General features: G+C 34.3%; 1 protein-coding gene and 1 pseudogene across 1 annotated transcript; one reads left to right on the top strand and one right to left on the bottom strand.

The window, feature by feature from the left end:
- Positions 1-25,825: 25,825 nt before the first annotated feature.
- TMEM67 (transmembrane protein 67) lies at positions 25,826-135,041 on the bottom strand. Its single transcript, XM_051970849.1, has 28 exons — positions 134,803-135,041; positions 129,539-129,624; positions 126,670-126,763; positions 123,952-124,051; positions 122,943-123,012; positions 122,766-122,840; positions 116,993-117,055; positions 85,312-85,466; positions 85,098-85,206; positions 84,400-84,486; positions 83,569-83,634; positions 81,682-81,838; positions 71,296-71,419; positions 68,330-68,435; positions 66,727-66,783; positions 66,532-66,630; positions 63,857-63,955; positions 63,550-63,636; positions 52,750-52,849; positions 52,528-52,667; positions 42,694-42,834; positions 41,015-41,095; positions 40,393-40,509; positions 35,228-35,344; positions 35,033-35,137; positions 32,353-32,455; positions 30,078-30,220; positions 25,826-27,093 (listed from the first exon to the last, which is right to left on the bottom strand). The coding sequence occupies exons 1-28, from the start codon at positions 135,005-135,007 to the stop codon at positions 27,013-27,015; spliced, it is 2,967 nt and encodes a 988-aa protein (XP_051826809.1). The 5' UTR covers positions 135,008-135,041; the 3' UTR covers positions 25,826-27,012.
- LOC127545960 (dnaJ homolog subfamily A member 1-like) lies at positions 57,093-58,368 on the top strand (annotated as a pseudogene).
- Positions 135,042-144,179: the final 9,138 nt, after the last annotated feature.

Raw genomic sequence — 144,179 nt, 5'->3', positions numbered from 1 at the left:
AAATTCAGTTGAAATTTAGCTCAGGCAATTGATTCCTCCAAGGTCACTTAATTATGATCTCCAAGGTCATTTAATTATGAATGAAAAATGTTCCTGGATATGAAGGTTAGCAAAAGAGCACTTTGGCAGTGAATCCTGGCCAAAGATTAGGGCCATATTGAGAGGGATCAGTATCCACTCAAGCAAGGTGGGTTGCTCTTGTCAATTCAGGGGTTGCACTTAGTTCCAGACTGTGCTCACCAAGGTCAAGCCTTCAAATCATTAGTGTTTTTCTGGAGTCCCTAAAGGGAGGCTCCTAACCTCAACCACAACTCCTAAGCCCTTGTTTTGTAAGATAATAATTATTATTATCCCCTTTAAAGAAAAGACACTCTACTGCAATGCAACAAACTTTTCAGTCAATATATTTGTCTTCTGAGAATCATTAAATCAAATTTAAAGCATTTGGTTTCTTATTACAATAGGTTATTATCCGTGAAAAAAGTATTCAATCTTCATGATATTTTACTTTTACAAATCATTTTCCAAATGAGCAAAACATAATGAAAATAGAACAGACAATAACTCTTAATGGAAAAAAAAGTGTATAATTTGGTTTTCTGGGTTTCGGGATACATATTACAATTGCAATACATGCTTCAGATTTTTTTTTCTTTTTTTTGGGGGGACAGTATGGGTAGCAAGGGGATGACTTGCCCAATATCATATAGCTAGTAAGTATCTGAAGTTGGATTTGAACTTAAGAACTTTTAACTTCAGATTTGATACTCTAATGCTTCAGATTTCTTAAAAATAATATGAATGACCCATTCACAGAGTTTATTGGAAAGAATCTCAGTGGATTTGTAGTCTTACCTCTAGTTAAGAAAAAAAGAGATCTTACAGCAATCTCCAACAAGCAGTCATCAGACTGGGCCTGGAGAGCTTAAATCTGGCCTCAGACTTTTGTGATAGTGGACAAGTTACTTCTGTTTATTTCATTTCCTTCAATTAATAATATCTAAGATCATTGTTAAGGATTAAATATTTGTAAAGTGCATGGAATAGTGTGAAAACTAAAGTTAGCTTTCTGATGTGAGCTATAAGACACACTTTGGGTCTGAGGTCTTATTAACTCATCCTTGGGGCAGCTATTTAGTGCAGTGGATAGAGTGCTAAGTCTGGAGTCAAGAGAACTTAAATTCAAATATGGCTTCAGATATCAGCTCTGTGACTATTAGTCAGTCACCCAACACTGTTTGCCTCAGTTTCCTCATCTGTAAAATGAGCTAGAGAAGGAAATGGCAAACTATTGCAGTATCTTTGCAAAGAAAACTCTAACATGAGGTCACAAAGAGTAGGATATGACTGAACAACAATTTATTTTTACTTCATTGAGGCTGAATGATTAAATATTCTTGATGATGTGATTGGCTTAAGACTATCATTCTGAACCTATTGGAAATGGGAATCAATCAGAGAGTTTAAGATAATTGAAGCTGGAAAAAGATCAGAAACTCAAGAACACATTTGGATCTTTAGGGTCGGGGAGTAAAAAGTTAAGCTTATAATTTCAGTCTCCCATTCCAAGGGAATCTTCCCTTAGACCCAGTGATGGCAGCTATGAAGAAGGAAATGATGAGTTCTGTTGGTGACTGTTTCTGCCCCCCTGGAGGAATGACTAGAGTTCCCCAAGCAAGGATTAAGTAGGGGTCCTACACTTGGATGATTAGAACTGGCCTTAATAACTGAACAAAAATTGCCCTAAACTACTATTTAAAGCTTTTTGGACAGTAGCCGTTCAATGAAAATAGTTTTTTTTTTTTTAATAAAAATAATAATAATACGATGCTAACATGTAATAGGTTCTTTGCTATTTTTAATGAATTAAAATTATCTATATTCACTAATGCTCTTTGAGATTCTCAATAACTTTTAAGACTGTATAGGATTTTTTGGACCCTAATTTGAAAATTTCTGGCACAGAGGGAAGATCTCAAATTCAAGGGGCTTCTTTTCTTGTCAAAGTAAGAACAAAACAAAAAACTTCATAAACCACTCCAAGTATCTAGGTAATCTGTCAATTGCTGAGCAAGGAGAGTGATCTAGTCAGCTGAATTTAGTATTAGCAAATCTCCACAAGCTTCCCTTTCTTCTCAGACAATAGCAATAACAGCAATAAAACACCGACTTAGTAGTTTGAATTATATTAGCTTTATATAGTAAACCATTGTCTTAAAAATGCAAATAATAGCAAGAAGTTTAAACAGCAAAAAAAACCTTAGTAATTAATCTTTCAGTTCATTGCCAGAACAATAAAACAAAAGGAAGAAATGGAGAATGGAGTAGATTGGCCATTGTTCTGGTAGTTTCTTTGAGAGGCCAGAATTCAGTCCCTCTCAGCTGGAGTCTTTTAATAAACTAAGATGTAAGCCAGGGAACGAAAAAGTTCCACCCAGTACAAGGCTTAGAATCAGTCTCCTGGAAAGAGTTGTCCATCTGCCACTGACTGTCACCACCACTACTGCTTCCTTGGCTGCCCTCTCTCCGGCTCCCTGTCCCCTTCCAGATAGATTTTTACAATCCAGTTATGCTGAAAGACTGCCTTCCAGTCCGGATCCCTACATAAGAATTCTCTTTTCTTGAGCTTGGAAGAAATACAACTCTCAGCCCTGAGTGACCAGTTTGGAAGCAAGCAATCCAAGCCTTGAAGGATTATTGTTCTATCACAAAAAGGGCATTGAATTTTGGGGCAAGCCTGCTTGAAACAAAAGTCAGAGTGTTCAAAGGGGCTTTCTAATTATTGCTATCTCCTCTTCTAGTTAGATTTGAGGACTTGTCTGTCTGAAGTATGAAGTCCTAAAGAGGGAAAGAGAAGGGAAGGAGTTGGGGCTTTTGCACTTATCTGAAAAGATTCTCCATCTTGATTCAAGTACACAGTGTAGTGTGGGGACAAGACCACTAATTCAGAGTCAAAGAATGCTGGTTTTTGAACATGGCTCTGCTTCTTAATACTTTCCCCTGCTAGGATTGTAAAGTCTGCAAAGTAAGGAGGTTGGACTACATCAGAGGGGTCAAACAACCCATGATGCTTCTGAGTACAGCCCAACCAAATTAAAAGGTGATTGGGGAATATTGACAAAATAGAAATAGAATAAAACACACATATTATTAAAATACATGGGTTTCCATTGACCTGGGTGACCTTTAAGTTCCTTTCTGGCACTCTCAGTCTGGCCAAGAAAAGGCTATTAGAAAAGGGGTGGGAGTTTCCCAAGTACAAATGAATGACTTTTCTAATCAGTAAGACACAAGAAGACAGTCAAAAACTGTCAAGAGAGTTGCATAATGACATTAAAATATTTCTAGTCTCTTTTAAAAATGTCATTTCTATATTTAGAATTTACAGTTAGTAATGAGCCATTTTTACATCATATAATGTCATGCATGCAAAGAATTCTAGCCAGGATTCTACTCCCAATTCTGTGATTAACAACACACACACACACACACACACACACACACACACATTTATATACATGTATGTATAATACATAATATAATAATTATAATATTATAATTATGTGCATAATATACTCACACATATAATATAGAAACATATTGATTTTATGTGTCATATAGATGTATTTTATATATAGTAGTATAAGCATACATTTATATTAAATATATGTAGTTTATATTAAATATATTTTTATCCTGTATATAACTTTATATGGATTTTTGAGAAAAATGATTTTTTCTCATATTCATAACCCATTTTACATACAATTTATTCAGAGTTTTTGGTTACCTAGACTTCAAATTGATTATTTGCCAGTCTAATTCATAAATTATTACCCAGAAACTCTGTCTCTTGGACTTTTCATTCATCCATTTGTACATATTTATATATTTTCATGTTGTATATAAATTACATGTATTATATAAATTTATCCTATATGTGCTTTGTTTGTACATATTAGCGCTATTAGATTATGAACTCCTTGAAGGCAGGGATTGTCTTTTACTTTTCTAGCACTTAATACCTGTTGTATATAGTAAATACTTAATCAATACTTTTTGATTGATCAATTTATTTTTGGCAAGTTATTTAACATGCTTAAGCTTGTTTTCTTACCTAAAAACTTATAATGATATCTCTGAACTTTTTGCTCCTCTAACATTCTGTAGAGGACTTTCATATTTGTGAAGCACTTGCCTAAGAACAATTTTGTGAGATAGTATGAATATTATTGTCCCCATTTTACAAATTAGGGAAGTGAAGTTCAATTTAAGGGATTTGCTCAGGGTCACTCAGCCAGTGAATGTTGGATTAAAGAATTTGAATTCAGGTCTTTTGATTCCAAAATAAGTGCTGTTTCTATTCACCATATCACTGCCTCTCTTGAACTTTTCTGAATATTGTAGAAACTAAGCTAATGTCATTTTAAATACATATCTGCAATTCTTTTTTAATGATTCTATCATAAGTGTCAATACTTCCATCAATCTATAATCTCATCAACGTGGGTATTCCCTCTCTCAAGAATCTGTCCATGTGTTTTTCGTTTCCTATGCAATTGTCTGTATTCATCCATAAATCCTCTATAGAATATCTGTCCAAAGTAATGTGTTTGTTTTTTTTTTGAACGAGCATGATACTATAGTCCATCTGTTGTTCTTCTATGGATCAGGGGGTACAAAGCTAGAGGAGCCTTTAGAGGCTGATTAGTTCACTTTTTCAGGTCACACATTAATAAATGAATGAATGAACAAATGAATGATGTATTTATTAAGCACTTACTATGTGCAAAGCACTGGAGATTCAAAAAAAAAAAAAAAAGACAGTTCTTGCTCTCAAGGAGTTCCTGTTCTTAAGACAAAAAATACACAAATGGAAATTTCAACTGTAAGTCAGATGGAAAGGTCTCATGATCCTCAGGGTATAGCTACAAAGCAGATGATGTCTTTTATTTAATGTCATTTCCACTGATAAAATCATATCAGTTTCTGATGTTGAACTCTTTAAACAGCATCAAAGATTTTGTAACAAGAATGTTCTTTTCTGGGTGTTCAATAGATACATGGTTGTGTCCATATTCTTGATGCTATTCCTCTAACAGAATGTAAGCTTTTTTAGTTTTGTCTTTGTATCCCTAGGACTTATGCTTGTTGAATGCACTGAAAGAATAAATGTCTTTGATTCTATTTCTTGTTATTGTTAGTAATATGCTATAGACTTTTTATATGAAGCACTTTTCTTACATAGCTTTTTATGTCCTTTGCAAATGTGATACAATTCCCAGAATGATGTCCAATAATTCATAGTAAAGTATTTTTTTTTAAGAAAGATGGATTTTGACAGCAGGAATTATTTGAAAGCAATTTTATTTCACTATGTTCCATTTCCCAACTAAGCTTAGTGTCCAAAGTGCAGGAATAGGTTGCTTATCCAACTAATAATCAAATTGTCATAATCTGGATAATAGGCATTCTTCACCCACTTAATTTTTCCTATGTAAATGGATAGTCTTAACTCTTTGAATTTCAATGAAAAAGTTCTGTAGTATCTTATTGGTAAAATCAGGACAATGTCAGTTCCAAATAGGAACATCTAGAGAATTTTACTGCCTATAATGAATCCCTCTTAAATCTGGACTTTTTATGGGAAACTTTTTTATGGTAATAATGAATATCTTTAGTCAACATGTTTCTATTTTATGACTCAGTTGATATTTATAATTAGAGGATCATCTAAGTTAGCTCTATAAATTAGTTTAATGGTACCTTCCTTATTTTCTAACTGATGAGATTTTTAGGCTCTTCTCTTCTTGTAGCAATTAACACAAACTTTTCCAAAAGACAGTGGTAGAGTCAATGTCTTTCCTTTTTTTCCATTTTCCCCCTTTTTTTCGAGTCACAGATTTGTAGAATGAAAGAACAGAAAGGGATGGCATTGGCTTTCTAGTATGATAAAAGGAGATCCCATTACCTCCCCCTCCACTTCCCACACAGATCCCAACAAATGATTGTCCAATCTCTGCTTGAAGACTTAAAGGGAGGGGGGACGCACCACCATTCAAAGCAGTCCATTCCACTAATGGACATCTAATTTGGGAGAAATATTTCCTGTTGTCAAACCTAAATCTGTTTCTTAGGACCTTCTACCAGTTGGTACTGGTTCTGCCTTATAGAGATAAAGAGAATAAATCAAATCTCTCTATCATGTGATGATCCCTCAAATACTTAAAACTAACATGTACCCCAAAACTTTTTTCTCTTCTCATGCCCAGTTCTTTTCTTTTTTTATATACGTGTGTGTGTGTGTGTATGTGTGTGTATCTTTAGTGTGATGATCAACTATGATGGAATCAAATCTTCTCAGCAATACAGTGATCCAAGATAATTGTAATAGATTTGGGATGGAAAAATGCCATTCACACCTAGAGAAAGAACTGTGGAAACTGCTGATGGAAACATCCTATTTTCACTTTTATTTCACAAACAAAAGTGTTTTTTCCCTTTTGTTCTGATTTTTCTTTTACAATATGATTTAATATGGAGATATGTTTATTATGATTGTACATGTACAACCTATATCAGATTGCTAGCTATCTTGAAGAAGGATGAGAAATTTGTAATTCAAAATTTTACAAAGATGAATGTTAAAAACTATCTTTACGTGTAATTGGAAAAAAATACCATTTTATAGATGAAAACTATATCTTTACTTTGTTAAATATTTCCCAATTACCTTTTAAAAAGTTTTTGACTTTTTACCTTTGAAAATTCACCTTTGAAAATAATGAGTTCCAAATGCTCTCCAGCCTTCCTGCCCTTTCAAGAAGGCAAACAATAAGATCTCAATTATACATGTGCAGTGATCTTGTCTAGTTCTTTCAATCATCTTCATATGTCATGAAGTTCAAGGACTTTTACCATCCATGTTGTCCTTAATTGGACATTTTTCAGCTTATCAAAGTTCTTCTGGCTCTCAGAGCCAAACAAAATACTCTAGATTGGGGCTGAAAAATGTCAAAATACTGTGGAAATTATTCCAATATTTTCAGAAGTTATCTGCCTTTTAATGCAGCCCAAGATTACATTAGCTTTTTTGGCTGCCATTATCACACTGCTGACTCATTCTGATACTAAACCCCATATTTTTAACTCATTTAGGTCAGCATTCATTGAAATAAGTTGGGTTAGAGCTGTTGGATTTACAAACAAGGCTTGCTGTCCTTAAAACCAATGATAAAAAAAAATGATAATTTTGATCTTAGCCCCAACAAGCAGTTGATTTGGAAACAACTCAAACACTGGGAACCATTTTCTTCCTATCAAGAAATAATCAGTTTCATTTTCCATCATGCCATTTTGTGCTTGCCACATTTATCACTCTTCATCTTTTTTCCTTAGGAAAATATTCACAATATTGCAGATATGAGAATAATCTATAAGTATTTTCTTTATCATTTTTCTGTATCCATTTTCACATTGCAGTTATTGAGTATAGAGGTAGATGTTGACTTTTGGAAGATCCTGTCATGTTGACACCCATGCTGAAATTACTTTATACCTGTAATTTCCTTTTTCTAAGATCAGATGACATGGGATCCTATGAAATTATTTTTCTTGTTGGCACTTGATAGAGTTTAAACTAATTCCTTTATTTGTTTGTCCAAAGCCAACATATAAGCCATTTCCCCCGCTTCCTCCATTTTGCTAAAACATCTTTATGTCTTCTGATTTTACTGTATACCAAGAATATTGCTACAGGGGAAAAAATTTAATTTTTCTTGAGTTGTACAAAAAATGCATTTCTTGTTGGACCAAAAAGAAACCAAACAAAAACAAACTCATTTAGAGAATCAAAAAAATAAATGTTTGTAGACAGTCTGAAAACGATCTGGTCTTTAGAACCTCCTGCTCTTTTCCTCACTACTCTGCACTATTAGAGGTAAAGTAAGAAAAGGCTTTGTACACATTAGTGCAATGTTAGTGCACTAATAGATTGGTTCAACCATTCTGGAAAGCAACTTGGACCTGTGACCAATAGTTACTGAAGTCATCAAGAAAATGTTTCCAGTTATACAAAAATATTTATAGGCCCTCTTTTTTAAGGTGCAAAGAATTGGAAACTAAGGGGAAGGAGGTGTCCATCAATAGGGGAATGGATAACAAATTATAAATGAATAGAATGGATTACAATTTTGCTGTGAGAAATGACAAAAAAGGAAAGTCAAGGGAAATGGGAAGACGTGTACAAACTGATGCAGAGTGAAGTAAACAGAAGCCGGAGCACAATTTGTACAAGAGTAACATGGTAAAGATGAACAACTTAGAAAGATTTAAGAAATTTAGTTAACACATGAAACAATTTATTTAGTCCAGAGGACTCCTCTATCTGACTCCTCAGAGACAGAAAATGGACTCAGGGTGCAGAATGAGAGACAGAGGTTGTGGAGACAGCCAATGCAAAAATTTGACTTTTTATGCCATCGTAGACACCTACTGGACACATGGCCATTGGCAAGACACAACCTCTGTCTGCTTCAGTTTCCTCATCCACAAAATGAGAATAGTAATAAGCCTGATCTTTCAGGATCTATTGTAAGGATAAAATGTGATATTTATAAAGTGCTTTGAAAACTTTAAAGTGATATTTAAATGCTTTTATTATTATCATCATTATTATTTTTACTATTAGTTTTTCTTTCTCTTCAATCAGGGAGAATGGGATCTTTGTAAAATGATTTGAAAACCTTAAATTGATATATACTTTTATCATTATATTTATTACTATGAATTATTACAAGGGTTTTGGTTTTCTTTTTCTTTTTTTACAAGGGGAAAAGTGAGAGTAAGAGAAAAATAGCTTTTGTTAATTGAAAAAATTAAAATTAAATTTTAAAAAGGGCACCATGCTCAATCATTTTGTATTTTTATCTTTTACTTAGGCCAGCAAAGAGAAAGAGCTCATCATCTTGTGACAAACATGCTGCTGCTGAGTCTCATTTTATTTAGATGGGATATTATTAATTAGCCAATTACTTATTGCCAGGATCATGTTTGAAGGAGAAGAAGCCAGAAGTTAAGAGGAAACATAAAAAACATTTTTATAAGGAAATTAGAATATTCAAATGGGAAAGAAAATTCAGTTAAGCATTGAGTTGATTATATGGACCACTAGTTTTAAAACTGGAAGAAAACCTTGGAATTATCTAATCCAGTAGTTCACAAAGTGTTTAGCATCCCTGAGACCCATTTAAAGCCTACTACTGTGTGAAGGAATGATGAGACTTTTTCTATTTGGTCTTCAAGAGAAGGGAGGGAGATAGTAGAGGGAAAAAAAATGAGCATTTATATAGTACCTACTGTGTGCCAGGTACCGTGCTAGTCATTTTGTTTATCTCATTTGATTCCTACAATAATCCTGAATGGTGGTGATTATTATCTCCATTTTACAGTAGAGGAAACTGAGGCAGACAAAGATTAAGTGATTTACCCAGGATCACATAGTTAGCTAGTAAATATTTGAGGTTGGATTTGAACTCAAGGATTCCTGACTAGCGTTCTATCCACTGCCTCAACAGCAGAAATAGGACTATGAGAGTGGAAGATGGCAAATTTTTCAGAACCATCCAAAAGTGAAGTGGACTGTCTCAGTCCATAGTAAGTTGTCTCCCAAATTCTGTTCAAGTAGAGCTTGGATGACCACTTTCCAGTACATTACAAAGGGAGATTCTGGTGCAGGGGTTGACCTAGTTGGATGCTGAAGGTCTCTTCCAACGGTCAAAATTGTGGATTCTCTGATACTTAGTTGGGATTTTACATGCATATAAAGGAACAAGGATCTTGAGGAGCTGATTGTTCAAGAGACTGTTTTTTTCCTCAGTCTTTCATTAAAGCTGCTTGTTTTTTATAGCATGAACTCTATGCTCAGCTGATGAGATAAAACAGATAGGGATCACTTAGTTTTGACCCTGGCAGGACTAGTTACCACAAAACTTTACTGCTGAAAATTTCAGGAGAACAGAATCCCACCTCCATCTTCCCTCTAAGAGGCTATGGGGCATCATGGAGCCAGGAAGATGAAGGTTCAAATTCCATTTCAATGACAATTTGATTGTGTAAGATTGGACAATCCATCCTCCCTGAACCACAGTTTACCAGTCTGTAAAATGGGAGGGATAAATATAGGATCTACAATACAAGGTTGTTCCAAGGACAAAACGAATACAATGCTTCAAAAATCCTAAAGTTCATATAACTGAAAGTTATTGATTTTGTGTTATGGCCAATAGAAATTCCCAATACAGGGTATTTGTTTCTGCTGTTTCTGTTTGCTGTTGTGAAGATGTCCTTCCTTGACCATATTCTTAGAATCTGTAGCATGTAGAAAAGCAATGTATAGTGCTTACTCTACTACTATTTCTTTCCTTATGGAATGGTCTCCACTATTTTAAAGTTTCTTATTCAGACTTTTATTATTCACAATGATTGGCACAAATGCCCCCAAAATATGTAACTGTGTTTACTTTTAGATTAGTTTTGCTAATTGCTTACAAGAGACCTGCTATGGGAGGCAATGAGATATAGGGGAAAGAGTATTGACTCAGGGGCCAGAAGATCTGGATTTGAATCCCACCTATGAACTTAACTCTGTGACCCTGGAAAAGTTGTTTCTCTTCCTGTGACTCAGTTTTCTCCTGGGTAAAATGAGGAAACTGAGTTTGATAGCTTCTGAGTTCCCTTTCAGCGCTAAGGCTGTGAGTCAAAATGAAAGATAAGAGGTGAAAGAAAAGCCCTCCTTATGAAAATCTCACAGGGAAAAAAATAACTGAAAAAACAAAAGAAATGAGTAAGCAAACAAAACTATGTTATAAAGGATTTAACAACATTTAACAAAGGGAATGCTAAACTTGACCCTTCAAAGAGAAAGCATCAATTCTAAAAATTTTCTAATCCATTTAAACCAAGTGTTTGGGACAGAGATTTGCTCTTGGTTTGGGGAATTGGGGTTCAAAAAACAAGTTCAAAAGATCTAGCTATTTAATCTCTTTCAAAAGAGCATAGTTTTGGGGGGCAGATGGACTTCATCTGTATGGAAAATAAGGCACAGATCGCTACATATAGTTACTAATTGTAGAAATGTTTTTTAAAATATTGCACCAGTAAAATTGCAGGTTTAATTCCTATTACTAGCTTTAAGTCCTTAATGTGAGTTTCTTTTGTTGCTTTTTTCTCCTGAAAATAAAGTACAGGAAAAAAAAATCATGATTTATTAAGTTTCTAACTTCGAGGTTTTTATATATAGGAAAGAAATAAAGAGAATGTGTTTAGGAAACACATTCATTAGGAAATGATTAGGAGAGGAATTCCTGTCCTCCAGTTCTTTTAACTTGTCTTTTAATTTTTTGTAAGCTAAAATTCAATTAAATCCAATAAACATTTATTAAGTACCCATGGTGTTCCAGGCACTATGTTAAGTATTGGGTATATAAAAAGAGGCTAAAGGCAGTCCTGCCCTCAAGCATGTTACAATTTAATGAGGAAGAAGGCATGCAAACAAACATACAAAACAAGCTAAATTCAGGATAAATAGGAAATAATTAACAGAGGGAAAGCTAAAGGACGGAGGGAAGGCTTCCTATGGAGGGTGAATTATACTAGGACTTAAAGAAAGCCAGCGAGGTCAACAGAGTGGAGGAGGGAGTGTTTTGGAATCTGGGGACAGTCAGAGAAAATGCCCATAGGTATAAGATAGAAAATCTTATTCATGGAACAATCAGGATGCTAGTGTCACTGAAATGAAGAGTATTTTTTGAGGAATGAAGTATAAGAAGATGGAAAAGTGGGAGGTAACTGTGCTGTGAAGGGCTTTGAATGTCAAACAGAGTATCTTCTATTTGATCCTGGAGGCAATAGGGAGTCACTGGTGTTTATTGAGTAGGGGGTAGAGGGGTGATGTGATCAAACCTGCATTTTAGAAAAAGCACTTTAGTGGCTGAATTGGAAATGGACTGGAATGAGGAGAGGCAGATCCACCAACAGGCTATTTCAGCAATATAGGCTCCATTGAAAATGAACTATTTCTTTAGAGCTAGGAGGGATCTCAGGGGACAGCTAGATTAACTCATTTTATAGATAAGGCACCTGAAATCTAGAGGGACAAAATAATTTATCCAAAGCTTTCAATAGCAAGGAGGAAAGCTGAGATTTGAACCTTGACTCCAAATTCAAGACTCAGAGGACATCATTCTTCCTGCTTATGCTGACAATTAGTCATATGTTTGTATAGTCCATAGAACCAACAGCACAAACATGGAATTGGACACACATCGTAATTAATTAAAATGTTATGAATGAAAGGCCCCATGTAAACACAGATTGCAGTAATCACAGCTGGCTAGATGACTCATTTTTATTATTTGGGTTTTGAAATGCCCAGATCGGCTAATAGCTGTTTTTACCTGCTACATTAGTTCTAACACGCTGATCTCACAGTAAGAACTGCTGTAATTGAAAACCACCAGTGAGAAAACAGAAAGTGAATAATAGTTGGCTCTCAGCAAGCAGCAGACCTTCTGAAAGCTACATTAGGTCACTAAATTTCTACTTTGTGTTTGGGTCCCAGTCTATCTATCTTCTACATAATAATCCTTTGAAACTGTGTAATAATGCGAAGGTGAGAAGGACCAGAAAATGAAAGGTACAAGAAAGAAAGTCCAGTAGGAGAAGACCACCTGCAGCTAATAAAAGAGAACTTGCCTTTGGAGGCTTCCATGGGAAAGGCTAAATCAGAGAATTGTACACAAAAGGGCATTAGGTTCTTGACTATTACTGGGTCTGTACCAGTTTCCATCTGACTCAATAAGCACTAACTAAGAGTCCACTTAATGTCAGACACTATGCTAGGCTCTGAAGATGAAAAAAGAAAGAAAGGGACGAAGCAAGGAAAGAAAGAAGAGAAAGGCAAGGCAAGACAAGGCAAGGAAAAGAAAGGAAAGGAAAAAAGAAGGAAGAAAAAAGAAAAGAAAGGAAAGGGAAGGAAAGGGAGGGAAGGAGGAAGGAAGGCAAGAAAAAAAGGAAGAACAAAAGAAGGGAAGGAAGGAAGAAAGAGTAATTGGAAATGGAATGGTTGCATAAGTTCTGGTATCTGAATGTAATGAAATACTATTGTTCTATAAAAAATGATGAGCTGGCTGGTTTCAGAAAAGCCTGGAGAGACTTAGATTAACTGATGTTGAGTAAAGTGAGCAGAAACAGGAAAACATTATACACAGTAAAACTGTGTGATGATCAATGATGACAGACTTAGCTCTTCTCAGCAATACAGTGATCCAAAACAATTCTAAAGAACTCATGATGGAAAATGCCATCTGCATCCAGACAAAGAACTATGGGGACTGAATGTAGATTGAAGCATAATGTTTTCACTTTTTTTTCTCTTTCTCATAGTTTTTTTCCTTTTGTTTTGATTTTTCTTTCACAACATGACTAATATGGAAATATGTTTAACACGACTGTCCTAGTATAACCTATATCAGATTGTTTGTTGTCTTAGAAAGGGGGGAGGGAAGAGAGGGAAGAAGAAAAAAATTGGAACTCAAAATTGTACAAAAAAGAAAATTAAACAAATAAAGAAAGAAAAAAGGAAGAAAGGGAGGGAAAGAAGGAAGGAAGGAAAGAAGAAAGGAAAAGAGGGAAGGAGGAAGGCAGGGTGAGAGAAAGGGAGAAAAAAAGAAAAAGAAAAGGAAGCTTAAGGAGCTCTCACCCTACCAAAGGGGCTTTATCAAAATCCTTAAGGTTTTCTGTGCTCTGTGTTAGCCAGCAAAAAATGAAGGATATCATGAATATAATAATGTTTTCTACCTCACAGGGTTATTGTGAGGATCAAATAAGATAATGTATGTAAAACACTTTGCAAATCTTAAAACCCTATATAAATATAAGCCATCTCTATACTATATATACTGTACTCTTGCCATCATTCTTAACGCCATTCCAAGGCAAACTGGGACTCTGTTGCTAGCTCTCCTTGCTCTGAAGTGAGTTTTTGCCTTAGCTTGATCTGAACCAAGTCTCCATGATACTTCCTAGACATCTCCACATCTTATTACTATGAATACAGCCTCTTTCTTTTCTAGGTGTCCTAAAAGTTATCTTTCTCCACTAGAATATTAGCTACTTGAAAGCAGGGACTGTCTTCCTTCTTTGTATTTGTACCCAAAGCACTTAGCAAGTACTAGCATATAGTATAATAAATATCATCTACCTAATCTATTATGCTATTATTTATTACTTACTATTTATTATGACTATAAATAGTTATTATTATTTTAGACTCTGTAAGTCTTTATCCCAACTCAGTATTGGAAAATCAGGTTCTCTGAAGGCTGACTAGCTATAGTCTCACTCTTGGGATCCTAAGAGTACTCTTCATGAGTAGGGGGATTCTTTTAGTTCTAACAGTTTGAACTCCCATTCTAGCTTATTCCTCCATTCCCTATATTATCACCAGTATAAATATCCCAGTATCATTAAACCACCTAACATCAATTAGCTTTTACAAAGGAATATTTACTAAAAGAATATAACAAGAATGAAAGTACAAACACATACCCTCAAGGACTGGGATATACTTTTCCCTTTACTTCCTTGGTCCCTAGGGAGAGTACACATAGTAAGTACTTAATAAATGTTTATTGAATTAAGAGTGGGTTCAGACTTAAAGTAGCTTCTCCAAAGTATTCACCCCACTAAATTTACTCCTAAATACAACACAGCTGATGAATTGAGTTGTTTTCTTTCTTGAAAGACAGGACATCTCTGCTATATGCAGAAGTCTTTCTTCAGAGCTTCATGAGTATACCAGGATTGCCTGCTGGTAAATTTGGATTAGACTACAGTTCCAGGACTTCTCGGGGCTCACTCTTTTTTGATCTTTCAAAAATCATAAGATCTTAGCCTTCTCTAATAATCCTTCACCTAAGAACAGGAAAAGAATTGACTCAACAGAAATAAAATCAGCCACACTGTGTGTATTGATATGTATATAAGGCTGGAAGAGGAGATTGGGTGGCTTCCATAATTTCTCTCTCCTCACCTGGAAGTACTACAGTCCTTGTCTTCATCATCAAGTAGTAAAAAGAGAGACTGAAGGGTCCCCAGCCAGTCTTTTGTAAAACTCACAATTCCCATATGCATACTCAGTTCCTGATCAGAGGCAAAGAACATGAAAGACTTCATCACCAAGAAGTTAAGTCAACAGGAAACAATCATTGTCTAGGTAGAGTCCAATGCCTACTCTCAAATGGAGAGTAGAGTTCTTCATTATGCATGACCAAAAACAGGTTTTCCAACTATCCTCAGCAGGCTTGGCAGTAAACAGTCAGAGCTTTGTATACATGCTCCCTGCACTGGGCTTTTATTGACCAGTCATTTTGAACCTCTCTGCATCACAGAGACAAGCAGCAAAAATCAGAGATCAAGTCCAAATCCAGAGGGTGATCATTCCTATAACACACACACACACACTCACAGAATACAATGAAATTGTGGGTACACCTGACACTGAATTCCATTGTATTCTCGATATCTATATCTATATCTATATCTATTATATCTATATCTATCTATCTATCTATCTATCTATCTATATACAGAGAGAGAGAGAGAGAGAGAGAGAGAATACAATGGAATTGTGGGTACACCTGACACTGTGGAAAAACGATTATGCTTCAAAACACTTCTACCCTTAGGTATCCCCAAAATCAAGTTCCAATCCCATGTTTAAAAACAATTTCAGATTGTTGGTTAAATACTGTTGTCAGAGAAACGGAGGTTTAGATTGGAAAGTTTTGAAAAAGAAGGCACTGGGCAAAGTGGATCCTCACTAGGGAGTTGCTAAGAGCTATTTTTGTTTAATTTGTACATTGAATGTGTGCTCATTCAAGTCGGATCTGTGAACTGAGGACAAGACTGAGTTTTCTGCCACAAGAGAGAAAAGAAGTTAAAAATGTATAAACTGTCTAGCAGGATTCTGTTCTGTGACTAGGGAAGCCCAGTTGCCAGGCACCAAGGCTTCCACCATCTCCATAATGAAATAAGAAAGCTTGTTGATTTCTATTTCTGCCATGTGTCTGAGGGACTTAGGACAGAATAGGAAAGGAAACCACTAAGGAAAAGGCATCCAAAAGGACCTCATCACCACTGCCACCCACTTGTGGAAGGAAAGTAACTTGGGCTCTCCAAGGCCATGCCAGACCAGCAAAGTCTCAAAAAACTCAATGAGACATAGGTTGGCCACCAAGTGGAAGATGTTCACATTCCACTTAGTGCTCAATTCAGAGAATCCCAGAGAACCACAGACTTTTACTATCCAAAGGGACCTTAGGAGGCACATCTGGTCCAATCTGTCTCTAAAAGGAATCCCCATTATAATTTCTCCTCAAATAGTCATACAGTCTCTACTCAAAAATTTATGATGAGAAGAGATCTACCCCCGTTTTGTGCTTTCCACCTACTGTTCCTAACTCTGCTCTCTGAGGACAAATGTAATCTTGCATATAACAATTCAAGTTTCTAAAGTCAGCTATGGTATTCTCCCAAGTCTCACCTCCAGCCTAAAAAACAAGACATGGCACCCCTTAGAATTTCCATTTTCACAGAAGTTTAAGGTCTGTCTCTAATTCTGTTGAGCGGAATAAACACAAGACAATCTAGGAGAAAGGAAATCTTGTTTTCTCAAACAAAATTTCCCCTTGTATTTAAAAGTAAAAGTAAGTAGATAGAGTGCTTGGCTTGGAATCAGGAAGATGTCTTTCTGAATTCAAATCTGGCTTCAACAGTCACTAGCTATGTGATCTTGGACAAGTCACTTAACTCTATTTGCCTCCATTTCCTCATTGGTAAAATAAGCTGGAGAAGGAAATGGAAAATCACTCTAGTATCTTTGCCAAGTAAACCCCAAAATGGAAAGAATTGGACATGATTAAAATGACAACAAAAGTAAGATCCCTTTTACCTTTAGTGGGAGAGGCAATAGGAACATGAATAAGGATATACTGACAAACCATGAAATAACTTTGACAGCTAATATATACATTTCCTTAAAGAAGAACTAAGCATCCTTGTTCCTTCAACTGACTGCTATGGGGAACTACCAGTGAGGAAAGTTTCTTTACTAATGAAGATTGGTACTATTTCTACAACTTAGAAAGACTACTGAGAGATTGACTTTCTGAGTCATTGTCAGTATGTCTTAGACACAGGATTTGAACCCATCATCCCAATTCCTAGAACAGATCTCTATCCATTATGCTATTCTTTCTCCCCACATTTTCAACCATATTAATGGTTTCAGTACCCCAGGATATAATTCAGCTGGAGCTGATGCTATCTATTGACAGTGCTCTCTTATCATCTCTTCACTATCCTGTGCTTCACCTTCCTCTTAACTATTTTTCTTTCTTAAGATTCATTCTATCCAATCTGAGGAATGTGTTCTTACATAGAGAAAACTGAAAATAAGAATTGAATTTTACCTTCTCTTTCTAGTCCACCATTCTTATCCTCTATGCCCTGAACACTAGGTCTATCCTTAGATTCCTAGGCTTGAAATATGTCAATTTTGACTCCTTTCTCTTCCCCAATGTCAAATTCATCTCTTAAATATCATCTCTCTCAAATCTGTCTCCTTGTTTATATTCCTATTGCTATCAGCCTAGATCAGACTTCTACTAATAGAGGTAATAGAATCCTATCCTATTTCTCTGCTTTAAAATCTCCTCTAAACTATCTAAAGAACTAATCTTCTTTATACTCATCTCTAATTATTCCACTTTTTGATATGAACAAAGCAACAATCCGAAGCTGCAGAATGAGGCAAGGGGGGAGAGAGTTCAATTCAAAATAGAGTCAGAAAATGCTGTGGAAAGTGTCACCAAGTGCTGGCAGATGAAAGTTTGTGTCTTTGTTGCCAACTGAGAACACTCACATTATCCCTTCAATTTCATTCAATTTTGTTTCCATGATCCTATGCATGAGGACTTTGGTAAAGACCATGATATAAAACATGAAGGGATGTTCCATAGAACATCAGGAGAGACATAGGATAAAATTGGGATAATTCAATTTCACTAGAATTTAAGAATGAGAAAAAATAATTGGATTGAGATAAGACTGCAAGGGTAGATTGAGAACAGGTTTGTGGGCAGCACTGAATGCCAGGTTAAATTTTATCCTGAAGGTAAAACTGGGGCACTAAATCTTTTTGAGCCAGAAAGTGATGTTTGTTAGGAATGATTTTGAGAGTTGTAAGAAAGGATGTGATGGGGGAAAATATAATAGAAGACAATTATCAAGCTGTTATTATAGTCAAGAAAGAAGGTAATGAGGGTTTAAATTAGGAATGTGGCAATGTGGGGGGCAAGAGGAAGTAGATGCAAGGAATATCACAAAGATATAAATGTTCAATAAATGTTCATTGAATTGAATTAAGAATTTATTTTGGTCACTGAACACTTTATGCTTGCTACAGCAAGGGCAGTGGTAAAAGCAATGATATAAAGGCAGGTAAAATAGCAACATTGAAATTAATCAGGGGTAAAAGCATCTTTCTGGGCACTTTCTCCAGGTCCTATCCAGTCCAAGGAACAGAGGATATTGGCTAAATAATAGGAGTCAATATGGACAGGTTTTCAAAATGTGCACTTTATTGCCATCTACTGTCAACATTGGGATACACAAGGAATTCGTGTCCATAAATTCCTAAAAATAACTAGCTGACTTTAAATTAAAAGGCTAATTTCTTTAGACTTTTTAAACTGTCCTGAGTGTGTCCTAACCCTCTGATAGACATATCAAGAAAATAGGTACTTGAGGATCTCAAAATGCATAGGCATTTAGGTTAAACTTATATTTTGGGGCAGCCAATTTGCCTGAAGTTAGGAAAACCTGAAATCAAGTCCCTCAGACACTTAGTAGCTGTGTAACCCTGGGCAACTCTCTTAACCTTGTCTACTTGTTTCCTCAATTGTAAAATGAGCTGGAAAAAGAAATGGCAAACCACTCCATAGCTTTACCAAAAAAACCTCACATGGGGTCACAAAGAATCAAACATGACTGAAAAATGACTGAACAACATACTATATTATTCCTTCTCTAGGTTCTAGATAGAGATATAATTGTGAGAAGATGGGAACTGCTTCATATAGAATGCTGACCATACTTAACAAAAGGATAGTCATAGAAAATTATGGATTATATATAGTAAACTTCTCTACTACTGCTGTGAATAGGATGAGACTAAGGCTTGAACCCTACCCATGCCATGTAAAACCCCCTACATCTGCCCTCACTGTGTCTATCCAAACTTACCTCCTTCTATTCCTCAATGGGAATTTTTTGCTTCAATCAGGCTGCTTGTCTCCTGTCTCTTCAACACTTCATAACATATATGGCTGTGCTCTATATTTTGCTGCTTCTGGGATTATGTCTGTATGCAAGCATGACGGTCCAGAGCTCTCTGACCAGCAGTTCTCTCTCTGTATGCCCTACACAAAAATGACTGTTCTTGATCTTTGCATCATTCCCCATCTCTCCCTCCCTCATCTTTCCCTCAAAGAATCCTTACCTTCCTTCAAGGTTCAGCTCAAGGACTACCTGCTGCAGCTGTTAGTATTTTGTCCCTGTCCTCTAGTGTTAGTATTTTCTTTTTCTAGGTTGTTCAGTGGTTAGAGCACAGGGTTTAGAGTCAGGAAGAACTAAGTTCAAATTTAAACTCAGACACTAGCTGTATAACTGTGGGCAAGTTGTTTAACCTGTGTGCCTTGATTTCCTCATTTATAAGATGGGGGTAATAATAGCACCTATCTTGCAGGATTGTTGTGAGGATCAAATGAAATAATTATAAAGAGCCTGGTACATAATAGATTCGATATAATATTTACATCTATCTATATAATATCTATATAGCTATGACAATGATGTTTTATGACATCCTTGTTAGCAAAATGTTAAGATCCTTGTAGGCAGGGACCATTATTATGGGGAGGTAACCCCAACAACTATCATAATATCTCGCAAATGTTTTTGTCTTGTTGTGGAGGCTGTTATTGTTTGTGATTTCATCAGTGTAGGAGAACTCCTAGTAAGAAAATTCCCTTTGCTGATGCAGCTCAGCAACTCATTTTAACTCAATCTCTGAGAATTGCCTGGGGGGGTGGTTCATGATCACACATGCCTGTGGAGGCAGGATTTGAATTCACATTTCTGACTCAAGTGATTGATCCCTCTCCATTATACTTTATTAATTAATAAATATTTACACAGGGCTTGCCCTTTGCTTTATGGCTACATTTATAGCTTTTAGAAGATGCTACTCTATATTCTGGCCTTTGCTCAAGGGGGGAAAAAAAGTTACCCTGAGATTGCTCCTAGGCAAATGTGCTATCTTTACTCCCTCCTCTTGTAGTCTATATTAATGCCAGATGGTCTTGTGATGTGTTTCTGTATCAGGAAATCGAGAATCCAGTGTGGCTCATTGAAAGCTTTCATTCTACTTGAGAACCACAAAAGTGTCTACTATGGAAAAAGCAACAAAAAGAAGCACCATTCTCTCTTCTTATAGATTGGCAGTGATGGGCAGCATTTATCCCAGGTACACACACCTGAACATGGGATGACCTCACACTTATACTGCATAAGCTCACAATGTTAAGGGGATGAATTGTTAAGTGGCTCAAACCTGAACTGGCTATCTTGGAATAGAACATATCTTTTGGCCTGATTCAATTCTCCAACCTGGAGGGGTTATTGTTTGTTTTTTTATCTTGTTTCAAAAAATCTGTAGCTCACAAGGACAGCTGGCCTTGTTTTTAACTTGCTTAAGGAAGATGCTATTCTGAGTATGCTGGCACCAAGCTAGTGACATCAGTAGTCTATTATTCAGTAACATAGTAGTTTTTGTATCACAGTTTCTAAAACTAGATAGAGATTTTGAATTGTAAGTTACAAAATTAGTTTAAAGAGTAAAACTTATATTAAATTGTTATAAGCATTTTCTTACCTCCCAAAACATAAAGATCTATTACATGAGGAATAGTAATAAATCATATTTGCAAGTTAATTGGTTATTGTTGATTTTCCTTATAAGCAATAAAAATGCTGTCTCAAAGGGCATGTTTTCACATTTAATGTTAATGTAGGCACTGGCTTGTGAGAGTTAGGCATTTGTTAAAAGTTTCATATATAGGTTCAGATCTATGTGGTTTAAATAATGAGACAATGCCTCAATTCAGCATCTTGCAAAGGAACTATATGTGACTTTCAAATAAATTTCACAATAAATGATGGGAATATTTCTCATGTATTTCTGAAAAATAAGTGCTGAATGAGGCAATACAATAAAAATTGCAGACACTAAGCATCAAAGCTATATAGAAAGAATAACAGATCTGGTAGAGGAAATAATATGCTTTGTAAGAAAACAAAGGAAAATAACTTTACTTTAGAAATACATTTAGGGAATCTCAGGCAAATGAAAATACTACATAAAATCCTAGATTTTAAAAAATCATTTTCCTTTCCTATATCTATTTATACTCAAGTCTTTTGGTCATTAAATTCAATTATGGAAAATAAATGTTATTTGTCTATCATATAAAAACTATTGCACCAAGACTGTATATATAAAGGCAAAAAAGAAATGGTGCCTTCTCTCAAACAACTTTATTCTATTGGAAAACAGAAAATGTACACAGATAAATGAATACAAAGTATAGGAAAATAAATTTTCAAGAGGAAGAACTATGCTTTGAAGGAAACTAGAAGTTCTTAGTGTCAAAGGTAAAGAGTAAATGCAGACTAGACATAAAGAAGAGCAAGTACAAATGAACAGGGATGACAGGTGGAGTGTCATGAATAAAGGTAGGTGAAGAAAGCAGAACCAAAAAAACAATAAAGACAGTGAACACTGCAATGTAAGCTGTTAACAGTCAACAGAAATTGAACTGTGATTACAATATAATGCATATAATGAGAAGGAATACTTCTCAACAGAGAGGTCAAAATCATGGTAACATACATAGCTGGAAGGAGTTGGATTTCCTTGAAAGTATATGGGGAGATAATTTGGTAAAAGAGATATCTTGGAAAGAAGTGAAAAGATAAAGGGAAAAAAATGGATGATATTACTTCAAAAAGGGTATTCAAGAGAACATGATTAACTCATGACCTTGATGCACATTTTTATATCTTCATACAACTTTTGTGAAAATTATGTATGTATATGTATATCTACACATATTTTTGTGTGTGTATTTAAAATCCAGAAAAAGAAAGAGACATACAGAGAGATAGAGAGACAAGAGATAGAGACAGAGACAAACAGAGAAAGAAAGAAAGGAAAGAGAGAATCCTTGTTGAAAACATAAGGAGAATCTGGCTTAAAAGTTGCTAATAATCTGGTGCTTTAATTTTGGCTTTTTATGATGCATATAGAATACACTTAATAGTTAACTATTCCAAATTTAAAAAAGAAAGAAAAAGAAAAAAAAAGCATGACATAGTTAATTCCTTTGCTATAATACCCATTTAGATTGCCATAGCCTTAAACAACATCCATTACGTAGGCTTTCACAGTTTTCCATGTAGATCATATCTTTATAGTCATATAATTGTCAAAAGGTCAATGAACATAAAATACCTTTGTATATTTTTTGTTGACTGAAAAAAATTGATAAATATTTTGACAAAATGTCATCTTAAAAATTTTTCTTCAACAAGTCTCATGTATATGCTAAGATCATATAAGATTCCTTAATGTAGATAAATCTATTCAATGACCAGATTATTAGCATCAATCCAGGCATACACACTCAACAAAACTATTTGGCACTGGCATGAAAGAAATCTTACACAAAGTCCAAATGGAAGAGGTTCCTTGGTGAAAATGAGATTCTCCAGATGTTCATGTTTATATTGTGCTGACTATATTAAATCCCAGAATATTATGTTGCTTCCCAACTCTTTAATCCAATTAAATTTTCCTTCTTGCTATTATTTTTGTCTAGTAATTTATTTTTAATATACTTTGCTTTATGAATCATGTTGGGAGAGAAAAATCAGAGCAAAAGGGAAAAAACATGAGATAAAAAAACAGAAAAAATAATTGAACATAGCATGTGTCCTTCTTGTGATTCTTTACATGACACACCAATGCCATCTCCATGCCATTGTACAGGTTGTCCCCCATAAACAGAATTCAATTCTTTCTCACCTCCACCTCCTAGAATTCTTAAATCCTTCAAAGCTCAGCTCAAGGCCATCCCTTCTATACAAAGTCTCCTCTTCCTCTCCAAAAAATCATTTTGTAGTTTTAAATAGATATTTATATACATATTGCCTCCCTCAATAGAATGTAAATTCCTTTATGGCTAGTAAACTGTTTCATTTTTGGCTTTGTATTCATGATGTCTACTTAAGTTTTCAGTACATAAGTGCTAAAGAAATTCTTAATACAAATGCTCTACTGATTATAATAGCATATCTTATGTCTAAGACACCCAAAAGACAAAGAAGGGTATAAGTGAACATTATATTTTCAACAATTTACTGCATCCAAGAAGTGGTAAAGAAATAAATTAGATGTAAAATCAGAAAAGGTGAAATTTGTTTGATAATTAAAGTAAGTTTGCATGGCAATTTTGGTGCTACCATTATGTCCGTGAAATAGAAAAAGACCTAGAAGAACAACTCTAGCCCATGAATCTCCATAGAGAATTTCTAGGACAGGATAGATGAGAATTATACAACATGAGAAGACATGTTGGGGATGGAGGAACTATTTGCAACAATGGAAGAAACATTTGTGAGATCACAGAGCATTCCAAATATTTAAGCCATTTTGAGCAGCACATGATATGATCTGACCTGTGAATTAGCAAAATTGTTTTAATAGTTATGTAAAAGATTTTTTTTCTCAATAGAACTTAGGAAGAGGATGGAAATAGGGAGGTCAATCAAAAAGCTTTGACTTAAGTAGTTTTGAAATATATGATTTAGTAAAACCATAGGCAGAGATGCTTGGAAGGAATTCACTATTAAGGGAATGGATTACCTTAGTAGTATATCATTTCACTGCACAAAACTGGTTTTGTTCTTGTCTGTGCATCCCCCAACAGCCAGCACAATGCCTACTGTATTGTAGAAGATCAATAAATCCTTGTTAACCTTCATAGCAGTGATGGGACATTATTCAGACAGAATTTTCCATACATTGTTAGATGCTGTGAATATATCACATATTTATACTTAATGATAGTTTTTATCACAAAGAATGGTTCATTGTGAGGGTTGGATTTGGAAAGGGGAAAGTTTGTGATTGATATTAAGACAAAAGACATAAAACATTTTATAAAAAATATCTGCTGAAATTTGGAATTATGCCCAAAGGGCCCTCATCCTAAAGAAATCATAAAGAAGGGAAAAGGCTCCACATGTACCAATGTTTGTGGCAGCTCCTTCTGTAGTGGCAAGGAGCTGGAAACCTGTGTGGATGCCCATCAGTTGGAGAATAGCTGAACAAGTTATGGTATATATGGTATGGAATATTATTGTTTTGTAAGAAATGACTAGCAGAATGATTTCTGAGAGGCCTGGAGAGACTTACATGAAATGATGCTAAGTGAAATGAGCAGAACCAGGACATCATTATACATGGCAACAACCAGACTATACAATGATCAATTCTGATGGATGTGGTTCTTTTCAATAATGAGGTTATTCAGGACAGTTCTACTGATATTGTGATGGAGAGAGCCATCTACATCCAGAGAGAAGACTGTGGGAACTGAGTGTGGATCATAACATAGTATTTTCATCCTTTTTGTTGTTGTTTGCTTGCTTTTTGCTTTCTTTCTCATTTTTTTCCTTTTTGATCTGATTTTTCTTGTGCAGCATGATAAATGTGGAAATTATATATAGAAAAATTGCACATATTTAACATATATTGGATTATTTACTGTCTAGGGGAGAGGATGGGGGGAAGGAAGGGAGAAAAATTTGGAGCACAAAATTTTACAAGGATGAATGTTGAAAATTATCTTTGCACATATTTTGAAAATAAAAGCCTATTATTAAAAAAAAAAAAAGTTTGCTGACCTGAACTGATAAGAGAATTACAGCACAAAAGTTGATTAATAAAAAAGTAGGGATATGATATAAGGAGAGAAAAGGTAAAGAAATATAATGCTTTTAGAGGCAGGTTAGTTTTCCCCCAGGTATGGATTTGATTAGACTGATTTTAAGGTACTTTCCAATTATGAGTTTACACAGAGTTCTTATCTCATTCCAACCATACCGTCATAAGCCCAACTCCTACTCTTTCTCTTTTCACCATGCAGTCTTGTTCTTAGATTATAATCATCTTCATCTCCTTCCACTGGAACTTTGAACTCTATCCCAAAATCTGAGATATGAAGTTTTGTCTTATTCTGCCAGGCCTAAGTCTCCATCAACTGTCTTCCCATCATTTGGCCACAGAAAATACTTCCCCCTCCCCCATACCTTTTTTGTGTATTGTCTTCTTCCATCAGAATATAAGCTCTTTGAAGGCAGGGTAATCTGCTTTGTTTGGGGACAGGTGTTTAGCATAATATCTGGAACAAAGTAATCACTTAATATATACTTTATCTATCTGCCTGAGTACATTATCAATATTTTATGCCTTCTGTCACCAGACCGATCTTCCCACTAATTTTTTTCTTATTTTAAGATTTGGGGGATGTCTGATAAATACTGGCGCTCCTATTCTAAAACAACATATGCACAAGAATCATAAATACCAAGTGTTTTATTTTACATTTCTAATTAATAAAAACATCTAATAAAAATATTATTTACATGACAGTATTTACAACAACAATAAAAGACATTTAATCAAGAAATGTATTAAAAATATTATCTATTGGTCACTATTGCTCTAAAATGTGATATACTGTCCAAACACAAATTATATATCAGGAAGAGAATCTTAAAAGCTAATTAAGATTATTACAGAAAATCACTTCATAATAATCACATAGCTTCAAACTTGTATTAATTGTACTTTGTATCCTAATATTCCTCTCTCCATTTTCTTTGTAAACTATGGTAAATAGATAAATATAATGTAAAAGGGGTTGATTTCAATGTGATATTTTATACAAATAACATGATAATGTAGGTACTGGAGCTATTACAAACTTTAAAACATAATTTTGAAACACTGCCTAAAATAATGCAAAATGGTTAATAAAACCATATAGAATGAGAATGTTTGAACATTAATCATTAGGTTAAGTATAAAACATGAGGCCATACTAACAATATTCTTCGTGGAAAGAATAGGTAAACATATGTACTTCACAGAATATATAGGTACTGTTTCATAAAATATTCATTAGTTAAAACAGATAATTCACTGAATATCATGCTAGTGAAGGGAAGAAATTGTGATATTATCAATTGTGTCAGTAATTATAAAATTAAAAATCTCAACTAATATTTGAATGCTTATTTCAACATAACATATCTAAAACAAATGCTTAAATCTGATGTTGCCAATCAGATAATCAAATAAATTTTGAATGACTTTCAATTCGTAGAGGAACTACAAAAATAAATTATGTGTCCATGTGCCCAGGTAGTGGTGGGATAAGTAAGTCATATTCTATGATTGTTAAACAGCTGCCACACCACAAAAAGAAAATGAGGATTTATAATTTTGCCTCAGTGATAGATGGTATCTGACATTTCCTTTGACTTTTAAGCACCATACATAATGAAGACCCAATACTTCTAAACATGTCATTTTATATATTCATAAGCATAGTATAAAATATTTTTTATAAAAAATAAATCAGCAGATAAAATAAGAAATTTAAAAAATATCAATAACATTTTAAACATATGATAAACTAACCCCAAACTCACAACTATTTTGTGCCATGATTGTACAGTGTCTTGATTCTTCTTCTGAGTCAATTAAATAAGAAATCTTTGGTCCACCAGAGTTTTAGATGCCAAATTCTTCCGCCCTATTATATTACGGAAAAACCTAAAAATCTAAAATGAACATTAAAAATAATTCAGAACAAAAAGAAATGTGCAAATAGTTTAATGTGCATAACATTTTAAATAGTTTCATTATTTATTCTGAAAAATGACCTAAGTTGTTAATGAGCTATATGATTTACAAAAATAACATTTCTGTATCTGGAAGACAGTTTTATACACACATATACATACATACATACATATACCTCCCCTACATCCCCCCAAGTCCGTCAAGGGAGGAAATTATAATGGCATAAATTGAGTCAGCAATTACAGAATTTTAAATACCAAATAATATTTAAGATAGTTATTTCAACATAGCATATATAAAACACAAGTGTTTTAAAAAAATAATGTTATTTAAATTTAGTGTGGCAATAACTTACTTATAGGTATACAGACATAGACACAAACACAGACACAGAAGTCCACATTTCCTCTTAAGGTTTCCAAGTTTTGTCTCACCTTCCTCCCTGTCTGTCTAAGGCCCCAGGCAGTACCTGAGTGGAATACTAAACAATATTTTCAGGGAAGTCGAAGTGATCACTTCCCTTAATTTAGTAGCACTTCTATGTCTCTGTGGGTTGCTAACACTCCCCAGTATAGGATTCAGACCTGCCCATGAAGGTTCCCTTTTTCTACAAGGGTTATTGGTTGGGGAGAGGAGAGAGAATCCAAATCCCTTTTTGGGAAACAGTCCTCCTCTTCTATTTGGTCTAATCATAGATACTCACCCCATGATAAAAGAAACAGTATTGAAAGATTTCTAATTGGAAGTAGCCTTCAAGATTAACTAATGAAGTTATTTAATTAGGATCACATAGGCAGAATAAGTCAATCCTAGCTAGTAGTAAATCAAATATTCCACATAACAAATTTCTGTACCATAAAGCTATAAAAAGTCTATCTTTTCTCCATGTCTCCTAATAATGATAATAATAGCTAGCATTCAAAAGGCATTTTAAGGTTTGCAAAACGCTTCATAGATATTGATTCAGTTGATCCTTACAAAAAATCTAAAAATCCCTATTTTATGGAGAAAAAAATGGATAATGAGGAGACATTAGTAACTTATCTAGAATCAACATAGCTAGTAAATGTCTGAAGCAGAAACTCAGGTTTTCCTGACTACAAGTCTATACTCTGTCTACCAAGCCACTCAGCTACTGTCTCACCCTCAATTTTCTTTTTCAACAATCCCAACCCTTTTGGGGTCTCCTGTCTTTCTCCTCATCTCTGTCTCTTGATTTTCTTCCTCCTTTTTGCCTCTCCTCTGTCTCTAATACTGATTTGGATCTATCCACTCATCATGGGGGTGCTCCAAGGCTATATTCCACACCTTTGTTGCTTCTTCCTTTATACTATTTCATTAGCTCACATCAATTAATTAATTTCGTGATCATCTTTACAGATGAATCTCAGTTCTATTTATTCAATCCAATCCCTGTCCTGATCTCCAGTCTCACATCTCCAGTTGTTTTTTGGACATCTCAAACTGGATATTCTGAAGATCCTTAAAACATTCTCAAATCTAAAACTGAACTCATTACAGTTCCTCCCAACTGCACTTTCCATTGCTGCAGAGGACCTCACACTCCCAGTTCCTTAGCTCACAATCAGGACTCATTCTCACCCTTCCCCACCATATCCAAGCTGTTGCTAAGGTCCTCACCTTTTGAAGGAATATAAAGAGTCACAATAGAGATTTTCTATCTGGCCTTGGAGATGACACAGGGAGATGTTGGAGGTGACATTTGTAAATGGGGCAGGAGGAAGGGAGGCAGATTCGCCTCTGTAAAACACACTTGCATTACCTTTCTCTCAGGAAAGTCCTTTACAATTATCATGTGTAAGTTACTTTTAATATTATCTCTGTTCACAATACTGATCTGTTACTGTATCTTCTGGACTTTACACTGCTTAAACCTAAAACCAAGGTGAGACCAATAGCCATTCAAACAGGACAAGAGAAGCTTCTCCATAATAAAGACTGGATTCTTTTTTTCCCCCTGAGCCTCCATGATGCCACCAGGCTCCTGGGCACACTGCAAAGCATAAAGACAATGGTTTCTGCGACTCTCATGTGACAGAATGACCATCGTCCATTCCTTGGACACAGTTACCAGGCTGCTGCAGAGCCTCCTCACCTAGGACCTGGACTACTACACAGCTGGAGGATGGGTCTTCTCACTGCAGTTTATCCTCCAACTCAGCTGTCAAAGTGATTCTCCTAAAGCAGAGGTTGGATTCTTTCCACCTTACACCTCACACCTCACACCCCAGCACTTACTCTAGGACTCACTGACAAAGGTCTTCCAGCTGTTCTTCACACAAGACACTCTTGTCTCCTAATCTCCACATTTTCTTCAGCTGTCCCACATCCCTGGAATTCCCTCTTCCTTACCTCTACCTCCAGGTTTCCCTGGCCTCCTTTAAGTTCAAGCAAAAAGCCCCTCTTCTACAAGAAATCTTTCTTTATCCCCTTAATACTAGTGTTTTCCCTCTAAGATTGGCTCCAGATTATCCTGTATATGTCTTGCTGGGGTAGCTGTTTGTATATTATTTCCCTTATTAGACTGTGAGCTCTTTAAAGAGACTTTTTACTTTTTTTTCTATCCCCATCACTTAACACAATGCCTGGCACACAGAAGGTACTTAATAAATGCTTCTTGATTTGGTTTTCCTATCTCTTTTCTCTTTTCTTTCTTCTCTTTTGCTCTGTTTTCACTTATTTTCCTTTCTGTTTTTTTCCCAGCCATAATCTCCCTTTCTTATGACCATATCATTAGGCCTCAATATTTTAAATTTTATTAGCCACGAAATGTGGGAGTATGGTAATAGCAGAAAAGCTAACTGTGTCTGTGTGTGTGTGTGTGTGTGTGTGTGTATGTGTTGTACCAGATATGCTTCTATTTTCTGATGAAAGGAAATATTTTTACTAGTCGCTATGTACTCATATCATAAATGATGTCACGATTTTTTAAGTGACTTACCTCCTGTTGTAAGTAAGTAAGAACGGCTGCTAGAACAAAATCCTGAGAAGCCAGATCCACAACAGAGAAAAATAGCAAATCAAAGATAAGAAGAGTGGCTTCATTTCCATAATAGAGAACACTGCTGAAAGAATAATTTTCATCTATAAGGAGGAAAAAAAAACTTTAAGCAAGGTTTTTAAAAACAGAATTTTTTAATCAAATGGAATTAAAGATAAAATTTGGATGGTTCAGAACAGCATGTGAAAACTCACTAAAAAAGTTGAAAATGATGGCTAAAGAAGTTATTAATTAGGGGTAGCTAGATGGCACAGTGGAGAGAGTATCAGCCTTGGAGTCAAGAGGATTTGAATTCAAATCTGACCTCAGACACTTAATATTTACCAGTTGTGTGTCCCTGAACAAGTCTTTTTTTTGCCTTGAAAAAAAAAAAAAAAAAAAAGAGTAAAACTCTATCTACAAATGCAGAATGACATCTCTGCAACTTAAGAAGTTACTAGTTGACTAGTTTTCAGAGTTAGAGAAGAGGTCTGGATTCACATTTTGTAAAAATAAACAATAATATCTAATATTTATTACTAAATAAACATACATTTCATCAGCTGTTTGCATTTCTAGCATGTGGTGGTACTGTGATAAGCTCAGGTGATGAGAAAACCCTTTCTGTTTGTTGTAACTAAAAGCTAAATTAACACTGGGAAATCCTATTTACATGGTGTATAAAGCAACCACACAGTCTGATCTTGAACTAGAAATAGTTACTTAAGAGTACCAAGAGAGTTTCTTTCAGTGCACCTATTGCTCTCTTAATCAAATCATCTGAATAAGAAAGAAATTCTTAAAAATTACTAATCATCAGGTCTGTAACCTTCAACAGAGATACAGGTTAACAAAATGCTTTTGGGAGGAGAGAGGTGACCTAGAGAATTCTGGACCATGTATGAGAAGATCAGACAAAGGAACCTAAATCACTGAAAGCCTCTGCTTACATCCTTGGGAAAGGAACATCTTTTTTTTTTTTTTTTTTTTTTTTAAGTTACTGCAGTAGGGAAAAAAATGTATGATATGAATAAAAATATTCTGGCAGTAACACTTCAGTATTCACTCTACAAAAGAATGTCAGTAAGGACTCTGGAATTTCAGAGAATTTTACAAACAAAAGGATCTTAGAACAGGTTGGGATTTTAGGTCCTCCAGTTCAATCTCAGAAAAAATTTTATTCCTTTTGCCACATTATGGTTCTTCAGGTATTGGAAAACAGTCATGTAGTCCCACTAAGTTTCTTGGAGTCAGAGGATGGGACAAGTAACAGCAGAATTTCCATGTCAGTACTCTGTTTAAGGGGGCAGCTAGATGGTATAATGGACAGAGCACCAGGCCTGGAGTCACAAAGATCTGAGTTTAAATCCAGACTCAGACATATACTCTCTGGGCAAATCACTTAATCTTTATTTACCTCAGTTTCTCATCTGCAAAATGGTGATACACTAGAGTGGCAAACCACTCTAGTATCTTGACCAAGAAAACCCCATGCAGAATCAGACATGACTGAACAGCAATGATACTGTATAAATCAATCTAGTTCTTTCCTCCTACAGGTTGCAAAAACTTTTAGGATCAAAAAAGCATAGATTCAAAGATTGTGAGATTTCCTTTTTATAGTGAGACACAAGGTTTTTCATTGCTCTCATAGATGCCTCACTTTTTAAAATACTGAGTATAAGATTAGAAAGGAATATAATTGATAGACAAGCTTTCACTGAATAAGTATATCAGTAGAATTTCTAGTTTTTTTTTTTTTTTGGAGGGAACCTAATAAGATAAATGTTTGTCTGAAATCAAACTGTTTCAAAAATGAAATAGAAAAATTCACAATTGAAGCAGATATAAAAGTAACTATCAGAAATTATTTTATCAATCACATACAAAGAATTTCTAACTGAATTTGTACATAACACTAAAGCTTGAAATGCTATCACTGGTATTTACAAAAACCCACATTATCATCAAAATATATTTTGATTCCCTCTAGTTCTAATGTAAAGAAGCTTTGAAAATTGTTTTCAGTACTTTCTTATAAAATAAATCTTTTATCTAGATGCTTCCTTTGACTTGACAAAATGATAGTGGCCAGTGAAAAATTAGTATTTCATAACACTGACAAAGTTAATTACAATTCTTTTCATCTTCACATAAAGTTATGCAATAAAAATATTAATTCATAATGTCAAACTTTGAAAAAAAACCAGATATGTCAAAATAATTTAAATAATACCATTGTAGAAGATGCTTTTTTCCACTGGTTCCATGAATTCCATACCAAGAATTCGTTCAAGAAGCAATTTATCTTTTACAAAGTAATCCATTTCTTTATGAACCTAACAAAGACAAAATAGTTTCACAAACAGAATGTAAAATACATTTCAATAAATGGAAGATAAAGTATGAATAACATATAATAGTTTGTTTTTCTTTAAATCAGGTAACTGAAATCTGAACACTGTTAAATTTTTATTTTTTTATTAAAGCTTTATATTTATAAAACATATGCATGGGCAATTTTTCCAACATTGATCCTTGCAAAACCTTTTGTTCCAAATTTTCTCCTCCTTCCCTCCAACCCCTCCCCTAGCTTGCAGGTAGTCCAATACATGTTAAATATGTTAAAATACACGTTAAACCCAATATATGTATACATATGTATACAGTTATCTTGCTGCACAAAAAAAAATCAGATCAAGAAGGAAAAAGAAAAACCGAGAAAGAAAATAAAATGCAAGCAAATAACAACAGAGAGCGTGAGAATGCTATGTTGTGTTCCATGCTCTGTTCCCACAGTTCTCTCTCTCTGGGTATAGATGGCTCTCTTCATCACTGAGCAAGTGGAGCTGGTTTGAATCATCTCATTGTTGAAGAGGGCCATGTCCATCAGAATTGATCCTCATATAGTATTGTTGTTAAAGTGTAAAATGATCTCCTGGTTCTACTCATTTCACTTAACATTAGTTCATGTAAGTCTCACCAAGCCTCTCTGTATTCATCCTGCTGGTCATTTTTTATAGAACAATAATATTCCATAACATTCATATATCATAACTTATTCAGCCATTCTCCAATTTGATGAGCATGCACTCAATTTCCAGTTTCTTGCCACTACAGAGAAGGCTGCCACAAACATTTCTGTACATATAAGTCCCTTTTCCCTTCTTTAAGATCTTTTTTGGGATATACACTCAGTATTAACACTGCTGGATCAAAGGGTATTTATAGTTTGATAACTTTTTGAGCACAGTTCTAAAACTGCTCTCCAGAATGGTTGGATCCATTCACAGATCCACCAACAATATATCAGTGTCCCAGTTTTCCCACATCCCCTCCAACATTGATCATTATCGTTTCCTGTCCTGTTTAGCCAATCTGACAGGTTTGTAGTGGTATCTCAGAGTTGTCTTAATGTGCCTTTCTCTGATCAATATGAACACTGTTAAATTAGTATTCATCATTATAAGATTTCTTTTTTTCATCATGAGATTCACGTGAGGAATCCTTTATATGGAAACCTATGAAATACTTAAAATGAGTTTTTATTTATCAAAAAAAAAATTATAGCATCCACTTGGATGTATTTATTGCATAAGGCAAGATATATCTATAATGTCTAACACACTTAAGTTTTTGTATCTGATAACATTTAATTATAGGTATAGTGGATCTAAATGTTTTGCTTAAGGATAACTAATCCCCATTATAACTGTTTAATTTTTTTGTGTCCCAGAACAATATTCAAGTGTATATATAGGTGAAATAAATCTAAATGGTTTATCTAATAATCATTGTTCTCCATCATAATTGATTATATTTTTACATGTACAAATTCTTCATTGTTAGTCTGTAGAAATCTGGAAAGGACTTTTGTTTACATATTACTAGCACCTTTATTTACAATCCATTACAATTTACTGTATTGCTGTAATGAATTACTTCAACTACTTCACAGATAAGAAAACTAAAATTATTTGAGGTGAAGGGATTTGTCCAAACTAGAAAGTGACTGAGTCATATTAATCCACTATTAGCTTTATCTTATTACACATTAATTTTATCTTATCCACAATTTTTCTTATTCTTTAGAAGTTAAATCGTCACTGAAAAGTATTATGTAATTATACAAGAAATGTCTAAAATGTTCACAATCTTTGAGTCAAAAATTTTAAACATATTCTTCCCAAAAGATTTTAAAAGGGCTCATATTTTCCAAAATATCCATAACAGCTCTTTTTTATCATAGGAAATAACAATAAACAGTGTAGGTGTCCATAAACTGGGAAATGGCTACACAAACTGAGGTACATAATTCCACAGTGAGAAACAAATACCTGGAAATTTTTTTTAAAAGATGTGTATGAACTGCCCTAATGAGCAGACAGGAATAACAGATATAGCTACAAGAATGTAAATGAAAGGAACAATAAAGTTAAACTGAACACTTTGAAACTGTGAAAGCCTGGCCCTGAAAAACTGAGAAAGTATTCCCCCCCCCTCTCCAAACTTCATGGAAAACACTGGAGAATTTGGGAGAATAATGCTGCATATATTGTCTCATAATGTGGTTGTCTTAGTTGATCTTGTTGACATTTTTTTCCTATTTTTCAACTTTTGGTAAAGAGAATATTCTCGGAGGGGGATGGGTGATCAATATGTTTTGAAACAAATCAAATATTTTTTAAAAATAAGGCACTAATATCACAAAACAAAATCATGCAGGCCTTAATAGCAAAATAAATAAAAATCCAAACAAACAACAACAACAACAAAAACCCAAACCCCAAACAGAACAAAACCAAAAAATCCAAAGACTTAACAAAGTTCATCTACTTAGTTAAATGAATAGAAATTTTTTAAATTTAATTATTGAAAGGGTGTTTTTATTTTAATATGAATACTAAAATACGTACATGATCAATGAATGAGCCAAGGAATTTATTCATGGCATGGTAAGCTTTAATACTCTGTTCAAAAGTAGTTTCTGATGAACTCAATAATCGAGCAGGGCCATTTTTCTAAAGTAGAAAAAAAAGGAATAAATTGAATGAAATACATATTTTTGGTGTTTAAATTATGTGAAATAATGTGTATATCTCATTACTTACTCTTGTTAGTGTTTCATGAATTCTGTCATAATGCTGTCTCATTTTGTTAGAAATGGAAATCTGAAAGGTCTGACAATCTGTGCTGGGTAGCAAACCTCTTTGGCTACACAAATTTTCCTATGTAATTAAAAAAATTATGTTAAGAAGTGAAAGTTTAAAACAAAGTATTTATTTATCTCAAAACCCAAAATTTTTCTTAGCTTCACAAAAAGAATTTCACTTTACAAAAATGGTAACAGATTTTGAATTTAAACAAAACTAAATTTTCCTAATTTTTAGTTACTGAGGAAGGTTTTTTTCCTAGTTTATATATGTCTTCAGTTTCTTTTGGTTCAAGTTCACTTACTAACGAAATAATCTGCCACATTTAAAAAAGCTATTCTGTAGTTTACAATTCATTAATTTTATTGTTCTTTGTAGAAAAGTCGTAATATTTTAGTTGAGTGACAAATTCATTCAATTTTAATAAAGATTTGTATATATATATATGTATATATACATATATATATATATACACAATTTGAAAATATTTCCTTTAGAATGGTTTAAATAAATATTAGATATGTTATAAACTAATTTAAATAAGCAGTTACTGAAATATTGTGACTGAGTAGTTTAGGCAAAAGATTAGAAATCTATTGACTTTTTCCCTCCACAGGTTTGAATAAAGAAGAGGGAAAAGGATATAACAATTTATTAAGTGCTTTCTAGGTGCCAATCACTGTTAAGCACTTTACAAATATTTCATATCAACCTTGTAATAACCCTGAGAGGTAGGTTCTTTTATTAGCCTCAAATTACAGCTGAAGAAACTGAGATAGAAAACATTAAGTAATTTGCCCAAGATCACACAATTGATAAGTATCTGTTGTCACATTTGAATCCTATCTCCAGGCCCAGTACTCTATTCACTATGCCATCTGCCTTTAACTGTGAACCACAAAGCCATTTTGCCTTCTTACCCTTGACTGTCTAAATCTCCATTCTCTGAGGACCAGTTCAAATCATACTTTCTCCATAAAGTCTGATGAACTATTCCAAGGCCTCAGAAATCTCTTTCTCTTACTTTCAATAGCACTCACCATAATTTCTATGCCACACAATTCAGTCCTTAACAATAGTCTTATATTTTTCATTGTTCTTTAACAGATGTTAATTCGGGTTTTACATCTACAATGTTAGTTTCTTTTTTTTTAATATTTTATTTTATTTTATAATAACTTTATATTGACAGAATCCATGCCAGGGTAATTTTTTTTTTTACAACATTATCCCTTGCACTTGCTTCTGTTCCGATTTTTCCCCTCCCTCCCTCCACCCCCTCCCCTAGATGGCAAGCAGTCCTATATATGTTAAATATGTTGCAGTATTATCCTAGATACAATATATGTGTGCAGAACCGAGCAGTTCTCTTGTTGCACAGGGAGAATTGGATTCAGAAGGTAAAAAACAACTCGGAAAGAAAAACAAAAATGCAAATAGTTTACATTCGTTTCCTAGTGTTCTTTCTTTGGGTGTAGCTGCTTCTGTCCATCATTTATCAATACAATGTTAGTTTCTTGAAGGCAGAGAAAATGTTCTGTGTTCTTCTATATTCCCCATAGTGATAAACATATAAATAAAAGTCTCCATAAAAACTTTCTGGTTGATTGGCATGGTGAATACCTTTGTAACTATTCTTTATTCTAATTTGTATTAACATTTTAAATTATATCCAAAAAGGCAGAAAAATCTGTATTACCTTGGCAGGAATGTGAAAAGCCCAAAATTTACTTTCAGATTTTTTGGCAAATGCCATAGATAGATAGTGGCCGGGTCACAGAATTGAGGAAGAGGAACATTTAGGTTGCATTACTTATTGGAAACTACACCATGATTCCAATAATCCCAAATACTTCTTATAATAATATCCTCATGGTGATGATACATGATGTGAATCATTGATGACAAGGATCAAAGTCATATACTTCAAATGCCTCACTTTCCAGATAATGAAAATGAGGCCCAAGAAGGTGAAATATTTTGCCAAAGGTTATAAATCTGTGGTCAGCAAGAGAGGTAGGAGTTTACTTAGGTTGTCTAATTTTCAATCCAGCACTCTTTCTACCATACCACACCATATCATCATCATCTTGGAAAAATTAAAATGACAAAGAGCACAGACATTACTGCCAAGTTAACCAAAATGGTTTTTCTAATAATTTAAAATCTCCATCAGTATAACATTTATAGCTTATGTATAAGAAATAACATACAATGAACTATTGAGAACACATATGACGAAGAAAAAGTGGGAAAGAATAAGAGAAAACAGAAACACAATCCATGTTACAATGGATTTCCCACAAGATACTAAAGGAACAAGAGAAAGGCCTCAAATACTTCACAAGCTTCTTTACAGAGAGCTCACGGGAAAGCATGAGTAAGAATTATCTAGAATGATAAGGTGTTGAGACAGTTATCTTCTTCTAAGTTAATACCCTCCCTGATAAAAGTGAAGGATTCTAGCTTAAAAGAATTAAAAGTCTCATGTGAGCTCAAATTATTTATTAGAGCTAGCAATAGCCCAAAGCAAGACTACTGAAAATACTGGAAATACTAAAAATGAAAGGATAGCTCCTAATGGTATATTCTTTTCCAAATTTGACCATCTTTCTTCACTTCAATTAATCTTCAAGTATTTACAAAATTTTACAACAATAAAAATAGTGATAACTAAAATCTATATAGTGTTTTAACATTTGAAAATGATAGCTAAGTAGCCCAATGAATCGACTGTCAGGCCAGGAAAAACCAAGTTCAAATCTGGTCTTATACTTACTAGCTGTGTAATCCTGGGCCTAGTCTGTAAAATGGGGACAATAATAAAACCTATCTATCAGGAATGTCACGAGAATAAAATTAATTTGGCAGAGCCAAGATAGTAGAGAGAAGCCAGGACATTGCTTGAATTCTCCCCAGCTTCTTCCCTTAGAATCAATGCTGGATCAAGCCTCTGAACAGATTTTTGGAGTAACAGTAACCACAAACATTCAGAGTGAAATAAGATATCCTGAAAGGATTTCAGGAAAGGTCTGTTGCACTTGAGCAGGGAGAAATGCAGCCCAGTGCAGGCAAAGTAGGAGAATCTAAGAGGATGCTGTTCATCAAAGTACAGCAGTGTTGATCACTGTGTCCTGGTTCAGAGGGCCAGTGGCTTAGTAGGTGGGGCTGAGAGACCGCCAATCTAACCACAGAAGGCAAATTGTGAGCCCCCAAACTTGGCATATCAGGCAGGACTAGACTAGGCCAACCCAGCAATGAAAAAGCCTTCAATACTGAGAGAGAGAGACACTTGTGCTCCTGCAAAAAAAGGTTTGAGACAATGTCTCCTGTGCCCTAGGGGGAGAGCTCAACTTTTAAATATATAATATTTAATATTATTTTAATTATTATTTAATTTAAAAAATTTAATTAAAAAATTTAATTTAAAAAAATGAGCAAAAAAGCTAAAAAAAAAAAAAAAAAAAAAAAAAGCCCTGATCATGATAGAAAGCTTCTATGGTGACAGAGATCAGAACACAAAGCCAGAAAAGGACAGTAAAGGCAAAATGCCTACATGTGAAGTTCTCAAGTTTAAAATGTTCTCTTGAAAGAGTACAAAAAGGATTTTAAAATTCAGGTAATAAAGATAGGAGAGAAATGGGGAAAAGAAATGAGAGCTATGCAGAAGAATTATAAAAGTTTTGGGGGGAAACCAATAGCTTGGAAAAGCAAGCATAGAAATAGACTGAAGAAAACAACTCCTTAAAAAAATTGAATTGGAGAAATGGGAAAAAAAAATCCACTGGACAAAACAACTCCTTTAAAAATACAACTGGCCAAATGCAAAAGGAGGTAAAAAGTTAACTAAATAATTCATTTTAAATTAGAAATGGGCCAGAAGGAAGTGAATGACTCAATGAGACATCAAAAATCAGATAAAACCAAAAAAAAAAAAAAGGAAAGAAAGAAAGAAAGAAAGAAAGAAAGAAAGAAAGAAAGAAGAAAGAAAGAAAGAAAAAAGAAAAGAAAAGAAAAGAAAAGAAAAGAAAAGAAAAGAAAAGAAAAGAAAAGAAAAGAAAAGAAAAGAAAAGAAAAAAGAAGAAAATGTGAAATACCTCATTGAAAAAACAAGTGATTTGGAAAATAGATCCAGGAGAGATAATCTAAGAATTTATTGGACTAACTGAAAGCCACAATGAAAAAAGAGCCTGGACAACATCTTTCAAGAAATCATTAAGGAAAACAGCTCTGATATCCTAGAACCAGAGAGTAAAATAGTCATTGAAAGAATCTATTGATAATCTCAAAGAGACCCCAAAATGAAAATTCCAAGAAATATTGTAGCTAAATTCCAGATCAAAGGCAAAAATATTGCAAACAGCTAAAGAATAAAATGAACTAATATTTGTAAAGCACTTTGCAAACCTCTAGAAAGGCTGTTGTTTACCTATACTGTTCTCCTTTGATAAAATTTATCTAATTATTTTCACAGGCACAGAAAAGGCACACTTTCAATCAAGAAGTTCCTAATCTCATTAGGGAGACAAAATTAATCCACATGGAACAATTATTTAAAAAGTACTGTGATACTCATTACTACTTAATTTTAACAGGATTTTCAGAGAAGATAGAAACCAATGTGGGTTGAAGTAGCTGAAAAAGTTTAGATTGAACAGGATATAATTTTGATAAAAAAGAAAAAAGAAAATTGTTTCACAAAAAATATTTTCAATTATATGAAAATATACAAAGATTCTGGACAATATCTTTCAAGAAATAATCAAGGAAAACAACTATTGATACCTTAGAACCAAAGAGTAAAATAGCTGTTGAAACTATCTACCAGTCACCTCAAAGAAACTAAAGGATAGCCTCAAATTTGAATGCAGATAGAGATTAGTTAAATATGAGTCTTTAAAATCTGATATTTCATCACTTTGAAAATCTGTGCAACATTACTGTTAATGATTAACCTTTCCTCATAGTTTCTTTAAATCTCCTAAAGCTTTCTCCTCCTCTCTTCACCTCCCCTCCCAAATTCTCTAATGAAATAATACTGTATTAGTCTACAATTCCAATGACAATTTCCTTACAAATAGTAAGAAAGAAGGGCATAAGTGACCCATGTTCTTTGGACTTACCGCCTCCCTCTTAAGATTCATGTTCATTTCTTCCATGTCAGTATCTGCATGTCCATGAACAGATCGACCATGGATATAATATCCAAAACATTTGTGTGATAAGAGAAATACTGAGATCTATAAAGAGAGAAGGAAAAACAACAATTAGTAACTCAACCCTTAATCAACATAAAGTAAGTTAGATTTTAAATTTTTCCACTCTCCTTACTTTCAGAGTATCTAGAAAACTAAAAATTTAACAATGGAGTTCTAAAAATTCACAAAAGCTTCTGAAAAGGAATTATATGTATTTGCTAGAAAAATAGAAAATAAAATTGATGAGTAAAAATGTCTAGGTTCATTGCAGATCCAAAAAGGGAAAAAGAGTTAATTTAATGAATAGGAATTTGAGAGCACACCTAGAAAAGAAAACTAACTAGGCAGATGAAAAGTAACTTGTATTTGACTGAAATCACGTGTAAAATTATATTTGTAGGTTTATTATTGTGAATAGAATGGACAACTAATCAATAAATGCAATGTAATTCTGTTGATACAAATTCATTTTTCTAAATGTCTTAAATTATTAATAAATTTTAAAAAGAAAAAAGATAATTTTCAAATAAAGTTAAGATGTACTTACATTGCTCATGGAGCATAAATCAACAAATTGTCGTATCTTATCTTCTATAAATCTCTCATAAAAGACAGCAAAGTATATAATCTGAAACATTAAACCAAATTGATGTTTGTTAGCCTCTAAGATTTTAATTTTCTCTTAATAGTTCAGTGCAGTTTCCTGAAAAGTGCAAGAAGCTCCAAACTAGAAGTAAACACTTTAATGACACCAATGGGACAATTACAAACTTAGTAGTTACTTCAAGTTGCTTTTTCAAAGGAACATGAGCTTGGAACAATGTATAAAAATCCCAGAGGAAGCCAGAGAAATGTTAAGCAAATGTCATTCTCCTCCAATCTATCCCCACATACCCTATTGCCAAAAGAAAAAAACCGTTGGTTTTTTTTTTTTTTTTTTAAGTCCTAAGTAGGATGATGACAAACTGGTGCTTTCATGGCTCAATCAATGAATGGTTCTTGCAACTCTGCTCAGCTTCTACACGCTATTCCAAGAGATGATAAAAGAAAATGATTTTCAAATTATTCTTTTCTTAAGGAGAAGGAGAAAGAGCAAGAGCAAGAGGAAAAAAAGAAACATCTTCATTCCGACTCCTGCATCAGTACTTTGAAGGTATGAGACAAGAGAAATGTGGGAATGAACAGGAATGTGCAAACCTCAGCTTACGTTTTCATAAGAGAGAGAAAGTGTGCAGTGAAGAGATTTTAAAAAAGGGAAAGTTTCTTTACAGGAACATGATTCAGAGGATTTTTGTTTTAGCAGCTATTAACTCTAATTTGTTGATTCAAGTGGAGGGAATTGGAACCTGTCTGCCAAAAAGGGGTAGGACCCCCTACTTTTCAGGGTCATGAAATAAATTTAATGTGAACCCCTCAATTCCTCTAATTATTACAGGTTTAAGTAATCTTATATTTCTGAGACTCTGGTGGCAAAGACTGAATAAGGGGATAATTATGTCCCTAGAAACTGGGCTGAGACCCTTGTGCCTCAGGGGTTAATGCATATCTAGAACTAGGGGACCAGACACTTAGCTCAAGATCCAAGACCCTTGGAACAAAGTCCTCTTACAATCAGCCTTAAAGACACTGAAACTTGGGATCTCTAAAAACCTCAAGTCCCATTTCAGAACAGGTTTCGTGCTGCTATAAGCAGCAAGAGGCTTGACCTGAAATGGAGGCTTCTTTGAGCTAACAATGCTCTTCTTCTGGCTCCTGGAGGCAAAGACCTCTCAAAGTTTTGAGTCTTGATGGCAGAGGAAGAATAAGGTTGTGACTAGGTCCCTTAAGGCTGAGTTCCTTCTTCATCACTATGCCAGAGTTTCATTCCAAAAATCTATGAAAATAAACTATGAAAATAAGCACATCCAGGAAATACCTAGCATCCCAGGTAAAACTTGCTCTCAGAGCCCATGGGTGCAAAAAATTGTAGGTGATAAAAGCACTTAGAAGCATATAAATTATAAGTAGTTGTCCTAGCAGTAATACAAGAATAAAACTAGGGGAAAAAATTGTTCCTGTGGTTGTGGGCATTAGTAGATTCTTTTCATTTTCAATAAATGGACACAAAGCAAAATTACATTTTTCCCACTCTAAATATCAAGATGGGACCATTTTGTGAGCGTATAGCTTTTATATATAAATAAAATAATGGAGACAATGCTGTTCAAGAGCACTATTTGTATATACCTGTATCATGCCAATGACTATCCAGAGGGTAGTAGATATAGCATATCGTAAAATGCGGCTATAAGATGCTATGTAGCTATTTGTGCTTCTTGAAAGACTAGAAGATGAATCCATTAATGCCAAGTTCTTGAATCCAACAACCTGAAGATAAAAAAGATAACATTTTAGGGCAAAAAAACCCATGTCTTCCATAATAAAAATGGAAAATCCACATATGCAAAATAATCAATTCAAATTAATATAGATGTCAGAAAGACTAATCTTGATTAATCACTTTATTCAGCATTTCAGTTTGTGACTATGCAGAAATTATTAGCTGGTCTCTAAAAATCCTAAGAAGGAGATACTAGAATGTTAGGGAGGCAGCCTGAAGTAGCTAGAAGAGCCAAGTTTGAACCTTGGCTGCCACCAGAAGTTATTGGGTTATTCCCAAGCCCAATTGAGGCACTTCTTTAACTGTAAAATCAGGATGGCAACACTTGCCCCAAGTACTTTACAGGATTATAGCAGCACTTTGTAAACTCATTAGAAAGCTACTACTATTGTTGTTGCTGCTGCTGTTACTTGTGCTAGCACCATCCTTGTGTATTAAGATGAAAATATAACCAGTACAAACACAAAGAACCAGACACACAGTAAGTATGTTCAGCAAGACAATTTTCATTCTTTCAGAATATCATGGCATGGCTAACAGCCAGCATGTGTCACTGGTGGGATGTAAACCCAGGTCTCACTGACTCTGAGGTCAGTTCTCTCCATTACACCATGGAAAACAATGGGGAACCAGACCTAAAAATCATACTGCTACTTGAGATACATAAATGCTAACACTAATTATAATACCAATAGCTAACCCAGGGTGCTTCCTATGCACAGGCATTGTGCTAAGCCCTTTATACTTATTATTTCATTTGATCCTTAGCATAACTTGGGAGGTAGGCATTACCATGCCCATTTTAGAGATGAAGAAAGGTCGATGACTTGCCCAGGCTCACATAGGCACTAAGTGTCTGAGGGTGGATTTGAACTCAGGTCTTCCTGATTCCAGGCCTACAGCTCTATCCATTACACCACCAGCTACCATTAATGGGCCTCTATTTCAAAGAGATAACAACAAAAGGAAAACACCCAACTGCACACAAAGATTTAAAGTAGCACTTTTTTTTTACTTTCCAGTAAAAAACTGGAAAACAAAGGGAGTATCCACCAAGTGAGGAATACTTGAACAAATTATAATATAAAAATGCAATGGAGTATTACTGTGCAGTAAGAAATTATGGTTCTACCTAGGAAGACTTATATGAACTTATGCTGAGTCAAGTGAGCAGGACTAGGAGAACACTTTATACAATAACCAAAATAACATAAAGGAAAACAACTTTGAAAAACTTCAGAATTCTGATCAAAGCTGTGACTTCAAAAGAACAAGAAACAGCTGCTTCCCACCTTCAAGAATGGAGGTGATAGACAAGAACAGAGATATTAACCAAGTGCTACCCAAAGCAGATTCAAATGCAACTTGAGTATCTGACCAAATATGACCAAAAACAAAGATACATTAAGACAGACAATTTGTGATTATCTAACTCAATACACTTCTGTAAAAATCTTTCTATTTGAGTTTTGTGTCACAGGGGTGAAGATACAGAATAAGATTTGTTTTCAGACATGGCTAATATACTGACTGATTTATTTATCTTGACTATATTTATTTGTTAGAAAAAGAAAGCCATTTGTGGGGAGGAATGAATTGATGAGTAGTAAGAGACTAAAAAAAAAAAAGAAAGGAATATTAATGAAATATTAATAAAAATACAGAGAAGAGAGGAAAAGAAAATTCCAAGTACAAATTGGAATAACTATTCAGAAGACACATTGGGCAGTTTTGTTATAAACATCTAACAAAAACTCAAAATTTCATAAATAAATCCTCTTTGCTATTCTTTATACACTGAAAAGTTTGTTTGCTGATGTTTCCTAATTTATTTTGTTGCCATTGTAAATTCATTTATTTTAAAAGGAAAGCTTGAAGAACACTGGTTGGTTTTCTGGAGGTCTCTGGACCAGCCTTCTTTCAGTAGAATAATCACCATAAGAATAGTCAGGTGTTTAAAGTCCAAATTCTTTATTGTCTCCTTGCCTGGGTCCAGCTAGCTTGGTCTCAGTGGAAGAAATGCAGAAGGCCAGGCCAGTCTGGTGTGAGATGGGGCGAATTTCTCTCCTTAGCTCCAAGAGCTTGACATCCCGCCTCCAGGGCTCTGTCTTTTCCAAGTCTGACCCTGGCTGAGTTTGTTCCAGCTTATATGCTCTATAATAATTAGCTCATTTACAGTATACTGAGTATAAACCAATCATTATATCACTAGAGAACCATACTGAACTTAGAGAACTTCATCATGCTAAACTAGATAACCATTGTCTTATCAGTTCTACTGAGCACCTTGTAAAAATCCTTGTTTCAAGTACAGAGTTCTGGCCCATAACAGATCTATGCAGTAACTAATCAAGATTTCAGCAACCTAGCAATGAAATATATTTCCCATTTCTCCACTTAGAAGTAATGGACTCGGGGCATAGTGGATAGAGTACTGGGTCTGGAGTCAGGAAGACCTGAGTTCAAATTCAACTTTAGATACTTACTAGTTGTGTAAAGTTATTTAACACTAGAGGGTAGGTGTTACTTTCCCCATTTGAGAGATAGAGAAAGGTTGGTGACTTGTCCAGGCTTACACAGACACTAGATGTCTGAGGGTGGATTTGAACTCAGGTCTTCCTGACTCCAGGCTGAGAGCTCTACTCATTACACCACCAGCTGCCATTAATAGGCCTCTACTTCAAGTAGTATGCAAGTCACAACTCTGCCTCAGTTTTCTCATCTGTAAAATGAACTGGAGAAGAAAATGACAAACTACTCCAGTACCTTTTGCCAAGAAAATTCCAAATGAAGTCATGAAGAGATGGCAGAACTTTAGAATAAACACAAAATAATAACATGTTTTCAGATATAACCAATATGTAGATTTTTTTGTTTGAAAACATACACACACACACACACACACACACACACACACACACACACAAATACACATATACTCCTACTGTTGGGCATAAAGGAGAGATTAGAATTACATAGTGATAGAAATATAAAATAGGAAGAAAAGACTGAAATTGAAATATTGTTAAAATATGTAAAACAGAATGGAAAGATGTTCAAAGGATTTACTAACAAGCTGAGCAGACTTGATACTATTATATTAAATTTAATATATGCTTTCAAAAAAGAAAGTGTATACAATAGTTCCAAATTTTATATACAATCTTTGCTAGTCTTTGCTGTATATTGAAATATTCATGCTTGTAAAGTTCCGTTTAAAAATTTTTAAATAAAGACCATATCTTGTATAAAATCTAAAAATGTTAAGTATTTCTTATTTACAGCAAGGTTCTTTGAAATATTCCTACTAAGAGATGACAATGTATTAATTGCATCAAATCTCAAGACACTACAAATCCACGATAAAATTCAAAATAATAAATAATGCATACAAAAATATCAAATTTTAAAAAGCACTTTCTTCATAGTAAACTTGTGAGGTAGATTGTAGAAATATTCTTCTCCCTAAGTATCTTGTCCAAGGTCATACAACTCCTACATGTCAGAGCAGAAAATCAAATCTAAACCTGTTGACTGTATGTCCAATGCTCTCTTCCCACTATGCTGCAATACAGAGTAATCTAACCATTCACACTTGAAAAATAAAATGCATTTTTGAAAAATGCTAATTATGATACTCAGTTGGATATGTAGCCCAATGAATTAAATTTATCTTTCTCTTGTCTATCTGTACCTCTTTCTGATATACACATGTGAGATAGGTATTAAATATAAACAAAGAACATCTATGCAGATGATTTCCAGATGTATATATTCAGAAGTAGATTCTCTTCCAAGTTCTAGTCCTATATCCAAAGATTGTAAGATCATAGATATAAAATAAGAAATCTCTCAGAGGTTATTTGGCCCTACTTTGTCATTTCACAGATGAAGAACCTGAAGCCCAGGATAAATAACTTACCCAAGATCTCATAGATACGAAGTACTGGAACTGGAATTATGTGTGTGTGTGTGTGTGTGTGTGTGTGTGTGTGTGTGTGTGTGTGTGTTCTAAGATTTTTAGAGATGAGGAATGTTTCATTTTTGTCTTTGTTTAGTTTTCTATGCATGTGCAAATACTTCCTCTTATTTCCATCTCAGAGTCTGTCTCTTTCTTTAGCATACAGTTTATACACTATCTTTAAAAAAAAAAAAAAAAAACTTTTCCTCAAACCCCCCAAATTATATTGCTTTCCCCCCAAACTTCTTGGTATTTAATCAATCTACTCTTCTATTTAATAAAACAGAAAAGACATTGTAAGAGAGAAAAAGATAAGCAGAATTTGATGAGAAATGGCAAGCCCAGAGACTTATGGGAGAAAAGTTGGGGTTCAATAGAGTCATGTTTAATCATGACCTTAATAACAATGGAACATAGACATTCCTACAAAATAGGATGGAAATAGATGACGCTTTTTATTGCTGCCTTATTCACTCCCAGAAAAGAAAGATTAAATTCCTAAAAATAGAGCTTTGGCCTCTGACACAGAGGCCAAATTTATTCACTTGTTATCTTTATGTTATGTATTTGCTATTTCCTCCATTAGAATGTGAGATCTTCAGAAAGTAGGGATTGTTTCATCTATTTGTATCCCTATTGCCTAGCACAGTTCTTAGCACATAGTAGCTATTTAATAAATACTTGTCAACTGAGTGGGCCAAGAAGAATCGAACTTGAAAAGAAAAGTTGGTTAAATTACCGTGTTTCCCCGATAATAAGACCTATCCAGAAAATAAGCCCTCCCCGTACTGTGTAAGATTCCTCTAAAATAAGCCCTCCCCCGAAAATAAGCCCTATTGAGATTGCTACTGTAGTGAAGGTGATCCCCTGCGCTACACGCTACATTATGGTACCCTAAAGGACCATTTGCACATGGAAGTCAATGACTACATTGAAAATAGAATGGAAAGAAATCAGCGTGGAAACTTTGTGAAGTCCTGTCTGCAAGAAGTCGTGACTTGGGTGAAGAAGTCATGGGATAAAATTACTGACAGCTGTGTCGCCAAGGCACTACGAGCAGGTTACCTGGACAAGACATGTTCATTTAAAGAGAGCTATATTGCTGGACATGACAGATTGGGTCCACTTCTTCTGAAGGAAATAGAGGCGCAAGACATCCAGGACGGAATTCAGGGTATGGACACTTATGACGATGTTGTTGAAGAAGATGACATGATCATTATTGAATAAAGGTACTTTTTTTTGGTTCACATTTACCTGTTTATTAAAATTGCTGTCAATGTTCATTAAAATAAGCCCTCCCCTAAAAATAAGCCCTCTGGTGGTTTTTTCTGTCCAAAAAAATAATAAGACAGTGTCTTATTATTGGGGAAACACGGTAGGAAAACAGTGCTGAGGGCTTGACGATATCAAAACAAAAGTTCATCTCTTATACAATACTACCCAGTCAGTGATGCTGTATGTATATAATATGACAACATGACCTCAGAAGAATCAAAATTACAACTCCAAAAGGTCATGGAAAAACATATAGTAAGTATTAGTAAACTGCAGCTGAAAATCAAAACTTACTTTGATAAAAGAAGTGGGGCAGTTGGTAATATGGGACTAGAACTTACAAAAGAGATTAGGGTCATATACATAAATCTGGGAATCATCCATAGAGAAGTGCTAATGAACCTATGGGAATTGATGAACTTAATGAGAAAAAGCTTAGAAGGTGCTCTAGTGATGGAGAATTAAGAACAAGCCGTCTGCCAAGAAGGAGGAAAAACAAGAGAGAGGTGTTGCAAAATTCCAAGGAGGAGAGAGGAGGGTAGTCAATACTGTCAAGTACTGAAGCAGTTAAGAAAACTATATCATTGGATTTGGCAGTTAATAGAGGATTAATAACCTTAACTGCAAAGAATGAAGAAATGAATAGGGGGAAAGGAAATGAAAAAACAGCTTTTTCTAAGAATGTTATAGTGAAAGGGAGGATTATAGGATATTATTATTTATTATTATTATTACTGGATCAGGAGATGGAGGTTAAAGCTTGTTTGTCTTTTTCTTTTCTTTTTTTTTTTTAAAGAATAGGAAATACTTGGGCTTATCTATAGAGAGCAGCAAAGTAGTCAGTATATAGGTAAACTGAAGATGAAAAGTTAGGTGATGACAGATGGGACAAGCTATGAGAGGGGGATATAATCAGAGTACAAGTAGAGTAATTTGCTTTATTGGGGCCAACCTTTTCATCAGAAACTGAATAAAGGAAAGAATAGAGGCTGGTGTTGAGGGATTGTAAGGCATGGATTAAAGAAAAGGAGGAAGATCTAGAGAGATGGTCTCTATAATGTCAGTAAGTAGGAGACAAGAATCTCTGTCAACAGGGAAAGAAAGAGTTTTGGGGAAAGAAGGAAAGCTTAGGAATAGCAATTACAGAGAGTAAGAGACAACTGTGGAACAATAAAAGAAGGCAGCAACAAAATGGAACCAAACAATATGAATTTACAGAGGATCCTGGTAGCATGCTTGTAAATCTTTCTATAGTGGCATTTAATTCAAGGTTGGTATTTTGCAAAGCTTAAACAGGCATTCAAGAGTAGAGAATAATATATTGTTGAAGTGATCAACTACAGCGAGTTGAGATTTCTGAGAAAGGAAAGACAAAAGAGAAGAAATAAATTAGGATAGAAAGAAGGGGAGGGAAAATTAGAATATGATGATCAAGAATAAGTTTAGGAAGGGACAGCTAGGTGGCGCAGTGGATAGAACACTAGCTCTGAAATCAGGAGGACCTGAGTTCAAATCTGACCTCAGACATTTAACACTTCCTGGCTGTGTATGACCCTGGACAAGTCACTTGTCCTCAACAAAAATTGCCTCAGTAAAAATAATAATAATAATATTTAGGCAAAATAATAAGGCAAAGAGAGAGATGGGATAGAAGAGAAGAATGTGGGCAAACAATGGAGAGAAAGAGGAAGCAGGAGATGAAATTTTTGTTTTGTTTTGCTTTGCTTTATTTTCAGGCTATACCAAGAGTTTAATGCGAGAAAAGAGATGTGTTGTGCTTGACATGGAATTAAAATGTAATTTGTGGCTATATAGGCACAATATAATTTTAGCCCCAGCTGTTTACCTAGATGACCCCATTCTCTCATTTCATCAAAATCCCTATAGTTAGGACCTTCTTGTGCTGTCATTGCTTTCATTAGCTGTCATAAAAACGATGGAGTTGAGCCTAGCAGTTGGAGTGCTTTATGAGCAGTCCATTTCTTCATTAAAATCCATAAAATTTATGGGACCAAGATACTCCTTCTCCACCCAGGAAATCTTCCTTGTCCACACATATAGGTTTGGTGAGGTAGTATCAGTAGAAACTTTTACTGTGGGAATGAAGATGGTAAGCTGGCTCCCAGAATCTTTCCCCTACTAAACTTCTTTCCACTCTGTCAAATCCTAGAGCTGCTCCTTGATTCTATAAATGTTAATGATTACTTTCATTCTTTCATCCATCAGTCCTGATGGGATGGATGGGGTTTCTGTGGTGCAGAATATGTGCTATAGAACAGACTGATGAAATACAGTGTAAATATGCATGGACAAGAGGAGCTGTGGTTGACCCGACAACTAGCCTTGCTACTTGAACAATGAGGAAAGGTTCCATCTGCCAGTTTCTTTATCAGTCTCTCAGTTGGTAGGTTCCAGGTTATCAACCAGATTTTTGTCTCCCATTTCAAAGAATTGTTGTAGGCTTTTTTGGTATGTATCATGTATCATATAAGTTGACTTGTGATGCCTCCAAGTCCCCATTTACTATTGGTGTTGCAGTAAAAGGTGAGGCAGATGGGGACTGTACAATATAAAACAAAATGAAGGAAAAAAATTTTTTGAATAAAAGATAGTGTTCAAGGTGCAAAGGATGGATCAAGTTGTTGTAGCATCTCTCTATGGCAGACAGGAAGGATAAATGGTCACCCCTGTAATAGAAAATATACCTGTTCCAAAGTTACATGCCTAGTGTCCTGATGGTTCCTCTGGCTGACCAGAGGATTGAGGTTTGACTGTAGAGAAAGGAACTTTTACCTGGAGACCTGTGAATAGAGTAGGCCAAAAATATAAAAGTTTGAGTACCTTTGGCCAACATGGGACAAGATTGGAGACCAAGAAGCAGATGCTTTGGGCAAAAAGGTCATCAGATACATCCCCTTTGCAACTTCAGGGTGGGTCCTCCTTAAGTGTTGCAAAGTTGTAAGAGTAAGAGTCTTCCTGCCTGTTGTCAGACCAACTTGAAGAAATTGGTAATAAAATTTTTCTGAGCAATTCTTGCAAAGAGGACAAGGAAGAGTGGTGGTGGTAAATGCTTTGGCTTCCATGTCAGAAGATATCTTTATGGTGGTGACCTGAGACATATACTATGGAGTGACTGGATTGGCTGTTCACTTTATCTGTTGCCATTTGAGCTTGGAGGTCTGTTTAGAATCCAAGTGAAAGCACCAGGTCTCAAATGTTGTCTTCATGGCCAGCATTATTTTTCCCCAAATCTTCTCACCCAAAGATGGATAGCTTTGGTGTCACAGATAGCTTATATAAAAAAAAATTATGCAAAGTACCTTAGGGAAGAGTGAAAGTTTGGAAAAGAATAACCCCTCTGGCATACTGGAGATACTTATTTCCAGAACAAAAGGCTTTTATGGGTTAGATTTTACTATCTGGCCTCTGAGTTCATTTACTAAACTCTTCAACTCAATATATGTATGTATATACATACATATACACATATATATCAAAGAGAGAGAGAGAGAGAGAGAGAAGAGAGAGAGAGAGAGAGAGAGAGAGAGAGAGAGAGATGAAGAAATTAATATAGAAAATTTTTTGGACATCAGTATATGCCTGGGATAAGGATTTGGACCAGATGATAAAGATGAATGGAGTAAACTTAAAAGGAAGAGAGGCTGCTGAGGGCTGATAGCAGAGATCAAAGAGTATCCCTGATGGCCATGTTTTAAAGCAGAAATAGGGAATGTCCGACTTGTAGGCTTTATAAGGCCCATGAAATCATTTGCCAAAGCAACTACATGCCATGATGAACTGAAAGCTAGGTACAATAGCCTCCCACTGTTTGAGTTCTATTAAGTTGATAATTTTGTATGGCCCATGAATGATGTTATAAATTTCCAAATAACCCTTGGCAGAAAAAAGATTCCCCACCCCTTTTTAGAGAGAAAGTACATTCAGTATTGGAGAAGATGTTCAACATGGTAGGATCTTTTATAGAAGGTTAGATTTCTGTGAGTGTAAGATGGAAGGAGGGAGAGTAGAAAATGAAGGAAGTCTCTTAATAAGAGCAAAAATTCCACAGTGGAATAGGAAGGCAGAATAGTAAAGGAACTCAAAAGAGATATGCCTGAAAAGGATAATGATCTTGGAATAAGAAATGATAGCAGAGGAATGGGAGTGTTGTCTATGCTACCAACTACCACAGAGATTAAGAGAAGAAGTGGTCACTTTTAGACATAGGATAGAAAACCATGTGACTGGAGCTCTTATCTTCACAGGTTTTATGCTAGCAAGAACCAAGCCCAAAACTCAAGACTGCTTTAGGCCACAGTGGCAGGACAATCCTAAGCATTCTTAGTTTTAAATTTAATATGTTAATATTTATGTACAACTCAAATTAAGGTAACATTGGGTATAACACAGAGCATGGCTTTTTATCAGTTACTGTATGTACCTCCAAAAAGAAGAGAACAGTAAGCACTTGCAAGAGGGGATTAATTTTTCTCACAGCTTGAATTTCATTCCACTCATTTGCTACAAAATATGTCCTCCATATGCTCACAGGAACAGCAGCACTTCGTAGGCCTCCTTCACCTGGTTATGAAAGATGAAACAAAAGGTAAAGTCAACCTTTTTGCACTGTGAATGAATAAGCACAAATGATTATTTAAATTACCTTCAACAGCTTTAAGAACTTTGCCTTTAGGTCTCTCCCAGTCAATGAAAAAGATATCTACAGTAACCTGGCATACAAGCTTGTGCAAAAACTGCAGAGTCTGTGAATGAAATCAAACATATATACAGACAAGTTATGGACATTAAAATTAATATCTGTGATTTCCCTGATTTAGGAAACTCCCCCTACTAATGCAAATGGATCTGCAATTGCTTTGTAACATATTAGTAGAGAGTTGTCAGGGGGCTGAGTGCATTTTTCTAGGCCAATGTAAAATTTTTAGGTGAGAAATGTCAAACCTGCAACAATACCTAGTGTCAGCTTTAAAAAAATTGGGAAATATCTAACAAAATGAATAAAAATACAATAGAACATAGATAATGCTATTATGTGGTTTTCTAAATCAATATGTGACTGAAGGGACTGTTTTGACACTGTTGATCTAGGCAGTATCAAAGGTAAAAGTAGAACTCAGGTCCTTTCTACCTAACTCCAAAGCCAGCTCCTAAACTACTATACATGTTGCATGCATAGAAAAAAAAAAAAACAACTGAATTCCATTCTGCTGATAAAATAAAAATACTATAATTACAAGTAACAATCACAAATGATTTTTTAATAAGATTTCTTCTGGGAACTTAATAAAGCTGAGAATTAATGGATGTTTATATATAGTCATAAAATGACTGTTTTTTCTACTCTTCTTCCTTAAAAAGTGACAGATAAAGGGCACTTATCCATCATTTAAATAAAGAAGTTAAAGCTGGGGCATCTAGGTAGCACAGTGGATAGAGCACCAGCCCTGTAGTCAAGAAGACCTGAATTCAAATTTGACCCCAAACAAAAAAAAAAAAAGAAGAAAAAGAAGAAGTTAAAGCCACTGGCACAATTCTATATTTGACAAGGGATACAGTCTAAAATAGGGAGGGATAAGAATGAATTGGAAACTCAACAGCAGCTAATCATTCCATTCTCAAAGAAGATGAAAGGTAAAGTGCTTTTTACAAAGTTTTCAATAAGTATTTAACTGAACTAAATTATATTTGTTGCTGTTAAAAACACCAGTTTAGATGAATTCTCTGAATCTTAGAATATCCATTATAACAACAGTAATAAAAAACAATGATAACAATAATAATGATAAATAATAGTTAGCATGTATCTAGTGCTTCAAGGTTTTCAAAATATTTTCCAAATATAAAAGCAGTTGTGGCTCATCAAATTAAATAGAAATAGGTGGCTGAAATGATTAATCAGAAGTTGCTTTACACATAGTTTCTAAGGATGCCTGATTCAATAAACTCTTGTCTTGAATAGCTCCCATATTGTTCCAAGTGTGAGTTCAAATATAAATAAGGCTTTAGCTTTGTAAGACTTTCTCTAAGATAGAAACTACCTCCAGAATGAACTTTCTACTGGGCATGCCTTGCCTATATTCCCAAGGTCACTGGTTGGCCTCTGGTAGTTTTGAATGGAGTTCCATATTGACAAGTCTTATGTCTTGACACTGGAGGTACTGCCAATAAATGCCCACCCTTCACTAGATTCCCACCCCAAAGCTTGACTTCAACATTAAAGTGAAGTCAAGTTCTTCACTGTCCTGATTCAACATCTAGGTAGAGACAAGTAGGACAGGACATCAACCACTATAGACCATCTTGCTTAGTTACTAACAGTTTTCTCCTTTATCCCCTCACATGAATGTAGGGCTGAGGGGTCTGGGAGGAAAGAATAATAATTATTATTTTAGCTGATTTTACACTATTAATAACAATAGCTCAATAGATTTTTCAAATCATTTTTTGCGCATTATCTCATTTGAGTAATGGACTACAAGTAAAAGAACACAAGTTGTCTGAATGTGATACCAGGTAAATACATCTTTATTATCTTTTTGGGTACAGTTAAATTCAATTCTGTAAGTATTTATTAAGCATCTACTAAATCCAAAGCACTAGTGGAGACACAAAGAAAAATAAGAAATAGTACTAGCCCTAAAGGAGATAAGTCATTTTTAGGAATAACTTTAAAAAGAGATAGCTGGGTGGCTCAGTGGATAGAACACTGGGCCTGGAGTCAGAAAGATCTGAATTCAAATACCACCGCAGACATTTATTAACTGTAAAATGCTGGGGAAGTCATTTCACCTCTGTTTGCCTTCATCTGCTGAAGAAGAGGCAAACCGTCCACTGTCTTTGCCAAGAAAATTCCATATGAAGTCACAAAAGATCAGAAAGGCTAAACAATTGAACCACAAAAATATAACTGTAATGTAAAGTTGAATGTAATTGAGTACTATGGGAAAAATTTTTATTAAAAAATTCTAGGGATGTACAAAAGATAGAAAGCTTACTGCCCATTGAAATTAGGAGAAAGAAGTGCAGAATTCATTTGGGTTAGGCCTTCCTTGATAGAAGAGTATAATTTTTACAGACATAGATAATGAAGCAAGATGATAGAATAGAGATTTGGGATTTTTGAAGGAGATAAGACATGAGGTAAAGACAAGGAGGTAAGAAAGCACAGAACATTTTCAAGAAACATAAGTAGCTTGGTTTGGCCAGTGCAAAGGATAGATAAAAGGAGAAATGGGAGATACGACTATAAAGGTAGATTGGGGAGAGACTGGAGGATGCCATACTTGGGAGTTTGGACTTTAATTAGTAATCTGAATCAAGAAGTTTATGTGAAGGAATCATAGGATCAGAGTCATATGATAACAAAAATATTATATTAGGAATAACTAAATGATAAAAAGAGACCAAAAATAAAGCAATAAAGATGAAAGGTTTTAAAAACTGGACAATTAGAGAAGTGATGACACTTCTTAACAGAAATAAGGAATTTAAAAGCAGAATACAGGATTGATTGCAAGGAAAGATGATGGATTTGGCTTTGGATAGGGTGAGTTGGAGTTACAATAGGATACCCAAGAAGAACTATGGAAATTTGATTCCAAAGGTGAAAAAAGACATAAGGATTAGAGATGGAGATTTGGATTTGATAATCACCCACAGAGAAAGGATAACTAAAGCTAAGGAAAAGAATATTCAGAGAAGATGACAGACAATTTGAAATGTCTATATTTAAAAATGGGAAATGTCTTTAGAAAGACGACCAAATGTCCTGGGTGATAATAATTTTTCTTGTATTCTCTGGATATATTAGGAAATTAATTCCTGAAAACATCTATTTCCCTTTCTGAAAACAATATGAATACCATTCACAGCAAGAAGGTTAATATAGTTATGTTCAATTCCTAAAGTCTGGAGACTCAGTTACTGATCAGAGAATGTACATTAAAAGTACCAAAAGTTAAAATCAGTTTGAAACTCTTAAGAAATTGTGATTCTTATAATTAACAGAAATTATGATTCTTTTTTCTCACCACTCTATCATCATTACTATCCAAACAGAGAATTCATAGGCCCAAGAACTTTTATATTTTAATCTGTTTCATAGGTTGCATTGGCCAAAATATTTTTCAACGTCTGGTCAACTTTTCTAGTTATAAAGCTGGTCCTCAGAGAGTAAACAAAATCTATGACTTAAGTCAATCTGTGACACTTTTCCAGCCAATTAGAAACCTCCAGATTTCACATTGGATGGACATAACTTTTCATAATTTAAGGTCCCCTCCACACCAGAATGGGGCATGAGAATAGGACTTTTTTTTTCAGTTTATTTCACAACTGTAGTTTTATTAAAAATTAAAACACAAAACACTAATTGAGGTAATATCCTGAAAGTTATTTATGTGTAATTGAAATCTATCAAGGAATCCAATTTGACTCAATAAGCTCTCCTTCTGTGCACAAATTGTTAACTTTAGTGAATTAATACAACTCCATGGAGAGACGCTTCACAACATAGTGGATGGGGTGCAGAGCAGGCCTTACCATAAAAACAACTTATCCTTGATATAAAATGTCTGTGTGCCTTTGGGAAAGTCACTTAACCTGTGAATGCCCCCGATAGTGAAGATCCTAAGTTAAAGAGCATCTACAAGAGTTTCCTCAGCTTGGAAATCCCTCAGGTATGGACTGAAAAAAAGTACAAGTACTGTAGTAAGTTCACACATAAAAAACCAAAACCAAAAACAAAACTCCCTACCTTCAAGAAACTTACACTCTGACATAGAGCTACAATATATTTATGGATAAATAAATACAAAGAGTAGAATAAATGTAAAGTATAGAAGGGGCAGACCACTAACAATGGAGAAGGGAGGACAATGAGAGATCAAAAAAGGTTTCATAAAGCTGTACCTTAAAACTGAATATTTATTAAAGGAAGCTAAACATTATAAAAATAGAGGTCAAGAGGAGTACATTCTAGGCACGATGGTAGCCTTTGTAAAGGTACAATTTAGGAACTGAGAAACAACAAATAGGGTAATTTGGCCCAAAAAGAGAGTTTTAGAGAGAGAATGATATGAAGTAAGTCTGAAGAGATAGAGCAGAACAAAAATTTTAAAGGCTTTAATTAAGTTCAAACAAATTTCTCAAGCTTATGAACTATTTTCTGATACAAAAAAGAGAGACTTAAAGGACAAAAGTAGAGAATAAGCCCTTAAAGAGAGTGATCCCCGTGGTTGCTTTGATTCCCCAATGGATATGTTTTTTGGATGAGGCAGAAGAATAAAAAGGGAACAAAGAGGTTAAAAATGCTATTTATCAGTCATTATTGACCTCAGAAGATTTATATAATGGTGGAAAAACTGGCTTTACAAAAGAATGTAATTTGTGATAGATTCAAAGGATAAAGTGTTAAGAAAGGAACTGTGGAATGCCATCCAATTTGCAGAGATACTACAATGAAAATAAGAACTTATAAGACCTAGAATGGTTCAACAAATTGAATCACTTTGCATGGAAAGCCAAGGGCATAAAAAAAGATTCTGGAAATTCATATTCACAAGAGAATGAAACATGGTCACAAGATAAATTTTATGGTGATGGTGATTAGGAGTCAGGAGATATCATTGTTTTAGATCAGAAGGATAATACTATATTTAAATGTCAGAGTGAGGATTTTTCCAAGTATATAGATATCCAGTTGCCTGAAGCATTGTGTAGCTTTCAGAAACTATTATCAACTCTTATAGTAGAACTACAGTCATTATTTCTCATCCTGGTCAGACTGAAGAAGATATCAAGTGTGTATTGAATGAAGACATGCTGATTTATTGTGAACCTTATGAGAAAGAAACTCCAATAACTGAATTTAAGATAAACTTCACAGAGAATGACTTTCTTTCATCAGATAAAGCTATCTTTGTTGGAAAAGTTACTGCCTTAAAGGAAAAAAAAAAAAAAAAAGAAATGGATTAGGTAGAATTGATAGACTTCGATACATCTGCAAAGAAGTTTATGAGGATGATGAACACCATCCCATAGATAGGGCTCTTTGTCAAATGAATTGCTAAATGGAGGCCAGTAAATATTCTTCATTGTAATGCTGGATTTTATGTGCAATAGTGAATGAAGAACTATAATTGTCTTAACACACTCATTACTTGCCATTTTAATATTCAAATGTTCAACTATAGTTGTGTTTTTAAAAATTAATGTTCCATTGGTAGAATTATGAACTGATTAAACCATTCTAGAGAACAATTTGGAACTGTAGGTCCAAAAGGCTATAAAATCATGTATACCCTTTGCTCCAGCAATACCATTATTTACACAAAATATTTATAGCAGCTCTTTTTGTGGTGGCAAATAATTGGAAATTGAAGGGATGGTCATAGATAGAAAAATGGATAAACAAGTTGTGGAGTATAATTATAATGGAATACTAATTGTGCTATAAGAAATGACAAGCAGGACCATTTAAAAAAAAAAAAACCTGGAAAGACTTATATGAACTGGTACAAAGTGAAATGAGCAAAATGAGGAGAAAATTGTACACCATAATAACAACATTATATGATAATCAACTGTGAATGATTTATCTATTTTCAACAATACAGTGATCCAAGATAATTTTGAAGTACTTATGATAAAAAATGCTATCCATCTCCAAAGAAAGATGGGAATCTGAATGTAGATTGAAACATACTATTTTTTTTTTAGTTTCTTTTTCTTAGGATTTTTTTTTTGCCAGTGTTTTCTTTCATAACATGACTAATATGGAAACATTTTGGATGAATGCATATGTATAATCTATATCAAATTGCTTACTTTCTCAATGAGGGAAGCAAGGACACAAAGAGAAAAAATTTGGATTTCAAAAATTTAATAAATGAGTGTTAAAAATTTTACATTAAGTTAAAAATATTAAAATTTCAAAAAAAAAAAACAAAAAAGTTAATGAATAAAATCAGTGATATAAAATGCTGATACTCAGTATACAATATAGCTTAATATCATATTTTTCCTTATGATAAAGAAGCCTACAAGCATTTTTTTGATTTGTACTTTTTTGTTTATATATTTTATATATGTATATACACATAGTGGCTTAAACTGAGGTTTGATTTTTGATTGACTAAATGTACACAAGTATTTATAAAGGTTAATCTCTTAGCTCTGAAATGTAGATTTAGGAGCCATCTGCATAAAGATGATAAATAAATTCATGGGAATTGATGAAATAACTAAAACATGAGAAAAGTCTATAGACACAAGCAGAGCTGTGGGATGCTCTTATTCTTTAACGTGAAGGGGAGGAATGTGAGAATTAGATGATGATCCTAAAAAGAAGCCTAAGAAAGAATGGTCAGCTAGGCAGGAGGAAAAAGAGAAAGGACCAGTGTCACAAATGCCATGGGAGGTCAGAGAATCCAAGAGGAAGAATGATCAAGTTTTAAATGAAATAAATAAATCAAGAGAGAGGACTTTACTTGTTCACAAGACTAAGAGGTAAGACATGCCTCCCACTTTTTGATGGAGATGTAGTAGATTACTATTATCAGCCATAGTCAATATGGAGGTCTGTTTGATATGACTATACTTCATTGCAAAGAAGGATTTTATGGAAGAGGGTAAAGTGGGAATAATTGAAGAAATGACAGAGATATTTAAAAAGATAGAGGAAAAAATTTATTATTTTAAGAAAGAAAAGGATGAGTGAGAAATGAATAATATTGTATTATTTCTTGTTTTGAAAAAGGAAGGAAACCAAAGAAGGCAGGTGGGAAGCTGGCAACTAAAGTACTCAAAAGGGATGTCAGGAAGAATGTATCACTCAGGATCAAGAAAATGAATTTTGGACATTTTATATGTTAGCCTAGTCTGACTTCCATAACTTTAAGTATAAAAATAAGTGGTGTTGATATCATGCTTATCTAAGAATGCATACTATGTAATATTTCATATTACTCATACATGTTTTTGTATGTATTTTTAACTTAGATTTTACTTTGGAGAAATTTTGTCCCAAGAGGATTCATGAATAAATGCATCAGGCAAGATATAAACCACATGATATAACTGTATCCATTTGAACTACCTTTGTGGCTTCTTTTAAAAAGTATTTAAAACATTTTTGTAAAAAAGATATTTCTACTTATGACAAATGAAGGAAATTTTTTTTTTAAAGTTTTTTGGTTTAAAGATAGTTACTGATTTAATGAAGATGGGCAATGTGGGATAGTGGATAGTATACCAGCCTGTAAAGTCAGGAAGACTCAGTCAGACAATTCTCTAAAACTGTTAAGTTGAAGAGAAGATAATAGTTTGAATTAGTATTTCCTCATACATGAACTTTCCATATCAATGAAATCATGAGTCCAATGTCCAAGTCTATAATTTTTCTTTACTACCACATTCCACTAAGTCCCTTTTCTTAAAATTAGACACCATGTTCTTGGAAAGCTTATCTTCAAAAAAGACCATGTGACAAGGGGGCTAGAAAGACAACTTCAGAGTAGGAAAGGTCTCAATTCCAATTCCAGACAAGACAAACTAGCTGAGGAAACTTAGGCAAGATATTTCACTTTTCATTGTCCTAGAAAACTCACTAAGATGAGTGATGGAATTGTTGTTGGAAATCTATCTGTGAGGCAAGGGGATCTGGAATCTGGCAAAAAAAAAAAAAAAAGAAATGGATTAGGTAGAATTGATAGACTTCGATACATCTGCAAAGAAGTTTATGAGGATGATGAACACCATCCCATAGATAGGGCTCTTTGTCAAATGAATTGCTAAATGGAGGCCAGTAAATATTCTTCATTGTAATGCTGGATTTTATGTGCAATAGTGAATGAAGAACTATAATTGTCTTAACACACTCATTACTTGCCATTTTAATATTCAAATGTTCAACTATAGTTGTGTTTTTAAAAATTAATGTTCCATTGGTAGAATTATGAACTGATTAAACCATTCTAGAGAACAATTTGGAACTGTAGGTCCAAAAGGCTATAAAATCATGTATACCCTTTGCTCCAGCAATACCATTATTTACACAAAATATTTATAGCAGCTCTTTTTGTGGTGGCAAATAATTGGAAATTGAAGGGATGGTCATAGATAGAAAAATGGATAAACAAGTTGTGGAGTATAATTATAATGGAATACTAATTGTGCTATAAGAAATGACAAGCAGGACCATTTAAAAAAAAAAAACCTGGAAAGACTTATATGAACTGGTACAAAGTGAAATGAGCAAAATGAGGAGAAAATTGTACACCATAATAACAACATTATATGATAATCAACTGTGAATGATTTATCTATTTTCAACAATACAGTGATCCAAGATAATTTTGAAGTACTTATGATAAAAAATGCTATCCATCTCCAAAGAAAGATGGGAATCTGAATGTAGATTGAAACATACTATTTTTTTTTTTAGTTTCTTTTTCTTAGGATTTTTTTTTTTTGCCAGTGTTTTCTTTCATAACATGACTAATATGGAAACATTTTGGATGAATGCATATGTATAATCTATATCAAATTGCTTACTTTCTCAATGAGGGAAGCAAGGACACAAAGAGAAAAAATTTGGATTTCAAAAATTTAATAAATGAGTGTTAAAAATTTTACATTAAGTTAAAAATATTAAAATTTCAAAAAAAAAAAAACAAAAAAGTTAATGAATAAAATCAGTGATATAAAATGCTGATACTCAGTATACAATATAGCTTAATATCATATTTTTCCTTATGATAAAGAAGCCTACAAGCATTTTTTTGATTTGTACTTTTTTGTTTATATATTTTATATATGTATATACACATAGTGGCTTAAACTGAGGTTTGATTTTTGATTGACTAAATGTACACAAGTATTTATAAAGGTTAATCTCTTAGCTCTGAAATGTAGATTTAGGAGCCATCTGCATAAAGATGATAAATAAATTCATGGGAATTGATGAAATAACTAAAACATGAGAAAAGTCTATAGACACAAGCAGAGCTGTGGGATGCTCTTATTCTTTAACGTGAAGGGGAGGAATGTGAGAATTAGATGATGATCCTAAAAAGAAGCCTAAGAAAGAATGGTCAGCTAGGCAGGAGGAAAAAGAGAAAGGACCAGTGTCACAAATGCCATGGGAGGTCAGAGAATCCAAGAGGAAGAATGATCAAGTTTTAAATGAAATAAATAAATCAAGAGAGAGGACTTTACTTGTTCACAAGACTAAGAGGTAAGACATGCCTCCCACTTTTTGATGGAGATGTAGTAGATTACTATTATCAGCCATAGTCAATATGGAGGTCTGTTTGATATGACTATACTTCATTGCAAAGAAGGATTTTATGGAAGAGGGTAAAGTGGGAATAATTGAAGAAATGACAGAGATATTTAAAAAGATAGAGGAAAAAATTTATTATTTTAAGAAAGAAAAGGATGAGTGAGAAATGAATAATATTGTATTATTTCTTGTTTTGAAAAAGGAAGGAAACCAAAGAAGGCAGGTGGGAAGCTGGCAACTAAAGTACTCAAAAGGGATGTCAGGAAGAATGTATCACTCAGGATCAAGAAAATGAATTTTGGACATTTTATATGTTAGCCTAGTCTGACTTCCATAACTTTAAGTATAAAAATAAGTGGTGTTGATATCATGCTTATCTAAGAATGCATACTATGTAATATTTCATATTACTCATACATGTTTTTGTATGTATTTTTAACTTAGATTTTACTTTGGAGAAATTTTGTCCCAAGAGGATTCATGAATAAATGCATCAGGCAAGATATAAACCACATGATATAACTGTATCCATTTGAACTACCTTTGTGGCTTCTTTTAAAAAGTATTTAAAACATTTTTGTAAAAAAGATATTTCTACTTATGACAAATGAAGGAAATTTTTCTTTTAAAGTTTTTTGGTTTAAAGATAGTTACTGATTTAATGAAGATGGGCAATGTGGGATAGTGGATAGTGTACCAGCCTGTAAAGTCAGGAAGACTCAGTCAGACAATTCTCTAAAACTGTTAAGTTGAAGAGAAGATAATAGTTTGAATTAGTATTTCCTCATACATGAGCTTTCCATATCAATGAAATCATGAGTCCAATGTCCAAGTCTATAATTTTTCTTTACTACCACATTCCACTAAGTCCCTTTTCTTAAAATTAGACACCATGTTCTTGGAAAGCTTATCTTCAAAAAAGACCATGTGACAAGGGGGCTAGAAAGACAACTTCAGAGTAGGAAAGGTCTCAATTCCAATTCCAGACAAGACAAACTAGCTGAGGAAACTTAGGCAAGATATTTCACTTTTCATTGTCCTAGAAAACTCACTAAGATGAGTGATGGAATTGTTGTTGGAAATCTATCTGTGAGGCAAGGGGATCTGGAATCTGGCAAAAAAAAAAAAAAATATATATATATATATATATAAACCTACCTTTAAAGCAAAAGCACATCCCACATAAGTGACGAAGCTTTCTTCCTGGCTTAGCATCGGTAATAAAACAGAGACAGCCTTCTGTGCCTATAAAGGAAGATTGTGAGGCTATAAACAACATGTTCTAACCCTCTTTGACACTAAGTATAACATATATTCAGTGTAACTAAAAAAGAAGAAAAAATGACATTCTCTAAATGCATCATACAATTCTCTGAGCACGAGGAAAAGAATCATTTATAAATATAGCTGAACAAAGTGACTCTGAGAACATTCAGGTTAAGTATGATATAAAAATCTTACTTACTTTGAAAAAAATCAGCCAGTAAAGACCTGTTCCCATAGTGATGATAAAGAAAACATTAGCTAGATCTCCAGCATAGTACACCAAGAACTTCAGAACTGTCTGTAATTATTTAAAAAAATACAGCTATTGAGAATATTAAATTATATTTAAGCAAACATGTAGTAATAAGCTTCAATTTAATCATATCACCATTTTGAGAAACAAAATGTTCACTATGTTTATAATATATTTACCCTTATGCTCATCGGCTTTACATACATCCCTTAATTCAATTCAACATTTATTAAATACCTCCCTTGTACAAACCATCAAAGATACAAAAACAAAAACAAAACAATCCTGTCCTCCGGGAGATTATATTTCTCTTAGAATTGGGAAGAAGAGAACAACATGGATATGTTTAATTGAATATACAGCTAAGTACAATGTAAATTTTAAGTAGCTTGTCAAGGGAAACTCTAACAACAGGGAAGCAGGGAAGGCCCCTCATAGGAGATGGCACCAGAGTGGGGAACTTCAAAACAGAAAATGAAGGGGGAAAACATAGCAATTGTGAGACAATCTGTACAAAAACAGGTTAGAAGCAAGAGGTAGAAATATTACATCTGGACAACATGACCTGGCCATTTTGGCTGAGATACAGAATATGAAAGAGAACAGATGGAAATAAATCCAGAAATGTAAAAATAAGCCAGATTGTCTAAGGAGAAAGAGGGAATGGAGAAAAATGAGAGAAAGGAAAGAAAAACAAAGAGAAAAGAAAGAAGAAAGAGAGGAGAAGAGAGACAGAAAGGAGTTGGAGGAGAGAGAGAGAGAGAGAGGAGGTCGAGAGGAAGGAAGAAGGAAGTGCCTTCTAAGTGCCAGGCTCTGTGCTAAGTGCTTTACAAATATCTTTTTAATTCTTTTCAGAGCCCTAGGAGGGTGGGTGATATTATTATTCCCATTGTACAAATAAGGAAACTGAAGCAAAGTATAAGTGCTTTGGCCACAATTACCCAGCTATTAAGCATCTGAGGCTAGATCTGAATTGTCTGATCCCAAAACGGAGTTCTATTTTCTGTACCACTTAACTGTCTCCAGAAGCTAGAAGAGAGAAGATGAGAGAGGGCAAAGAAAAGAGAGGGTGGAGGAGAGAGAAGAAAAGAAGATGGAAAGAGCGGAAGAGAAAAGAAGCTTATATTCTTTAAGAAGAAACAGTTGTTCTAGTCATATTGCTACTAGAAGTTGCTGAACAAATTTCCTTATTTCTCTTTTTCCTTCCAGCTTCCACTCTAGAACCCCTTTCCTTTCCCAGGACCTCTCCCAACCCTCTGAAAGTCCCTGATCTAGGCCATATGAACCATTACTAGCAGCCTAGAGACAGAAGAGTCCCTACTTCTTAGAAAGAGAGAAGTAATATGAGTGGGAGAAACAAGGAGGGTAATCTGTTTTCCAGTTACCAGGGCTGTATCTGCAGATGATGTGTTTCTTCTAGTATCCTAAACTGAAACTATGAAGTGTTACATGTGGTAGTTAAGTTCTAGAGAACTGTATTTATTTCAGTTATCAAGGAACCATGCATTTTTTTTTTTTTAGCACAGATATTTCCTCTGCTGATATAGAATGTTGTACTCTTACAACATCTACAGATGGTCTTCCTTCTACAGTAAACCAGAGCAAGAACTCTAACCTTAATAAGCTGATCCTCCAGAAGGTAATCATAATTCAAAGCTTTTCAAGACTATTAGGAAATTAAAAAGCTAATCTTTCACTCTTCAATAAGATACCTTTGGGTTTTTTTTCTTAGTGAGGCAATTGGGGCTTAGTGACTTGCCTAGGGTCACAAATCTTATAAGTGTTAAGTGTCTGAGGCCAGATTTCAGATCTTCCTGGTTTCAGGGCTAATGTTCTTTTCACTATATCATCCAGCTACTCTTCAGTGAGATATCAAGGAAGGATTAGTAGAAGCACATCTTTGTTTAAATGGGCTCTCAGAGGATGAGAAGGAGTGGTTCTAAGATCAAATCACCCCTTACAATGTTGCTTCTGTGGAAAAACAGATTCCAACTTCAAAATGACCAATGTGAAAAAAAATTTTAGTACTTCATTCCTTAGCTGAAGACTTCCTACTATAACTTATTATATTCTTTCTATACTACAACCACCTTTACTAATATAGGCTAGTTCAACATAAAATAAAATACCTAGTCTCATTTTTATTCTCTACTTTCACCACAATGGAAGCTAGTTAAGGTCCTGTCAAGGTCCAGACCAAGGTAATCCTAATAAATAAAAGAACAAAATAATTATACTATCAGTAAATACTTAAGATGTAAACTAAGAGTACTGAGATCAGGAAAAGCACCAATTTCAATTCAAATCCATTATAAAAGAAACAAAATCCAAGTTAGTATGAAAATATTGCTTTTTATTTTCTGGTAGGTATGCCAAGTCCCAAGTCATATATTCTCTTATTTACATATTCATTTTTTAAAAATTCAAGTGCATAGTAGGTGTGCTCTACTATACTTTGACCTGGAAGAGGTATAAAAATAAGCTAACAAAATTTCTGGTCTTAAAGAATTTATAATTTTATTAAATTATATCTTCACCCTCTTCCAGCTGCCTGAAAAATTACTGTTAAAAAGATTTATCTTTAAAAGAATATAAATTTCTAAAATGACAAAGTTTCATACCTGCAAGTCAATCATAGGACTTCCTATGCGTCTCTTCCATCCTGCAGTCTTTAAAAGAGACCATAAAACTGCCAGCCCCCCCAATACACCCAATGCAATCTAAAAAAAAAAAGTTATGATTTTTAGAGCTTAATCTTTTTTTATAACACCCTCCAAAAAACTCCCAAGAATTATGACAAAGTAATATTAACTCACATTAGTTTGGGTACGTGCTTCTTCTTGATTCATTTCATATCTGACTGAGAAAGAAACCTGACATTAAAAAAAATCACAAAATTAATTTAACTAATTATGTAAAACATGTTGATTTTTTTCATCTTGATGTTCTCTAACATTAGAAAAATATATACTGCATTTGAATATTCATATAAATATGAATAAAATTATTATCAATACACATATAACCAAAATGCTAATATAATTGATATGTTGACATAGACAGATGGTAGTATAGTTGGTTAAACTCTGGGCTAGGATCAAAAAAATCTGAATTCAAACGTGCTATGTGAGCTTGGTCAAGTCACTTGATCTCTTTTTGCATCAATTTCCTCATCTATAAAATAAGGATTATAATAACAGCACCTTCATTTCATGGCTGTTGTGAATGATAAAGTGAGATGATGCTTGTAAAGGGCTTAGTACAGCACCATTTGAGCTTGGATTCCTGTTCAGAATTCAAATGAAAGGGCCAAGTCACCAGGAAAATACTCAACTTCCCCAATAAGAATATGAATTTAAATGATAAAGAAAAGAAAGTGAGGAGGTAACAGGAAAAAAAAGAAGATAGAGAAAGAAAGATGAGGGAAATAAGTATACCACACTTTAGATTATTTATGTATTAGTCTCAGAGAATATTCCATTTATTTCTGGCCTAGAGCTGGAGGAGCAGGATCCAGACAAGTAGTGAACCAACATAAAAAGTCATAAAGAATTGAGCAAAAGACCAAGACAAGGAATAGCATTATTTCCCACAAATAGTACAGATCAGTGGTTCTATCAGTGTGATAACAATCTACAAATTCAAAATATGGCAAATAAGATAAACTTAATAATTTAATAAGTAATATATAATAATTAACATATAATTGAGTAATAAGTAATAATAATAAGTAATTTTGATGGTAATAATAAAAAATTACCATAAAACATGGTATATTAATAAACAAAAACTCTTTGGATAGACACATACTCTATAATTTTTAATAGAATAAAGTGATACTGAGAACAAAAGTTCAAGAACTATATTTGTCTGTTTGTGTGTGTGTGTGTGTGTATATATATATATATATATATATATATACACACACACACACAAATATACTTATATTTGTACCTGTTTGAAGCTTGAAAAAGACTTGAGTTTTCTGTCATAAGAATAATAGCCAGCATTTATGCGGCTCAGCTCACTTAAAATTTACAAAGCACTTTAAAGATAGTACCACATCTCCTTGAAACAATCATGGGAGGTAGGTGTTATTATTATTATTACTCTCATTCTACAAATAAGGAAATTGAGGCTAAGGAATTAAATGTCTTATGTAGGGCAACCCTGGTAGGATTAGGATATATACTTCTGGGTGTCTAAAGAATCAGAATAAATGTTGGTATAGGATTGGGTCTCCTCCTCCAGCGGGGTCAAAGAATGTTGTGTTTAGATTGCAGTCTGTTAAGAGTATTGTAATACGGATAGTTTCTGGGGATGGATTTGAACTCAGGTTTTCCTGATTTCAAATCCAATATTAATCCACTGTGCAAGTTAGAAACACATTTGATAGGAGAGATAAAGTTAAGAACTCACCATCACAGACTGGCTATTGGGATTTTCGATTTCAATGTCCTCATATGCAACAGTAATTAGAGGCGGATAAATGTTTCCACTTTTGGTGTTGGGTACAAGGCAAATACTGTTTAAAAGAAAAAAAATTCTAATTGATAAATATATAAGAGGACAAAACACAAAATAAAACTCAGATATTCCTGACTAAAGATCCAGTGTTCTTATCTGTTATATCACCTAGTTGACTGATAAGATTATTTCAAAATTATTCATCAGACTATTTCAAAGAATTTTAGAGTTGGAAGGAATTTTAAAAGTATAAAGCAATCATCCATCCAATACAGAAATCTCTTCAATTTCATTCTTGACTCATGATCTTCTCCAGTGAGAGGGAATTTACTACACAATGAGATACCTCATTCTACTCTATTTCGATCTCTCTATTTAGAAAGTACTCTTTCTTTTTTAATGTTAAAATGCAACTCCTTGTAACTTCTACCTAGCAGTGTTAGTTCTGTAACTTAGAGCAAAAAAGAAAAAGTCTACTTTATCTTTTATATGACAGCCTTTTAAGTATTTGAAGATAGGTATTATGTCTTTCCTTATGCAGGCTAATCACCCTTTATTTCTTCAAACAACTTCATATGACTAAACCATATAATTACTATATAATGATGACTTATGACATGAATTGCAGACCCCATACTATCCTGGCCAACTTCATGTGTATGCATGTGGTCAATGACCTTCCTAAGATGTGGCACATAATCCTCTGGATACAATTTGATTATGGGAGATTACACTGCTGCTATGACTTCCCATAAACTAAATACCACTTTTATTAATGTAACAAAATGATTATTATAAATATTATTATTAAATAATATATTAACTATAATATATAATATTGTATGATTATATGATATAATTATAACATAATAATAATATATATTCATTTACATTTATGTAATGCTCTAAGGTTTGCAAAGTTGTCTCATATGCTAATTTCATTTGATGTACTATTTCATTCTTTTGCTTTATTTTAAATATATGATCAACTAAGACTTTGAGTTTCCTTTTATGTAAGTAATATTTCCCCATCTCATAGTCATGAACTTATTTTTGGAACCTAACTCTAGACTTATCTTTATTCCAATTAAATTTCATTATTCTGGTTTCAACTTAGCATTCTAGCCTAACAAGATGATTTATAATTTTGAACCTTTAATTTGACCTATTCTATTACCTCCTCCTAGTTTTGAAGCACCTGGGGATTTCAAATTCATGGCTACAATGTTTTTATCCAAGTCATTGATAAATGACCAGTATTTCATTGTTTCCATTAATCAATTAAGCTGTACTAACAAAAAAATCTATCATCACCTAGTTCATATTTCATTATTTTATTCACAAAAAATCAAAAATAGTTAAAACTAAATTTATGATTTTCCCTTAAAGCTAACATTTTTATTATTTATGCAGGACTTCATTTGGTCCTTGAGATTCATTTGAAGTGAAGTGCTCTCATCTTGGCTCTCTACCTAGCACAGACTTTAATTTCTCTTATATATCCATATTCTCCATTTTCCAGTTTGAAGAATACTTTCTAGAAAAGATGGAGTTTAAAGTTAAATAGTTCCATCTTCCTTTTGTCATTATACCGTCATCTTCAAACAGTGGGTCACTCTCTTGATCCTTCTGTTCCACAGATTTTTAAAAAAATTCCTATTGTTATTTTTAGTTTGTGGGGAGGTGTTTTGTTGTTATTGTTTGTGAACTTCTCATTCTGGACTTTTCTTGATAGGATTTATTGTTCTCCTATATTTATTCCAGTGCCCCTCCTTCCATCTTTTTTTATGTCATTTTAAAATGAGTTTATCATATAGCCCCTCTTTTTTATGATCTTTCCACCCTTTTTTTCTCTTAAACATTATTTGTGCTTGGAATTTCATCTCACATTCTTGAGAGTCATATCTTTTAAGAATTTCTAGGATTATTACTATTCCTTCTTTTAATTTTTTAGCCCCCTGTTGTTCAAGGGGCTTATTATCCTCAATGTTCCTCTTTACAAATATGAACCCCAAGACAACATGGTCACTTTTCCCAAAAGTTCCTATCACTTTCATATTATCAACTGTTTTTTTCTTGTTGGTCAGATTAAGTAAAGAATAATAGTTTCTATAGTTCCTTTCTACCTGATAAATGACTAATCAGACAGTAAAAAAGTCAACACTTTATCATTTATCATAGCCAATTTTTTAAAAAGCAGATTTTTAGCAATTTCTAATTTGGTCAAATGTATTTGCAAAGTGTTGTCCATAGATAGTCTCCATCTTTTGGGGCAATCTAATTATGCTTCTATGATAGTATAACTCATTCAGTTATACAATTAACATTTATTAGGCACCTATTACATTTGGTGGATGCCAATAGGTGCTATGGAACACTGGGATAGGGACTAGATCTGTGATTTCCCATATGAGGAACCCTCTTTGCCTGGTACCTTCTCTGCAAATGATAATCTTGGAGAATTGCCTAGAGTAGTGAAAGAAGTTAAGTGACTTGCCAATGTGTGTTAGACACAAAACTGAAACCTAGATCTTGCTGGCTCTGATACTATGTCACACTCCCATAGGAGATACAAATCAGTCATGTTTCTGGCATTTTTAACACAAGTGTTGAGGTTTATGGATCCTACAATTATCTCTCGATTCTATTAGATTTCTTTTGAATAAAATTATACTTCTTCATAGCCCTGCTCCAATAATTAATCCCATTCTACCAAATCTGATTGGTAACTAAGAGATCATTAAATTACTTGTGTCAGACTTTCAATTTCAATGCCTTACTCTTACTCTGTATTGTGCTAGATAGACACTTGAAGCTATAAACTTTATTACCCATATTCCCCTGAGACAGTGAGGCACTGCTTCTTGTGCTACATACCACATAGCCAAGACCAAGTAGAATATTAGACATTTATTCACCTCATGGTTAATTTGCTGGCAATTCGAATTACTCTTGGCCGACTCTCTAAGTCGCTCTCTCGTCCACTTAAGGTATCCACCAAGAAGAGGCGGCGAGTCAAAAGCCACCTGACAGTACTGCTATCTTTAATGTCCAAAAACAAGAGGAAGGAGGAAAAAAGAACAAAGATATTTTAGTTTTATACTCCGGTGCCCTGTGGTTTCATTAGTCTATGTGCTTGCTTGCTGGTCTCCAGCTGGAGATGCTGGCCCTACTCAAGGAATATCTCCAGCTCATCTCTAGAAAAGCTGGAAAGTGTTAGACTAGCCATACCTAAATGCATCTGTTTATTGTCCTTTAGGCAACTTGTCACTGTTTTTTTCCAAACTATGGGATTCCATGATTCAGAACATATGGCATTACCTGAAGAAAATTGATCCTAAAGAGATTGGGCTTATATGATAGTGAGACATTTAAGGTCACTTAAATTGCCCAGTTTATAAAATGCATGGAAGAGAGACGGGGAAAAAGGGAACAAGCATTTACTAAATTCCTACTATATGCTAGGCACAGTTCTAACTAAACAATTCACAAAGAAGTATTTCAGTATCATTCAATTATAAAAATGATATCGAATGTAGAATCAGGGGGTGTGTCTTCATATTCTGATTCTAGGAAGGTTATTTTACCCTGGGCAAGTCACTTTCCCTTGGCCTTAGTTTCCTCATTATGAAATGAAAGGTATGATCAAATGGTTTCCCAAGCACAGTACAATAAGGCTTGGAGTCAGGAAGACCTGGGTTCAAGTTCTACCAGTGGCACATGCTGGCTATATAACTTATGGTGAATAAGTCAAATATCCTCTCAGCTCCGGGTCAGGAATGGCTACAGCCTTTATCTCTGTGATGACAGACCACACACTGACCATTTAGAAAGCCACATATTAACATTATTTATGTTTTTTTTTTTTTGTTTTTGCTGAGCACAATCAGGATTAAGTGACTTGCCCAGGTCACACAGTTAGGAAGTGTTAAGTGTCTGAGCTTAGATTTGAACTCAAGTCCTCCTGACTTCAGAGCTAGTGCTCTATCCACTGTGCCACCCAGCTGCCCCTATTTTTTTATTTTGTTAAAATATTTCCCAATTATATTTTAATATAGTTCTGTCTGTAAGACTCTAAATTGCACAAGTGTTGATATGTATTGGTAGAGGGAGTTTCTGCATTGAAATTTTCCTATACTAATGAAATTACATGTCTAGTCTCCTCACCCAAAATAAACCCACACCAAGCATGCTTATATTGTGGTCCAGCCATTAACTAGTTCTGAATCCATGTTACTATTATGTCCCCTTATATCTTCGTTGACTTGGAGAACAGCTCAAGATTCAAATCTTTTGCTAAAGTGAATTAATCATTATGCACTCACAAAGCAGCTGTTCTGTTCTAGGTACCCTGCTCCCCTGCTCCTCTGCTCCAGTAATTTGGCTTCCCTATTGGTAACTCAGGAGTTCTTTTCAAGCAGGACAATGTTACATCATACATGGGACCTACTGGGTAGCTTGAGGAAACATAAAGGAAACTCTACTTGGCTTGCACCTTGTATAGGGTAGGACCTCAAGCCCAATAACATCTATAGATGTGGAAGTATCATTTAAACATATACATGAAAAAATAAACTTGTTTAAAAAGAATATTAAAAGCTACATTTTGCTGTAGTGAGTCATTTTTTTTTTTTGCTGTTGTTGCAGTTCAGTTGCGTTCAAGTCTTCAAGCCCCATTTAAGGTTTTCTTGGCAAAGATTTTGGAGTGGTTTTCCATTTCCTTCTCCAACTCATTTTACAGATGAGGAAACAGAGGAAAACCGGGTTAAGTGACTTGACCAGGGTGTCACATAGCTAGTTCAATGTTTTGGGAGAGATCTGAACTCATGAAGATGAAGTGTTCCCGAGTCCAGACCTGGCACTTTATCCACTGCACTACCTAGATGCCCTCAAACACAATTTTAAAATCAACAAAGAAAAGTTCCCTTGGGTTCTTTAATTTTTAGTGTCTAAAATTCTTTAAGTATCTACAACAACTTTATTTTATTTCAATTACTTTTCTTTTTTTTTAAGTTTTAAAATTTATTTTTAAACTCAAATACAAAATAAGAAAAATATATTTCTATGTGCACAGAATATAAGATTCAATACAAAACAATAAACTTTCATTTCAATAAAATCTATATAAATGCTATACATTATTTTCAAAGCTGTCTAGCTTTTCTTTGCTTCCTTGTGGATTTTTGTTTATTTTCTACTATGCACTTTTTACTTTATTTTTCCCCTTCCACCTCAAAAAAGCAACAATTAAGAGTTGATATAAGTGTATACCTATCTGTAAACATGCACATATATACACATATACATTCATACACATACACAGACATACAGACACACACATCCACACACACATAAACACCATACTATGCTTGTTACCACTTGTCCTGTTTCTCTGAAGGTGGATAGCATCTCCTTTCATATGTCCAAATCTTTCCAATCTTTTCTAAGTCAACCAGCTCATCATTTCCTACACTACAGCAATATTCCAAACCAATCACATTCAATTCTATTTGATTGTCTCCGAAAGATTCCATCTCGCCCACACACATAAAATTTTCTGCATTTCTTCTATTCTTGGCTGCATGGGTTTTACTTATGCAAGAAAATTTAAATTTAAAATAATCAAAATTATCCAATTTTTTAATATAATAAATACTACTCCCCTCACTTTTATTTTGTGTGCCTCTCATTTTTGCAGCATTTCCTAAAAGCAAGATTTGTTGAATTCTAATTTTTAATCTGTTTCCACTTTATGGTTAAATTCTTCCCATTCACAGCCTAAGCTATAATTACTTGTTTTCTTTCTTTCTATTTTTCCTCACTATCCTTCTCATTCTATTCCTATCCCTCCTCACTCCTCTTCACTATTTCTATTACTTTGCCCTCCTATTCCTTAACCTATCCACTCCTCCAAGAATCCCTCCCTTATCCTTATTTCTTTCTGAATTTAGAAGACTTGTAAACGCTTTTAGATATGTAGTTCCTCTAACCAATTCCCAATGAGTAAGATTTCAGTACTACCTGCCCTCCTCTCCACTCCCCAATTAATTTCTCCTGTATCAATTTTTCCTTTTTTGTCTCATTTGTATAAGACAGTTGCTCCTTCTTATCTATCCTTACAGTTTTTTTAAGAATCACCCCATCATATTCAGTTCAGCCCAAGCCTTTCTTTGAAACTACTAAAATAAAAATGACTAAAATCATAAAAGAACTAATAATATTTTTACATACAAATAAATGGTTTAACCTTATTGAGTCCCTTATAATAAACTGGTCTTTAATGTTTTTATTTCTCCTGAATGTTATATGTTGAATTTTGCCTTAAGTTCTGTTGTTTTTGTGACAAATAACTCAAAAGTCTTTCAGTTCATTAAATCTTTTTTTTCTCCCCATTCATGATCATTCTTTACTTTGCTGGGTAAATCAAGATCTTTTGCTCTATGAAATATAGTATTCCAAGATCTAAGATTCTTCAACATGAAACTGCTAGATCTTGGATAATACTTATTGTAGCTCCATGAAATTAAAACAATTTTTTATTGCTTCCAGTATTTTCTCCTTAACCTGGGAGCTCATATTTATTTATTTATTTTGGTTTTATTTTCTTTTTAGCAGCTATTTAATGTGATCAAGTTCTACTCCAAAGGTCTAAGGTCCTAAAAGTCTCAGGTCCTTTTTACTGTTATTTTCTGAGATCTGTCCTAGGGCTCAATCTTGGGTTCTCATCTCTACTTCTAAGCCTCAGTTAGACCCACCCATCCCACTCCTCTCCATCAGCTGTCCCACAAATGATTTTACTCTCTCTGATCCTTCCAGTGGCTGCAAACCACAATCATCCTCTTTTTTTGGCAATGAAACGGGGACTCTGCTTTCTTGCAAGTGCCTATAGCCAGTAGGATTCCTGTCCTTTTACTACTGCATTTATGAGGTATGTGATAACTCCTCCTCAACAGTAGCAGCCCATCCCAGGACACATCTGGTCAGCACAGCTGAGTTTGGTGTTCTTCCAGAATGGAAGGTCCTTCAGTTTTTTACTCGGCCGTCAAACCCCTATGCTGTCCATGAGATGAAAGTTTCTAAGGCTAAGGCTACTTCCCAACTCCAGCTGTCACACCCAGGTCTTGTTTATGAATTCTTCAGAGTTGGTCCAGAGATGTTTGTACTTCATTCAGACCGAATCTCTGTCCCCTGAAGATCAAGTCTTTCCTGGGGTCTTCCTAGGTTGTCTTAGGAGAACAATTGCTTTACTTTGACATATTTATTTCTGCTGTTCTCCATTCCCTCTCAGGCAATGTTTGTCTTTTTCTGTAGAGGAACTCTGTAGAGCCAAAGTTTTCTGACCTACTTCACCATCTTTTCAAAATCCAAATTATTTTTAGAACTATTCCTCTCAGGTAAATGATTACGAAAAATTATCATAAAAGCTGCTTATTTCCTACTCAGTTTCCTTAATGATGCTCTCAAAAATACAGAGATTATTCCCATAAAAACTTAACACTTCAGAGAAAGCAGACATATGGGTCAATGTTTTATGTTTTCGTGGCTGTCTATTTTATGGAGAAGAATCACAGAAACACAGCAGAAGGTATCTTAAAGATCATCTAGTAGCTCCCTCTTCTTTGTCAGATAATAAAACTGAGGCCCAAGGAAATTAAGTGGCTTGCCCAAAGTCACCCAGATGTCTTGAAGGGTGGAGTCAAGAGACACTGGTCCCTTGAGTCCAAAATCTAGCATTCTCAAACTACCATCTGAGCTTGTTTTGGTTTTTTGTTTGTTTTTTTTTTTAATTAAAAAGTGAAAAGGGGCAAGGACAAGAAACATTGTAAAAAAATTAATTTAGGAAGAAGGATTACAGAGGCTCAAGATCTATAGACTACACAAAAATATTGCTCCTAGATATGATTAGTTGCTGTGAGAAAAAGAACTGGTAAGCATTCAACATGGCAAGCACAAATATTATTACAAAAAATAAAATTGATTATTTTAATAGAGAATAAATGAATCATTACTGGCATGGGAATCATTCTTGAATCTACTGTGTACATTCAGGTCACAGTGAGAAGATTAAAGTTGATCCTATATCATTTTCTTAATTGATCCCATTTACAAATAATTGATTTTGTTCTGTAATTGCTTAAGGGTTCTTTGTCTCTAACTTAGTTCATGGTCTTAGTATTCTACCTCTCCTGCTCATCACTAATATATTCTTGTCTCAAGAAATTTTGCTAACCTTGAGGAATGTGTGTAAACAGAAAGGGAGTTTGGGTCTGATACTTTTACTCCATCAAGTGACCCTTCAAAGATGTCTGGTTTGTTGTCCAGAAGTCTGGGCTGCTATTTTGTACTTGGTTTCAAGTCATATTGCCCTTAATTTCATGGTATTACCTACCATAACCTGTAGTTTTCTTTGTTCTGTATTCCCAAAACCTATAAAAGGGGAATTGTTCTTTTGTTTAGAGTTTTGGCTTTAATGGAGGCAAGCCACTGAACCATTTATTGACAGGCAGAATGTCCCTGCTAATAAATGTTATTTTGCTCAGAGATTTGCCTCATTACTCTTTTGTTAAAATCTGAAATACAACAACTGACTATAAAAGGAAAGATAAAAATAATAAAAGTAATTAAAAATGTGATGTGGACTTAAAACTACAACTTGAGTTATTTAAATAGGAACATGATATTAATTATAATAATTCATAATAAAAGTAAATCAATATAAAACAATTGCCATAATAAAGAAACTAAAATAATTAAAAAGGACAAAGATCACAGTTGACACAAAGGGAAGTTTATACTAGATGTGACAAAATTTAAAGATGTTATGAACTGATTCTCAAAATATCTAAAGAAAGAAAAAGTGCCAGAGTTATGGGAAAACTCTGTATCACACACACAAAAAAGAGAGAACATGACATTAATACATGTAACTGTTTTCAATCTATGTAAAATTTAATAAAAATAATCTACATGAATATAAAGATCATGGGACAGTGTTTAAAGGAAATAGGTCTCTGCAAGTTTACAATTTGCAGATTTTTGCTGGAAGGGACCTCCCTGATAATCTAGTCCAGTTTGTAAAAAGGATGAGACCCAAATAGATTAAGGGAGCTTCACAAGGTTACAGAGATACTAAGTATCAGAGTTAGAATTTGAATCTAGACTTTTTATATTACATGCTTGATTTTTTAATGCAGAGACTATAAGAGTCTATGATACTTATGATTTGTTGACTATAAAAAACGTTTTATATGATCCAGGAGAACAAAACAAAATCCATTATTTTTCCTCCTAAATTTTGCTCCAACCCCCATACCTTCCTTTTTACTATGAAGGGCAATACCAATATCATCATCCTGATTCCTCATACTGACAACTTTCTTAACAACTCACTATTTTGTACCCACTACAGCCCTTCTCCAAACTGTTGCCAAGGCCTGTCAGGTTCAACTATGTTATCCCCTCTTCTCTTCTTTGACACTACCATTACTTTGGGGCAGGCTCTGTCCCCTCATCCCTGAACTACTGCAATAGCCTGCCTACCTCAAGTCTTTCCCTAACTTTAATCTATTGTCTATTCATCTATTAAAGTGATAAAACATAGATCCCGCAAGGGCAGCCCCCTGCCCAATGAAGTCCAGTGGTTCCCTATTGCCTCCAGAAGAAAAATTTTAAAAATATTCTGTTTAGCATTCAAAACACTTCATAACCTAGCACCCTCCTACCTTTCCAGTCTTTTTACATCTTACTCCCTGCTATGTTCTCTTTAACACAACAATGGCCTCTTTGTTGTTCTTTAAGCAAGACACCCCATCTCAGCTCTAGGAAGTTTCTCAATTCTCCAGATCTAGAATGCTCTGCCTTCTCATCTGAACCTTTTGGCTTTCTTCAAATCACAACTAAAATCCCACCTTCCGCAAGAAATCTTTCCCAACTTTCTTAATTTAGTAACTTCCCTCTTTTTATTATTTCCTTTTTATTCTGTAGCTAACTTGATTAAACATATTTACTTATTATCTCTTCCATTAGATTGTGAGCTTTTTGACTGTTTTTTGCCTCTTTTTTGTATTCCCAGCACTTAGTATAGTGTCTGCCACATAGTAGGAGTAATAAATATTTACTATTTGTTGACTGACACACACACAAATCTTAAAGTCACTACAAATAGACAATGAGTTGACCCCAAAATTGAAAAGAAGAGTGATCAGGACTAGCTTTGGAAAACTACTAAGTTTTTTGAATGATATTATATTTGTCCCTTTTTAATGTTTTTAAGACTAATATTCTTCTAGTGTTATTATATTATTGTAAGTAACAGAACCCTTCAATCTCCAAAGAAATGGAATGAAAGATCATCCAAAAGACAATGCAGAAGGCCACAGTAGAACTAAGAAAACTATGATACATTACAAAAAATAATTAAGAAGAAAATGTTAACACACTTAATGAAAAAAGGAATCAGGATTGTAAATTTCACAAGCCTTTGAATTTGTTTAGTTCTTGATCTCAAAGCATATTTTTCCTATACAGTTTTCTCCATCTTCTGCATCTACATATGCACTGAAATCCTCAAGTATTCCAAGTACATGCTGTCTTAGTTTAGAGGAAGAATTCTTAACCTGTGATATGAGAACTTTTAAAAAATATATATATTCTGATAACTCTATTTCAATAAAATTAGCTTCCTTTAAAATTCTATTTTAATTTATGCATTTAAAAACATCCTGAGAAAGGGAGCATGGAATGATTCTCCACACTGCCAAAGGGATCCAAAAAGATAAGAGTGTTATGGGCCAGAACTCTGAAACAAGGATTCTTACAAGGTGTTAAGTCAGTGGAATTGATAAAGACAATGGTTATCTAGTATAGCATGGTGCTTAATAGTTCTCTAGTTCAGTACATGTACTTAGTACTTAATATAGTTCCACAAGATTCACACCTACAATAATATAATTATAATAGAGTCTATAACAGCCAGCAGGGACTGAGAGACAGATTCATTCCATTGTCCACCTTTGTAGTGGCTGGAGAGTGAAGCCCTCACACTCAGAGAGATTCATTCATCCCATCTCACACCTCCGTGGTGGCAGGGCTTTTCTCCTTAGCTTCCAAGAAACCAAGACTCTGGAAGGCCTCAAAGAAAGCTAGCCTGGGCCCCAGGCAAGGAAACTAGATTGTGAAGGAGATAATAAAGGATTTGGACTTTAACACCTAGCTATTCTTGTGGTGATTACTCTACTGAAATGAAGGCTGCTCCAAGACCTCCAGAAAAACCAACAAGAACACTACAATAGAGGAACTTGAGAAGTTCTTTACAGAAACCCTCTACATAGTACACTTCTTCAGGGAATGTTGGTACTTCAAGATGTAATCATATTCATGATAATATACTCAGTTAGCTTCATTATCATGCTCTGAGACAAGATGCACAAATATTCCTTACTGTGTTTCCCATTGACTTTTCAATAGCCAGCAAGGCTATTCCATTTCTTCACCTCTCAAAGAGCCTTCACACCATCTTTTGATTGAACTCATACTTCTTTATCTTCTCTGTCCTCTTAAGAGCAAGAAAGCCAGCGTGGATGTGCTTCATTTCCTCCAGCACTGGGCTATTTTGTGATCACTGATCAGGATTTGCATGTGAACAGTGTGACATTCAAAACTTTAACAAATATCCAAAACAATTTGGAAAAAAAAACACTAAACAAAATTAATATGCAAAGCAAATGTTTTGCTTCATATAAAGGAGGCTAAAGAGAAGATGATGGTGAGAATACTGGTGATAGTGATTCCAGTGTGATCCTGATAATTAAAAACTGTTTCCATCATATCTAACTATTATTTCTATAACTTTAACTTTTCATCAATTTGGAAAAATAATTCTCCCCAGTTTATCTGAATTAATGAGCTTTTGCTATAGAAGAACTATTTAAAGGGAACAAAATGTTATTATTTTGGAAAAAATACTCCCACATGCTTTCTACTTAATTTCCTTTAGAAGTGATTTTCAGCAAAGGATTATGTATGTCAAGGACAACAATGGAAAAATCTAGCTTCACATAACAATACAACTGACATTAGAAATAAAATAGATCATTGGTACATTAATTTTATACATGCATTTATTTATTTAGGCTGCTAGGGGTCACAGTAGATAGGGTACTAGACTTAAGTTCAAATTCAACCTCATATGGAAGAAGGGACACCGAAACTCTAAAAATCCTTGAAGGAGAAAATCTCCTTCAATTCTGCCTTGGTGAGGGACCCCGCCCAAGGGAAACAAGACAGTTTCATTCTGTTATCTAGATGGGGCTGATTCTAGTCCTTAGCCAAAGAATTCCAACTCTATTCAAGAAACTCATTCTATTCAAATTCCAGCTCAAACTGAAACTCAGCTAGGAGATAAGCCAACTTGGGACTCCACTCATAGCCCCCTTCAGACTGTAGCCAACACTCTTATTATAAAAGAGACAAACTAAAATCCTCTCTCTTGCAGAGATCCTAACATGCCATGCCATGCTATGCTATGCTATGCTATATTATGCCAAGTAGCCCTCTGCCCACTAGAATAATATTCTTTTCCAGTGCTATCTTCTTTTTACCCTCACCTATTTCCCTATCCAGACTTTATGGCTCTCTGTCAGGATTTCTAACCTTACTTCCCAATCCCTATAAAAAACCTCTTTTATCAATCTAGGTTTTCAGGTCTATAAATTCCTTTACAGAGAACCTCTGTGCAACCAGAAGGGAGTCCCCAAAATTCCCTAGCTTTGTGCCAAATCCCAAGGGGATACAGGGGAGCCAAACTTCTCCATTTGGTTCCCTGAACCCTGAACCTCCCATTAGACCTTATCATTTAACTCCCTGGCCACCAGAAATCCTAATCTCATTTTGGTTCCCTAAATCTAGACCTTATTGTTTGTTTCCCTACTAAAGGGAACCCCCAAACCTAAACTTCATCAAGACTCCTATTAGTTATGTGACCCTAAGCAAATCACTTAACCTCTGTCTACCCTAGTTTTCCCCGCTATAAAATGGGGGATAATAATAGCACTTACTTCCCAGGGTGATTATAAGGATAAAATGAAATAATATTTACCTCATTCATTAGATTGTAAACTCCTTGAGACCATGGTTGCCCCTTTTTTGAAGTGCTTAGCACAGTATCTGGCATACAAGTAGATTCTTAATGTTTATTAATTGACGTTTGTATAGAGCTTTATAAATTTCAAAGCATTAATACTAGCTATTATTATTTATTTTATCTACTTGAGTCAATTTAAGGCATATAAGTGTGAAGGTCTTACCTTGATTCACAAAGATTTCATTGTGCCGAAGATTTAGATTTAATATTGGTATTGCCCAAAGATGTTGCTCTTGATTTTCACTAGTATACTCAAGATACACATCATAAAATACTGGACTTGTAAAGTCTGTTAAGATCTTGGAGATGGGAATCTCACACTATTAAAAAAAGCATTAAAGTTCAAAATTGACATTGGTGTTTATCAAAGATGTTTTAAAATAAACTTAGGGGAAATTTTCATTGACATACTTTTTTTTCTTCTTAAATTCTAATTTTTTATGAACATAACAAATTTCAAAATACAAAGAAAATGAGGTACATATATAAGGCTGAACTTTTATATATATTTGTTTATTAAAAGTACGTATTAAATTTAACAAGGTGGTATTTAGTCAATAATTAATTTATGCTTTTTAAAAACATCTCCATCATTGTCCACAAACATCCCGCCCAAATAGAAGCTCTTCATTGTTATAAATAAATATAGACATGCATTCTTTGCAAAGGGGGAAGAAGCCTGTTTCACGAAGTGTTTCTTTTTCTTTACATTATTGTAGTCATCTTAGTAATTGTTTGAATTATGCTACAAAAGAGTGAGTAAAATCCTCATATCCTTTGACCCAAAGGCACCACTACTAGTTATATATATACCTCACATATCAGTGATAAAAAAGACAACACATACACATTGGTATATTTTGAATATGCACATATGTATATCCCATGCTTTTTCCAAAAACGTAAAAATTTTAAATGAGGAAAAAATAGATCAACCAACAAGTAGAAAATAAGAAATAGGCTTAGTTATCCTGGTCAAAAAAGGCATAGTTTGCTCCACAGAAATAGTACATTTAAAGCCACTAGTTGCCTTTTTTGTCACCAAAGTCTTCAAGGAATTAAATTTATCCTAATAATTTAAAACATGAACTTATATCTTAAATAGACTAATACAATTCATGGCAGGATCAGGCAAATTACATTATCTTTTCTGATGAGGGGATGCATAAAAATATTTAATTAGAGTTAAAAACTCCCCCAATTTAAATTTCCATTTATAGATGGTACCAAAAGTTGGTAGTTACAGTTTCTACCTTCAAGGTATGGCAGAGCAGTCATAGGTTTAAAATGGAATGTACTGATAAAAATACCACAGACATAGAATTTATTTAAAGTAAGAGTATTCTACTATTTTTATATGTTCTAGTCAATCTAAGTGTGGGTTATAAAGCTTATCAGTGCAACATCAATGAAATCTTATTGATCATTGGACAAAAAAAGTTAAACATGTCCCTAAATTTTATGACAGTTCCCAGAAAAAAGGAAAATGTAGTCATTTAAACTATAATTAGGTATTGGGACTCAAATAGGATAGATCATGTTATAATCTATGTGTGTGTGTGTGTGTGTGTATACACACACACACACACACACATATAGAATTTTTTGGAGAAAAAATATACATTATAATAAATATTGAGAATTTTAAAAAACATTTTAACATTAGCCATACCTTTTTCTTTATAACTGCAAATCTAGGTAATATAAACATATTATGAAAATCTATTATTATTTTAAGAACAATACATATTGCTAAGGAAATGGAAAAACTTGTAAATCAATTTTTGAATCAAAATGACTTCATAAAATTTAAAAATGTGTAATATTCTCTCATATAATTAAAATTATGTAGATTATCTGAATCTAGATGGTATTAATGGCTACATTTTATCCCTATTGATAGTAAATGAATTAAGAAATTTCTTTTATTATCTGAAATATTAAAATTTTTTTTCAAGGATAAATGTTTGCCTCCAGTATTACTGGCATGTTTTTAAAAGAATGAGATTTAAGTACAGAATAAAAGTATAACGATATAATTTAAGCTTACATTTTGCTGATAAGTTGTTCCAAACTTATAAGCAGCATTCAGTCTGGTCACTGTGTCTGGACAAAGCTACATCAAAGCAGTCAAAAAAATACAGAATATAATAATTGAAGAGTAAAAGGGTTACTTTATCAACAGAAAAAAAAATATATATAGTAGCTAGAATAATTCAAGTGTGGAAACTCTCATACCAGTGCTGTCAAATTCAAATAAAAAAGGGAGCCACCAAATCATATTTAAGGACAGGGCACATATTAATTCACAAAGCCACAAATTGACATTATTCTCCATGTCCTATTTGAATTTTATTTACTTTATTAAATATTTCCCAATTACATCTTAATCTGGTTTAGACCATAATCCAGTGTATTATGGGCACATGCTGCTTTATTATACTACAGCATTAGAATGTGCAAAATTAAAGAAAGATGTTGTATTAGGGATTGAATTTGTTCTTTATTAGAGTTATTTTTAGCATAAATACTGAATAATTTTTAAAAACCTAATAAAGTAATAACTTAGATTTATACAGAGCTCAATAATTTACAAAATACTTTTTTTCCCTAACCACTGTGTCAGGTACGCATTATAGAAATTAGATCCAATTTACAGATGTAGAAGAGTAAAAGAGAGTGTTGAACTTTGAAATAGGATACACGGTTTCAAATCCCAGTTCAAATCTATGACCCCGAGCATGAGTTACAGTCTCTCAGTTTAAAGTGTAATCTATGTTTAACATTTAAACCATAAAACCAAAAAAAAAAAACCAACCCAAAAAATTGTTTTTTCCTTTTATGCTGAGAATAATTTTTCTTTAACTATGATTATTTTTACCTGTAAAAGACCTCCTTCCAAAGTCTTCCATTCAAGAAAATTTCCTCTCACATCATAGGAAGCTGCAACAAACCTCAGTTTCATATCCTAATGATAAAAGCCAAAAGCTAAATTAAAATATTACATATTCTTACATCATGATAATTTTGAGAAAAATAAAATTCTCTGATAAACTTTAAATATTAAAAATTAAGGAATTCTATTTTGAAACTAGGTTAATTTAGTCAAAACCATAGTCAAACACACTGAAGAAAACCACATATATTTTGGGACCCAAGCTAATAAAATAGATTTAAGATTGAAGGATACAGTATACTCGTGGCATTTTGTTTTCACATATAAAACAACTTTTTAAAAAAAACAGATTAATTAAGGGAAAAATCAAAATTTCCCCTTTCTTATATTTAAGGGCCTTGATACGTTAAGCATGTAGACAAAAACCCAGATGCCTGACTGAGCCAATCTCCAGAATGCTGGGGACATTCCATGGCAGAAATTTCCTGTAACTTGGGCATGAAAATCCTAATTTTACTCTTGCACTCAAGACTCTAGTCAAAGGTTCACGATACCAGTTTCCTTAGTTTTGCAAATGCCACCTTCAGAACTCCTGGGGAAAGAATTCTGTTCTTAAAGCGATAACTTACTGTATGTAAGACCTGTATGTCCCTAAGTGCTAGGAAAAGGAATTTACAACATACCTGGTCTTGACCTTTAAAGCTGAAATTTGTAGAAAGTTGGGTAGTTCTGAGCACTTGAGGTGCTAATCCTAATTGGTCTCCATAGAATAACCATGGAAGATTCTGTCTCCTGAAAATAATTTTTGTTTAAATCATGGAAATCCAATTTTTTTAAATTAAAATTTGTACAATTAGTTGCATGTTCAAAAAAGTACATAAATAAAAATGTTCATACCAGAATGCTACAGAATGAACAGTGCCTAGTCCAGCAGTATTCTCAAAGATAAACCGAAACAGACGACAAGCATCAAAAGTGGCAGAACTCCAAGAATTCATGGTCATTATGCACATATTTCCAAGAGCTTGGCAAGATGTAAGATTAGAATATATCTTTAAGGGAAAATGGAAATAAATTTTAGTATGACTATTAACAAAAAAGTTAGTATAAAAATTAAATTTAGCTTTGACTATCCTAATCTATCAGTCTCCAATTTTTGGGTATCAGGACCCCTTTTACTCTTAAAAATTGCTGAAAATTTTTGTCTATGTGGATTACATCTATCAATATTTACCCTATTGTAAATTTAAACTGGAGAGATAGGAAACAAGAGATATATACAAACAAAATTAAAAAGATCAAATACAGAATTTATTAGGTTAAAAAAGGGTAGTAATGATGATTTTAGACAAAGTTAAAGCTAAAATAGATTTAATAAAAGAGAAAATAGAGAAACTATACTATATGTCAGCTATGTATATATGTAAATATGGGACAGGACATATAAAAATGCACCAATTCTTAATTGTAGTCTTCTTGGAGTGAGGGGAGAGGGGAAAAAAAGAATAAAGTAAAAAATGCACAGCAGAGAACAAAAGAAAATTTACAAGGAATCTAAGAAAAGACAGACAGCTCCTAAAAAAAAATGTGTAGTATTTATTATAAAGGCTTGCTTGAAATGAAAATTTATTGCTTTATATTTTGAATCTTATGTTCTGCTTCACACAGGGCAATATTTTTTTTTCTTTTTTTTCTTCTGTGTTTAAGTTTTAAGTAAATTAAATTTAAAAATAAAATAGCAATAATAAACTTATCACATGTTAATATAATTAAAAAAATTTTTATATGAAAAATAACTTTTCTGAAACAAAAATGAAAAGTACATTGTTTTATATATTCTTGCAAATCTATAGTTTGATTTAAAAGAAGACAGTTATGTTCTACATCTGTTTCTGCATTCAGTCTTTTATATTACTTTGGTTGAAGTATGTAAAGAAATCCAATTTCCCACAGATATTTGATTGGAAAAGGAAAGAGCATTTTGATAGCTAAATAACATCTTAGTATTATTATAAAATTCATTCTGATCTCATGATGTCTCCTGAAAGGATCTTGGGAATCTAGAGGATTCTCTGGCCATACTTTGAGAACCTATTCTTGTAAGCATTATATTCATTTCTCCCTCATTCTGGAATTTTTTGTTTTCCAGTTCAGGAAATAAGAACTTCATTTAGTCTCATATCTCTATTACTATCTAGTTTTTCAGCATATTTCTAGGACCACAGTTTAAAACTGGAATTTTAGAGTGACTTTAAAGGACCTTTAGTTCAACTTGTTCACTTTAAAGATAAGGAAACAAGCCTAGAGAGAGAGCTAGTGACAAAACTAAGATTTGAATCTAGAATGTATCTTTACAAATCTTTTTTTTTTTTTTTTTTTTTTTTTTTTTGCTACTGTACCATACTGCCTGCTTGGATATATTAAAGTAATAAATTTCTGTAGAACAACAACAAAAAGATATTTAAAAAAATAACAGATTGGGGAAAGTATTTGTGGCAGGTCAAATGAAAACCCAACATCTAAAATACATAGCCTACTGTTAAATATTTACCAAGATTCACAATGAATAAATGGTCAAAGATCATGAACAGAATATTTTCAAAGGAGGAAAAGCAAATTGTTAATAATCCCATGGGAAAAATATTTAACCTCACTAATAACAAAACAGATGCAAATTAGAACAACTTTAATCTACCAATAAACCCATTAAACTGGCAAAAATAATTTTAATAAAAGGAATGAAATCAGGTAATTGACAAACAAAAAGGTTTCATATATAACAAAATACTTATCTCAACACTATTTATGGTAGCAAATCACAGGAAATCCAGTAGATGTTCATCAACTGGAGAATAGCTAAACAAAGTGTGGTGTGTGAATGTAATGGAATATTACTGGGCAGTAAGACATGAATGATATGAGGAATATTGAAAAGCATGGAAAGGCTCAAATAAGCTGATGAAAAGTAAAGTAGACATAGTTAGAAAAACAATATGCCAAAAATAACCAACAACCTCCCACTCCTACCCCCAAGAAAAACTAGAACAATGTAAAAGGAAAGAAAAGCAACCACAAAACAACTGAAAATGAAAATTGCAAAATTAGAAACAAGTTTGGAGACATGAAGGGCAGCTAGGTGTAGTGGAAATTTGCTTTCAAATCTGGCCTCAGATACTTGACACTAGCTATATAACCCCAGATGATGATGATGATGATGATGATGATGATGGAGGAAGAAGAGGAGGGTTTTAAAAAGAAAAAAAAAAGCACGGATGCAAAAATGGTCCACAGATGAATCCATTGTATGTTAATGTTTGATTTTTTTCAAGGTATTGATCAGTTTTGCTGAATTTTTATTCTCTCCTTCCTTTTTCTTTTTAAAATTTTCTTTTGTTCTGTGCATACCCTTTGATCCAGCAGTAGCTACTGGATCTATATCCCAAAGAAATCATAAAAAAGAGAAAAGGACTTACACGTGCAAAAATGTTTGTAGCATTTCTTTTTGTAGTGGCAAGTAATTGGAAATTGAGTGGATGCCCATCAGTTGGGGAATGGCTGAATAAATTATGGTATATGATTGTGATGAAATATTATTATTCTATAAGAAACAATCAGCAGGATGATTTCAGAGAGGCCTGGAGAGACTTACATGAACTGATGCGGAGTGAAGTGAGCATTGTACATAATAACAAGAAGATTATATGATGATCAACTGTGATGGACTTAGCTCTTTTCAACAATGAGGTGATTCGGAAAATGAATGGATGCCCATCAATTGGAGAATAGTTGAGTAAATTGTGGTATATGAACGTTATGGAATATTATTGTTCTGTAAGGAATGACCAGCAGGATGAATACAGAGAGGACTGGCGAGACTTACATGAACTGATGCTAAGTGAAATGAGCAGAATCAGGAGATCATTATACACTTTGACAACGATATTGTATGAGGATGTATTCTGATGGAAGTGGATCTCTTCGAGAAAGAGAGCTAATTCAGTTTCAATTGATCAAAGATGGGCAGAAGTAGCTACACCCAAAGAAAGAACACTGGGAGATGAATATAAACTGCTTGCATTTTTGTTTTTCTTCCCGGACTATTTATACCTTCTGAATTCAATTCTCCCTGTGCAACAAGAAAACTGTTCGGTTCTACACACGTATATTGTATCCAGGATATACTGTAACCTATTCAACATGTAAAGGATTGCTTGCCATCTGGGGGAGGGGGTGGAAGGAGGGAGAGGAAAAATCGGAACAGAAGTGAATGCAAGGGACAATGTTGTAAAAAATTACCCTGGCATGAGTTCTATCAATAAAAAGTTATTTAAAAAACAAAAACAATGAGGTGATTCAAGGCATTCCAATAAACTTATGATGGAGAGAGCCATCTGCATACAGATAGAGAACTATGGAGACTGAATATGAATCAAAGAGTAGTATTTTCATCTTTTTTTGGTTGTTCTTTTGTCAGTTTGCTTGTTTTTTCTCTCATGTTCTTTTTTTCCATTTTGATCTAATTTTTCTTGCACATCATGATAAATATGAAAATATGTTTGGAAGAATTGCATATATTTAACCTATATTGGCTTGCTTGCTGTCTTGGGGAGAGAGGAGGGAAGGAGAGGGAGAAAAATTTGGAACACAAGCTTTTGCAAGAGTGAATATTGAAAACTATCTTTGCATGTATTTAGAAAAATAAAAACTATTGAAAATTTCTCTTGTTATAAGGAATGACTCTAGAAAAGGTCATCAAGGTAATATTAAAAATATCAATAAAATCTATTTTTATTTTTAAAAAGAAGAAAGCAGTCAATGCTAAAAATGTTGAGGAATAAGTGTATTCATTTAACTGCTGATATTAATGGAAGTATCTTTGAAGAAACATACCCTTTTGACACATTTAAGGGCACTGCTAGGAATATTCTGAAAGTATTAAATGAAAAAATGATTTATTGAAAATTGCTCATAGCAGCATTATTCATATTTTTTAAAAAAAGAGAACAATCTAACAGTTCAACAATGAGAATATGGTTAAGCTGTACTGCATTAAGGCAATATAATACTTAATTATTATTATTATAATAAAGTGCATTTTAATGCTATTAAGAATATGAAAGATATATGAAGCATAGACATATCTTTATAAAATACTGCAAAGCAAAAAAGCAGAAGCAGATCAGAACATTTTCAACTATGACCATATTAAAAGAAAAATTAATGGAAATTAGTGGAAAAAATCCTGATAAATGCTTCGAGTATATAAAAATAGTTTATAAAATAAAAAAAATTAAAATTTTTAAACACAGTCACAAAGTAAGCTTAATTGGTTACATAGAATTTAGTATTAAATTTATACCTTTTTTTTTTTTTTTTTTTTTTTTTTGCTGAGGCAACTGGGGTTAAGTTACTTGCCCAGGGTCACACAGCTAGGAAGTGTTAAGTGTCTGAAGCCACATTTGAATTCAGGTCCTCCTGTCTTCAGGGCTGGTACTTTATCCACTGTGCTACCTAGCTGCCCTAAATTTATTCTACTTTTAAGCAAGAAAAAATTAACAAGGGGAATTTGTAGTATGCTGATTATGGCCTTCTGTGAAGCTAGGTTTATTTATCTATGGATTAGATCTTTATAAAGTACATTCCTGTAAAAAAAAATCAAACCTCTTTATCAGATAGAAATGCACTCCTGTCTTTAGTTTTTAAGTTCAATGCTCTTAACCCCCACTTAAACTCATAATGTCTCTCAATTTATTTTTTATATAATAATAGCTTTTTATTTTTCAAAATACATGTAAAGATAGTTTTTAACATTCACCCTTGCAAAAACCTTGTGTTCCAAGTTTTTCTCTCTCCCTCCCAATCTCCCCCTTACCTTAGGCAGCAAGTAATTCAATATAGTTTAAACATGTGCAATTCTTTTAAACATATTCCCACATTTATCATGCTACCCAAGAAAAACCAGATCAAAAAAGAAAAAAATGAGGGAAAAAAGCAAGCAAGCATACAACAAAAAAGGTCAAGATACTATGTTGTAATCCATATTCAGTCCCCATAGAACTCTCTGGATGCAGAAGGCTCTCTCCATCACAAGTCTATTGCAATTGGCCTGAATCATCTCATTATTGAAAAGAGCCACATCCATCAGAATTGATCATCACATAATCTTCTTGTCGCTTTGTACAATGTTCTCTTGGTTCTACTCACCTAAGTATCATTTCATGTAAGTTTCTCCAGGACTCTCTGAAATCATCCTGCTGATCATTTCTCATAAAACAATAATATTCCATTATATTCACATACCATAACTTATTCAATCCTCCCCCAACTGATAGGCATCTATTCAGTTTTCAATTCCTCACAACAACAAAAAGGGCTGCTACAAATATTTTTGCATATGTGGGTCCTTTTGTTATGCTACAGTTCTCTTTCATTGTCCTGACTCAATTTCCCTAAAGTGTCCTGCCTCGGTTTCCCTAAATTGTCCTGCCTTGGTTTCCCTAATTGTTCTGCCTCAGTTTATAATTGTTCTGCTCAATCCTGCAAAACCTCCCGTCTCTCTTTATCACAATACTTGATAAGTATAAAAGATCTTATGTTTTATAACATCAGAATGCCTCTCCCCATCCCAAGTTACTGGAATGTCAGATAGTGTCTTATCAAGATGCCCCCATGTCCGGGGTGCCTCCCCCCATTATGTCATCCCCTCTCCGGAGGCTCACCTACAATTGTGCCTGAAACCTGATGGTAGACACTCCATTTTGGCCACAGGAGAGTAAGTCTGGATGTCTTAGACCTGTTCTGTTCTGTCTGTCTGTGCTAGCAGATAGATTCTCAGAATAATGAAATGCTGACAGGCATAAATTCTAAAAGCAAGGTCCTCTGGATGCAGGGGAACCTACATGGTGTCTGAGACACATCTGGCTCTGTGTGCCAGGTGGCACAACTCTGGGAATTCCAGAGTATAAATCTGGATGTCTTTTAAAGATACCATCTGGCTCTGGTTTTGAAGGCAGAGAAATGCACCAAAATGCTTGAAAGCCTAAAAAGGTTCCATTTGGATTCTGGGAGGAAAGACTCTCAAACTGCAACAACTTTCCTCAGGGCTATTCTAAGGTTTCCAAATAGCCCTCCTGGTCTCCGTGTTAAATGTTCTGACTGTGCAGTCTATGTCTGTGTGTTTTGTGTGACTTGTTTGTCTGTTCTGTTGGTTAAGAGCTCTTTTAAAGGTTAAAGAACAATGATTAAGAAATTTGGGAATTGGTTATTTCAATGTTCCAATTGTACTTTGTATAACATTTGCTTATGATTTTAAACTTTTAAAAACTAGCACTCGTGTTTTTCTTTGAGGTAGTTTAAAATTCAGGCATGGCTTGGGTTGAGCTAGCCTAGATAAGGTTTCTGTAGAACAAAAGGAGTTTATGCTAATTGCTTTGAACTCTGGCTGGAGAAAACATTTGATTAGGAATTTTAGGATGATTCTGAAATTGGAGAAATAATTTTACTATTGCCTTTGCATACCAGATTTGTTCTGAGTATTCTTTTGGACAGTTTTAAAATTATGGGGAATAATTTTACTGTTGCCTATGATTTGGTTATCTTTGAATATAAGATCTTAAGAAGTTCTATTAACTTGTCTGAAAGGGGTCAAGTGTTTTTAATTAGGTAAAGAAGGGTCCAACTTTTCTAAAGGCTCCAACTCTGGCCAAAGTTGGAGTTTAGGTAAAGTCCAATGAGAATAATGGCCATATAGGGCCGGGGCAGGGGCTGGGGGAGGCGGGGGGAACTATGTTTAGTGAAATTCATTATTTGAAATATGATAGGAAAAGCAGTTTTATATTTTGGGAATTTAAAGCTGTATTTGATTGGATTTTAAGTTAAAATATAGATTATTAAAACAAAATGCCAGTAGCTTATGGACAATATGTAATTTGGGGTATTTATGTATTGGGTATTTTTAAAAGCAAACTGATTTGTATGTATAATGTTCACTTATGGAAACATCTATTTAGATATGAAAGAAATGAACTTACTGAGACAAATTCTTACTGTTATAAATATAAGGTTATGGTAAATATCTGTTTAGGATTTACCTAGAACTTTGATTAATGGGAAGTAAAATTTCTTGGGCTTATACTTAATGATATTTGGGAGTTTTGAAGCTCCACCCTCTGACAGTGGGACAATTAACTTGAGTGAAAATGAATTAAAGCTATTTTATCCTGTTTTGCTGAAAGTTAAGTTTTGATTGCTTATGTTATGTTATAGTTATGTCCCTGCATTTTTTCCTCCTGTAACTAATTTCTATAATCAGAGCAATGGCCAATAGAAACTGTTAATGCAATTCAATTATGTCATACTTTGCTGTTTCCAACCTGATTATATGTAATCATTATATCCTAAATACTTGGCAAATGAGTATTTATCCTAGTCATCTATCTGTTACCGAATATTCATGTCTGTGGATATTCAGGTTTTTAAAGGTTTCTAAATAATGAGGGGACAGTTAGCACAGTAAGACCTAACTGCTATTTATTTATGGGGACTATAGCTGATAGTTTGCCTGTCCTGTGAAGAAAACCTATTAAGCTGCTGGCCCATATATACTGGCCTCTTCACATTTTGTATCAGTCTGTTCTAAATCTTTATTTGTTAGAATTGTGGTTTTTGTTCTAGATTTTTGTCAAATTACAGGTATTGACTTGCTTCTGGGACCTAGATCAGCTTTGATTGTTAGTATGTCAGGCCACACCATGTGTATCCTCTGCATGGACTGAGAGTCTCCTCCCAGTGCCCATCCTGAAGCAGGCTTTTTTTTTTTATTATTATAACTTTTTATTGACAGTATATATACAAGGTAATTTTTTACATTATCCCTTGCACTCACTTCTGTTCTGACTTTTCCCTTCCCTCCCTCCACCCCCTCCCCTAAATGGCAGGTAGTCTTATACATGTTAAATATATTATAGTATATCCTAGATACAATATATATATGCAGAACCATACAGTTCTCTTGTTGCACAAGAAGAATTGGATTCAGAAAGTAAAAATAACCCGGTAAGAAAAACAAAAATGTAAACAGTTTACATTCATTTCCCAATGTTCTTTCTTTGGGTGTAGCTGCTTCTGTCCATCATTGATCAATTCGAACTGAATTAGATCTTCTCTTTGTCGAAGAGATCCACTTCCATCAGAATACATTCTCATACAGTATCGTTGTTGAGGTATATAATGATCTCCTAGTTCTGCTCATTTCACTCAGCATCAGTTCATGTAAGTCTCTCCAAGCCTCTCTGTATTCATCCTGCTGGTCATTTCTTACAGAACAATAATATTCCATAACATTAATATACCACAATTTACCCAACCATTCTCCAATTGATGGGCACCCATTCATTTTCCAGTTTCTTGTCACTACAAAAAGGGCTGCCACAAACATTTTGGCACATACAAGTTCCTTTCCCTTCTTTAGTATCTCTTTGGGGTATAAGCCCAGTAGTAGCACTGCTGGATCAAAGGGTATGCACACTTTCATAACTTTTGGAGCATAATTCCAGATTGCTCTCCAGAATGAATGGATCTGTTCACAACTCCACCAACCATAGACCAATGTCCCAATTTTCCTGCATCCCCTCCAACATTCATCATTATTTTTTCCTGTCATCTTAGCCAATCTGAGCCATATATATATAGTGGTATCTCAGAGTTGTTTTAATTTGCATTTTTCTGATCAATAGTGATTTGGAACACTCTTTCATATGAGTAGAAATAGTTTCAATTTCATCATATGAAAATTGTCTGTTCATATCCTTTGACATTTATCAATTGGAGAATGGCTTGATCTGAGGCAGTTTTGAATGAAGCTTTGTCTTTTACCCCTGATGGACTAATATGGGGGAATTTAGGAACCCCGATTGGGTCATGTCTTACTGTGTGTTTAAAATTTGGGATGGATTTGTTAAAACTATGTAATTATTGATGTATGTTTGAAAGATTTTTAGGAAACTTACTTTACTAGTCTGTTATGTATAGGAATTTTGATTCACTTTTGGGATTTATATGTGGAATGGTAATTTGATAATTCCTTTCCATAAGAAAAAAAGAGAGGAAGAAACTGGTTAGGAAACTGATATATTTTTCTTAGGCCCTTCTGCCCTACCCCCTATCTCATTAGTTCAGATTGAGTTGGAAATTATTTAAATAGTCCGTTTTGTTTTTACTCCTTGCTTAAAATTTACTGGACTATGATTTGCTGGTTATGTTTTAACTTTGAAATCCCTTATTCTGCTGGAACTGCCCTGGCAGACTCAGTTTTGGGGATTATTTTTTAGAAACAACCAGAAATCAGACACCTGTCTGGGGACTGGCAGACTCTCTGATCTGTTTCTCCACTCCGGTTACCCCACATCCTTAATTAGTATTTCAGCATTTTGGTATCAGGCCTCTAAGAATTCGGGACTGCCTGCCTTGGTCTAACGGCATGATTTGCTCAGAAATCTGTATCCTAGTAGCAGCTCCTATTCTACTGAGACGGGATAGGTGGAGCTATTCCAGACTCCACTTCTTTCACTTTTTGGAGTCTCTGACAGACTTGGGATGCCCTCTTAGGATGGGCAGCAGGACTTTCTTGAGCACTGCTACTCCCTATATAAGCTGAGGCTGAGTTAAATGCACAAATGACCCCAGACCTAACTCACAATGAACTATCTCCCTCAAATTGGATTCTCTGGCTGAGATGCTCTCCAACTGCAGAGGATCTGCTATTTCTGCAGGGAAGCCCTGCCTCCCTAAATGAAGAATGCTGTTTTTATGCTAATAACTCTGGGGTTATCAGGGAGAGACTAGTCCTTGCCATAAGTCCTTGCATTTTTCTAGTTTTATTATGGTTTATTTACTTTACATAGGGTTGGTCAAAATTAGGGTGCTAAGACCTTTTAGAGGAAGGTAATTCAATGATTTGAATATTCAGAAAAGAGAGAGTGTGGAATGTTATGCCACAGTTCTCTTTTATTGTCCTGACTCAGTTTCCCTCATTATCCTGACTCAGTTTCCCTAAATTGTCCTGCCTTGGTTTCCCTAATTGTTCTACCTCAGTTTATAATTGTTCTGCTCAGTCCTGTGAAACCACCTCTCCCTCTTAAACAGAACATTTGATAAGGATAAAAGATCTTATATTTTAGAATATCAGAATGCCTCTCCCCATCCCAAGCTATCAGAATATCAGATACCATCTCATTTAGAGGATTTTGCAATGTTCTAGGGCTTGATACAATCAACATTTTACTAATAGTTTATTTACACTAAAAACCATTGGATTTGGTTTGACAAATGCCTCCTTACAGGCTTTTTGTGCCACAGTTCTCTTTTATCATCCTGACTCAGTTTCCCTAATTATCCTGATTCAGTTTCACTAAATTGTCCTGCCTCGGTTTTCCTGAATTGTTCTGCCTCAGTTTCTACCCTTCCCTCCTAATCATGATGATCCAGATAAGGAAAAAGACCTTCTATCTTAGGCATCATCAGAATGTTGGGTGCCTCTCTCCATTCTGTAATCCCAATTTATCAGATGTCCCCCATGCCTCCCCTCACCCTGTCAGAACCAAAATGTTAGTCCCATGTTCCTGCTCTTAGCACCTTGATTCCACCTCTGCCTCAGTCTACCCCCTGTAGCTGAGCCATGTGTATATATGTAATTGAGAACTCACATTGTTTGCTGGATTCTTGGAGACGTTAGTCTCATTCAGCCCTGGGACCAAACCATGGATCCATTTGGTCCCAGTAAATCTCTCCCATTTAATAAATTATTAAATACTCTTTAATCTCTATCTTGCCTCAGTTTCTCTGGTATTACAGGTTCTGTTTCAAAGAGGTATCCCCATGTATGTCAAAATCATATAAAATTCCTAGAAATATGTAACAATAAATTTGAATCTTACATGATTTTAATGACTGAGCATGGCCCTACAGAAAACACATTCCTTATAGAAGTCAGTGTATGAGTGTACACTGCACATATCCTGTCAGATTCTGTAACTGCTTTTCTTTTTATTCTTTACTACTAATGATGGCTCTTTGGGTGGAAGAAGGATACATTTGGAAATGAAGGTGATTTACAAACAAAAGGTATCAACCAATTTAAAAGAGAACTGTATTCAATAACCCTCAGATTGTGAATATCATTAAATGCAAGTACAGCCTAGCCAAAGGTAATTGCCACTCTCAAGGAAGATATTCAATGCAAAGTTGAAATGAAAGAGGGATACCCTAAGGAGGGTGAAGTGCTCTACATGCTCCAATAAAAATCAGCATGTTTAGTTTGGAAAGATTCTATAATAGGTATACAAAAATTGGGCCCAAAAGTAAACAGGAGCAGAGTAGTTGGCTGGATAACCTTGAGAAATTGAATGCAGTTCTTTTCATAACCCCAAGTTTCTCTATGAAGCATATATCCATCTTTTGTATTCAATCCCTGTCAGGAACAAGCAACTATCAGATAATTCCCAGACAATCTAAGAAGGAATTCTTTAGCAACTTCCATTTTCCATCCCTCAACCTGGGTATCTTCTTTTGAGATATTAATTAGCATATCGTTAGATAGGACTGGGAAATGATCTGCCAGAGTATTCAATCTGGCTTGATTCCCCAACCTTTGAGCTCCCTGGCACTTCCTCTTCTTCTTCATCCCTCTCTCCCTTTGAGTTCCTGTTTTTACTTTTTTGGTATGAGAGAAAATCCCTAAGGGTAAATTTCCTCTATAAAAGATCTGCTTAAGATGATCTTTGTTAAATTCTCTTCAGGACTAAGCCCACTATGAGGTACTCTCTTTCTCTCCTCCGTAGTGCCTGTCTTCTAATCTTGCCATTCTCCTTACTCTAGCTAATTCTGGTCAGTCTAACCTGTCAAACAATGGCTTTCTCCTGCCTCATCGAGTATTCCCTAACTGTGAGTTTCTCCTGGAAAACTTGTCTTTTTTCCTTTCCTAACTATATGCTCTCCCAACTCTATTTCATACTTACCATTCCTGGTGTCTATTGCTATCCCATCCCCTAAATAAATCTACCTTTTCTCAAAGAAATGAAATTTGTCACGTTTATTTTGAACTAGGTGTTGCTATCCCAGCCACATCATTGAGTACTTTCAATGAAAAGACAGCACAGATCTAGATTATAGAGGGCTTTATTATCAAATCAGGTAATCTTGAATTTTTTTTTTAATCTTGAATAATTCTAAATTTTAAAAAAGACAGTTATTTTTGATGAGGTCTGAACTTGAGCTTGGAGAAGAAGGAAAAAAAAGAAAGACAGGGAAACAGGGAAGAATCTGAGTTATCTGTGGCAAAGAATAGGAGAGTTCATTTCTGAATATCACTAAGAAAGATTCTTTCTTACTTAGTGGACAAAAGCCCCTAGTACAATCAGAAGATTTTGTAAAGAAGTTTGTTGATGGTACTTAGTTTTATGGGCAGATCCTGGAGCTTGGGACAATTGAAATTGGGCCAGAATCTTCTATCTGAATAGAGAATTTTAGAATTGAATGGGTGTGTCTGTGGACTAATCTTTACCTCTATAGAGAACTTAATCAATAGTGAGTGTTATCAATGGGGGTGGTGCCCCTCTCTCAGGATAACAGAATGAAGCTGTTTATCCTGTTTCCCTAGAGTGGGGTCCTTTACAGAGGCCAGGATTCAAGGAGATTTTCTCCTTGAGAAAGTTTCAGGGTCCCTCTTCAGTTTCAGGCTCCCCTCGTCACTTTCAGGGCAGTTAAAAAAAAAAATCAAAGGTACAACTGGAAGACTGATGAACCAATATCCCAAAGACAGTGCAAATTAATGTACTCCAGAGATTGGGTCAAGGGGTCTTCCTCCAGAAACTGAAGCAAAAGCAGAGAAGATGGAAAAGAAAAACAAATAATTTTTAAATACATAAAACTAATATCTAGAAAGCCTGGATTCAATATTCTGGATTTTCTGACAAGGTGGTATACAAGAATAATGGGGTCCATGTTTATTCTCTCTCCTAACTCTTGAAGTAGGGCTGAGAGTTTAGGAAAGTCAAAAAACATTTTGGACAGTAGCAATAAAGAGCTTCCGCTTGAGGTATGACTACTCTATAAGGGCCATGGAAGGCAAAGATATTCTTTAAACATTATCCAAAACTGACTTGCAAACTTTCACCCCACTTATGCTGTATTCCTACTTTCCACCTACTGATCAAAAACAACTCTACTGCCATACCCAAAGTTGCAAGCATTGCACAAAGAGATGCATGAGAGCCAAGAAGAAAGGGGGAAATTCAGATTTTATTATGATATTTGATAATTTAATTTCTTCTTCTGTAAACTACCAGTTCATATCCTTTGACCATTTATCAACTGGCTCTTATTTTGATAGATTTGGTTCAGTCCCCTATATATTAGAGAAATGAGGTCTTTATCAGAGAAACCTACTATAAAATTTGTTTTCTTCTTTCCTTCTAAATGCAGCTGCATTGATTTTCTATACACTTTTTAAAATCTCATGTATTCAAAATTATGCATTTTATCTTCCATGATCCTATCTCTCTTTTAATCAGGAACTCTTCCCCCTATTGATAAATCTGATAGATATTTTCCTATGCTCCCCTAATGTGATTATGATCTTACCCTGTATGTCTAAATCATGTATCTATTATTTTTGGCATATGGTATGAGATGCTGATTTATGCTTAATTTCTGCCAAACTACTTTCCAGTTTTCCTAGAAATGTATGTCAAATAGTGAATCCTTGCCACAGTAGCTGGGATTTTTCAGCTCATTAAATATTAGATTACTATGGTCATTTACTGCTATATATCATGTTCTATAAAATTTATTCCACTACCCTCAAGAAAGGTACATCATACATACATTATAGATATACACAAAACAAATACAAAGTACTCCTGAGGGGGAGGGAAATTTCTCTCAGTATGGGGCAAGGAAAGGCCTCTTGCAGAAAATGGAACAAAAACTAAGCCATGAAGGATACCAGGGATTCTAAGAAGAAGAAATAAGGAAGATATATTGATGAGGTTTAGTTTTTGGGGTTCCGGGAACCAAAATATGATGAAGTCTAGATTTAGGATTGTCAGGGAACCAAATGATGAGATTAGATTCAGGGAACCAAAATGAGATTAGGATTCCTGGTGGTCAGAGAGTTAAATGATGAGGTTTAGTGGCAGGTTCAGGGTAAAGGGAAGCAAACGAAGAGGTTTGGCTCCCTTTGCACCCCCTTCGGACTTGGTGCAAGGGTAGGGAGTTTTGGGAAACCCCATTCTGGTAGCGCAGAGATTCTCTGTAAAGGAATTTACAAACCTGAAAAAGCTAGACTGAAAAAAAGAGGTTTATTATTGGCAGAGAAATCCTGACAGAGAGGCATAAAGTCTTGTTAGGGAAATAGGAGAGAGAGATAAAGAGAGGGTAGCGCTAGAAGAGAATATTATTTCAGTGAGCAGAGGTTTCCTTGGCATGGCATACCATAGCATACCATGGCATGTTAGGACCTCTGCAAAGAAATGAGTTTTAAATTGCCATTTTTATAAGGAAGTCTTTAGCTACATCCAAGGCCCACACCCTCTCTTGATAAGGCTGGTGGGTTAAATTGGAATTGAATAGAAAATCTTCAATTGAATAGGGTTGGAAGTCTTTAGCTCAGGACTGAATCAAGCCCACCTATAACAGAATGAAGCTGTTTATCTTGTTTCCTCCGGTCCCTTACAGGGTCCAAGGAGAATCTCTCCTTCAAGGAATTTTAGAGTTTTGGGATCCCTTCTTCAATATTTCCCCTCCTACATGGAAGATGGATTCCTTTAGAGCTAGAAACTTAAGATTGAAGGACTTAATTAAGAGGCTATGGCAAAGTCCAAGAGAATGATGTTGAAGGCCTAGAAGGGATGGATGACTATGCCAGTAGAAAAGTGTTGGATATAAAAGATACTGTAGTAGTGGAAACCGTAAGATTTGACCACCCTGAGAGATTGTAGAGACAGGAAAAAAGTGAGTCCACAGAAAACCTGTGGTATGCCTACATGAGACTTGGTATAAATGCTGATTCAGCAAAGAAGACTAAAAAGCACCTGTTGGACAGGCAAAGGATACTCAGTGGGAAACAGGGGAACATGAAGACCCAGGGAAGATAACATACGAGGACAAGACAGTCAACATGCTTGTCAAGTGCTACCAAGAATTCAAAAACTAGGACAGTACGTTGTAAACATTTTTGAATACAGTGATTAATTTTTTTTTTACATGGGAGGTTTCAATGCAATGGGATTAAAGGGATGTAATGACTACATTCTAAAAAAACCAAAATGTATTCAAAAAAGTATTTAGGAATCCTAACTGTGAATGTGAATGGGATAAATTCTCCCACAAAATGGAAATATATAGAAGAGTGAATTAAAACCAGAATCCTTCAATATGTTGTTTAGAAGAACCACATTTGAAGCAGGGAGACACAGCTGAAGAAAAAAAGCAGAGATAACAATCCTAATCTCAGACTAAGCAAAAGCAAAAATAAATCTTTTTTTTTTTTTTAAAGGAAGAAAAAAATATCTGGCTAAAAAGTACCATAGACAATGAAGTATTATCAATACTAAATATATATGTCCCAATTATATATAACATCCAAATTCTTAGGGAAGCAGTTAACAAGAGTTACAGAGAGTTCTTGAGTTACAGGAAGAAATAGCAAAACTATAGTACTGAGGGACCTCAATCTTGCCTTCTCAGAACTAGATAAAACTAATCCCAAAATAAACAAGAAAGAAATTAAGGAGGTAAATAGAATTTAGAAAAGTTAGATATGATAGACCTCTGGAGAAAACTGAATGGGAACAGAAATATACTTTTTTTCTCAGCAGTACATGGTACCTACAACAAAAACCAACAATGTATTAGGACATAAAAAACTCACAATCAAATGCAGAAAGGCAGAAACATTATATGCATTCTTTTCAGATCACAATACAATAAAAGTTGTGTAATAAAGAGCTATAAAAAGATCATTAAAATTTAATTGGAAACTAAATAACCTAATCCTAAAAATGAGTAGATCCAACAAATCATAGAAACAATAATTTCATAAAAGAGAATAACAATAATGAAATAATTTACCCAAATTTATGGGATATAGCCAAAGCAATTCTTAAAGGAAATGTTATATTTCTATATGTTTAAATGAATAAAATGGTGAAAGAGCAGAGCAGTGGATTGAGCATGCAGCTTAAAAACCTTAAAAATGTTCAATTAAATACCAAATTAGAAATTCTGAAAATCAAAGGAGAGATTAATAAAATTAAAAGTAAGAAAACTATTGAACTAATAAAATTAAGAGCTGTTTTATAGCGGGGGGAACAACAACCATAAAATAGATAAACTTTTGTTTAATTTAAAAAAGAAAGCAGAAAACCGAATTACTAGTATTAAAAAGGAAAAGGGTGAATTCACCACCAGTGAAGAAGAAATCAAAGCAATAGGAACTATTTTGCCTAACTGCATAGCAATATATCTGACAATCTAAGTGAAATGAATGAATGAATATTTACAAAAATATAAATTGCCCAGATTAACAGAAGTGGAAATAAAATACCTAAATAACCTCATTTTAGAAAAAAGAAATTGAACAAGCTAGCTGTCAATGAACACTTTAAGGAAAAATCCCCAGAGTCAAAGGGATTTACAAGTAGATTCTACCAAATATTTAAATAACAATTTCAATATTATTTGGAAAAATAGGTGAAGATCATCTACTAAATTCCTTTTATGACAGATATGGTATTGATATCCAAACGGGGAAGAGTCAAAACAGATCAATTTTCCTAATAAATATTGACACAAAAATTTTAAATAAAATATTAGCAAAGAGATTAAAGCAATTTATCATTAGGATAATACATTAAGGGTATATTCCAGGTGGGTATATTTAAGGTGAGATGTACTCCAGGAATGCAGGGTTGGTTCAATATTAGGAAAACTATCAACATAATTGACTATATCAATAACAGAACTAAGAGAAATAATATGATTATCTCAAAAGATACAGAAAAAGCTTTTGACAAAATGCAGCACCTATTCCTATTAAAAAACACTAGAGAACAAAGGAAAAAATTAGAGTTTTCCTTAAAATGATAAGGAGTATCTATCTAAAATCATCAACAAGCATTAATTGTAATGGGGATAAGCTAGAAGCTTTCCCAGGAGAGAAACAAGAGCAGCTGTTATCACCACTATTATTCAATCTTATACTAGAAATGTGAGGTGTAGCAATAAAAGAAGAAAAAGAAATTAAAGAAATTAGAATATGCAATGAGGAAACAACATTATCACTCATGCAAATGATATAAGAGAATCCTATAGAATGAATTTTTCAAAATACTAGAATTAATTAACCGCTTTAGGAATGTCACAAGATATAAAATAAACCCATTATTAACATTTCTATATATTACCAACAAAGCCCAACAGCTAGAGATAGAGAAATTTCATTTAAAATAAATATAGACAATATAATTGAGAGTTTACTGTTAGCCGGTTGTCTAATTTAGCATGGTACTTAAGGTCTCTAGCTCACTAATATATTTAGTACTCATTGGAGTTCTACAAGATTCACAAGTCCAGGAGATTCACAAGTCAGGATTCAGTCGAGGAGATTCACAAGTCCAGGAGATTCACAAGTTCAGTGGAAGAGATTCAACAGTCACAGCTCCCACAATCCCACAATCCCACTCTTGGAGGAGGAGTCAACTTTTGAGTTCACACCTCTAAAAGAGCATATAAAAAGACAAGCCCACCGGAAGCATAGGAGATTGAGAAAGCAGGATTCAGTTTGGCAGAACGAAGGATTCGGAAGCAGAGAGGCTGAAGCTGGCAGAGGCAAAGGACTAGCAACAAGAGCTCTTGGAATCAAGGAAAGCTAACTGGGCTATTTTGAAGGAAACAATAAAGGGTCTGAACTTTTAATAACTGGCTGCATTTGAGGTGATTATTACTCTGAACTGAAACAAAGGCTGCTCCCAGAAGCCCCCCCCAAGAAACCTACTCACAGAGAACTGTTATATTTTAGAGAACATCACAATCTACCTGCTAGGAAAACCCAGAACTATAACAATGACAATTATAAAGCACTTTTCACATATGCTCCAAATTATTATTGATCAGAGAAATGTAAATTAAGACAACTCTGAGATACCACTACACACCTCTCAGATTGACTAAGATGACAGGAAAAAATAATTACGAATGTTGGAAGGGATGCGGGAAAACTGGGACACTGATGCATTATTGATGGAACTGTGAATGGATCCAACCATTCTGGAGAGAGATATGGAACTATGCTCAAAAAGTTATCAAACTGTGCATATCCCTTTGACCCAGCAGTGTTTCTACTGGGCTTATATCCCAAAATGATATTAAAGAAGAGAAAAAGTCCCACATGTGCAAAAATGTTTGTGGCAGCCCTTTTTGTAGTGGCTAGAAACTGGAAATTGAGTAGATGCCTATCAATTGGAGAATGGCTAAATAAATTGTGGTATATGTATGTTATAGAATATTATTGTTCTGTAAGAAATGACCATCAAGATGAGCTCAGGGAGGCTTGGAGAGACTTACATGAACTGATGCAAAGTGAAATGAGTAGAACTAGGAGATTATTATACACAGCAACAAGATTAAATGAAGGATCAACTCTGATGGATGTGGCTCTTTTCAACAATGAGATGATTCAAAACAGTTCCAATTATTCAGTAAAGAAGAGAGTCAGCTACACCCAGAGAGAGAACTATGGGAAATGAGTGTGGACCACAACATAGCATTTCCACTCTTTCTGTTATTGTTTGCTTGCATTTTTGTTTTCCTTCTCATGTTTTTTTTTTCCTTTCTTTCTAGATTTGATTTTCCTTATTCAGCAAGATAACTGTATATATATATATATATATATATATATATACACATATATATATATATATATATATGTATATATATATACATGTTAAATATGTTATATATATATATATAAAACATGTTAAATATGTTAAAGTATATGTTAAATCCTACATATATATATATATATATATATGTATATATATATACATGTTAAATATGTTATATATATATATATAAAACATGTTAAATATGTTAAAGTATATGTTAAATCCTACATATATATGTAGGATTTAACATATACTTTAACATATTTAACATGTATTTAAGAAAACAGAAGGTTTTGCAAAGGTCAATGTTGAAAAATTACCCATGCATAAGTTTTGTAAGTAAAAAGCTATAATTTAAAAAAAACAAAACACTTTTCATACAAATAAAGTCAGATCGAAACAATTAGAAAAATATCAATTGCTAATGGATAGACCAAGTTAACATAGTAAAAATAACAATGCTATCTAAATTAATTTACTTATTCAGTACCATACAAAATCAATCAAAATATTATTTTATAGAATTAGAAAAAAATAATAAAATGTATCTGGAAGAACAAAAAGTCAAGAATATCCAAGTTATTATAGAGAAAAAAATTGCAAAAGAAGGTGTCCTACCCATACCAAATCTCAAATTATATTATAAATAGCAATCATTAAAATTTTTGGTACCAGCTGAGAAATAGAGTGGTCCTTAACAAATTTTTGTACCTAGTGTTTCTGATAATGGCCTCATTTCTAAAATAAGGAGAGAATTGAGTTATCTGGTCATTGAGGTCCTTGCCAACTCAGAGACCAACTTCCTGTGCCAACACAGACATTAAATCACCATCTTTGTCCTGCATACCCTTTTCTCCCTCATTAAACACAGCTCAATATTCCCCTTCCTCAACTCCCAAAGACTCTTCCATTGTTCCAGGCCTTTATGAAGAAGTAGTTATTCTACTTGCCAAGGTCAATCCTATTTCTACTCAAAATTCCATTTTCTTCTCCTCTGGGAACTTGCCTCTCTGATTATTCTTTCTCAATTTCACATTTCAAATCTCTCCTTATCCACTGATTTCTTCTGTGCTAGCTTAAATGTGGCCTATCCTTTAAAAAAAAAAATCCCTTAATTTGTCCCTGTCATCCCCATTAAGGTACTATTCTGAAACTAATTTATCTAAGGTTACTAAAGATCCTATGAAAGCTAAATTCAAGTGCTCATGTTACTTGGTTTCTCTCTGCCTTTTATATTGTGACTCACTCTTCCCTTCTAGGCACTTTCTCTGTCCACAGCTTCTGGGACACTCTTCTCTCTTGGGTTTTCTCAAAAATCTCATTATTACTGTTCTTTCTCTTTTTCTGGACTACCATCCTGTCCCTAGCTACTAAGTACAAGTGTCTTCAAAGCTTTGTCCTTTGCCATTTCTCTCTACTCTTCTTGATCTCTTATCAGCTGCCATAAGTCTATCATCTCTTGGCAGAGGATTCCCAAATCAAACTACACAGCCCTAAAATCACCTCAATGATCTGCCTCAGTGTCCCACAAATACTTCAAATTTAACATATCCAAAATAGAATTCATATTTCTCTTAAACTTTCTTCTTCATCAAACTTCCCAGTTTCTGTTGATAGCTTCATCATCTTTCTAGTAATCATCTGGGTACACAACTTTGGAATCATTCTTGACTTTTTTCTCTCTTTGATACTTAAATCAACTGCCAAGCTTTGTTGAGTCCACATCTATAACATCTTTTGAACCTATCAACTTCTCCAATCTCTACTCTAATTCAGATTCTCATCAACTGGAGCACCCATGTGAAATAGTAGAGTGCTAGGCCTGAAGTCAGAAAGATTTAAATTCAAATCTAGCCTTAGATACTTCCTATGTGATTGTTGGAATCCTTACTAACTGCTAAGTAATTAGAGTTGATCTAATCTTACAAGAAGTTGTTTTGGCCAGAACCTGAAACAAGGTACTAAGTAGAACTAATCAAGACAAGGCTTGTGTTCCCATCTTTACTCAAAGTCCACACCTTAAAGCTCTTTGGGCCAGAGAGCACTATGGGAGAAAACCCATAATCCCATTCTCTCAGAAGGTTCAGATATAAGGCGAAACAGCCATTCCAGAATACATATTTTCCTCTTGGCTGGCTGATCGCGATAGACTCGAGGGAAACGACTCTGCTGCAGAGAACACTTTTGACGGACTTCAGTGGAGTTACGCCAGAAGCCCTCTCTCCGCGGCAAGTGTGGCTGGGCTCCCCAGAAGGAGATAAGAGAGATCTTCCATCTCTGTTGGAGGCAGAAGAAGGCAGAGGCAGAGGCTGAAGGACAGAACCTTTGGCTTTGGAGACATCCGAAGGGCTCTAAGCCTCTAAACCGGCTGTCCTCTGAGAACAAACTCCAACATTTGAACTCTAACATTTGGCGCCCAACGTGGGGCTGTTCTTCATACCCTGTGGCAAAACCGTCCATTCATATCTTTTATAAGGCTCAGCTAAATTGACACTGGGCACCGAAAAGGCAAATCTCTTCATATCCTCCTTATCCAGAGGAATGGAATAGAAACAATCCTTGATGTCTATAACCCAAAGAGGCCATTCTCTAGGAAGCTGAGTAGGAGATGGAAGTCCAGGCTGAAGAGTTCCCATAGTTTCCATCTGTTCGTTCACTTTTCTTAAATCAGTGAGCATCCTCCATTTTCCCGATTTCTTTTTTACAACGAACACTGGTGAATTCCAAGGACTTAGAGAAGGTTGTAAATGCCCTTGTTCAAGCTGCTCCTGTACTATATCTAATAAGGCCTGAATTTTATCGCTACTTAAGGGCCACTGTTCTATCCACACTGGTGTATCAGTTTTCCATTGGATAGGAATAGGTGAAAGTGTTGGTAGGCCTTCAACAGCAGCCCTGCTTAAAAAACCGAAGTACTCATTTTTAACCCCAATTGTTGTAAAACGTCTCTTCCCCACAGATTGATGGGGATTTTTTCAACTATAAAAGGAGTAAAAACTCCTGTTTTGCCTTCAAAAGTCCATCTCATAGGGGCAGCACTAACTTCAGCTGCTATTGATCCTCCTACTCCAGACATATAGGTATCTGCTTTAATCTTTGGCCAGTGACTGGGCCAACTGGCACCTCTAATAACTGTACGATCCGCACCTGTGTCTACCAATCCTTCCAATGGTAGGCCATTTATATAGATTGTGAGCATAGGTCGGTCAGCCGTTACTGCTGCTGTCCAGTATATTTCTGGTTTTTGTGGTCTGGAGTCAGAACCTGGGTGACTATCACGAGGCTGCTTATTAGGATTCTGTATAAGTAACCCTGATGCTACTACGTCTCCTGGGTGATAAGTCACACATTGTCTACCTGTATTAGTGACTGGGATATTATCTACACATTCCCCAGTTTCCCACATCAGTGTGTGGATAGACACTGTTTTGTACATACAAGGAGGTGAAATGGTCAAGCCTACTGTGCCTGGAGGTAGGGGATCCATAGGCTGGAGAGGAACAGATTTCACCTCTCCAGGGGGTATCTCAGTTGTTCCAGCTGCATACAGCTCTATTCTCCCCAATTGTAATTCCCTTCTGCCATCAGGTTGCTTCCTGGCTGGTTGACTGTGTAATCCCCTTCTCCCATCATATGGTTTTCTGGCTGATTGGTCATGTCTGGGTACTGGACTTCTAGGCACTCTCTGGGTGCACCATTGGCTGCCATCATGCCCCAAGTGTTTTTTGCCTTGGGCCCTGGGGCTGGGCCCCTCATCCCGTTTCCCTGAATCTGTCTGCATTCTGAGGCCCAATGGAATCTGGCAAATGGATGTGACTCATTATAAATCTTTTGGTCGTCTGTCTTTTATCCACGTTGTGGTAGACACCTTTTCAGGATTCACTTTTGCCATACCAGCAGCAAAAGAGACAGCCCGAGTGGTCACTGAATTCCTCATTCAAGCATTCGCAATTATGGGTGTGCCACAAGAAATAAAAACAGATAATGGACCGGCATATACCTCCAAACATTTTGAACACTTTTGTGCACAATATAAGATTCTACACACTACTGGCATACCCTTCAATCCTCAAGGTCAAGCAATAGTAGAAAGAAGAAACAGAGACATTAAGACACTCCTCCAAAAACAAAAGAAAGGAGGAGCCACGGGTAACCCTAGAGAACTTCTAAATTTAGTTCTCTATACCATTAATTTTTTAATCTTTGATAAAGATGCACTGGCTCCAGCAGACAGGTTTTATAACCCACCAGAAGAGCAGTGTCCAGTGCGAGCAGCTCCACTATCTTTAGATAATCGCCAGGTGATGTGGAGAGACCCAGAAAGTGGTGAATGGAAGGGACCAGATAGACTAACTGCTTGGGGGAGAGGATTTGCTTGCATCTCTACAGGTGGAGAAGGAATCAAATGGGTGCCTACGAGCCGCATTCGCCTTGTCCATCGCAGAAAGATGGAGCAGACCCTTGAAACAAAGGAGAAGACCCAAGAAATATCGGATGGTTCTGTTGCTGATTGTGCTCATAAGAATTATTAGATTCCTGGCACATGAACTAATGGACAATGGAATCCTATTGGACTGTTTCTAGGACTTATGGACATGTGTAAATTTTCAGATTGATTCTTGTTATTTGTTACATTACTACTAGCCTGTGTTATATTGCTATGTGCTCATGTAAATTATGTATAATGCCTCCCATATTGATGGATTTATGTATACCATGTATATCTGTTACAAAGTTCTGGCCCATATTGATGGATTTATGTGTACCCCCTCAGAAACCCCCTATGTTTTAAAACAAAAGAAAGGGGGAGATGTTGGAATCCTTACTAACTGCTAAGTAATTAGAGTTGATCTAATCTTACAAGAAGTTGTTTTGGCCAGAACCTGAAACAAGGTACTAAGTAGAACTAATCAAGACAAGGCTTGTGTTCCCATCTTTACTCAAAGTCCACACCTTAAAGCTCTTTGGGCCAGAGAGCACTATGGGAGAAAACCCATAATCCCATTCTCTCAGAAGGTTCAGATATAAGGCGAAACAGCCATTCCAGAATACATATTTTCCTCTTGGCTGGCTGATCGCGATAGACTCGAGGGAAACGACTTTGCTGCAGAGAACACTTTTGACGGACTTCAGTGGAGTTACGCCAGAAGCCCTCTCTCCGCGGCAAGTGTGGCTGGGCTCCCCAGAAGGAGATAAGAGAGATCTTCCATCTCTGTTGGAGGCAGAAGAAGGCAGAGGCAGAGGCTGAAGGACAGAACCTTTGGCTTTGGAGACATCCGAAGGGCTCTAAGCCTCTAAACCGGCTGTCCTCTGAGAACAAACTCCAACATTTGAACTCTAACATGTGATCATGGGTAAGATTTTAACTTATCTGACCCAGTTTCTTCAACTGCAAAATGAGGATAATAATAGCTTCATAGGACTGCTATTAGGATCAAATAAAATACTGCCAAATTGCTTAGTGCCTGGCATATAATATGTGCATAGGAACATAATAGGTTATTTTTTCTTACCCTTCTTAGACTACTGAAATAGCCTCCTAACAAGTTTTTTTTAATATAGCTTTTTATTTACAATATGTATGCATAATATAATATTGAATAGTAATTCTAATACAATATTGAATAGTAATGATGATAGTGGGCAACCTTGTTTCACTCCTGATCTTATTGGGAATGGTTCTAGTTTATCCCCATTACATATGATGCTTACTGATGGTTTTAAATAGATGCTACTGATTATTTTAAGGAAAAGTTCACTTATTCCTATACTCTCAAGTGTTTTTAATAGAAATTGAGGTTGGATTTTATCAAATGCCTTTTCTGCATCTACTGAGATGATCATATAGTTTTTGTTAATTTGATTATTGATATGGTCAATTATGCTAATAGTTTCTTAATACTGAACCAGCCCTGCATTTCTGATATAAATCCTACTTGCTCATGGTATATTATCCTGGGGATGATTTTCTATAATCTTTTTGCTAATATTTTATTTAAGATTTTAGCATCAATATTCATTAGGGAGATTGGTTTAGAATTTTCTTTCTCTGTTTTGAATCTACCTGGTTTAGGTATCAGTACCATGTCTGTGTCATAAAAGGAATTTGGTAGGAGTCCTGCATTCCCTATTTTTTCAAATGGTTTATGTAACATTAGAGTTAATTGTTCTTTAAATGTTTGGTAGAATTCATATGTAAAACCATCTGGTTCTGGGGATTTTTTCTTAGGGAACTGATTACTAGCTTGTTCTATTTCTTTTTCTAAAGGGACTATTTAAGCAATTACTTCCTCCTCTGTTAATCTGGGAAGCCTACATTTTTGAAGGTAGTCATCCATTTCACTTAGATTGTCAAATTTATTGGCATAAAGTTGAGCAAAGTAGCTTCTAATTATTGCTCTAATTTCCTCTTCATTAGTGGAAAGTTTTCCCTTTTCATTTTTAAGATTAACAATTTGAGTTTCCTCTTTCCTTTTTCTAATCAGATTTACCAAAGGTTTATCTATTTTATTGGTTTTTTCATAAAACCAACTCTTAGTTTTATTTATTAATTGTTTTTTTCTTTCAATTTTATCAATTTCTCCTTTAAATTTTAGAATTTAAAATTTAGTATTTGATTGGGGATTTTAAATTTGGTCTTTTTCTAGCTTTTTAAGTTGCAAGCTCAATTCATTGATCTTCTCTTTCTCTATTTTATTCACGTAAGCCTCTAAAGATATAAAATTTCCCCTTATTACCGCTTTGGCTGCATCCCACAAATTTTGGTATATTGTCTTATTGTTGTCATTCTCTTGGGTGAAATTATTAATTGTGTCTATGATTTGCTGTTTCACCCAGTCATTCTTTAGGATGAGATTATTTAGTTTCCAATGACTTTTTGGTCTATTTACCCCTAGCTTTTTGTCGAATGTAGTTTTTATTGCATTGTGATCTGGAAAAAATGTGTTTACTATTTCTGCCTTTCTGCATTTAATTTTGAGGTCTTTATGTACTAAAATATGGTCAGTTTTTGTATAGGTTCCATGAACTGCTGAGAAGAAAATGTACTCCTGTCTCCATTCAGTTTTATCCAAAGATCTATCATACCCAACTTTTTAATATTCTTTTTAGCTCTTTAACTTTTTTGTTATTTGTTTTGTTGTTTGATTTATCTAATTCTGAGAGTGCAAGGTTGAGATCTCCCACTATTATAGTTTTGTTGTCTATTTCTTCTTGCAACTCTCTTAACTTCTCCTTTAGGAAGTTAGATGCTATACCACTTGGTGCATATATGAACTCTCTTAACTTCTCCTTTAGGAAGTTAGATGCTATACCACTTGGTGCATATATGTTTAGTATTGATATTGCTTCATTGTCTATGCTATCCTTTAGCAAGATATAATTTCCTTCCTTATCTCTTTTAATTAGATCAATTTTTGCTTTTGCTTGATCTGAGATATGGATGGCTACCCCTGCTTTTTTGACTTCACTTGAAGTATAATAGATTCTGCTCTAGTCTTTTACCTTTATTCTGTAGGTATCACCCTGCTTTAAATGTGTTTCCTGTAAACAACATATTGTAGGATTCTGGCTTTTGATCCAGTCTGCTATCTGCCTCCACTTTATAGGAGAGTTCATCCCATTCACATTTATGGTTAAAATTACTAATTCTGTATTTCCTGCCATCTTATCCCCAGATTATGCTTTTATTTTTCTTACCTCCTTTACCCCCCTCCCCAGTATTAAACTTATGGGCACCATTTGCCTCACGCAGCTCTTACTCTTTATAGTCCCTCCCACCCCCTTTGAATCCCTTCCCCTTCTTATACTTTTCCCTTATTACTCTTTTCCCTTTCCCTTGTTCTCTCACTTTTTAATGAAATGAGAGAAGTTTCTCTGTAAACCAAATATGTCAATTATTTTCTCTTTGAGCCAAATCTGATGAGAGTAAGTTTCACACAATGTTCCTCCCCCTCCCTAAATTCCCTCAGATATGATAGGTTTCCTTTGCCTCTTTGTGGAATGTAATTTCCCTCTTTTTATCTCCCCTTTTCCCTTTTTCTGATACAATCCCCTTTTTATTTCTACTTCTCCTTTTTTAATATTATATCAGTAAAATCAAATGATACATGCACTTTTTATGTATGTCCATAACAGAAATACAGTTCTCAAGAGTTCTTTTTACCTTTTTCTGCTTCTCTTGAGTTCTATATTTGGAGGTCAAATTTTTTGTTTAGTTCTGGTGGAATTCACCTATTTCATTAAATGTCTATCTTCTTTCCTGGAAGAAAATGCACAGCTTAGCTGGGTAGTTGGCTGCATTCCAAGTTCTTTTGCCTTTTGGAATATCAGATTCCAGGCCCTTCAGTCCTTTAATGTGGAAGCAGTTAGCTCTTGAGTGATCCTTATTGTGGCTCCTCGGTATTTAAATTGGTTTTTTCCAGTTGCTTGTAATATTTTTTCCTTAGTCTGGTAGTTCTGAAATTTAGCCACAATATTCCTTGGGGTTTTTATTTTAGGGTCTTTTTCAGAAGGTGTTCGATTAATTCTTTCAATGCCTATTTTAACCTTCTGATTCTATTACCTGTGGGCAGTTCTCTTTGATGATTTCCTGTAAAATAGTATCTAGGCTCTTTTTATCATCATAATTTTCACAAAGTCCAATAATCCTCAGATTATCTCTCCTAGATCTATTTTCCAGGTCTGTTGTTTTTCCAAGCAGATATTTAACATTTTTTCCTAGTTTTTCTTTTTTTTGGATTTGCTTGACTGATTCTTGATGTCTCAACGAATCATTTATTTCTATTTGTTCAGTTCTGATTTTTTAAAAGTAACTTTTTATTGACAGAACCCATGCCAGAGTAATTTTTTACAACATTATCCCTTGCACTCACTTCTGTTCCAATTTTTCCCCTCCCTCCCTCCACCCCCTGCCCTAGATGGCAAGCAGTCCTATATATGTTAAATATGTCACAGTATATCCTAAATACAATATATGTGTGTAGAACCGAAAAGTTACCTTGTTGCACAGGGAGAATTGGATTCAGAAGGTAGAAATAACCCGGGAAGAAAAACAAAAATGCAAACAATTTACATTCATTTCCCTGTGTTCTTTCTTTGGGTGTAGCTGCTTCTGTCCATCATTGATCAGTTGGAACTGAGTTAGATCTCTTTGTCAAAGAAATCCACTTCCATCAGAATACATCAGTTCTGATTTTTAATGAGTTATTTTCTTCATTAGCTTATTAAATTTCTTTTTGTATATTTCCAATTGAGTTTTTAAGTGAGTTGTTTTGTTCTATGAAATTTTTTTCCATTTCATTAATTTTTTTTTTTACTGAGTTTTCTTTTTCCATTTCACAAAGCTTACTTTTCTGGGAGTTCTTTTTCTTTTCCAATTCACAAATTCTGTTTCCCTGCGTTTCCTGGGAATTCTTTACCTTTTCCAATTCACATTTCAGGAAATTGTTTTCTTTTTCCACTTTATCAAATTTTTCTTTAAGTGAGTTATAAGCCTTTTCAGTATTCTCGTGCATAGCTTCTCTTTCCTTTCCCCATTTTTCTTCTAGCTCTTTTTAAAAGATTTTTTATAGTTTCTTCCAAGAGAGCCTTTGTGATAGGGACCAGGTTACATTTCCGTTTGGGGTTTTGTCTGGAGACTGCCTGCTATTAGTCTCCTTGGGGTTGAAAACCTGCTCTCTTTCTGTATAGAAGCTGTTCATGGTTAGAGTTCTCTTGGCTTTTTTACTTGTTTTTTTAAAAAGCTCTTGGGGTCTGCCTTCAAGTTAAGGAGGTTACCAGCTTCTTCTACAGAATAGGGATAGATAGATGGACAGTAGCTGTCCTGCAAACAAGCTGCTAAGAGTGGCCAAGTTGCACAAGTGCTCTGGGAAGAGCCCTGCACTGGAAGTGTTTCTGCCCTAGGAATAGTCTAGTGGATCAGCAGCTACCCTGGGGCTAGCAGCTGAGCGGGCAAAAGTGTCGCTGCCCCAGCAGAATCCTGCTGTGTACAGATTAGCAGCTGCCCTGGGAAGAGCCCCCCAGTCCCTCTGCCTTGAAGAAGTGTGGCTGACCCATGCAAAAGCCTCACATTGCAGACTGTCACAGTCTGTGACACAGCTGTGCTGTGGTCTGTGCTGAGTCACTCACTTCCAGTGCTATATGGGTGTAGCCAGATCCTGTTAGATTTTGGTGGTTTTTTTGGAGTACACGCCACTTTGGGCCTTTTTTATAACTTCTCTGTTGATCTATTGCTTTGCAACCAAAGCAGAGCAGCCAAACTGTGGTAGAGTCCTCCCTGTAAAATTCCCACCCACCCAGTCTGCTCAGTATGCTAGTCTCTGGTTCTATCTTTCTGCCTGTGCTAGCCTGCTAGCCTGTGCTAGCCTGCTTCCGCCTATCAGGACAAACCTTTTCTGGCAATCTTCCAGATTATCTTCTGCTGGTACGTTGTTGTACTTCCACTATTCGTAGATTTTACCAGTCAAGCACTATTTTTAAGGCTGAATTTGGTAATTAATAGTGAGGGTATGAGAAGAGCTTAGAATGTCACGTGTGTCTTCTCCACCAATTTGGCTCCCTCATTTCCCCCCTCCCCCCCACAATAAGTCTTTCTGCTTCTAGATTTTCCATTCCCAGCTGCCAAAATGATATTTCTAAAAAACAGATCTTACTACATTATTCTCTTCTGAGGTTCCCTTCCCCCTCATTTCCACCTGCTAGAATTCTCCCAAGCACAATCAATTCATCATATTTTACTGGAGGACTTCCTTAATCTCCTCCCCCACCCCCCTGCAGTTGTGGAAATAAACTCTTTGATGTCAAGGATCTTCATTTTTTAAATCTTTTTATCTCCTATATTTATAACAGTTATATGGCATAGAGGAAAAACGACAAAAGTTTAACATTTACAAAAACTGCACTGTGTTTTTATGGGTCTTCTATGACTATTTGTTTTCAAAAGTTCATTCCTTTAACACTTTGTATATAACTGAATCATGGAGTATCCCAATGTTGAAAGAATTAAAATTGCAAATAATCTAAAGAGCAATAAGAGGATGAATTATGAGATTGAAATGTTATAAGCAATATAATATTTTTGAAGACATGTATTACCAGAATAAGAAATAGGTCTGTCATGTAGTAAGAACCTTGGAATCCTCAATATATTTTTTAAAAAAACACAAGTAGAAGGCTTTCAGTTGAGCAGATCTTCTGCAACATATTTATAGGGGGAAATGAATCAAAATTATGCAGGATAAGAAGGCATTAGGAATTGAATGAGTTATAGATTTACATTCTTTGATGGAATACTCATGTTGATGAAACAACAAATCAATTAAAAATAATCTATTATACCATTTAAATAATGTACATAAAGGATTTAATTAACATGCAAAAGTCCTGATATGTAAACTCTAACAATGTCAATCACACTCCATCTATACTGGCAGATGGGTTCTACTGGATTACTTAAGAGAAAAACTTAAATGATTCAACCAGGATTATATAATGTCAAAAGCAGGATCTGAATTCTGGTCTTCCTGATTCCAAGCCTAATACTTAACCAAGTCATACTGTCCATATATCTGTGACAATAATTTTTTTTTTTAAATTGAAAAAATTTTAAGAGGCATCTTGGAATTGTGGATGGAGAGTTGCCCTTAGAGTCTAAAAGACAAGGAGTGCAAATCCTATTCCTGTTTGCCCTAGGCAAGTCACTGAACCTCAGAGAGTACAAGAAAGTTCTCTAGAGCTATAATTTGCAAAGAAAGTGGGACATGGCTCTCTTCAACAATGAGATGATTCAAACCAGTTCCAATTGTTCAGTAAAGAAGAGAGCCATTTACATCCAGAGAGAGGACTATGGGAACTGAGTGTGGACCACAACATAGCATTTTCACTCTTTCTATTGTTGTTTGCTTACATTTTTGTTTTCCTTCTCAGGATTTTTTCTTTCTAGATCTGATTTTTCTTGTGCAGCAAGATAAACTATATAAATGTGTAAACATATATTGGATTTCACATATATTTTAACATATATTGGACTACCTGCCATCTAAGGGAGAGAATGGGGGGATAGAGGAGAAAATTTAGAACAGAAGATTTTGCAAGGGTCAGTGTTGAAAGATTACCCATGCATATGTTTTGTAAATAAAAGGTATAATAAAATAAATTAAAAAAAAAAAGAAAAGAAAGCACCATCATGAATTGATAACAAGTTTTTTCATCTGGGAGTTGTTCCTCTCAAAGGAATCACAGATCTTTTTTAACAATTCAAAAATATTATAAAAACTAATACTAAACAAAAGCTTACTTCATTACATTTAAATTATCATATACAATATATTTTAAAGAATCAAAAGTCGTCCTATATTCAACAATTTGATATTCGTTTGCTTGAAAATCATTAATTTTAACTGGAATTATGAACATCTGTATTCATATCATAAAACAAATTAAGTTCTCTTAAAAACTCAAACCAAACTGACTAATCTTGTAGATAACATATGTGGATATTAAACAATATTTTTCTTAAATGTTTTCTCTATCAACAACAACAACAAAAAAAACTACTTCTTCAGTAGAAAAGCACTGTTTTTGCATCAGAAAAAGTGATACAATTCATAACATATAAATTTTTTAAAAATTGAACTCACCCGACAAGCAGCTGCTGCTGATTGCAAATGTTTTGAAAACCATTCTGAATTAAGTGATGCACCCTATAAACAACAAAAGAATTTTTATTCAAAAATTAAAATGGAAATTTCAATTTAAAAAGAGTAGTTCTTCTTAATGTATGCTCTGAATGAGTAAAAACTAACATCTTCTCAATGCAAAGATTATATTAGGTTTTTTCCTTTACTTAAGATTCTAGAATCGATTTCTAGGATTTCTGGATCAGTCCCATATTATCTAGCATATCATACCATATCATATGGTAAAATTTAGATTTGAAAAGACATTCAAAGAAAATCAAACATGTCATGAATATCTATGTATAAGGCAGTCTCAAAGAACAAAACATTTCCCGTTTTTAAGATATCAAGAAAGTGCTAAGGCAAATTTTTTAAAGCTAATAATATTAAAATTATTTTATATGTATAACATATCAGACTATTTGCTGTCCTGGGGCAGGGGACCAGAGGGGGAAAAAGGGACAAAGAAAATTTGTAACTCAAAATCTTATAAAAGTTACTGCTGAAAACTATCTTTACATGTAATTAGAAAAAATAAAATATTATTATGTATGTAGGGGGGTAAGCTAGTAATCTAATTTGTTTGAATCTTAAGTATATGAAGAGGAATAATATGAATTCATTCTATAAAGGTAGGTTATAGCTAGATATGGAAATCCTTAAATATCAGACTTAGGAGTATGTATTCTGTCCTAAAGAGAAACAATGATTATTTCTGTGCCTTACATAGACTATTTTGTGTGCTCTGTGAAGAACATCTAGAGAGAGGAGATACCAAAGATAAGGAAATCAAATAGAAGCTTTATGGCAACAGTACAGTTAAGAAGTGATAAGAGAAGTATCCTTGGGAAAAGATAAGCGAAGATACTGTAGAAGTGGGATTGGCAGTACTTGCCACTTAACTGAATATGAATGGAAAGGGAAAGGGAAGAGTCATATTTGTTGCTGGTTCACACAGACACATATTGAGTTAAGGGGGAAATGAGTTCATTTTTGGACATGGCAAGTTTGAAGTGCTTATAATTCACCCATGTGGAGGAGATATACAGCAGTATTAGTTTTTGGACAACCAAAACCTTAGGACTTAGAGAAAAGCTGCAGACTTAGTTAAAATTGGATGGAGGCAGTGTTTTAATATTGTGAAACTTCATTCAAACTAAATAACAAACCTGCAGAATCTTCACATTCTTCCTATCCTACACTTTACCAATGATTAATAATGTCTAACACAAATAGTTTAAAATAAAAGATTTTTCTGAATGCTTTGTGGAGAAAGGGAAAAGATGTATCAGTAATTCCATGGTGATCAATTCTCATCACTGATTAAAGTACAAGCAGCATTCTTTCTGAAGTGCAAAGTCAGCTCAGGATGGGTAGAAAACTATAAATGAAACTGTTATGATACAAAGGGAAACAATTCCAAAAGGAACAACAATGTGAGTGGTCTGAAGAAACACATGTATACATAGAGAACTCAGAAACTAACTCAGATTTTTAAAAGATATGTACAGGAAATGGATGTAAGAGCAGACAATAGAGGACAAATATAAAATTATTATATGGGCCCGTAAAAGTAGTATCAAAAATGCTAAAGCATAACATGAGTCAAGTAAAAAGTGGGTAGCTAATAATAGTTTTTTGTTATTGTTTTGGAGTTGTTTTTTTTCCTAACACTTGAAGATTGTCAATCTTTGACCAATTGGTAGTCACAGATAAGAAAGGACAAACAGGAAAGGTATTGAGATGCTTCCTCCTCATCCCTTTTAGCCCTAGATTTTATTTTTATTTTACTTTTTTAATTAAGAAAAAAATATTTTTCTTCTTTTTACCTCTTTCATTATTGAATGAATGAATGATAATTATTTGAATTTCTCAATTAAAAAAAAATCTTGTAATAAATATGTATGGCTATTTAAAACAAATTCTTCCATTGAGCACATATGAGATGTAAAACTGTAAAAATTATCTGTGATCCCTTTGTAAAGTCGGGGCATGTCTCTTGAGTAAAGCAGAACAAAAAATAATAGCACTGCCAAAAAATGGCTATGTCCCAAGGTAACTCTTTAGTAGACTATAGAACAGTTTAAGAGGAAGATTAAATCCAGGTCCTGATGAGATATATAGACACATGAACTTGTAGAGAGGGAAGCCAAGAAAAAGCCAGATGGAACTAGAAGAATTAGAAAAGTAGCTCAGATAGCTGCCCAAAACCAAAAAGGACAGAACATGAAAGACTAATGAAGAACTGATATATAAATAAGGAAATGGTTAAAAAAAAAAAAACCAACTTTCTGAATCACAATTTATTTCATAATATTTTTGTGCAAATGCAAAAAGAAATGGGCTAATTCCTGAAAATCGAGGAGATACCTACTAATTAAGGAATGGCTGAACAAGTTATGTTATATGATTGAAATAGAATACTATTGTGCTATAAGAAATGAGCAGAATGCTTTCAGAAAAACCTGGAAAGACTTACATGAACTGACTAAAGTGAAATGAGCAGAACTAAGAGACTATTATTATACTATAACAGTAAAAGTAATACTATAAAATGATCAGCTATGAATGACTTGGCTATTCTCAGCAATACAAAGATCCTTCCTGAAATTGATCAAAAATAGTATCCATCATCAGAAAAAGAATTTATAAAATCTTAGTGCAGACTGAAGCATACTGGATTTTTTTTTTAATACTTTATTTGCCATAGGGGTTTTTTGTCTGTGTTTTCTTTCACAGCATAACCAACATGGAAAAAATGTTTTGCTCTGACTACACATGTAACCCTTATCAAATTGATTGCCTTCTCAATGAGGGGAGATAGGATGGAGGGTGTGAGAAAATTTAAAACTCAAAATTGTTTAACAAAAAATTAAAATTATTTTTACATGTAATTGAAAAAATAAAATATTAAAAACAAAAAATAAAAGGGAAAAGTCACTCTGGAAAATAGTTAAAGAGTTTAGTGAACCACAAATTGTAATATAAATCAGCAGTGTGATATGGTAGTCAAAAAAGTTAGAGCTACTTTATACCACATTAAGGGTGGCTTTGAATATAGAAATAAGAAAGTGAGATTTCATTATTTGATAAAAACTGCTGGGATAACTGGAAATTAGTATGGCAGAAATTAGGCAAGGACCCACACTTAACACCATATACCAAGATAAGATCAAAATGGGTCCATGACCTAGGCATAAAGAACGAGATTATAAATAAATTAGAGGAACATAGGATTGTTTATCTCTCAGACTTGTGGAGGAGAAAGAAATTTGTGACCAAAGATGAACTAGAGACCATTACCGATCACAAAATAGAAAATTTTGATTATATCAAATTAAAAAGCCTTTGTACAAACAGAAAGAATGCAAACAAGATTAGTAGGGAAGCAACAAACTGGGAAAACATCTTTACAATTAAAGGTTCTGATAAAGGCCTCATTTCCAAAATATATGGAGAACTGACTCAAATTTATAAAAAATCAAGCCATTCTCCAATTGATAAATGGTCAAAGGATATGAACAGACACTTTTCAGATGAAGAAATTGAAACTATTACCACTCACATGAAAGAGTGTTCCAAATCACTATTGATCAGAGAAATGCAAATTAAGACAACTCTGAGATATCACTACACACCTGTCAGATTGGCTAAGATGACAGGAAAAAATAATGATGAATGTTGGAGGGGATGCGGGAAAACGGGGACACTGATGCATTGTTGGTGGAGTTGTGAACGAATCCAGCCATTCTGGAGAGCAATCTGGAATTATGCCCAAAAAGTTATCAAACTGTGCATACCCTTTGATCCAGCAGTGTTTCTATTGGGCTTATACCCCAAAGAGATAATAAAAAAAGGGAAAGGGACCTGTATGTGCCAAAATGTTTGTAGCAGCCCTGTTTGTAGTGGCTAGAAACTGGAAAATGAATGGATGCCCATCAATTGGAGAATGGCTGGGTAAATTGTGGTATATGAATGTTATGGAATATTATTGCTCTGTAAGGAATGACCAGCAGGATGAATACAGAGAGGCTTGGAGAGACCTACATGGACTGATGCTAAGTGAGATGAGCAGAACCAGGAGATCATTATACACTTCGACAACGATATTGTATGAGGATGTATTCTGATGGAAGTGGATTTCTATGACAAAGAGACCTAACTGAGTTTCAATGGATAAATGATGGACAGAAACAGCTACACCCAAAGAAGGAATACTGGGAAATGAATGTGAACTATTTGCATTTTTGATTTTCTTCCCGAGTTATTTTTACCTTCTGAATCCAATTCTCCCTGTGCAGCGGGAGAACTGTTCGGTTCTGCAAATATGTATTGTATCTAGGATATACTGCAACATATTTAACATATATAGGACTGCTTGCCATCTTGGGGGGGGGGGGGGAGTGGAGGGAAAGAGGGGAAAAAAACGAAACATAAGCGAGTGCAAGGGATAATGTTGTAAAAAAATTATCCTGGCATGGATTCTGTCAATACAAAGTTATTATTACATAAAATAAAATTTTGAAATTAAAAAAAAAAAAGATTTATATACAAAAAAAAAAAAAAAAAAAAGAAATAAGAAAGTGATAATAGTGTTATACTCTTTCCTTGTCAGACCACATTTGGATTGAGCACTTCTCAACTATTCAGATATAGACCTCTCAGTTTACAAAGGATACTGATAAGCTGTATAGCATCAAGAGAAGCAGAGCCAGTATGCTGAAAGCTGACTACACAGATATTATCAGTTGAAGGAAGTGAAGGCATTAACTTAAAGAAAAGATGGGTCATGACAATTGTCTTGAAATACTTGAAGCTGTCATGCTGAAAAGGAACCAAAGTTTATTCTGCTTGGCAGAATAATGGAACAATGAACAATGAGCAGAAGTTGCAAAGAGGCAAATTAAGTCCTGATATAAGAAAACTTCCTAACAATAATAGCTATACAAAGTAAAATGAACTGCTCTGAGTGAAAAAGTGTTCCCCTCAAGGAGTCTTCAAGGAGAGAAGCCCATGTCTTTCCAGTGAAGAATGAGTTAACTAGATAACACCTGAAGTCTTTTCTAATTTTAAAATTCTGTGATTCTGAGATGTGGACTGTAACACTTCACTCAGAGTAGGATGAACACAGAAAATGCCTAATGATAGAAACAGAAGAATAAATGCAAACATTAAAAGATGATGAACTCCTGTTAACTATAAACTATAATGACCAGTCTTAGTTGCAGAGAATAGATAAGGTATACAGTGTTCCTCTTAGTGGAGAGATGGACATAGAATGTTCTACATGGTACTAAATAGTCATTGTTAAATAGGCTTTTAAAGGTATTTTTCTTTGTAACAAAGGACAGGATATTATATATTAAAAGATCATGATACAAAAAACAAGTAAGTTTTAAAAACTTTACAAAATAAATCTAAATTCACTAATTTCAAATCAAACACTTTAAGACAAAATTATATTTTAAATTTAGGCACATAAAAATAATACTAAGTGATCTGAATATATACAAATCTAAAGAAATAAAATAAAAATTAAAAACTGGAGATTTGAAAAAACAATCCAAAATTACAGGGATTCCAAACTATTTCATTCTAATGTTTCTTAGCTATTAAGTTTAGCTCTAAATTAACTTGAACATAGATACTGCTAAATTTGACCCTGATATAATTACCAATCAAATGGAAATTGAAGGAGTTTAATTACTTAAGAACAAAAAATTAAAACACTTACAAGCTGTCCATAACGCCAAGTTGTGACTGCTTGTGGAGGAAAACTCTCTTTGTTGCTGAAGCACAATCCACCTATCTTTATTAACAAATAATCAATTGAAAAATTCCAGTTAGCATACAGATATAAATTATTTGATAAAACTATGTATTTTGTTAATTACAATAATGTTTTCCTTACCAAAGTGGCATGTTCTGAACATGTACAGGACTTGGTTATATTGATGAATGTTGGTTCACATCTGACACACCTATGCAATAAAATTCACACAAAAAAATTTTAAAGCATATTTATGAATAATGCAAGTGTTTATTAAGAATTACTTCCTAAATTGCAAATTAGAATAAACCAGCTCAACTCAAAAAGTTATTATATCTTAAATAAAGCAATTTTGAAATTTTGATCAGAAACAAACATTCTTTTGAAAATTACATAGTGTTATGTGAGATAGTGTGGAATAGATAACAAATGTAAGTTAGATAAATCAAGCATTCAAATGATTTTAAAAAAATATTGATTAAAAAAAAAAAGATGAAATCTTATGAGTTTTTAGCTACTACTCTATTGCAGTTTTTGATGTTACTTGCCATAAAGCGAGAGTGCTTAATCTTTTTCGTATTATAAATCCCTGTGGTAGTCTGATGAAGGCTATGTATCCCTTCTCAGAATAATATTTTATTAAGAGTATAAAAAGAATTTCTGACAAAAAGCACATAGGAGTATCTGAATCTAAAAGGAAATTTCCTTTCAAATATACTTCCTTTTGAGACAGGCTTTTCAGTGCCCAAAATAAGTAGATATTGGCATCAAGAGACTGAGAAAAAAATTAGAAAGGTGAAGAATCAGGAGGCAGTTCAAGAAATTTGGTTGATCATAGTAAAAATAGGTTGTTATAAAAAAAAAAAGTGGATTGTTATGTAAGGAGGAATCCTTATCTCAAGCTTCTTACAGAGGAGAAGCTGGACCTAGGAACATGTACTTTTGCATCTTAAAAAAATGTCCAAGTAAGGCCAAAACCAAACAATAAAAATGACTCTTTTATATACTCAAAGGACTATTCTAAAGAGCAAATGAAGTATACACAAAAGAGCATTAAAAATGTAAAATCAATAAAAATGAAGGCAATTAGTACTCTCTATTTAGTCAAATTTATTTGGGAAACTCAAAAGTCCCCATCAATATAACTTACCTATTTCTAATTATATTTGATGCTGAGAAAGACTTCTCACTTCCATCACAAAGTATACAATGTGCTTCAGAAAGCAATTTTCCATTAGTATCTCGTTCCACTAAATAATTTAAAAACAAAATTAAGATGTAATATATAAACATGATTTATTTCCTTAAAAAAGTATTTTCTTTATTTAAAAAGCATAAAACCTATTTCAAATACTCTTTAATGAATAGGATTTTATATATACAGACTACATAGTTAACTAAAATATTTCTATTCTCACAAACGTATGCTGAAGTATTTCTTTAGGATCTCTTACATGTTAAATTTCTATTCGAATTCTTTAGAAATGTAAGTGTCAGGGGCAGCTAGGTAGTGCAGTGGATAGAGCACCAGCCCTGAAGTCAGGAGGACCTGAGTTCAAATCTGGTCTCAGATACTTAAGGCTTCCTATCTGTGTGAACCTGGGCAAGTCACTTAATCCTAACTGTCTCAGAAGAAAGAAAGAAAGAAAGAAAGAAATATAAGCATCAGACACACAAACAAAAATAAGTACAAAAGATTTTTTTCTACTTTTAAAAGTTTTCCCTAGGTCTTTACAACTCCCTGTAATAAGTAATACTGATAATAATAGATGAATGAGCAGATTGCAAATCTGAAATAAATTTCCTTCTCTTCTATTAGCTGATTGGTGTTTAAACATATCTATATTGTATGATACCTTGCTAAGAATATTCAACAATACTTAATTACAAATCATTGCCTTATCAAAAATGATTAACATTTGACCATTGAAAAATAATTGTTCCTAAATTTTTCTATAAGTTTAGTTATCCAACTACCACTTTTAAGCTCCCTCTTGATCTTCTAAAGTTGCACCCAAAGTCAATGGTCAATCCCTACCTAGGCAAATTTAAAATTCACTTACCATAATATTACCTCTGGCACTAGTCACTACTCTGACACTACCATCACCTTAGTGCACGCTCTTCTCACCTCACACCTCAATTACTGCAGTAGATTGCAGGGGGGGGTCTGTCTGCCTCACAACTCCTCAATTTTGGCCATCTTCCATTCAACTATCAAGGAGATCATAAAGTCTAACTCAATACTCTAGTAGCTACTTAACTTCAGGATAAAATATAAAATTTTATTCAGCATTTAAAGCAAAACTGCCCCACTCCCACCCCCATCCTACCACCTTGCCAGTTTTCTTATCATCTTTTCTTGTCATCTCTCTGTTGATTACCTCCAATTTAACTTCTTTATTTTATTTGTATCTAGTTATTTCATGTTGTCTTCCCCATTAGACTGATAGCTTCTCGAGAGCAGTGTGTTTTTTATTTTTCTTTGTATCCCCAGCACTTAGCACAGTGCCTGACACACAGCAAATATTTAACAAATATTTACTATGAAATGAAAAAAAATCAGACTAGATAATCTATAGAAATTCTCTCTCATATGTAAAATTCTATTAAAAAGAATGTCTTTTCTTGTCCTGAAATGGAGTATCAAATTGATAATACATACAAACACTAAAAATAAGTGCTAAAATGCTTCTGCTTATGTGCTTATTTTCAATGATAAGAGACAATAGCATTTATATAGTGTTTTAAGATTTTCAAGGTAAAGATTTTCTTTACACATCATTTTTTTAAATCTTCACAAGAAGACTATTAGGTTGGTATAGAAGTCCTTATTTTACAGGTAAGGAAAACTGAGATTAAAGAAAAGTAAATGACTGCTAAGAGGAGATTGAGGCAGAATTTGAACTCAGGTTGTCCTGACTCCAAATCCAGTGCTCTATTCACTACACCATGTAATGTCAGACTAAATTGTGGACATAAACTGGGCATGAGATGCCTGGTACTGTCTAATGCTACAGTGGGAATTGATTCTCCTCTTCTCTACCCATTTCTACCTATCTGATTTGCTAATCTCTAAAAACAACAATGATATTAAGTAGTTGTAACCCTGAAAAAATTTTTAGAACTAAATTAGTAGCCAAAGTGGTGCTTTGCTGAACTTTAAAATTTGTAAAATAAGAGTCAAGTGGAGTATGGCATGAATAGAGTATCACTGCCATAGCCAAATCTTGGCAGACCACCAGAGAGCAGAAAAGGCTTCTGTTTGTTTGATTGTTTTGTTTTGTTTTTAAGTAGTAGAAAATAATGTGACATGTTGATTCCTTTCTTTGAAAGACACCTATATTCTATCCTTACTCAGGCAGAATTTTAAGGAACCTCTGCTATATTGTAAAAAAAATTAATACACCTAGAACAGACTAAGTAATAATAATAGATAAAGTATTAATAAACTAATAGGCTATTTGACCGTTCTGGCCATTGCCTTGACTATCTTTAAATTAGACATGTCCTTTTCATTTGATTCATTTAGACTCATACAGGTCTGGTGTGCCTGATTATTTACCACAAAATTCTAGAATATGTTCAAAGCTATTGTTTGTGAATATTTAAGAAGAGAAGTAGTGATCATTGAAAGACAATATGGTTTCACCAATAGGTTGTGCCATATGAACTTAATGTAAGATGCTGTTTTGAGGAAAACTAGGAATTCTATGGGGAGAAGACAAAGCAATGATTTTATTCTACACAAAGGTGACCATCTATGCACAAATAAAGGAAAGAGAATATTGAATTTGATCAGCTTAACTATAAAAGAGAATTAAATGCATAATCATTAGTACTGCTTTATATAGAATCTATTCCTTACCTAAAATATGATCAGCAGGGCACTGGCATCTACCTTCTACAGTGAGACCAATGGGACAAGAAATACAATTCCAGCCATCTTCTGTAATTCCTTTCTAAGTAATAGAACACATTTTTTTGTTTTAGGTTTTTTTTTTTTTCAGAACACATTTTTAAAAAGTTTTTCCTGACAGTCTAACTTATAATATCTTTATCAATGTTTATTGCATTATATATAATTTCATCCATACCTATTTAGGTATATAGTTGAGGCATAAAATTAGAAAATGAATATGCAGGGAACATTTAAGTTATTAAGTGCTAGATAAATGAGTCTATAAACTTATGATGATTTTTTAAAATTTAGGTAATATCATACTCATGATTATGTCAAAGATTTTATAATAAAATAAAAGATAAATTTGAAATCCTATTTCATGCTTATGGAAACAAACAAAATCAAAATGCAACAGTGCAATCACTCGCTGGCTTTATTATTCTTTAAGTAAAAATAATATGTATTTTTAAAAAGTGATTCTAACTCAAATCCATTTTCTAGGTTCTTAAAAAAGCTTTCTTATAATGCTTTAAGAGTTGGACTAAAACTATGGAGAAGAAAGAGCCAGACTTAGGATTTCATTGGTGTAAGTGGCTCTCACTGAAAAAAAAATTCTTTGAGAAGTACATTACCTTAAGAGTATTCCTGAGGAAATAATGAGAAGGCTAATTTCAGAAAAGCTTGGAAACACTTACATGAACTAACGCTAAGTGAAGTGAGCAGAACCAAGAGAGAACATTGTTCACAGTAACAACAAAATTAAGTCATGATCAAGTATGAGCGACTTGGCTCTTTCCAAAAATGAGGTGATTCAAGGCAATTCCAATAGACTTGGGATGGGAAATACCATCCACATAAAGGGAGAGAACTATGAAGACTGAATATGGATACGTGGATTGAAGCATAGTATTTTCATCTTTTTGTTGTTTACTTGGTTTTTTTTCTTTTTCATGTTTTTTCTCTTTTCATATGATTTTTCTTGCACAACACGACAAATTATGGAAATATGTTTAAAAGAATTGCACATATTTAACTTATATCAGATTGCTTGCTGTCTTGGGGAAGAGAAAAATCTGAAACACAAAGTTTTACAAAAATAAATGTTGAAAATTATCTACACATGTATTTGGAAAAATAAAATGCCATTTTAAAAAAATCTCCTAAAGAACTGAAAAATTAAGTTATTTGCCCAGGTCATAGCCACATTTGAATTTATATCTTCCTGAATCCAAGTCCAGTATTCTATCCACTGCACCACCTACTTATCCTAAATAACTACAAAAAAAGTGTCAAAGACGGCCTGAACCAAAGTAATCCTGATACTGATGCTGCTCTTCTATCCTCTATGTAATGGTACCTTTCTTATTCTAAAATTAACATCTAAAATAAATCAAGCACTTGTAATATTGGTATCTAGTGATATTAAATAAACAATATATGCATAATTCCACTAAAACATGAGCTCTTGGAGAGTAGCAAGCCTTTCTTTATATCTTCATTGATAGCACAATGTTAAATGCTTAATAAGTAAATACTTAATAATTGCTTCCTGATTGGCTAATAACACAAACTGGGGCAAGGCAATTCAAAATTTTTTCATAAATGTTAGCACATTTCTAGGTCATACAGAATACTAAGGAAAACACCGTCACTTATCCTTTAAAAAGCATGGAGTTGTTCAATGGGAAAAGACGAGTAGGATGTTCTCAGACAAACCTCCATGAATTCAAGCAAAGTGAAATGTATTATGTACAAAGTAATAGCAATGTTGTAGGATGATTATCTGTGAAGAACTTTGCTATTCTCAGCAATATAATGATCCCAGACTACTCTGAAGGATTTATGATGAACAATGCTATCCATACTCAGAGAAAGATTGTGTCTGAATACAGATTGAAGCAATTTTTTAAAATTTTATTTTTCTTAAGTATTTTTCTAATGGAGGTGGAGATCTATGTTTTCTTTCACAACATGACTTTTATGGAAATGTTTTGTATAACTTCATTTGTGCTTTCTTAATGGGAGGTGGGAATGGGAAGGAAGGGAGAGAATTCAGAACTCAGCGTTTTAAAAGCAAATGTAAAAAACTGTTTCAATTGGGGAAAATAAAAATATTAAAAGCAAAAAAAAAGACATGGTAGCTTTTTTTTTTTTTTTTTTTAAAAAAAGGCTGGAACTCAGCTACAAATTCCTTATAAAGCTGTTTGACTATCATGAACTTTTCAGTGATTACTGAGAAAAAGAATTCTGGTATGACACCATTGCACATCAGTAGCTACTCATTGTTTTGTAATATTCAGCATAGTTTTCAATATCGATACAAATCGCCAATTTTTGAATAATTACAATAAAACGAAACACATTTAACACACATCAATTTAAACTTTATCAACAAAACCTAATAGTACCATGACTATTCAAGAAGATACTTCAGTTTCTTTCAATTACTCGTTTTTCTTTCAATGGCTCAAGTTTATTGCTTTGATTATATATTATGATACAATACTGCATAAGTAAAAGATATATATGTACATAGGAGATTAAATGGCTAAAACCATTCTGGTTAAAGAACATACTATCTGCATTCAGAACAAGAAAAAATGAAATCCAGTTATTTTAGCTGTTTGCTTAAATTCCAGTTGAAGCAAGAATTTAATGCCTAATACAGATTTCTATTTCAGTCATGCTTTGCACAAAATTTTAAATCTTTTAGTGTTCTATCAAAACTAATTCTGACAAAGTATCAATTCTATGAGAAAATAAATTTCACAAATTAAAAGATATTTAAAAGTAGCATTTTCTTGCATTAAAGTTATGAAAAATTATTCCATACCATATTCTCTGGGCACTTTTCACAAACAATAGGTCCACCATTATTAGAAACCATCCTAAATCCAGGAAGACATATGCATGAAACCCCTAAAACAAAACAGAAATAACCATAAATTTTTTTACAATACTTGAAACAAAATTAAAAGTCCATAATAGAGATGTTAATATTAATAAAATAATTGCAATCAATCAATAAACTATCATAGCAAATTTTTATTTACATCTTATGGGGATCTCAGAAAAAGGCTCAGAGAGATTAGGTGACTCGCCTTATAAATCTATACTATATCACTTTAAATGAGCCCTTTTAAAACTATTTTACTTACATTACCTCCAGGTTGTGATACCAGGAGATGGTATCTGGAAGAAAACTGGGCTTTGACATGATTCTATGATATTTCATCTAGATGAAGGCATACATATTGATGACAAAACAAGGCAGAAAAGTTAAACATACTGGATAAAAGTGTAAGGATGTGGGGGCATCTAAATAGATAAAGTACCATTCCTGGAGTCAGGAGGACTTGAATTCAAATCTGGACCCAGACACTTAACACTTCCTAGCTGTGTGACCCTGAACAAGTCATTTAACCCCAATGTTCTTGCCCCCCCCAAAAGAGAGAGAGAGAGAGAGAAAGAGAGAGAGAGAGAGAGAGAGAGAGAAAGAGAGAGAGGCTGTAAAATGATCTCAGTAAGTCAGAGTAATATCATCTAATAAGATGAAATGTAATAGGGGCAAAGGCACAGCTATACTCTAGTATCTAAAAGAATGTTTGTATATGTAATAAGATGGAAGGAAGGTGACAAACAATTAGGGAGAAGTAATTTGTGTGAAAAAAAAAGACTGTAGTTTTATTGCATTAAAATCACACAGAGGCAAGTGTCACACGACAGGCCAAAAAACTCAACATCTTTAGCTTTCTTGAGAGGTACAATGTCCCAAATATCTTACTTACTATGCTCTGTCCTGTGGTAATTAGTCATAATAATTGGCTCTGGAGACACTAGTTTCACCTGAGGGGTAAGGAGGGGGTAGATGACTTTTTAAAGAATGTTGGAAGTGAAAAGGAGGAGGTTTGGAATGCTTTTTAAAAGGAAGAAGAAATTTTTAGACTGGCAAGGACATGTTTATAAGAGGGTAAAGAGTAAAATTCCCTAGGCATGAAAGGCAAGAAGACAATGAAGACACATGAGGCATTTCCACTCATCAAAGTGACAAAAATAATAAAAACATAAAAATGGACATTGTTGAAGGTCATGTGGGAAGCTAGGCCCAATAATGTGCTATTGGTGAAACTATGAACTACAATTTGGAACTCTGCCCACAAAATCAATAAACTGTGCCTATTCTTTGATCTAGTGAAAAAACTCCTAGAGGTAGATTCCAAAGAAGTATAAGAGACAGGAACAGACTCAGATTATGCAAAGTAAGGAGAGGAAGTTTTGAAACTGTTACAGAGAATGCTCCTTTAGATAACAATAGAGGTTGAATATGTACAGTTCTACTAAACAGCATTAATGCTTCTAAACAGATTTTCATATTTTTCATGCTGAGCAAGAAAAATCAGATCAAAAGAAAAAAACAAGCAAACAACAACAAAAGAAAAGGTGAAAATTCTATGCTTTGATTTATCGCCATAGTCTATTGGAATTGCCTTGAATCATCTCATTGTTGAAAAGAACCAAGTCCCTCCAGTTGATCATCATTAAATCTTGTTGTTACTACGGACAATATTTTCTTGGTTCTGTTCACTTCACTTAGCATTAGTCCATGTATGTCTTCCAGGCTTTTCTGAAATCAGCTGAACATGTATCTTTCCATTTCATGGCTGCAGACACTGTCTGCAGTGATTTTTGAGCCCAATTATTATAAAATATGATACTGTTTCTATTTCTGCTTCCTCTATTTATCAGGAAATGATGGGACTTTTTGCCAAGAACTTAGTTTTTTGATGTTAAGCTTCAAGTTAGTTTTTATACTTTCCTCTTTCACATTCATCAAGAGGCTTCTTAATTCTTCCTCACTTTCTGCCATTAGAGAAGTATCACTTACATGTCTGAGATTGTTTATATTTTCCCCAGCTATCCTAACTCCAATCTTTGATTCATCTAGTCTGGCACTTCACATGTTAATAATAATAATGTGACAATATGCAACCTTGTCCTATTTCTTTTCCAATCTTAAACCAATTAGTTGTTCCATGTGTGCCAGGCTTTTTACCCTGAATACAAGCTTCTTAGGAGACAAGTAAGATGATTTGGTACTCCCATCTCTTTCAGGATTTGTCTCATTTTGTTATGATCCACATAGTCAAAGGCTTTAGTGTAGTCAAACAAAGCAGAAGTATATATATTTTTGGAACTTATTTGCTTTCTCCATAATCCTTTGAAAACTAGCCTGCTCTTCTGACAACTCTCAGCTTACAAACTATTAAAGCCTAGTTTATATACTCTTAAGTATAAACTTGCAGGCATGTGAAATTAGCACAATTGTTCAGTAATTTCAGCATTCATTAACATTGCCCTTCTTTAGAATTGAGACTTAAACCAATCTGTTTTAAACCAGAGGCCCCCACTATGTTTTTTAAAATCTGTTGGTATATTGAATGCAACACTTTAACAACATCATCTTTTAGGGTTTTAAATAGTTCAGCTGGAATTACATTCATCTCCATTAGTCTTATAATTAACAGTGCTTTCTAAGGCCTACTTGATTTCATTCTCCAGAATATACAGCTCTACATCAGTAACCATACCATCAAAATTATCTATAATGTTAAGATCTTTTTTGTATAGTTCTTTTATGTATTCTTGCCATCTTTTCTTAATCTTTTCTGCTTTCTTTAAATACCTATCATTTTTGCCTTTTATCATGATCATTTCTACGTGAATATTTCCCTTGATATTTCTAATTTTCTCAAAAAGATCTCTTTCCTACTCTATTGGTTTCTTTTACTTCTTTGCATAGTCCTTTTAAGAAAACCTTATCTCTCTTTGCTTTTATACAGAATTCTGCATTCAATTGGGTATGTCACTTTTTCTTTTCCTTTTCCTTTCCTTCTTTCCTCAACCATTTGTAAAACCTCATTAAATAGCCATTTTCTTTTCTTGCTCTTCTTTTTCTTTGGAATACCTTTTGATGCTGCTTCCTATATATTATTTCCAACTTCTGTCTATACTTCTTCAGGCACTCTATCTACCAGATCTAATTCCTTGAATCTATTCATTACCTCTACTACTTCATATCCACAAGGGAAATTATTTAGGTCAGACCTAAATTAAGTGTAATGGTTTCCCTAATTTCTTCAACTTTCTTAAATCTGAATTTTAGAATTAGGAATAACTGAATGTTGGAATTAGCAACACCTAAATTCAAATATAACCTCTTGGGCAAGTCATTAACTTGCTTATCTCTGTTTCCTCATGTTTAAAATGGGAATGAGAATAGCACCTATCTCCCAGGGTTACTATGAGAATCAAATGAGATAATACTGTAAAGCAATTAACACAGTGCCTGAAACATAGTGCTATATAAATGTTAATTATTTTGTAATATAATACAATTAATATACTAGCATATTAATTATATTATTTTTAATAGTATTATTATTATCTGATTTCCACTTCTGTGCTTCCATTCTGCCACTATCACTTTAAATCCACTTTGGGCAAATTAAACTGAGTATCTAAGTCTCCTCTAAAAAAATGAGTATCCTATCAGCCAAATTACTGTACATTAAAGCTATAGTAATATGTATAGACATACATACATATACATATGTATGTATATACCTGCAACTAATCTCAGGGCTGTCCTATAGTAATCTATTGTGTTAAGAAAACAGTATGGCTTAATTAAAAAGTAAGATAAAACTGAGACAGAGAAAACACATTGGATCCAGTTCAAGAGTCTTCCATCACATGTGACCTTGGATACATTGCTCTGTCCCTTAAGTCAATTTCCTAATTTCCTAATCCTGTTAACTCTAAATCTATCATTTTATGGTAGTCCAGTACTTACAAGAGAATATAAAAATCTTTTATCAATTAAGTTACCTAGCATTTATTTTGTGCCAGGCCTTACACTTAGTACTAAAAGCTGAAAGCAATTATGTACACACAAAATCTATACAATGTAAATGGGAAATAGTCTCAGAGGTTAAGGGGAGAAGGGAATTCCAACTTGTTTATTGTAGAAGGTGGGATTAGTGCTGACTCTTGGAGAAAATTAAGGAAAACAAAGGGTTTAGATAATTAATTAGAGACTTCCAGGCATAAAATACATGCACAGCGGGTACAAAAAAATGCAAAACCAATCAAACAAACAAACAAACAACAACAAAAAACAAGGACTCAGGAGGTGGAGTGTTCTAGCCATAAAGATGCTCTTTGCAGGTTGATACTGAGATACAAAATATCTGTAGTAGTTAAAACAAATTGTTACCAGGATGACTCTAGTGTTCTTGATATTGATGTCACTATTTCTGTATAGGAACATGTGTAGCCACAGTTCTGGAGACTGCTGATTTTGACCTTGCCATGTGAAGATCAGGGAAGCTTGGACAGAGGGTCAAGGAAATATGGGTTCAAATTAGCCTCAGATACTAGCTATTGTGATCCTGGGCAAATCACTTTATACTATTTGCCCTAGTTTTCCCATCTGTAAAACGAGCAGGAGAAGGAAATGGCGAAGCTCCAGTATCTTTGCCAAGAAAATCCCTAGTGGGGTCACTCTGAGTCGGACACTCCACACTCCACAACAATGTGGAGATCAAATGCCAACATGCCCAGGAGTCAGAAAAACTATTTCTCCAATTGCCATTTTCACTTTTTAAGAGAATCTTAAATTGTTTAGATTTTTTTATTTTTAATATTCTCACAGTACAAGTGGCTTTCTGGTCCCTGCAGACTGAGGGTGTGGATTTCACTGTGCTTAGGGGAGGCAGGTGAATTGATGCCCCGGATGGAGCAGAAAGCAAGAGTAGACTGCTCGCTCTCCTCTTTCTTTGTCTCTCTCTGTCTCTCTCTCTCTGTCTCTTTCTCTCTCTCCTCGCTTCCCTTTATCCCTCCACTCCCGCCCAATCCCTTACCCCTTTAATCCAGTGCAAATTAACCCACACGAATACCAGACAAAATAAGTCAGAAGAAGCAATTCTCATTCCCTCTATTAAGTTTATGTTTCTGAACCTCCAAACTTGCTCCAGCAGCAGGAGGGGTTGGAGGGTAGGCCCGGGCTCCGGCTCTCCGGAGACTCCACGCTCTCACCTCGGGAGTCCCGAGTCTGGTTCGCTCCGCACGGGGTACAGGACAGGGAAGAAACATCGAAGTACTGGTTGTGGTCGCACGTCTCCGGCCGCCGGAAGGGCAGCGAGAAACTCTGGGTCCCCGAGAACCCCGGGAGCAGCAAGGCCACGAGCACAGTTAAGGCCGCCGGGGTACCTGGCCTCCACAGAGCCCGGTCAACAGCCATCACGGCCTGCGGCCCACGCTCAGCCGTCGCTATGGTACTGATAACCAGGGCCGCAGCCTTTTGGGCCCATCATGCCCTGCGGCCAAGTCGCCCAGCTGATTGGACCGCTCCGCGACGCGCCCTCTAGTCCTCCGCCCACCCAGCGGTTTTTTAAAGTAAAGAGTGAGGCGGGAAAGAATGAAGCGATTGGCTTTGGATGCGGTTGCTAGGTTACCAAAAATGGTCAGGGAGCTCGCGTATCTTGCCCTCCGAAAGGGATCCTTCCCTCGAAGTTTGAAGCTGTGTGCCCAAGTTGGGTCAGTCATTTTTTAGTTCTCTACCTTCGAAAGCTCTCCTTCAGTTGTTTATCTCCAATTCATATAGCGTGTTCGTACGTTTTTGTTTAAGTGTTGTCTCCCTCTTTAGACTGTGAGCTACGGGAGAGCAAGGAACTTTTGCCTTTGTATCAGCACGTATCACTGCATATAGTTGGCATTTAAAAAATTAAGCTCCCCTCTTAGTCCCAGGGACTTAGCTTGTGTTAACTGCATAAAATTTTATGTATTTGTGTATTTTGCTCTACTTGGCCTTAGTAGCAGAGTTAAAGCAATTGCCTGGATCTAGAATGTCTCGAAAATTGGTGTTCAGGGACATGGTACAATAACAAGCTTTATTGTTATAACAGGGAAGAAGGAGACAAACAAAACACATACAAAACAACAGAAATTTGTCCCCCAGGCAAAACTCTCATGTCAGCCAAATACTTAAGAGACATGATAGCAAGGGAAAACACTTAAAGTTGGCATTTGGGTGGCAAAATTTTATTCCCTAAATATGATCTTGGTTGAGAACAAGTAATTGGTGCCAGATATGGGAAGAAGTATTCCTAATCAAACCCTGATGTGGGGGGTATCTAGGCATCCTTTATCAATACCAGGCTTGAAGAACCTCTGGGGGAAATTTCTTTACCCATAAAATGATGGGGAGGGTCTACCATTAATTAAGGTGGCAATAAACAAATAATTCAAGGCTCCCGGAAGTAGATCAAGAGTTCATCCCATGAAAAATCTGTAAGGTCTATTTATCTCAACCAAAATTAACAGTGGAAAAATACAATTGTCTGTTTTGCCTATATATTTCTATTCACTATAGGACCACTTAACCTAGGCAAATCCATATTTAAATTTTATTATATTATGACTTCAAATTATAATCAAATAATATAACACTTATAATTATTACATATTTAAGAAAACATGATTCATGCTTGTTTAGCTATAAAGGCACTATTGGGGAGAAAAAAAAGATTCTAGTTCTCTACTAGATCCCCAAAGAATCGGGTTTAAATTCTTTCTCTGAAATTTATTGTGAGCTAGACCAAATCAATTAACCTCTCTGGGAATCATCCATAAAATTAGGGGTGTTAACTAAGTGACTTAGTTCATTCTTATCCTAAATCTGTCAAATAGTTCAACATTAGAAAGTGAAATGCTTATCAGTGGAAATTTTATTAATGAAGAGGCCTTTCTATTTACTTTGTTGTGCTTAGCACAGTGCTCTTTGCACATGATAAAACCTTTGATAACTACTCCATTCTTCAATGGATAATCCACAGTAAAGCAGAACAATAAAATTATTGTAAAGTTGTGGCTTGCATAGCCTAATGATTTTCAATATATTAGATATATTAGAAGAAAGGACAGATATGTGCTTTATAAATTACTTCAGGGCTTTTGACCTAAGTATTTTTGTCTTTAAAATTGTCTTCATTTATCTACTTGTCATAATGTTCAGTTTGGCAATATTTTCCTAATGATGAAAATCTTTAATTCATGGTGGTTTTTTTAAATCCACCTTGGTCATAATGATTAACTTTTTGATATATTATTTTAGTATTTTTTCCAAAACTTCATTTAATATTTTTGCATTAATTGTTTGTTGTAATAGTGACCTAAATTTATTCTCTTCTTCATTTTTCCAAAGTTTAAGAATCAATATTACATTTGTCTTATAAAAAAGAGGTGAATTTGAAAATAGTTATTCATGTGTTCCTTAAATGTCTGATAAAATTCACTTTGGAAATCCATCTATGCATAGATTATTGTTCCTATGGAAATTCCATTATATGTTGGTCAATTTCTTTTTCTAGGATTGGATAATTTATTTATTGCATTTTTTGTTTTTTTGTATCTGCTTATTCATTTCATCTAAAATTTCAGTTTTGTTATTCATTTATATAGCAGTTTTTGAGCTTTTCCTGTTAACTCTTCATTTCTTGTAAATTTCCCCTTTTCATTTTTTGTATTGTGAGTTAAACATTGCCCTCATTCTTTTTTTAACCAATTTTACTTATGCTTTATCAATCTTGTTAGTCTTTTTAAAATGCACTTCATTGTTTTGTTAAAGTTTTTTTTATTTTTATCACATTTTAAATTTCCAAAACATCTTTTTCCCCCCTCATTTTGAGATTATTAATTTGCTAGTTTCCTAGGTTCTGAAATTGTAAACATAATTCTTAAATCCTGTCTTTCCATACTCTGTTTATACTTTGGGAACATGTGACCAGGACATTAATGTACTACTTACTGTTCTAATCATCTTGCTGTAGGTTGTGACGTCAGACTATAGATCAGAACTTTGTTGTAATCCTGGTTCTTTTACCTATAAACTTTGTTATCCTGACCCAGGAAGAAAGTAAATTGACTAGAATGTGGAATACAAGCTAATTCACTAAGCTTCAGTAAAGTTCTTACCATGTACCAGGCATTGTGGCAAGCAGTGAAGATAGAACAAAAAACAGGCTTGGACACTATTGTTGTTGTTGTTCAGTTATGTCCAATTTTCTGACTCCATTTGTGGTTTTCTTAGTAGAGATACTAGAAGAGTCTGTCATTTCCTTTTTCAGATCATTTCCAGATGAGGAAACTGAGGCAAAACATGGACAAGTAATTTGCTCAGGGACACAGCTAACTAAAAGATGTGTCTACCTGATTTCAGGCTCAGTGCTTTAGCTACTTCAACACTTAACTGCCCCATTTTAAAAGATTTATTCTACTTGATATAAAACATAAAAGCATCTTTTTATGTTTTATATTGTTATATCTTCCTCACATCAACATATGAGGAAAAAGAGAAGGACTGGCAATTAGAGGGGTCAATAACAAGATATAAAGTGAATTATCTTGAAGAAAATTAGCTCATCATTCTATTCTCTGCCACTTAGCTGAGCACTGATCCTCTATTGTTCATGGAACGTGTTCCTTCTAGATCTTTAAGTGATGGGTATATATGATTTCTGAACTTTCCGCTACTAGCTCCTAGGTTTCATCTCTTCAGAACCAAATGCTAGCATTATCAGCTCACATCTGCTAGGGTACAATGACTAGAAGCTTATACATTATAAGAGCAGGGTAACTCTTTATATCAAGATACTAAGAGGAGACACCCTGTTTTCCACAGGTAAGCCCCAGCAGGCAAAGTTTTCCCCAGACTTGGCATAACAAACAATCTTTTGCACCCACCCTCTGGATGATCTCATCCCCAGAAAAATCCCAGAATTGTTTCACATAATTATTATATTGCTTTAATCAGCACCTGGTATTCTCTGAAGCCCAAACAAGTTCTGATCATAAAGACCTACTATGAATCAAACTTATTACACTGTTGCCGTTAATTTTCATTGTTAGTGTTAACTCTCATTGTCAGAACTACATTTCCTGCATAGCCATTGGAATAAATAGTGAATTACTGCACTAAAGTGAGCTTCCTCCACTGGAGGAAAAGGAGTAGCACATAGATCTAACTTCCCTCCTTGCTTACAAGCTGTTTCCCTCACTATGAAATTAAAATTCTGTTCGATTCTAACTCTCCACTCTCTAGACTCAATGTTCCCTTGTGACTATCCACAGGTTAGAGGTCTGTGCAGTCCAGAAGACAAGTTATAGCAAGAAGATATGTGTCAATACACAACATAAAAAAAAGGCAGAATCTGGGGTTAGATAGGTCAAAGGCAATGACAGTTTTTTTGCTTGTCTTTTTTTCTGGCTTATTTGTATGCCAAATTAAAGGGGAATTTGGAAGTTTTTAGTGATTAAATCAGATAGTTGTCCGAGACAAAGGACCCTATTTCAGGCTCAGACCCAAAGACTGAAAAGAAACAACTTCATCTTGACCTGTAGACATTCTTCTAGAATTTTTTTTTTATTTTGTTATGGTCCACCGGAAATGGAGGCATAGCCATTATCCTTCTTTTTCATGGCCTAAAATCCTGCTTTTATTATATACAAGTATATATAATATTTTTGGATTTTATGTTCCCTTTTGGCCAACAAAGAACCTAATTGTCTCCCTACACTTGAATAATTCCAGATAGGGAATACAATTAGTTACAGAGAGGGTATAGGATAACTATGCAGTATAGGGATTGGATGATTGATGAGAAAAGTAAAGCAGTTTGCATCAACATCATCTCTATCAAGATTGGATATTTTCTTCCCCCTTTGCCCTCCCTTTTCACTTCTTTTGTATATTGTATGTTCCTACAAAGCTGAGACTCTTTCCTTCTTAATTGTATTTATATCATCATCTAGCACTATGCCTGGTATATAGTAGGTGCTTAATAAATGATTGACTGAAACTAAATATAAGTAAGGAAAAGTGGTATTAAAGATGTAATTAAAGCCATTTTTGAGAAAGAAAGAAGATTGGCTTGTCAAGTAAATGGCCAGAGTAAAAGATAATCATCAAAAATCTGCATCTTCATAAAATAAAAGAGATGGCAAGAAAGGCTTCCAGCATACATTGGACCTCTTCTGGCAAACTTATCTAAGAGATGAAAATGAGTCACACAAAATGTGCAAGAATATTATGGGGAGGGAGGTGGAGGGAATGACCACATTGTTAAGATTACAAATCCATTTGAACATTTTGAGTATTCCCTTTGAACTAATAAGTCCTCTGGGTGGCTAAGCATAAAAGAAATACATCAGTGGTAATTCATGAGCCAGGGATGTAGTACATATTAACTAATAGTGTGACTTGTAAATTTCAAGGGACTTATAGAATTGTTTTACAAAGTGATTCGAACAGTTCATAGCTATGGAAGCAATTTTTTATGTGCTGATTTTGCTAGCAATAATAAATATTTCCTTCTTTGCCATTTAGATTGACATGTATGATTCTTATTTTTTTTAATAACAATGACTACTCTGGTTCCCTCTGCCTGAAAGCCAAGTATGTTACATTTCACCTGTCTAGCATTCTCTGTTACTCTTCTTAGGGAGAATTGAAAGTGTCTGGACTTTCTGAGAATTGCTCCAGCCCATATCAGTTTTATTCTACGAAATTATGGGTGAGATCGGCTGCACTTCTGTTTCTTTTAGCTATTAACACATTAGTTTTTAAAAATGAATATTTACTTCAAAGATATGATAAATATGTAGTATGCTCTCCAATATATGGAGCATAAAACCCCTAGTACTTTGCACCAACTCAGTCTTGGGGGAGGGGAAGGTAGTTAAGTTCCATAATTTAGTTCAATTCCTGTGGAGAACCATTCCAGTTCTAAATCCAAAATCCTATTTAGACTCTCCTTCTAGGTTCTGGCTTCTCAGGGAATCCTCAAGAAGCTGGCTGGCTGTATTGTCCAACTTGCAATCTGGTCTCCAAGCTTGCCAGGACCCGAATTCCCCAGTTGGTGAGGATCACCACCAGCACCTGATAAACAACACAGAATAAGACAAATACCCACAGGTCTATTTCTCATGGGGTAAAATAGAGGGTATGCAATAGAAGGAAGTTCTTCCTTTTTCACCCATTGCGTTCATGTCATTCCTGTAGGTGAACTGTGATCTTTCCCTTCTAGATGTAGCAAAAAGGAGTGAGCAGGAAAAAGGGGACAATTGTCTGAACAGTTTTACAAAAGCAGACCCTTGAGCTACATAGTCACTCAAAAAAGGTTATCTCCTCCTTCCCCCTCCAGATTTGATAGGAGACACAAGGCTTCTATATCTATCTTAGATGATCTGGGCATGCTTCAAAATCCCCTGACTCTAATAAGTAGTGATTTTGATCACTTATTAAACAATTTCTATTGGTTTAATTTTCTTCTTTTCAGAGACATTTGTATATATATGATGATCACTCCTGGAGAATGACTCTCAGTATTATTGGTTTATATCAATTCTCCATAGATTTTGAATGTCAAGCTTTTATCAAAAATATTTTATGTAAAAAAAAGTTTACCCATGTATTTTTTTCTTATTTTAACTACATTTATTTTGTCACTGCAAAAGTTTTTTTTAAATGTAATCAGAATCATATATTCTGTCTTTTATTGGGATAAATCTAATAAGATAAATATACATACATGTAAACCTTTACACTTGGATATAAAATTAAATTCAAAAATATAAGCTGGAAAAAGCATGACTGGAGCACAATATGTCTAAAAATATTATGAGCATTTTAGTAGGCTACAAACTTGATATGAGTCCAAAGTGGGATTTGGCAGCCACAAACACTAATGTAATCTTAGAATGCTGTAACAGAAATATAGCAGACAGGAAAAATAAAGCAAGAGTTTATCTCTACTCTGCCTTCATCAGAACTGATCTGCAGTACTCTATTCAATTTTGAGCAATAAAGTTTCATCATACTTTGATAAGTCCTGAGAATGAATAACAGGATGTTGAAGAGCTTTGAGTTCATAAATAGGAAGATTGATTGAAGAATTCAACATATTAATCTGGAGAAAAGAAGACTCAGGAAACATATGATAACTCTGTCCAAGTATTTGACAGGTTGCCATGCAGAAGAGGGGATAGTTTAACCTTAGAGGGCAAAATCAAGATGAATAGGCAGGAATTACAATAGGTCTGTCAATTTTGGCTTGATGTCAGGAAAAAACTTCCTAATAATTGGAGCTATAAAAAGTGGAATAGGTTGCCGTGGGAAGTAATGATTTTCCCTCTTTAAATTTTCCCTCTTCTATGCAATCAGAAGTTGATTGACCATTCCTAAGGAATACCATAGTGGAAATCACTTTTGAGAATATGTTGGACCAGGTAGCTATTAAGATCTTTCTCATTTAAAAAAAAATCTTAAATATTCTACATTAGTGCTTTTTTTTTTTTTAAAGCAAAGCTGTGAATATAACCATTTTGAAAGGCAATTTAGAATTATTCAAATAAAGTGACTAAAATGCCATATATTTTGATCCAGCAAATTCCACTGCTGACATATATCTCAAGGAGATAAATGATAGAAAGAAATGTTCCATATATACCAAAATATTTATAGACACATCTCTTGTGGAATAAAATACTTGGAAACAAAGTAGATGCCCATCAACATTTAAAATTTATTATCATATATGAAATAGTAAGGTGGTCAGAACTTGCTTAATTTTCTGTCACATTGCTTTGTAATTTCTAAGAGGTTATTGCTTTGCTGGTGGCAGCTACATGGTGTGGGGGATAAGAGTGCTAAGCTTGGAATTAGGACAGCTTGAGTTCAAATACTGCCTCAGATACCAGCTAGTTGTATGATCCTAATTTAACTTCTGTTTGGTTCAGTTTCCTATTCTGTAAAATGAGATTTATGAGAGTACCTATCTCCCAGGCTGGTTGTAAGGCTCACACAAGATAATATTTGTATATTGTATTCTTCATTTCTTTTTTTGAATAAAGACTTCTTTCATCAGTAATTTGTGTTCTTGAGTTTCTCAAAGGCTAGAAATACAGAGTTATCTTTTAAATATTGCAAAGATCAATTTTTCTTTTTTTAATCCAATGCTGGATACTTTGATCATTATTGTTTTATAATACAATTTTAGATGTGGTAATGCTACCATCACTTTATTCATACTTCCTCCCCACCCCCATTATTTTCCTACATAAAAAGTTCTTCACCTTTATAATGTCATGAACCCCTTTGATAATCTGGTGAAGCCTATGAACTCTATCTCAAAATATTATTTTTAAATAGTTGAAAAGAAATGCTAACTTTCAGTTAGAGGTAAAGAAAAAAGATTTTTTCCCATTGAAGTTTAAAGACTCCCAGAAATTTATCCACAGACCTCAAATTAAAAATCCCTGCCTTAAATGTTTTTAACCTTTTTGAAATATGAATTTTATTAGTCTAACTCTAGAAAATATCTCTTGATAATTTGATTGATTGAGATAATATTAAACATGTAGTTGAGTAGTATTGTCATATTTACTATGTTGGTACAATAAAAATTATTTGTCTTAGTTAATTTCTGCAAAAATAATTTTGTATTTATATTACTTAATGGCTACAACTACTGAAAATCCATAAGAGAAAGTTCTTGACATCAAAATCCTTGATAGTATCAAACAGTTTAATATGAGAAACAGATAAGATACATTATTATTTACTTTGCTGCTACACCCTAAGAAGGACTGAGCCTTTCAATGTGATTCATAGAAGAAATCTCCTATATGTATTGTCTTCCTCTACTGGAATATACACTTTGAGAGCAAGAATTGTCTTGCTTTTTAACTTTTATTACCTGTAATGGGCTGAAGCTCAAGTTGATGCACTGAGGTCCCAAGCTCGTGAGGCTAAATAACAATTGGACGATATTCTATTAATATATATGCTTGGAGAAAGAATGGCCCCACCCATTCTCTGTGCAAGATATAGGAAATGACATAGAGATGATTTGGGTGGGTGGAGAGAGAGAGGCAGAGAGACTGCTGGCTGGGTTCATGTTATGGCTGCTCATGTTCCTATCACCATCCCCCTTCACCTCCACAAAGAATAAAGATCGAGGATTTTCCCTTAACCTGAACTCCTGACTCTGACTGATTTTAAAATACGCGGTCATCACATTTGGTACCCAAGCTGGGAACCAAAGATCCTACTTTCACTGAAGAAGTCTCTGGTGACCAGGAACTTAGGTGAGTTTTTAATAGACAAACAAGGAACTTATTTTCTTAAGGACTAAACTAGTAACCTTTTCTGGCTGAAATGGGACAGATGTTAGGAAAAGATTCTCCTCCATCCCCATCCCCACCCCCACCCCTAAGTGGTGCTATAGAAAGTATGCTTAAGCTGATAGAAGGACAAGGGCTACTTATAACTTGGGAACAGATAGCTAGACTTCTGGGTATATTAAAATGCACTGCCTCCAGGGAAGAACCCTTGTAGTTTGAGACCCAATTAAATT

This window comes from Antechinus flavipes, chromosome 1 (assembly GCF_016432865.1).
Source record: "Antechinus flavipes isolate AdamAnt ecotype Samford, QLD, Australia chromosome 1, AdamAnt_v2, whole genome shotgun sequence".
Lineage (NCBI taxonomy): Eukaryota > Metazoa > Chordata > Mammalia > Dasyuromorphia > Dasyuridae > Antechinus > Antechinus flavipes.
The sequence above is the reverse complement of the archived record's forward strand: the minus strand, read 5'-3'. Positions and strand labels throughout refer to the sequence as shown.

What these genes read in the sequence shown, in the direction of transcription:
- TMEM67 (XM_051970849.1), bottom strand. Translation starts at nt 135,007, where the DNA reads ATGGCTGTTGACCGGGCTCTGTGGAGGCCAGGTACCCCGGCGGCCTTA. An exon ending in CTGTTCTCTTCTTTTTGGAG is followed by an intron (nt 42,835 to 52,527) that starts GTACATACAGTA and finishes TTTTATCTTCAG; the next exon opens with GTTGTTGGATTCAAGAACTT. An exon ending in ATTTATGCTCCATGAGCAAT is followed by an intron (nt 40,510 to 41,014) that starts GTAAGTACATCT and finishes CTCTCTTTATAG; the next exon opens with ATCTCAGTATTTCTCTTATC.